Raw genomic sequence first — 144,179 nt, forward strand, 5'->3', positions numbered from 1 at the left:
GCATTTTTCACTTGGGTCGATTTATGGCCCTTATCACCGACCCCTTTTAGTTTCCCTGCTGTGACTCTTTTTCCAATTCTGGACAGTTTCGCTTGAAATGCCCACTTTTGTTGCACTTCCAGCACACAGTATCCTTTTTCCTAGTTTGTGATATTCTGCGGATTTCTTCTCTGAAAATGTCCTCAATAGATCGGTCTGTTTCTTGGACTTGTCTTACACGAAGGTGTCCTCTATGCGACGCTTGCTTCGCTGCCTCTATTTCCAAAGCCTGGGCTAAGGCATCATCTATGGTTCTAGGGCGTGCTAGTCTCAGGGCTTGTTGTATTTCACTATCCTTTATCCCATCTACGAATGTCTGGATTGATAGCTGTTCCAGGAAGGTATCTGGAGCAGACGGATAAGCCAGTCTGACTAATCTCGCCACATCAGCTTCAAACTCCTGGAGATTTTCCCCTGTTTTCTGCATTCGGTTCTTTATTTGTGCATGGTAAACTTGTTGTAGATGAGCATCACCATATCTCATCTGAAGTTTCGATGTAAGAACTTCGTAACAGGCTTGTTGGCTCTCTGGAATCGTTTGCAGAATGTTGAGTGCCTCTCCTCGTAGAGCTATAATTAATGCCGTGGCTTTTTCGTTATCGTTCCAATTGTTCGCCAGCGCAGCAGCTTCAAACTGTTTTTGGTATGTCGACCAGGGTATTTTTCCATCAAATGTTGGAGGCTTGATCTTCATTCTACTACCTTCGCCGTCATTTTCCGCTTTCGCTGTGCTGTAGAGTGTTGAAGCCAGAATATCTGTTCTGTTTGACATTCTTTTCAAGGAGTCTATCAATTTGGAATGATGTTCAATTATTCCTGCCATTTCTTCCAATTTTCCATTAACTTCGTCATAAACTTTGTCAAACCTTCGTCAACTCTTTCATGAACTTTGTCAAACTTTTCATCAACTCTTTCATAAACTTCGTCAAATTTTTCGTTCACTATATCAAACTTCTCGTCTACTTTTTCAAATTTTTCATTTATGGTTTCCAGTTTCTTATCCAATTTATCTGTAAGTTGACTCACCACATCATTACAATTTTCCTTAATCTGATCCATTTTCCCATTCATTTTACAAGAGTTCTCGTCCATTTTCTCATTCAATATACAAGAGTTCTCGTCCATTTTCTCATTCAATTTTCGAGAATTTTCTTCCATTTGGACCATTTGATCATTTAATTTTCGAGAATTTTCTTCCATTCTTTCGTTCATCTTACTCAAAAAGTCCATTACCGCTTGAGTCTCCATCGCGTTCTGTAATCTTGTGGTCACTGGCATGAACAAATAACCGAAAATATTTATTTAATTCGAGCGATGTTGAACCTCACACGTGACACCAATGTAACGTTTTCTTCGCTTGATTAAAACGTCCAACTTATTAAAATTATTTATTTACACTAAATACACATATAACTCACAAACTAACTATTACACTACTATTTATTTCCACTCTTGTTTATTTCCACTAGTCGCTTGCACTGTAACTGTACTTGTACTTGTACTTGTACTTGCCTACCTGCTCCTCCGCTGGGCTTATATAGGCGCCGGAAACATTCAGGTACCTTCGCGGTTATTCTGGAAGCTCTCGACCGCTCTGGTTCTCGAAAAGTCCGACCGCAAGGGACGGACTGGTTACAATATTGAACAGTAGAGGCGCTAATACGCAGCCTTGTTTTATTCCAGAGTTGGTTGAGAAATGGTCGGTTGTAGAACCATTATGCTGTATTCAAGCGGTGTTGTTGGTATGAAGGCTTTTACACACTGCTAAGAATTTTTCGGGTACTCCAAGACGTGCCATGATTTTCCAGAGCGCTCTTCGGTTCACCAAATCAAATGCCTTACTTAGATCGATGTAGACTGTATAGATCCTTGATTGTTGTTCACGGGCCTTCTCTTGCAGCTGTCGCAGTGTGAAAATTAGGTCCACCGTACCTCGATGTGGTCGAAAGCCGCACTGGGATTCAGGCAATAGTTTTTCTAAGAGTGGAACCAGACGATTAGCCATAATCTTCGAGAGAATTTTACCGGCCACACTAAGTAATGATATGCCCCTGTAGTTGTTGCAATTCGACGTATCGCCTTTGTTCTTATAGAGGTTGATAACTAAAGCGTCTCTGAAGTCTTGTGGCACATCTCCCTGTTCCCAGATCTTGCGGAATAGTGTTAGGAGACTATTGACAATGTCTTCATCTAAGGCTTTGACCAGGTGACTTATCATTTTTCATATTTCTAATCGCACTTATGATTTCCGACATTGAGATTTCGTCATCAAGCGATGTCATCGGACTATACGCGGGGAGCAGGTCTAAAATGGATAAATCCGAGTCGTTATTTTGATTTAAGACCTGTGAGTAATGCTCCTTCCATCTTTCTAGAATTTTTCTATCATCAGTTAGAATAGCTCCATTAGCATCTCTTATAGGAAAGTTAGCTTTTCTGCTTGGACCATAAACAGTTTTAATAGCTTCGAAAAAACGCCTGTAATCATGGTTATCGGCGTAAGCTTGTATTTCCCTAGCTTTTTCTATCCACCAGCTGTCCTTGATTTTTCTTATTTCTTGACGGACCTCGCGTTTTATGTTATTAAAACATTTTTGGGCTGCGAAATCGCCAGGCTTGTTAATTGCTGTTTTCATCGCTTCGTGTTTTGCCTCCAGAAGGGGTGCGATATGAGTTACTTTGTCGGCGAACCAGTCTGGGGATTTTCGAGAGCGTTCTGTGCCCAGTATTTCTTTCGCTGAATTTGTTAGAGATGATTTGAAGCGAAGCCAATGACTCTCAATGTCGTCGTCATAATTCAGTCGTGTTAGGCCGTCTTTGACGGCAGCTGTGAAGCTTTCCTTTGTAGAAGGGTTTTGTAGTTTGGAGATTTGAAGGCGCTCTCTTAGTAATTTTGGCCTGCGTTGGTATTTTGGGAGCATTGAGATCTTCATTCTCGAGATTACCAGCCTATGATCAGTCCAGCACTCCAGATCTGCTCTGGGTTTAGTGACCAACACCGCTTTGAGATCTTTTCTTCTCACGATCACATAGTCAAGAGTAGGTATGCCAATGCCCTGAGCGCGGGTGGCGCCAGGTCCCCTTTGATTTGGGTCTCGTAATAAAGAAGGTGTTCGTTATACAAAGATTGTGTTCTGCACAAAGAGCCAGCAGACGTTCTCCGTTCGAATTAATGCTATCTGTGCCGTGTTTCCCTATTATTCCCGGCCATAGTTCTGAGTCTTGACATCTGCCCACTCTGGCGTTGAAGTCTCCAAGGAGGATAATTCGTTCCCGTTTTGGGATTTTACTTAATGTAGCAACGAGTGTTTCGTAACAAGTGTCCTTTAGGTTGTCAGAGGAGTTCAAAGTGGGTGCGTATACTGCAATGATGTTCACAAACGTGTTGTTTGCTGCAGGAAAGCGTAGGGTCATTAAACGTTCTGAGATGCCAACAGGATTTTCGGTTAGTTTGGCGGCCAGGTCGTTTCTAATGGCAAAGCCTACACCATGTTGTCTGATTTGGCCTTCTGGCAAGCCCTTCCAGAAAAAAGTATAAGCATGTTCTACCAAGCTACCTTCGTCCGAGAAGCGTGTCTCGCTTAAGGCAACTATTGCAATGGATGTTCGTTGCAGTTCCTTATCGATTAGGGCAGTACGCCTCTCTGGTCGGTCGGCCTTGGGGTTGTCTAGCAAGGTTCTGATGTTCCATGCTGCAAAAGCTATGTGCTTGTCATAGGTTGTTGTACGATGATTCACTCGCTCAGGCACCCTCCCCCGGAGATCCGAATGGGAGGGTATTTTACCTCCGGATACAAATTTTGTCCTGTTCGACTGATCCATCTTTTTGTAGGAGCTGCGTTAGAAGGTGTTTTAAAGCTGCACTGGTAACGCTGTCAGTGCAACTTTGGTTTCGGTTGAGACTAGATTATCTTGTGGCACAGGTAACCTGAGACGACAAGGTCTGAGACGTAACTTAAGCATCGCAAAGAGCCATTTCCTGCTCAAGCCAATTTTTAGGCTAGGTGATTGTGGGAAACAGAGATATCTTGTGGCACAGGTAACCTGGGACGACAAGGTCTGAGACGTAACTTAAGCAACGCAAAGAGCCATTTCCTGCTCAAGCCAATTTTTAGGCTAGGTGATTGTGGGAAACAGAGATATACCGCTCATGTTCGGTCGCCAGAGCCTCGTTCGTAAGAAAAGGGTGCACCGCGAGTAGGTGAGGTTGGCATTTGAGAGGAGAGGCTATAAAACGCATCCTTCCCCCTTACACCCCAAATTATCACTGAACCAAAATGGCAAAATAATCACAGTCTAATTTGAATATATTCCCTTCTAAGTAGCCCTACCACTCTGTATTATCGAGTCGTTATATATCACTATATGAGGTGCTGGGTGTTTTCTCAGAAGTCACCGATAAACAGTTCTTTACAATTCTGCAGACTCAACAAATATTCCTTGCAGACGCTGTATGGTTGCTCCTGTTTCCATATCTACTTTTCACAAAAATAAAATCTTTCTTTGAGATTTTGCTGCTATTTTCATGGTTACAAAAACAGTGCTATGAAAACGCGTCTATATCAGTCAAACAACTGAATAATCAGAATATATTGAATGATCCTAGTAAATATCTGTTGTGATAAGTGCAGTATTATTCAGTTGTATTGTGATGATTTCTTTTGGGGGTGAAGGATCGATTGAAACAAGAACACTCGTCTCTTCTAAGCCGACGTTTCGCTTTTATTCAAAAGCGCTGAAGCCCTGAATATGCTTTTGAATATAAAGCAAAACGTCAGATTAGAAGCAAAGAGTGTTCGATCCTTAACACCCAAAGAAATCATCACAATACAACTGAATAATATTGCCCTTGATAATTGCACAAACATGTCAAAACTTGTCTAGTACCACTAAAATTGCCTATAAGTTCTGCGTAATTTAGTTATAGCACAATTCCCAGAACTCTGGAAACATCCCTCGTCGATAAACATTCAACAGTGCAAGTAGTGATGAAGATAAGGCCATTCTGGCCCTATCTTCATAATCAACGCATTGAGTAAGCATATTCAATTTCACACTTTTTTAGATTTTCAATGCAATGTTTTTATTATATTTTGTCTCTTGTTTTTCTGAACAATATCTACATAATAAGATTAATTTTTAATTGCTCATTTTTTACATGAAATTTTTGCTTGAAGACCTATATGTATCCGTTGTTTTTGCGAATAATTACACAAGACATTTCACATATTCATAGAATTGAAGACATCTGATCGTAGGATGCGACCGTATGCCGAAGATTTTTACATTGGTCCTCATAACTTGCAATAATGAATGATCTGGCAATCAAAATTTGTACATCAATTTTGATTGTGTAGATGAAGTTGATGGCGCTTTTTTATATTCATGTTAATTCTTATTTCAAGAGACAATATTCAATATTCAGGAAAAATCCCAATTGGTTATAATACGCGAGAAATTTTGCGAATCTAAGCGTACCTACTAACTAGCTCAGTAATACTTTCAGGCCGTCTTTCCTGAGAATGCGACCGTCTGCCAATGTTTTCTTTCTGAACTTCGATTAGTGATATATTAATTGAAAATTTGACACAAAAATGACAGTGGTAACTTATGAGAAAGTTGATGGCGTCTTTTTGCTATATTTGAAAGTGTCTGTGTTGTGTTTTATATTATATGGTTAGAAATACACTTTGAATATATATATATAGTTTATTTAAAGACTTACAGGATTTTGTCGTGTTATATATAGTAAAAATAAGAAAAACATATTCTGTGCTACTGTCGCGGAACACAGAATATGTTTTTCTTATTTTTACTATATATAACAATAGCGACATTAGCGACCACCCCTGATGACAGACGCTTATGATTTTAATTCAGTTAAGATCTTAGAGCATTTTGACACAACTTTAATCTTGGTAATAATTGGAGAGTTCTAATCGATTTTTTCTCATTTTTTCAATTTTTTTATTCAATAAGGCGACCACTTACGCACGGTAGACGGACGGTTTCAAGTTCACATTATAAAATTGAACCAAAGTGCCAAATCAAACATCTGGTAACTTATGAGGTATTTGTTTTTGCTGCCAGCTCTCGGACTACTATGGAAGTATCATAGACATAGAGACTGTCTCTATGTCTATGGGAAGTATATAGTCACTGTAGTCTGGGTATTTTGACATTTCAATTTTTTTTTTTTTGACGTTCAAATTGTTAAATTATTTCATGAAAATCAGCGTTCTGTGAAAAGTGTTTAAAGGAAAATTACGTGAATTTTATGGTTTACATCGAAGATTATAGAGTTAACTCTATAATCTTTGGTTCACTGGTTTACATAATCGTCCATCTGAAAGCACTGTTGGTTGAATTATTAAAAAATTTCAAGAGACTGGCTTGGTGGTAATCGAATTTTTGTGTCCTGAATTAATGTATATTTATATTGATCAAGAGGACATTTGGTTTCAACAGGATTGCGCTACACCTCACTTTGCAAATGACACAATTGATTTATTGAGACAATAATTTCCTGGACGAGTAATCTCGAGAAACGCTGATGTCAATTGGCCACCAAGATCACGTGCTTTGACACCGTTGGACTATTTTCTTTGGGAGTTATATGAAAAGCCAGTTCTATAAGAATAATAAGAATCCATTCCTGAACTAAAAGATGTCAAAGATTCGTGTCATTAGTGAGCATTGAACTCTATGGGAGTTCAATGTTAGTGAGATAGAGCCTTAATTATGTCAAAATTTTAACCTAAGACGGATATTGGACTTGTTGGCGGTTAGTTAGATCGTTTGTTGGCGTTTATTAACAGTTTACACTTTTCAAACTGATAACGTTGGCCATATTCTCGACTCTCGATCTCGGTTGATGGTTCTGTTACGTTAGCGGGCGGATGGAAGGCTGTTATTGGTACATTATGTTGTTCACATCGAAGTGATGAGATTGGATAAAATATCGGGAGGAGCACTCACCGCAGATATTAGCCGATATTAGCGTACTATTTTATTGTCTATATAGAATTAATAAATCGAACTTGGAATAGGACGAATGGATAATAAGAGTATCCAGATGAAAAAAACAAATGAAAAATGGTTATTTAAATATTGGGCAACACATTGAATACTCTAATATTTTTCATCAGTTGCGAAGTATTTCACTGGTTTAGAAAAAAGTAAACTTTTTTCACATTAATGTAACATTAAGTTGAATGAAAGAAGTAGTAAACATCCACAAAAATTATCATCAAAAATTTCTAACTCAGTCGTGACTCGTTTACACCCTAAATTTGTAGAGAAAACCCCTTAATCGACAAACCTTGAAGATGTTATCGGTTTTCAGAGCAAATAACGTATTAACCTGTTATCAACAACCGTTATTAAAAAAAACCATAACGGTTGATAACCGTTAGTGAGAAATAACGTTATTGCCCATCACTAGCTTCTGCACCATTAATAGCACGTGTACCTAACTTAGTTGCGCTTGCGTATTAGGCCGAACATAATATTAGTTGTCAGCAGGTTGCTTTATAGAAGTGGACTGGTCCCAAATCAACTTTGGCCAGCAGTTCTTACTTCAACACCCCCTCCCACACTGAGGACCTGACAACTAATCAACAGAAAACTGAAAGTTCCATTTAACTGACTTCGATAAACTAAGAAATATAGAATATATGTAAAGTGTACAATAGTAGATAGTATTTTATTAGAATTTACATAAATCAAGCCTTAAACCTACAACAGGATTGTCAGTGGAACCATACAGAGCTGTTGCTGTGAGGCAATGGAATAGGGTTCCTTATAGCGAACCAACTGTCCTTAATATTTGGTATGGTATCAATACATTGTGTCCAGGGACCGGAGACCCTTCCCACAAGTGATATTATACCATCATATCAACTGAAACTGATCAACAGATACATATGCCATAATGCATACATATCACATAGTAGATCAACATATAAATGACATGACTGATCACATACATAGTATGTTCCATCATATCGGACTAACATGATTAATTCATTACACACATGTGGTCAGAATTTTGGATTTCGCATCTATCATTTCCAGGGACCGGAGACCCTTCCTACATGTCTCAAATGAACACTTGAACATGTATATTCATCAAAGTATATCTCCAGGGACCGAAGACCCTTCCAATATAACTCAAACAAATATACAACAAATTTTGAGTATTATGAGATTATGTTTCCAGGAACGAAGAACCTTTCCATAATATACAGATAAAACACTCAACAGACATGTTACCAAAGTACCTAAGGGATCGAAGATCCTTTCAAGATACTAAGATAAACAACAGAATTCATTATGAGAGTATGTTTGAGATCGAAGATCATTTATAACACTACTCAGATAAGGTATACATAATGACTGAAAAGAAAAGAATTAATATTACTTATGAAATGTTTGATCAAACAGAGCATGTTTTGAGTTTGTCGTTGACTTTTCTCATTTTCTTCCTATAATATTGAATCATTATGACTTATTACTTGGTTTTCATCTTATGCTTGGATTGGATATTTTCATGCAAATCAAACCTCATAGAATACAAGGTGATCACGAAACTTAGTGAGCTTTGCTGCATTCAATGGTTTTGTTAGAATGTCAGCAATCTGATCATTGGTATTGATCTTCACAATATTAATTTTCTTATCTCTTACGTGTTGACGAATCAATAAATATTTACGTTCCACATACTTCAAGCGGCTTTTACTTGTACTAGCCAGACAGTTACGTCTTGCTGCTTCATTGTCTTCATATATATTAACTGGAAATGCTCTGAGACCCACAGTCTCTTCTAATAATTGTGCTAAAAATAGAATTTCATTAGTAGCATGAGTAAGTGCAATAAATTCCGCTTCTGCTGAACTTTGTGCTATTGTTGATTGAAGTTTTGAGCACCATACAACAGGATTACCAAATGCAAAAATCACAAAGCCTGTGGTCGACTTTTGACCACACTTATCACCTGAAAAATCTGCACCACAATAACATGACAAAATTGGAGATCCTACTGTGAATTTTAGACCTAACTGACTTGTACCTTTCAAATATCTGAAAACTCTTTTAACTAATGTCCAATGATACTGCTGTGGATTAGCTTGGAATCTAGCCAAATAACCTACGGCAAAGGATGTATCAGGTCTTGTGAACATACTTAAATACAGCAGGGAACCTATAGCTTTCTTATACGGAAAATCTGCTTCATTCGTTACTTCCGGAACTTTATGATTTCCTTGAGGAACTAAAGGAGTGTCAACTGAATTTGAGTTTTCCATTCGAAATTTCTTCAACATTTCATTAACAAACTGTGTTTGATGAAGAAATAACTGATTTTCTGATCTAGTGATTTCCAAACCAAGAAATTTTGTAGGAAAGCCAAATTGTTTTACCTTAAAACGTGACTTCAACATATTCACATTTTCCTGAATAAGGTTTCTACAACTACCTGTAATTAATAGATCATCAACATATACTAAAATCAAAATGATATTACTATCTTCCTTTTTCTCATATAAACATGGTTCTCGTAAATTTGATTCGAAACCAGAATCCTTCAGAAAATTATCAAGTGTCATAAACCAAAATTTCGATGCTATAGATAATCCATAAAGAGCTTTTCGTAACTTCAATATTACCTTTGATTTATCAAGATTGATTCCTTCAGGAACACTTACATATTTTGGTCGATCAATTTCACCATAAAGAAATGCTGTTTTGACATCCAACTGTTCAACATGCCAATTCCTAGAAACTGACAATGCAAATAATAATTTAACAACTGATAGAGCTGGTGTAGGAGAGTCAGTTTCCTCAGGAGTATACTTTTCAGTATCTTTGCATCCTACAACAACTAAACGAGCCTTACACACACCATTGTCCTTAACTGTAAATACCCATTTCAACGGAATACTTTTCATACCTTGTTTTCTTTCCACAATTTCCCAAACTTCATGTTGGTTTATAGCTTCAAGTTCGGACTGAATGGCAGTAATTCATTTACTACTTTCTGAACATGTCATTGCTTCCAGATATGTTTGAGGTGTTTTACTTGTCTGATAGGTTTTTGTATCATATACAAAACCAAATGGATTCAAAATTGTGGCATTAACTGAAATTTGCGGCATATCAAGTCCACTGGTTTCATTGCCATCAAAATCATCTAGCTGGGATATTTCTTCATATTCTATCTCATTAACTAGCTAACTGAAACATTTTCTAACATATTTGTAGCACTTGTTTTATCAACAGAATTGTTGGAGCTACTCTGTACTGCACTTGTAGTTCTTACAGAATCAGAGTTTTGTTCAACTGATTTCATTTCAACAGGATTGTTTGCAACTTATACAACAGAATTGCCAGTAGGTGGCACAACAGATATGTCCGTAATCTGAGAGCTAACTGAAACATTTTCTAACATATTTGTAGCACTTGTTTTATCAACAGAATTGTTGGAGCTACTCTGTACTGGACTTGTAGTTCTTACAGAATCAGAGTTTTGTTCAACTGATTTCATTTCAACAGGATTGTTTGCAACTTATACAACAGAATTGCGAGGGTTGCGTTCACAAACTTACTCAGAGCAAGCTCTGAGTAAGCTCTGATTACCCGAAGCGTTCACAAACGTACTTTTAGTTCCTCAGAGTATGCTCTCTGAGCATGACCATACTCATACTCTACTCTCGGAGTAAGTTTATGAACACACCCCAGTAGGTGGCACAACAGATATGTCCGTAATGGACGCAACAGAATTGCCTACAGAGGGCGTAACAGAAACGTTCTCACTGGACTCAAGAGATTCAGACGAAACTGTTAATTCATCACTTGGGACTGATAACTTTGATTCATATGACTTGTAGGTCAACTCTTCATTTATTAGAACATTATAAGATGTAATAGTCTTACAGGTTTTAGGATCATACAACAAATAGCCAGTATCGGTATATCCTATTAAATACATTGTGCTGGATCTTGCATTCAACTTTTTACCTTTTGGAACATTTTCATTTCTAACTTCTGTCTGTGAACCGAAAATTCTTATATTTTGCAGATCGGCTTGTTTTCCATAGAGTTTTTCATATGGAGTCAAAAAGTCTAATGATTAATGAGGCGTACGATTGTATAGATAGCAAGCAGTCGAAAATGCAAAACCCCAGAAAGTATTTGGAAAGCCTGATTCAAATAACAAGGCTCTAGCCCTTTCTTGGAGTGTTCTATTGAACCTTTCAGCAGTTCCATTATGCTCATGTTGATAAGGTTCTGCTAACTGAATTTGAATACCAAACTGATCGAGAACTTGTTGACAAGATTCGCTGATAAACTCTGTTCCATTATCACAACGTAATTTTCTGAATTGACCAGGACTAGGAAATAATGACTGAAGATAGTTCAAAGCAGACTTCAAAAACTTGAAAGTTTCAGACTTTTGTTTCATCAGGAAAATTTGTGCATATCTTGAATAATCATCTAGAACAATTAAAATATACTTTTTCTTAGTGTAATGTGTTGGCGGATTGACAGTTAATAGATCTGAATGAAGAATTTCACAAGCTCTAGTGGCTCGATCTCTTTCTTTTGCACATGTTTTTCTGGTCATTTTTGCTTTAGAACAAATTGTACAATTACCAGTACTGAGATTATACGTGAGTTCGCTTTAACTCCTTGAACAACATTAGGTAATTTTCCTAAGTAAGAAGATGATATATGACCCATTCTACGATGCCACATACTACCTTCCTGAGCCAACATTTTTAACTGATTACGAGTAAATCTTTTACGTAATTTTCGTGTTTCCCTTCTACTATTATTGACTTTCTTATTGGATTTGATAACTGAGAGTTTCATTTTAAAACTAGAATTATCTTTCGAACTTAACTGTTTATTTATACTTTCTACTTTATTTACATTAATTTTGTTGATACTACTTGTATCACCAGGATTGACTCTTGCTGAGATTCGATAAACGCCATCCGATACAAAGAGCAAGGAGATCTTTCTTCTTAATTTTCTAGATAAAATAAATCCATTATTAGCATTTAGCACGAGACTTGTCCCAAACTGAATATTAAATGCACGGACACTGAGAATATTATACCTTACTTCGGGGACATACTGAACATTAGCTAGATGTACAATGTGCGAACTTTTTCCAAACTGTACTAGTAATGGAAGTGTTCCCTGACCCATTGACATAGTGCTTTCAGTTTCCGATGCCAAAACAACAGATATCGGCTCTTTATAAGCCTGATAGTTCAACAAAATATTCTGTACATTCACTACATGGTGAAATGCAACAGAATCAACTAGAAATGTTGCAAACATAGGTACTGAAATTATTCAAATCGAACAATAACTTACTAGATTTTTGATCTTTCAGTTTCCTACAGTCCTTCTTTTCGTGTCCCTTCTTATGGCAGTAAAAGCAGAATCTCTCTGTGTTCACACATGTGTTTGACTTGTGGAACATCAAACCACATTTTCTGCAACTTGCATCACGCTTTTCAGCTGGTGTCATTTTCTTTATTTTCTCCAACTGATCCGTGTGTAAGGACTCTTTTCTGCCCTTTTCTCTTTAAAATAAGGAGACCTCTTTGCTGGATATTTCTCTTTCTTTGAACCATACCTGTTTGTTCGATCAGATCATCGTGGAATATTTTCTCAATAAAATCAAGGATGCTAATGGTTTCTTGGCGTTTTTCACCACAATGGCTACACTACCAGAGGAAACGAGGACCTATGAATTCGTAAAGAATGCCTTTCTGGAGGTGGCGAATAGCCAATATTTCAAGGAAGCAGAAAACAGTATGTATAAGAATGAATCAAATGATAGTTTGGATATTTGTTCCGAGTGTTTTGGTATTACGGGTGAGAATCTCAATACTGAGATCAATGAAGTGTATACTGTATGCTCTTTTTGTATTGATGATCCCATTGGAGAATGTACTTTTGCTAATCCTAATTCAGTTTTTTGTTTAGAGAATATTCTCTAAACAAAAATCACAACAATTATTATCATCTCTCTTACCACATTTGATGCAGAGCACTGAAACTGAATTAGGATTAGCAAAAGTACATTCTCCAATGGGATCATCAATACAAAAAGAGCATACAGTATACACAGTGGCGGCGCAAGACCTTAATTTGATGTGGGCAAGATACATTTTGCGAGGCCCTCTGGTGACGCCAGAGGACGTTTTCATGAGAAAGCGACTGATAATAAAAAATGAAATTTAAGAAATATAGAATTTTCTACTTTCAGCCTAACTCACTTAACTGAACTAATTAATTATCAAGTCATGGCCCACCTGAGATGCTAGATCATGCTTAGTTAAAAATTTCAAAATAACTACTGAGGACTAGTTCAAATGAACGCGCAACAACCTGTGATTGGATCCATACACAGTGCAAGATTGTGTTGAACTCGGTCAACCGTTTACATGGTCGCGCGTAATTAATTACGCGTAAACGGTTGCCGGAGTCGCGCGATTCTTTGAACTAGGCCTCAGTGTATTTAGTAGGCTTAGTTCAGATGATAGTGCGTAAACGCGCGATCCACAAACCGCGCGACTAAAGATATAGAGGAGTCATATACAAATGTTCATATGGTCGCGCGACATCGCGCGTAGACTCCACTGTATCTTAAGGCTTAGTTCAGATGATTCGAACCAGAAACCGGACTACTAAAGATACAGAGGAGTCTACGGGCATATGAACATTTATATTTGACTCCTCTGTATCTTTAGTCGCGCGGTTTGTGGATAGCGCGTTTACGCGCTATCATCTGAACTAAGCCTTTTATTCACTTATGTGCATTCAGTATAGGTCCTTTCGTTTGCATAAAAAGTATAGCACTTTTCTACACTCGATTTTAGTATTCGTTTGCTGATTGGATTTACACCTTTTGACTAGGTGTAGATAAAGTACAGCCCCTCTACACTGGTGTGAATCAACTCGAGTGTAGAAAACTGCTACACTTTTTATGCAAACGAAAGTACCTAATATCATAGTCGTATAGAATTATAAACTATATACGCCAATTTAGTGAGTCTCAATGACTTTTCTTTAACATCCCTATTTAAGCATGAAAAAATTTCATGGTTTCATGGATTCATTCTGAAAATTGAGTTAATGTCAAATTGTTGATAACCCAATTAAAGTCTTGTGAAACCCTCTGTTGGACGTCAAGCTCAAGCGGTGTAGTGGATCCTCAAGGTAAGCGTCCACAGTTAAGTCACTCGGGCGAAAATTATTCGCTTCGAGCGAAATTTCGCAGTACCTAAAACAAAGCGCAATTCATGCAGAGCGAAATTGTCGCGTGTAGAGACCTTTGATGCGCTGATAAAAACCAATAGACCACCGACTCGCAGTGAGGGCCCTAGCCCGGCAATTACTCGGTACCAAAACTTTATAATCTTTGCTCGGTACCTCTACACTAGGCGCTTTTTAAAAAGTCGGTCTATTTCATAGAGTTTCTTGATTGAATGTATATGTTAATCGCTGTTTTCATGACAGAACATTCTTTTCCTTTTGGCTACTCCTTCCTTTCTGAAGTAATTTTGAAGATCAAAACGGTTTTCCTTAATCAACTCTTCGACTCTAATCAATATTCTTTGATACTGTTTGAAAATGTACGCAAATGTTGTAAAGTGAAGGAACTTTTAAATTAACTTGTTTAGATTGCTACAGGAATATGTCTCATCCAAACATGTTGGTGGAACTTGAAAATGGCAGAACAATTATCTGGATATACCCAAAACCCTCAGATTTAGACACGTTCACTGTTTTTATTGCATAAACCTGATGCGAGGGGCTCTTCGGCCCGCGAGGCCCCTCAAGCCGCGAGGCCGTAGGCCGTCGCCCACGTCGCCTACGCCTTCCGCCGCCACTGAGTATACACTTCATTGATCTCAGTATTGAGATTCTCACCCGTAATACCAAAACACTCGGAACAAATATCCAAACTATCATTTGATTCATTCTTATACATACTGTTTTCTGCTTCCTTGAAATATTGGCTATTCGCCACCTCCAGAAAGGCATTCTTTACGAATTCATAGGTCCTCGTTTCATCTGGTAGTGTAGCCATTGTGGTGAAAAACGCCAAGAAACCATTAGCATCCTTGATTTTATGGAGAAAATATCCCACGATGATCTTCGGGTCCAACGGAAAGCCCAGTTCCTTGAATTCTTGAACTCCCTTTTCAAATTGTGAGACGAAGTTCACCGGGTTCATCTTCGGGTAAAATGTAATTTTTCCAAAATTGTCCAATACTTCCACCATTTTTGGAACGTCATTTTTGCCGAACATTTGAATCAGTTTTTTGAAGGCTTCAGCTGCCGATTATTCGTTTTCTATTACAGCTCTGGGAGCGTGCTGCAAAGATGCTTCCAAGTATTGTAGGACTTGAGCGTTGTACATGTTTTTCTCATCTACGCTCATGCTACACTCTGGTCCACCCATATTGTGTAGTAAAAATTGGGATCTTCCTAGGGCCCTAATGTCACGTTCGACTCTTTGTTTCCATGAACGGAAATTGGAATGACCCCTCAGCTTGTCGCTGTTCTCAAATTGAGGTATTATGAAGGTGGGTATATTGACCTTCTCCACAGATAATTCTGATATTGTGCTGCCTGTTGAAGTTGCCGGAGGATTCAAGTTATTTATTTGCTCTGCCAACATCTTCACGAAATTTGTGTTCGTGAGCATCGCAAAAATGTTTTCTGGTACTCCCATCGTTGACCTTTCGCTTGCATCGGATTGGTCCATCTCGACCATCTCTTCTTGATTAAACATGCTTTTTGTTTTGATGTTGAACACGTGGTCTTGTAGTCTTCTGTTTCTTTATTAATACGCACGCACAAACACACAAGCGCTGCTACCATGTGAGGGTGGATACTCTTACAACTGATGAAACGGTTTTAACAAAGTTTATTCAAAGATATATTTAACACACTGGTGAATTACACAAAATGGCCGATGGTCGCTTGAAACTATTAATAGTGAGAGTAGCCTTTATCTATTCGCATTCCCGACAGAACTGGCTTCTACACCATTAATAGGCCTGTTTTGGTTCGCTTTTAGGATGGTTCCAGAACGGTTCAAAACAGTCGCATATTTATTTATTCAGCGTAATCTCGCGCGTAGCATGCGTGTAGCTTCCCACACCTTTGCTGCTCCACTACTTTGAACCGATTCAGAACCGCCTCAAGTGCGAACCAAAACAAAGCTAATAGCACGTGTACCTAACTTAGGTGCGCTTGCGTATTAGGCCGAACATAATATTAGTTGTCAGCAGGTTGCTTTATAGAAGTGGACTGGTCCCAAATCAACTTTGGCCAGCAGTTCTTACTTCAACAAAATCTCAGGAAAGGTTTTTCGAAGAGTAAAAATATGAAATCTGTTTTTTATCGGCATGTAGAGTACTACTGAACTCGAAAGAGTACCTACCCTAACAGGACTCGAACCCACTAACCCTTATTGCCGGCCAGGCCGCTCTGCCAGTGAGCTACCAAAGGAGACGTGAGGATTCCATCTACAAAACCCCCTTCCAGAATTCAGATGTTGGTATCAGACAGTTCACCTAGAGACGTCGAAGCGAGTAGACGTGTTGAATGATATCAGTGCGATACGTCATTTTTCAAAGAGAAAGTGGAGGTGGAAGTGTACACTAGCGAAGCTACAGAATTTTTGATTCCGTCTGTGAAGTTTGTGTAGGTTGTATACGTGTATGTGTTATCGAAATTTTAATTCCTTAAAATTTTCAAAGTTGGTGTTCATCTGCCAGAGTCCAGGTCTTGATCGTTGGTTCTGCAGAAAACATCAGGTGAGCTTATTTTTCGAATCTTTTTTCTAAGTTTTCTCATAGCGTAGAAAACTTTTGGCTCCATACCATAGTTTTATTAGACTATTTCAGCGAAGATTCCTGAATATTTTATTATTTTCAAATCGTTTGATATTTTGAGATTAGAGGATAATGAGGGTTCCTACATGGAAGCGACCGATGCTGAAGAATTCAGCGAAGGCGAACACGAGGAGCTTGTAAAGCTCAGAGAAGAAAATGGGCAGTTGAAAGCTCAAATTGTCAAACTGACTGAAACTGTCACAGTTGGTCGGTGAGATGCGCCTCTTGAGAGAGCAAATGACCCGCAATAATATGCCGAAACCTCATACTTACGCCGCAATCACAAAACCGGTAGCGGGTTCCAAAAATAATTACTTTGAAGGAATTGTTTCACAACCCGAAACAAGGAAAAATGATTCAACGCAGGTTGCGAAGGTCCCAAACGCGCCCCCAACTAAACGCGCGCGAAAAGAAAGCTCCTCTTCTGATGAGGAGACTGTCAAGAAGACAACGGGAGTGCCTAAGAGGGATAAAATTCCACCCATCACGATGATGAGCACCTCAGATTGGGTAAAGATATCTAAAGCTCTCTACAGAAAAAAGATAAACTATAAACTACAACCGCGCAACTGTAGTTAAAGACGGTATAAAAATCATCGCGTCAACCGTAGATGATTTTAAACAAATCACAAAATTCTTCGAGCAGCATGGTAAAGAATTTTTTACCTACCAAATGGAGGAGAAGAAGATATATGCCGTAATCAGGCATTTACCAATCGACGCTGATCTTGCGTTGATTAAGGACGACCTGATATTCCAGGGAATATCAGACGCTGGGGTGTCCAGAATAACATCGAACAAGACGAAGAAGCCCATACCTCTCTACCTGGTTAAAACCCAGAAAAAGGAAATCTTCGAAGTGAAGCGACTCTACAACCTCTGTATTGCGGTTGAACATAAAAAGAGGCTTGAAAGTCCAAGCCAGTGCTTTAGGTGCCAAAGGTACGGACATTCACAAAACAAATGCTCCTTCCTGTGGAGATGCGTGAAGTGCTCAGGAAGCCATAGCAGCAATGACTGCACACTCACCAGGAAAGGTGAAGAGAGAAATGCCACATGCGTCTTATGTGGAGAGTAGCGGAGACCAAACCTACAGAACAGGAAATGAAGAGGGAGACAAAACCCGTTCAGAAAAAAAAAGAACAGAAGAAGCTTACAATGAAACAGGCTGTGAACAGTCAACAGGAGAAGGAAAAGATATCTGAATCAGCCGATGATTTAGATATCTTCACGGAAAAAATTTTCAACAAGATAATGTTGAAAATTGAGAGGGAAATGGAAAAAAAAAACTCCAAGCATTATTTAGTAAACTGAATTAACGGACCTTAGGATATTAGGAAGAAATCCCTCAAGATAATATCGAGAAACATAAACGGAATCAACACTCGGAAAGCCGAGATAGATGAAATATTATCAGAGAGACAACCTGATATTATAGTCCTACAGGAAACAAGAATAAACAGACGACTGAATTTCATGAATTATGAAACGTATAGATGTGACAGAATTACAAACACGGGAGGAGGAGGAGTAGCAATATTGGTGAAAACAGATCTGAAACACTACTTCAAAAGTATCCGACGAAACACAAGGAGAAACAGAAACAGTGACGATTGTTGCCGAATTAAATCGTCAAAGAGTCGAAATTACCTCGGCATATAAGCGACCACCAAACAATTTATTGGAAGAGGAGATAAACAACCCGAAAATCTGCATCGGAGATTTCAACTTTAAATCCCCATTATGGAACAGCAAAGCAGAGAATAGAAATGGCAAAAAACTCAAGGATTTCGCCGCAAAACAAAATGCCATAGTGATTGGACCAGAATTACCGACATATCTTGCTTTTGGTATAGGAATACCAGATGTAATAGATATCGCGATATTGAAAAAAATATAACTCAAGAATTGGAGAAGAACCAAGGGAAAAACCGATGGAAATAAGAGAATATACCAATTGAGTTAAATACAGCCATTTAATACAATCGGAATTAACAGAAATTCCAGGCTGAAGGACTTTGGTCGATGGCCTTTGACTGTGGTCATAAATTCCAACAATAAGCACTCCAGAGGATCTGGAATGTGCGGTTGATAAACTGGAAGAGATTATATTTGAAGCTTACGAAAAAAGCACGAGAAGAGTAAAGAGACCAGCACCAAGTCATCCGCATGGCGATACGCCTAAAGAAGTAAAAGATCTTATACGAGAAAATCGAAGACTCAGAAGAATATATCGGATGAATAAAAATGATCTGAATAGAAGGAACCTCAACCGCCATAGCCAAGTTCTGAAGAATGCCCTGATAGATCTAAGAACGAGCAGATGGAACAAAAGAGTTCAAGAACTGAACACTCTGCATGGAGAAGGCAAAAAAGGCTACGGGGAGAAAATAATAAATATCCACCGCTACACGGAGAAAAGGGGATGGCGTATACCAACACTGATAAGGCAGATGCATTGGCGGACTCGATCGAACGAGAATCTAGAATAACAAACTGGATGTTGACGGCGAAGAAATCGACTGGAAAAATGAAGCCAAATATTTAGGAATAACGCTTGATACAGGACTTACTTGGAAAAGTATCAAACAAGCAATCGATAAAACGAAAGCGGCGATGAATAGACTCTACCCTCTGATAGGAAGAAGCCACATGTCGAACGAGACAAAATTGAAGATAATCAAAGCCGTTGCCAGGTCTCAACTGATTTATAGCAAAGAGTATCAAGAGTTGATACTCTTTGCTTATAGATCAGTTGCCTGGGGTTTCGCGGCAAAGAGCCACATCAAAAGAAAACAAGCTGCTACGATGTGCAATAGATGCACCTTGGTTTGTCAGGAATAGACAAATTTATAGGGACCTAAAATGGGAAACCATAACGGAATTCATGAACAGAAAAGCAGAGAAATTATTCGAAACAGCGAAAAACCATCCGAATCAGGAACTCAGAAGACTAGTGGACTACGATCCAGAAGAAGACAAAAGGAGAATGCGAATTTACCGAAGGAGACCAAGAGATCAATTAAAAAGAAATGAAAATAACAACAGAAACTTATTGAAAAATTCAATAAAGTGTTAATCCAATAGAGGATAAACACATAAATCCCAGCACGATAGTGTGCGAGAAGAATACCGACTAAGAGATGAACGGTTTATAGGCAAATGCCCGGAACCAAAATTCAAGAAGCAGTTAAGGGTTTTTAGTGGGTCTCGAGCTCGGGAGAGTGAGGAACCCCACACTTGTTCCCCCTCAGGAGAGGCTGGTTCGTCTGACTTGGAGATTTTCCCCCTGCTACACCAAAAAAAAAAAGATGTTGGTATTATCACTTATCTAAAGAATATGGTGTTCGGAAGTAGAGGAACGTTTGAGGAGGTACTTTCTCCAGAATTCAAAATTTCTCTGCATGCCGATAAAAGAATTTTAGCTTCAATTCATTCTCAGACCCATGAACCATCTTCACTAATATTAAAGACCAATTTAATAATTCGATATTTAATAAAATATACAGTACAAACATCAGTGTTGAATCCAAATTTCAAAACAAAATGAGCAATAAGTTTCACTGAAATCACATTTTATGAGGAGTTTAAATGAAGTAACACTCTTTTTCAATAGAAGAGTTTCCCAGCTTTTTACAATTTGATAATATAGAGGGTTTTGTGCCTAAAGGGCGTATCCACAAAGTTACCGAGGTTATGGATAAGCCCTTCTGGCACGAAACCCTCGATATGAAAATTCAATGGTTCTCATAATTCTTCTTTTGGGACGGCACATTTCACATTTTTGAAAAGTTTCAGTTCTTGAGATCATGAGTACATAATAATCGAAAAATGTAAAATTCGCCTGACAAAATTTACACATGGTATAAACAGCAGCTATAATAAAAAACTGATTTTGTCTGTATCACACTGGAAAGATAACTATTTAATATCGGTATTGAATAAATAGAGAAAAAAAGATATACTGGTAAATAACATGCACAGCTTCAAAAGCTTATTATCTAATACTACATACACTCAAATTGGTTAGAATATTATGAACTACCTAGTTTTTGGCATTACATTCAACTCAAAAATCTTGTCAAAAATAAATATTTTGTATAAGAATAAAAAATCGAGATCATATATACCAGTCATGTTACGGAAATAATCTCACGAGATGCAGTCTTAACATTTTCAATCCTAAATAAATAAACATTTCAGATTAAAATTCAACCAGGGCAAATCACAAACTGATTTTTCAAAAGTAGGATTCACCATGAAAAGTTGGTCAGAAAGCAAACATACAAAATGATAGCCGTGGTAGACAGTTGAAACTTCACATTCACAAATTGAGAATGAGTAACAACTTCAACAGAATTTTTGGATATAATAATTGGACTTGAATACGCTATTTATCGTATAACTTATGGATTTCATTATTTAGTACACAGGATGTCCCACAAGGAGTGCCCATTCGAACTTTACGGAGAAATATTTATTGGATATGTTTGAAACTTTGAACAAAGACATTAGGTAGATGAACCTTACTTTTCAAAATATTTGCAATCGGTATACCGATATATTGCTTATCAACTCGCTTATTTCGAATGAAACACATCGTATGTTATTACATTTTCAAATGTATAATCACATTCTGCTTTCTTTTCATGAAACATTCTGTATAGCTATGTTGAGTAGTTTTCGACTTATGCAAAGTTTTTTGAAATAAACTGAAGATGAAGGCTTGAAAGAAACTGTTTATTACTAAGGTGCGCAACATGAATAACTTGGAATCTACTCAACTATAAGAATCGTTACATGAAATGAAGGTAGAATTAGAAAAACAATTAATATAATACGGGATGTTCCATTTGGAATATCTGTAAACTTATAATAGGCACTCTCTACGGGACATACTGTATAGTCAGGCCGATATACAAGAAATAGCGTTGGGAGTATATTTTAAATGCACAAACACTATACAAATATAAAAGATGTATAAATATAAAATGGTAGAAAATTCCTAATCTAGAGCTGCATAAGCGGGTACAAAATTCTTTGTCGTCCAAAAGTCACATTTTGAGTAAGAAGAATTTGGTAGAACATCTTGTCCAACAATGAGTACTTCATGTCCAATATTTTGCTGTTCAATTTTACCGTGCCAAACAAAATGATAGAACAAACCTTGCATCGCAGATACATATCTGCGTTGTTCAGGCGTTTTCGGCTCGTATCTTCCTAATATTGCATCAACATCTGATTCAATATCGGCAAGGTCTTGTTCACCACGTGTTTGTGTAACGACATAAAATGGAACTTTTCGCATAACACTCGATATCGATAGTAACGGACAAACAATGCGAATATCAGATATGATGGTAGTCAAACCTTTAAAATTCATTGGATACATACTAGTAACCTCATTTGTTAAGTTCTTAGTCGCCAAAAGGGACATATTTATATGTTCCTTGACGAGAAACTCTGTCCATTCCTTATTTCTAAAGAGCAATTTTTCAGAATAAGCTGCATGTGCTGTGGATCCAATAACGAGTTGTACTTTCAAGTCTTCATTTGCCAAAACAGTGGCTGGATGTTCTTGTAAAATATCCCCATCTAAAACCAGCCATTCATGAAGTTTGCTAGGATCTTCTTCAGGATGGGGTAAATCGGGCTGTGGTTTCCTCCAAGTGTCTTCAACTGCGTTGAGCAACTTCTCAGCATCCATTTTCCTCAAACACTCAACATTGTCACACTGGATTATTTCAAGGAATTTTCTGTTATTATTTTCAGCATCAGGTCTGGATTTTTTCGGATAAATTGAACTGCCAGAAGATGCCCAAGCCCGGGTAAAATATTCCTGGGGTTTTCTAATACTTGCTAAGGATGTAACCAATGTAGCCCCAGCTCTATACCCAAACAATGTGACTGAATTTGGATCACCTCCAAAATGTTCAATATTCAACTGTACCCATTTCAACGCCTCTAAAATATCTGACAACCCATAGTTTCCGGAACGATGAGGATACTCATCATTACTCAGAATATCTAGAGCCAAAAATCCCAAGACACCGAGTCTAAAGTTGGGACGGACAAATACCACATCTTTGGATCTGGCATATCTGGCTGAAGGCCTCATCTTTCCAGGAGAGTCTCCAATCAAACTTTCAGCCCCAATTAGAACGATTACTGGTAAAGGATTGTCATAGCGTACATATGGAGTTACAACATCGAGGGTCAGGCAATCCTCTGAGCCACTTATTGATCCATTGCTGTGAATCTGAAGACAGTTGTCAGTTGCATTATGAGCTATTAATGTTCCGTTCCAACAATGGTTTATATTATTCAGAGGTTGAGCATATTCGAATCTGAGATTGCCAACGGGAGGCCGAGCATATGGAATTCCTCTAAAAGTGACTGCACTATCCTCAATCAAACTGTAAAAAAAAATTCAGTTAAAATTTCAAAATAACTAGAATATCGATATTGGTTTCAATTTTCAAGAGCGAACTGTCGCTTCAATTGACATCACAATCGGCTGTCGAGAATAGAAAATACGTCCAGACAAAATATACATTCAAGTTTGCATTAATTTTCAACAAGCCTGATTTCGGTATAGGTCATTAATACATTACTAAAAATACGATGCCAAAATCCACCAACGATAACGCTTGTGCGTTGTTTTTTATCCAAGGTGGAACGTCACACATTATTCAAGTTGCGTTTACTACTCGGTTTACGACCTTGGTCGAATTATCAAAAAATATGGAATATGCATTTAAATTAAATTCACTCGAACTTTCGTCCCCTGAAATCTTATCATCCTGAAATAATATCCGAAACATAATTTCTTCAATTTGTTTTTAATTACTAAAAATTGAATTTAAAAATTCATCGAACGCATCACCATTAGTTGGAACGAATCGTGACGTCAGATACCACGATACATAGACATATTAAAAGAGACCGGTTTTTTGAGTTTTGAGTTGCGTATAAGTGATTTTTCTCAACAATATGGTTCGTTAGTGCGAAATATGTGTAAAGGATGGAAAATCTCATCCGGATTTATACCTCCATTGGTGAGTAATCAACCTGCAGTGTGATGTTGTTTAGTGGCGTCGCATGTGGCAGCAAACATGTATTATGTTAGTATCTTCTTCCAGCAATGACGGCTCGTCAGGGTATGCAGGGTCGGACGGGCCGACCCAAAAATAATCGAGGAATAGAAAATAATTATAATCATTTTATTCTTCAAAACTTATTCCTAATGATCAATTTCGATATTCAAATCTCGATTAATTTCCTAGTATAACGTACTACAACTTATTTCGATCAACATGACGCCCCAGTCGCCCTGAATTAGTTTATTTCGAAGTTCTCTTTCCTTACGCTAAACACGCTAGGACGGCCAGCCGCAGCACTAGTCTAGCGAAACGTTTCAAGTTATGGTACTATACGCACCTACGTCGCACGCAGTTATCACCAACCTGTACAATATATCGTATTACGTCACTGCTAGATACATACACGGTCGGCCAGCACGATTTGGACCTACCTTGCTATGGTTTGGGCGTTTAGTTTTCATTTTTCATATTTATAGATTTCCTCATTGTCTATTCCAAGATATTATATTATCAAATGAATAATTAATCATTAAATATTATGTCTATTTCAGAAAAGAGCGTATTCGTACCGTTTAAGAATATTTTAGTCAATGAAAATATAATATATCCCTAATTTTAGTCAGATTTTTTGATTAAAATAAATAGTTAATTTTTGAAAAAGGGTATTCGTACCTTATAAGAGTAGTTCAGTAATTTTTTGACCATAAAAATTCGTAATTCCTAGTGAATTTATAAGGGCACGGTGATTTCGAAGCTTCTTGAATACCCGTAAGATCGACCGGCCGATTCTCGGAGTGGGGATATAAGAATCGCATCCGCATCGCTGTTCCCATATTATGAATTGAATTAGGTTAGTGTCGTAGAATAAGAGAAAGGGGTGCACGTGTTTATTAGGTTTCTTCGTTTCATTTCGTAAATTTTGATAATCTGAGAGGATTCTAATTTTCTTGGATTGTTGAATAATTGGAGTAGTAGCAAATCTAAACAAACTTTGCATCCTGTCACAAGATCATGTGACAGTACAAGGAAGAATGGTGAAATAAAGAAAGGAAAAATTAGTACATTATCACTCAAAATCAAAATTGGAGATGTGTTAAAATTTTGATTCGTATTGACGTTGATGTTTTGTGTTGTAATAAATTTGTTATCGGTATTTACAGAAAGACCCCGAAGAATAAAGCTTCTTCAAAAGCTTGGCAAAGTAGTGTAGTACATTCTCTCTCCAAAAACAAGCCTATTTATCGCATTGAAAATGAAACTTTTATACACTGCGGTTGTAAAAAAAAACAGACTATATATACAGGGTGGGGCATAAGTATGGAATAAAATTAATGTTTCTTTAATATTAATCAACCACTCAAAATGAAGACGCTGAAACCCACCAATTGCTTTTCAATTACCTTTTTCTTCTATCAATTAAGAGTTTCTCAACCAATAACTTAACATCAATGATGCTGAAAAACAAGTCAATTGAGTTCTGATTGCACTTATTTTTGGGAAATGCAATTGAATATTTTTCTTCCACCAGTTAGCCGCAACCCCATCCAACTTATCTTTAGAAACTTAATTGACAAAAAATTTCCAGTTATTGGTTGAAAAAATAGATATTAATTTTATTCCAGGATATTCCCCTGTATATCTTGGGTCTAGCCGACCCACACCTTATGGGCACGAGCCGTCACTGTCTTCCGGGCTTCCATTTAATATGAAAAAAAGACAAATTTGGACTTCCCTTTCAGGATGGACAAGCATTTTTTGCTCAAAGATCATGTTGTATTCAGTGCTCGTCAAAATTATGGAACAAATGCATTTTCACAGAAGAAAAATATTTGGCAACAAAATCCTGAAACAGGTCAATTTTTGTTTAACTTTTACCAAATTTTTATGCATTTTTGAAGATTTTTTGTTGCACCCCCCATCAAGCCTCTAAATTTTTTGAATAGTTAGTCATGTGGGTCATGTGATACTTTTTTGGCAAGGTCCTTTTATCTTCCTTACAGGCGTGCAGAAATGTTCAAGAAAGAAACATTTTTTTTTGATAAATTAGTTCAAAGAGGTTTTCAGTATGTGCACTTTGTCATGGCTCATTTACTTTGAGACGATGCACACTTCTAATGAAAGTATGTGGAAGGAAATTAAATCATTGGGTATCGTAAATAAATCACATGTTGATATCGAACAGAAAATATGTGAACCCCAATGAAATAAATAATTACTTTCTGAGTTTTGGGAATGGTGGTAGTGACCCCTAAGTTAAAGATTTCTGATAGTATTCGAATTCCTCGGTACTTGATGATGGCTCGATATACACAACGAGTGTGACAAAGATAAAACATCGGACCTCCTTGTGGCCTTTCTATCGGCAACGCCGCAAAGAAAACTTACGTCAATCAAATCAGAATTATCATGGGCGTGCAGTATTTCATTTATACCTATTCAAAGCAGTAATGTTTCATGCAAGACTAGCTCAAACCAGCGGGTTAATGATTATAATCGATAAATATAATAATAATAATAACCGGGGTTCACCTCGGAGATTGAGGATTGATTCAGAAGAATCTGATCAAAGCGATTAATACCTACGCTAGCGGCTCAATTATTTGAGTCAATATGTCAGAATATCTATCTCCTAAGGGAGAACATTCTTTAAATAATGCAAACATGTGTAGTGTTCTATCTTACCAGTTAAAGTCCCATCATAAATGTGAACATCGAGAATTGCATTATTTTTGATGGCGCAAAAAACATTGAAACTCCAGGTCTCTTGAAAGTTCCATTGTCTGAAGTGGTGGTTGTTCTCTTCATCCCAATAATGACTGTTATGCCTATTGAAAGAACCATTCTTTGTGAATGTAGATTCACCTGTCCAAATTATACAGTCCAAAAAGTTTTCATTCTCTTGAAATCGAATCATCATAGCTTCGCAAAACTCTGTTCTCCTGACGAAATCAGTTTCCTTCAAATGCTGTACCCTATTGAATTTATATGGGTGCATTTTATGTTTTTTTAATATTCTCCAAACACTCGATTGAGATAATCCCAGATCAATCTCGGCATCTTTGAGAGAATTTTGAGGATTCACACGAAAATATGCAAGAACTGTAATTTCGTTGTTCTCATCTTCTACTACACTTTTTTCTCTGTGTATAGTTTTCTTAACGAAAGATCCGACATTTCTCTAGTTTGTCATGGTTCTGTTAATGGTATCTCTCGTTGGTCTGGGTCGGTCAGGAAACCTCTCAATGAACAGTCGAATCGTTCTATCTACAACTTTATTACATTCTCCATGAAGTAGAATGAGATTTAAATAATCTTCATTGGTAAAATTAGGCATAGTGATCGATTTTATAACTTAATACGAATTATCACCAAATTAATAGTAAACACAAAATGCTACTGAATAAAGAGGAATTTGGCAGATGTAATTAATGATATCTATCATTAAAAAAAAAGTAAAACATGGTAAGTTTTTGCATATGGTTCATAATGAATTATTTATTTATCACTGGAGAGAAAACCGATGGCCGATTAGTTGAAATAAAGAGGTTTCCGATACAAATTCGAATCAAAATTCGCCATCTATTTAGGAACAACCTGTTACTTTTTTCTCTTGCATATTATGGTAGTAAAATCTAAAACATGGTTTAAGTAAAAGTTCCTGAAAATGTCATCTTTTTGGCGTGAAGGGAAAAGAAATAGCTGAAAATTCAAGAGGAAAAACAGTTTTTTGTGAATAACTCAGAAAATATCCACTTTAGGGCAAGGGTGTGCTGCATACACTCACATTATTTTTTAACGTAGATTCAATATCTGCCATAAAAAAATGGGGTTCTAATTTGAAAAAATTGATTTTTCACGATTTTGTCATCCCTAACTTTGAAAGCGATTGTTTCACCCCCTGTATCATGAATCGCGATTTCGATTTTTAAAGTGGATACATCAATCTTACATCTTGAAAAATCCCAAAAATGAAAATTTTCCATCCAAAAACCTCGAAGTTATTCTTGTTTCAGCGGAGCTCTATTTTCGATTTTTTTTCTCGAATTTTCCCGCTCAGAGAGAATTTTCCAACCAAAACGGAAAAATGTTACATCAAAATAACTTGAAATTTTCTAAGGAATCTATTTCTGCACTAAAAAAATGGTGTTCTAATTTGAAAAACGGAAGTTGACGTCATTTCCGGAAAAACCGGAGGTGCTCATGCCTTGAAAATATTTTAGATTTCATCAGCATCGTGAAATACTTATAAGTGCTGAATTCCATGAAAATACGTTCAGTAGTTTCCCGTATAAATATGGGTGAGGTTTCTCGTGAAAGACCCTGTATAGGCGCCGAAAACATTCCCGTGCCTTCGCGATCGTTCCAGAACCTAGCGACCGCTCTGGTTCTCGAAAGGTCCGACCGCAAGGGCCGGACTGGTTACAATACCAACGCAGGCCAAAGTTACTAAGGGAGTGCCTTCAAATCTCCAAACTACAAAACCCTTCTACAACAGAAAGATTCACAGCTGCCGTCAAAGAGTGTCTAACACCACCGGATTATAACGACGACATTGAAAGTCATTGGCTCCGCTTCAAATAATCTCTTTCAAAAACAACCAAAGAAATACTGGGCACAGAACGCTCTCGAAAATCCCCAGACTGGTTCGCCGACAACGAAACTCATAGCGCACCCCCTTTGGAGGCAAAACACAAAGCAATGAAAACAGCAATTAACAAGCCTGGCGATGTCGCAGCCCAAAACAGTCTTATAAACATAAAACGCGAGGTCCGTCAAGAAATAAGGAAAATCAAGGATAGCTGGTGGAGAGAAAAAGCAAGGGAAATTCAAGCTTACGCCGAAAACGACTACAGGCGTTTTTTCGAAGCTATTGGAACTGTTTATGATCCAAGCAGAAAAGCTAACTTTCCTATAAGAGATGCTCATTGAGCTTTCCCAACTGATGATAGAAAAATTCTCGAAAGATGGAAGGAGCATTACTCCCAGGTCTTGAATCAAAATAACGACTCCGATTTATCCATTTTAGACTGGCTCCCCGCATAAAGTCCGATGACATCGCTTGAAGACGAAATCTCAATGTCGGAAATAATAAGTGCGATAAAAGATATGAAAAATAATAAGTCACCTGGTATAGACAGCCTTCCAGCGGAGATATTCAAGGCTCTGGATGAAGATATAGTCAATAGTCTCCTTACACTATTCCGCAAGATCTGGGAACAAGGGGAAGTGACACAAGACTTCAGAGACGCTTTAGTTATCAACCTCTCCGTCTGTTCCGATATTCTTGAACAGTACTGTCAGTATTTCAGAAACGATGCCTATTGGCCCAGTCGTTCGAGTTCTATTGTTATTCGATTGCGGGCCAGTAAAACCAGCAATATCGGAACAGGCCCTCTATAAGAACAAAGGCGATACGTCCAATTGCAACAATTACATTACGTTGCTTAGTGTGGCCAGGAGGCTAGTATAGGCGGTTTAAAGATATACTGCATCAATCCCTAAAATCAGTTGATCATAACTGGGAACAACTAGCGTTAGACAGGTCACAGTGGAGGTCTTTGGTACACAGTTATAATGGAGACTTGTAAAGAATACAGCGGCGGCCAGATCTGGTTGGTAACTATTCATGCCCGAAGTATGGAAGGCTCTGTAGATCGCGGCTGGGTCTCTTCAGTCACAGGAGGGTACCGATATTTTTTTTTCAATCTTTATGTCGGTTTATTCTCGGTAACGGGACACAGCAATGAATTAATGAAAAAAAAAATGGTAACACATGGAGAGTCGCTGCATTTGGTGCATTTAAAGAAATGCATATGCGTGAAAACGGTCAATGAATAAAATATGGACATACTTTGTCTGTACACTTCTTCAATGTGAAATTAGTTTTGCAAGTATTTATTGACAGCATTGTAGGACCCACAGTATGTTTGTCGTCTTATAAGGACACCTCAGTTTTCATATACGAATGTAGTTGATGTGAAAACACCCCTAAAAGGACAGAGACTGTGAAACCCCTTCAAAGAACCAGAACCATTTTTGACTTTCTGTACAATTTTCTGACATGCTTGAAAAAATCGAAACAAAGTGAAGGGCAGAAGTCAACAAAAGAAACGCATGATGCAATTTAGCACACAACAAATGTTTCAACTAAAATTTCTCCAGTGTTTAGATGTTGAAAATTTCAATTACTTACTGTTGGGAAAATTTCAACTACTCACTGTTGCTGTGCTACATTCACCTTTTCTTTCTGGGAAAAACCAATTGGGAAATTGAGGACCTCCCATCATCTGATTCCCATACCCGTTTGAGTAATCCATTTCCCACAACCAGGGAATCCCATTGTGCCCACATTGCCTTGAAGATAGGATCTCTATGTGAAATATTTCTCCAAGAGGGTCTATCAGATCCGTTCTCTTTCCAAAGTAGAAAGTCCCTTATGCTTTGGTCGGTTTCTTGCTCCTGTCTCATGTGTTCGGTAGTCCAGTTGTCCTCAGGTATCACTGTCGTTCGTCTTACATCGGCAACTCCCTCATGGCGTTCAATACGCTGGCAATGTTCACAGGATTCTGAACATGGTCTTGTCAAAATGGATTCTTCACCTCCAAATTTCATGGTTCTCTGTTCACCATTAAAAGAAAATCCATAATCATATATCAAATCCATCCCAAGAATGAATTCGTCTTCTATTTCAGCTAGAAAGACCGTCTTCATAATTCTTAGTCTTCCGAGTGTTAATGTGATATCGGCCTCACCTCGAATCAGTGCATTCTCTCCGGTGACTGTTCGTATAACGAAATTGGATGTGGGTGGTCTTACTGTGCTTGGTTCAAGGATACCGCTGCGGACCAGGTATACTGATGCACCAGTGTCTACAGTGCATATTACGTCTTTTTGGTTGACCTTTTCTCTGATGATCAGACTCTCGGTAGTTCTTCTAATCCTATCGACTTGGATGATCCTGGGGGCTTCGTTATCACTAGCCAGTATGCGCCCCGATATGCTGGCTAATTCAAGATTTCCTGGTACCTGTTGGAAGACTCTCTAGATATTCCTGTCCTCGCAGGTGAGTATGATCGTGAAGGTGTTCTGGTAGGTGATGACGAGCGAGGTGGTACCCTCACTCTGCAGTCCCTCTTGAAATGTCCGCTCCTCCCACATCTGAAGCAATTTCTTCTTGGTTGACTGGCGACACTACTATATCTGGATTCCATTTTTTCTAATATTTTGAGCACCTGTGATATACTCCCGCTCAGATTATCTTCCTGAGGCGGCTCTTCGATTGATACCGTTCTCATTTTGGGCCTTGCAGAGAAATTGAAGGCCGCTTCCACTTCCAATGAGCGAACTAGAGCTTCACTACATCTTTTAAAACTTGTCAATCTCAAAGTCCTCTGTATTTCGATGTCTTTCAAGCCATCAATGAATGTTTGCACCGCCAGTTGTTCTTTGAAACCCTCCGGGGCTTCTGGATAGACGAACTGGACGTCGGCTTCAAATTCCTGCAGGCTCTCATTAGATTTCTGTACTCGTGTTTTAAGCTGTGTCCTATAGAGTTGTTCCCGATGTTGATTACCATACCTCAACTCTAAAGCCGCGATGGGATCACCATACTTGCGATGTTGGTCATCTGAGATAGTCTGCAATGTTGCAAGTGCAGGTCCTCTCAAAGCCACTATGAGTGCAGTAGCCTTCTCCTGATCGCTCCATCCATTGGCTGCTGCCACCGCTTCGAACTGTTTATGGTACAGGGACCATGGTGATTGACCATCATAAATCGGTGGTTTGAGATAATTATTTGATGTGGCAACCCTGTTACACTGCTCTTGTATTTTCAGTGATGCGATTTTCTTCTCTAGTTCTTCTCGCACCGCACTAACTTCTTGTGTTATTTTTCCCTCCATTCCTTTCACCGTTTTCCAAACTATATCGATTTCTTCCTTCACATCTTCTAGTACCGCACTGATTTCTTCCTTTAGGCATACAATTATTCCTTCGGTTTTCTGAAAAATCTGTTCAAGAAATATTTTTTGTTGTTCTCGTTGTTCTTTCTCCTCTTGTTTTTCTAATTCACGTCGTTCCTCTTCTTTCTGCCGTCGTTCTTCATCTTTCTGTCGACGATCCTCTCCCTCTTGTTTTTCTTTCTGACGACGTTCCTCTTCCTCTTGCTTTTCTCTCAACATTCGACTTTCTGGCTCAGCAAACTGCTGTTTGATCATTTCCATTACGGCCTCCATGTGATCGTTGTTTGTACTCCGTGTATTTACCATCAATTATTCGAAATATCCCACTTCTGACACCAACTGTTACGAAACTGGGGTTCGTTTTCAGTTAAAAATGTTAATTAACAATTCCAAACGATCCTTTATTTATACAGAACACTACAATACCAATTCGTCTATTTTCCTTTGTCACACTTTTTTTTAGAACTGTCTCCTTGACTGTCATGGCAACTTATATTCAATTCTTAACAATATTAAACAAGTATTTGAAATGAAGAGCAAACTGCGAATACAAAATGTGATTCCACTGATTATAAAATTCAAGGCTTTTGGTAACACTTCAATTACTAAAGAAGAAATATCAGCGTTTACTTTGAAAAAATTTTTGTTAAAAAAAAGTATATCTAAATCGATTTAATCGATCAATATATTTCGACATTTCCACGTTGCGTAAGTAAGACTACCTATGCTTTTCATGGCCTTGTGTTGTAGTAAAGTAGTGACCGAGCACAAGACCAGCAAGCTTGGCGTTTCCGTTGATGTAGTGGCAGGATCGATCGAACTCTCGAGAATCTCTAGATTTTCTAGATTTCTAGTGTGGTTATGAGCATAGATTAACTTAAAAATTTGAATAAACCAAATTAGGTTTGTTCGTAGAGTGGTTTACAATGATTGTAAACTATACAGACCAAGCGCAATTCCATTTTAGCCTATCTAAAATCCATTTGCGCTTGCTCTGTATAGTTTACAACCGTTGTGAACCACTCTACGAACAAGCCTATTATTCTAAAATTGATGGTTAGGTGTTGCTGAAAGCAGATCATAACCACTCGTGAATGATCGCGATCTACTGAGTTCGGCACGAATAACGTCAGTTTTACCTAACTTTTCAGGCAACTTATTGGAGCGGACTTTAAATTTTGAGGAATCGCCTAATTCTAATTCTTTTGCACCAACCTCAATTCTGATTAACTTAGTTTCGAATATTGTCGGCAAAGCTGAGGAAAAAGTTCGAAAGATCACGTTCAAAGATTATAGAGTAGAAAGACAGGAAACGAAGCGACTAGAGTGATGCGAGTGCCATCTGTGTTTCAAATGTGTTTTTAAGGCCCTAAGACTGGTTAAAATTTTAATTCGAGGGACATATGAAATTTTGCGAGATGTCAGAGTCATATGGCCATTTTGATCAAACAGGTTTTGAATGTTTTGATTCTCGTATCCATAGACAACCTCGTATCGCCTTTTGTTTTTCAAGCCCGTTCTAGTTGCTGATTATTGAAATTTGTGTCTAATTTCTTGGCGAAAACCTCAAAATATCGTTCGAAATTTATTGTATAGTGAAGAACTGTGGATCAAATAAAACGAATTTTACTAAGGAAAATGGGAATGTAAGTATTAAAACTGGTAACATGTGACTCGGTCATTCATTGATTTTTATTTTCAGTGCTACGAAGTGGATAAAATTTTCAGGGCGTAGAGGCCTGCAAACACTACTGACTACACCATGTGCAATGAACATTTTACTGCAAGTCGATTGAGAACTGTTCATCCACGTAAATTGTTGTATGCAGGAAGCATCCCTCGCATGAAGGGCTCATTTAGGGGAAATTATGACTTTTATGAGTCCATTCAAAGATTCTCAATTGCCTTCAATATATTCAGAAATGCAAAAGTTTTATGGATTTCGATTTGGGAATCGGGTGATTGTCAAATTGTCGTTTGGAAAGTTAAAGTTTTATGAAACCTTCTGTGAGTGTTTTATTCATTCGTCAATCAATTTGTATATTGTGCCATAAAGAGACCATACCATGAAGAAATCATAAAAAAGCATGAAGAAATTATACTGACGGGCTTGAATACAGGTCTTGTATACCTCTGTAAGGTTTTTTCAATTGTGGTTCTGAAAATTTTGTAAATAATATGTAAGTAACGGAAATGTGTATCCTATGACGGTAAATTGAATATTCGTTCATATCAATTTCTAATATAAATTGTACAAATTCAATTTGTAAATTTTTTATAGATTGCAAATAAAAATTTATCACATCCAACAGAGTATTCAATTGATACCAATCGATTCCAAACAATGTTCAGATGAAAACTAACATCCTGGTTACAAAACAAAACCATCCTCTTGTTTTATCGCTCAGGATGTTTGTTTTCCGATCTCAACAAGGTCAATATTGAAATTCAATACAAGGAATAGAATTCGAATTTCGCGCCCCTCAATTATAAAACAGAAAAGTGTTATTTAACAGTTTTTCTGTATTGATAATATGTTTTCAGCGCCATCTCATTGTCAAATGTGTTTTCACTGGCCAAAATGTTGTCGGTTTTTAGTACTAGCGATATGAGGGCGTTTCCTATCTTTCTACTCTATAATCTTTGATCACGTTATGATGGAAACGTTTCCGTGGAAACATAATCTAACTTCAAACCAAAGATTATAGAGTAGAAAGATGGGAAACGAAGCGACTAAAGTGATGTGAGCGCCATCTGTGTGTCAAGCGTGTTTATTGCTGATTATTGAAGTTTTTTTCTCATTTCTTGTTGAAAACACTGAAAAATCGTTCGAAAATTATTGAATAGTGAAGAACTGCGCATCCAATTATAAAATGGATTTTCCGAAATTAAGTTTTTTACTCAACTAGCAAGATTCTTGCAACTCTTTGGGACCTCAAGAAAACAAAATCAGATTTCACCTAACATTGGATAAATCGATACATAGCCTCATTGTACATAAAAGCATAAGTTGCAAATAAATACTGGGTATGCCATTTTGAACAAGTATTAGGCTGTCTCCAATATAATCGGAAGTTACAGACATGAAAAGATTTTAGGGAGGAATTTCATTGTCTAAAACTCCAACATGCAAATTTTCAGCATGAAATTATAAGTTCTCCATAAACATAGGCCTGTGCTTATACCCAGTACTAATGTGAAGTCTGCAACTCAAAATCTTACTGAGTAGTCTATTAACAACATTGTTTTAGATTTTCCACAGCCTCCAAATACATCAATAATTCTTGCAGCAAGTATAGTAGAAGCAAACACTTTTCTCAACATTTAACAACATTTAGATGATTTCATCCAAACAAATGAAGGTTAAATATATAAATTAGGGAGGCCCTTTAACTCATCACAACAATGATTATGATTAACACATTGACTGCCAAGCTCTTTTTCATTAAAACCCTGGCTTGACGCCCCAGTGGCCAAATTGCATGCTTTTTATGTCCTCTGTGCGAATCATAGCCACTGTAATGTACTTTTTATGAAGCTCTTATACTTCATTCAATTTTATTTTAGCAGTCGGTTGGCCTTGGAAATTTGGCACATTTCACTCTGTATAGTACGAAAATGTGGGGTTATGAAGCTTGTCAAAACATTTTTGGGTTTTGAATCAACGCTATGTTGACGGTTCTACGTAAAAGTTTCTGTTATTACGTATTTTATCACTATGTCGAATCTTTTCGAAAATATGTGACGAACATAATTGAAGTTTATACAAACTGATTGAAGGCATACCAAATCCAGTTATTTGCATGGAAAATACAAGAGATCGGTATAATATCATAATATGCACTAGCTTGAGGAGAGTTTAATGCTCGTTATCATCTTTTGCTAAAGTTTGAATACGTTACATCAGTTGTAGATTTCAAAAATATTAACCCGAAGATGAAATGCATATGATGCAGTGTTTGGGAATGGGTATCTCTTGAAGGAATTAACAGATAATTACAAGAATGATAAATTCATTCATCTTAATACATTGATGTAATAATAATAATTAGGTATTTATTAGTACCTTAAGACATTTACATTGTATAGGACAAGTCAAATGAAAAATAGAAAAATCCATTTTAGGGAACTTATTCTCCGATTACATTTATCGAAAATCCTGTAGTAAACTTTTCGCATTAATTCACTCAAACATAAAATTCTCAAATGCCACCACTTTTTTGGGTCTCCCAATAGAAGGAAATTCTTTGTCATCCTCTTCATTCCTAATCTTTCTGATTGTGGAAATATCCAGCTGAAATATGAGTCGTTTAGACTCAGATGAAACATTATATAAATTCTCTTACAATGAATATGTTCGCTACCGTCTGATGTATTGTGGATTTTAGAATATCAAGGTATAACTATTCGAATGAGCGGACCTGAATTATAACTAGCTTTTCCTGAAATCCTGTCTCTTTTTTCAATCACTTTTGACGTTTTTGAATTTTCGTAATAAAATTGATATTAGTTGTGGCAACGGCGTTATGACATCAAGTACATTTCATGAGTGCCAACCTAACTTCGTTCTAGTTACAAAAACTTGAGAAAATTATTTCATGGCCAACCGACTGCTAAAATAAATTTGAATGAAGTATATGTATTTTAGTATACATAGTCTATTGCAGGTGTCCTGCTAAAAGGTTTTCCAATAACAAGGTAACTTGTGGTTGGTACCAGGATTGCAGTCAACACGTTAATAAAAACTAGACAAAAAAGAGAAATAGAGTAGATACTCATCAAAGAGATAAAACTCACCCTTCAACCCTCCCACAACTTGTCACCGTCATCACATATTTTCCATCCTTAACTGGGGCTTCACAAATAGTTTTGTCTTGGTAGGAGAATATTACAATCAAAATTATTATCAGAAATAACAAGAAAACTGAAACTCCACCTAGAAAGATCATAGTAAAACAATTCCATTTTTCTGATTGTATAAATTTTACTAACTTATAGCATATTTGTAAGTGATGAAAAACTGTCCAAAACTTGAACTATCAGAAGATGCCTGCTTTTCAACATCCTTTTCTTGAGCTTTTAACTTTTCCTCTGATTTTCCATCACCACTCTTCTCATCTAAAGTTTCTATTGATGCAAGTCCTGCTTGCCCCTGGTTATCTAGATTATTATCAGAATCTTTCTTTAAACCTGGTATCACAGTTCCTATAGAAAGCCTATTTAGGAGAGATTTATGCTTTGTTGATATAGTTTCTCCTAAAATGAAAATTTGAAAGATGAAAATTTTCATAGGCATTTTAGATAAAAGTACCATCATCATTCATCAACTTCGATTTCCTAAATGGGTTTGGTAATTTAACCATTCTTGGCACAGTTCTTTCTTTCAGATCTTCCTTGGTTTTATCCTTTTGATCCCTGAGATCAATTTCCTCCTGTTCATTTTGATCATCATCATCCTATAAGAATAAAAATACAATTTCAGAATACATATTATAACAGTCAATGTGAACTCAACAAATATCATTTGAATTAAGATGTTGTACAATAAATTCAGGTTGAAGTTGAGCATTACCTTACATTTCTCCTTTGATTTGCTCCTGGTAAAAAATCCAGGCATTTGAATACCTCCAATAGGTATTTTTTTTGGTTTCACTTCCATTCCCTCTTTGTTATCAGACTTTATTTTCTTTTCCTTATTTTCAACATTCATAATCTGTTCCATTTCTTCTGCTTCGATTTTCTTCTTGTCATCACTTTTATTATCGGTTTCTTTCAGACCTTCACTCATCACTAATTAAAGTAAAACGAAATATCCAACTTAGATACACAACACACCTGAACTATTACTGTGGATCAAAGATTATAGAGTTAATTAGCTCTAAATTCTTTGGTGTGGATTTTACTTCAGGAGAAAAATACAAAATCTTTAGTAACTCTTATTACAGTAAAATAAGATTTGTGGGCTCCTGTTTACTTTAGCGCCCACCATAGAATTTTGTCATCGATTTTTTCATCAATTTCAAAGAATGCGAATGTTAGCCTCAAGAGAACTCGATGAGTTAACGTTTTCAGTTAGTTTATTCTGAGAAATTTGGGGAATTTATCAATTTTGGATGAAAATATAAATGAATAGTTTTGAGGTTAGGTTAGGATAGTTTAGTTCGGGACATTGAAAAATCATATTTGTACATGAAAATACCATTTTAAAATATTAATGAAACGAACAAACGATTGGATTTAGTTATTAGTTAGCTGAACGGGGAAATTATGACAATTCGATGGATACATTTATATCAAATATTAGTAGTAAACTTTTATCGATTGATGATATATGAAGTTGAGTAAATCCTTCTTCATTATTAATGCAGGAATAAAAAAAATAAATCGATATAAAAAATCTGGTGTTCGCAATGGACGAAGTTAAAAAGGTGTAACGGCTTTTTCCAGAATGCTTAAAGTACTTACTATTGAATAAAAGCTTCAATCAGAAAATAATATTTGTTTCTCAAATATAAGTTAGTTCCCTCACATATAATCCTGGTCAACCAAATATAATCGATTATAGTTATAGATGCTATTCAAATTCAACTCCACTTGATCTTTCTCCAATAAAATATAAAATCATGATAATAATTGTTGACCACAGACAGGGACTCTCTGACCACAGATTACAGACATAGAGGAACCACTTTGCTACCAAAGCCATACATTGAACTCTATGGGGTTCCCATAGAGCAAAGATTATAGAGTTAGAGTAACCTAACTCTATAATCTTTGCCATAGAGTTCAATGAAGCCAGAGACAACTCTGTCTCTGAATGAAGCCATAAAGTAAGTCAATGGGTCTGTTCTGTGAATGAAGCCATATTATCGCGATCAAGGCTGTGGTCCGTAACGCATTGAACTAAAGAAAGAGTTCAATGCGTTCAATGAGTTCAATGTACCGACGTTGCCACGTCTACTTCTCATTCTGAAACTGTCAACTTCAGTACTGAAACTTCAACCAGCTGTCAGATAGACGTCAAAATAAAATTGTGGAGGTGTTGTAAAGGAAAAAATGATACATATTTTGGAATATTATTTTACTTTTAGTTAAAATACGTACATTAAAATGCATTATTTTTGTTTTTAATTTGATAGCGGTGTTAGTCCTAGTGATTCCTCAGCCAACAGTGTTAAATGTGCGTTATTAATGCCAGTAATGGTAATGAAAGTATTCAATGGGAAAGTCACACAGTATTTTAGCAGGAAGTGAATAATTATGCCATTTTCTTGTTGTGTTGTTGGATGTGGAGGCCGAGGAAACAGTGTTAAGATTTTTTCCTATTCCTGAAGAAATTTCTGTATTTTAGCATAAGAAGCTTCACATAAATTACTTGAAGAGGAGACAACAAAAATGCTATTATTAGGAGAGCTGACTTAAATTAGTTATATTTTTATTTATACTCATTATATTTATGCTGTTTTTTTTTACTAGTTCTATTTTGTATCGATTATATTTTTATACTGTTCCTGGTCAGGAAGACCTGAGTTGTTAGCCCTTGGAAACATTGTTTCAATAAAGTTTATTATTACTACTATAGTGTTCCTGTTTTATATATACCTATATTGAATACACCTTTTCAATGAAACAGTGCATCTTTTCAAGAATATTTAATACAACTAAATTACATAATATCATGTATTTACATTTTGAGAAAATATTCATTCCATCTCTTATTACCCATACAATCGCTGTACAAATAAAGGGCAGGAACAATGGTCTACCATATGCAATCCATATGGATCCAGAGTTTCACAATCCTCATAGCAGTATTTTATTACAGGTTGGTCATTATTCCCTTCCCTAAATATACATCAATTCATCTGTGCTAACCCTTTAGTGAAAGATTTTCCTCAAATATTTTGTTCCAAATATTTTATAGAGTAACCTAGGTAAAAGGCCAATTATATATTATTTGTAGGCTGCTAAGCTCTTGAATGCTTTTGTATATCTGGCTTTGTTTTCAAAATTTCAATAAATTATGTACTGTCTGTATTCACTGAAAGAAAATTTATAGTTATTCAGAAATCTTGATATATGATGATGATAGTTATCATATCAAAAGTTTAATATCAACTTACTTTTCATATATATATTACAGATTGCCAAATAAATATTCTTCAGAGTTCTAGATGAAGTTAAATACCACTCTTTTATACCATGGAACAACGAAAATATTCGTCAAGTGAGGAGTTTTACCTTTACTTGTAATGAAGCTTTTGCTTGCCTCCACAATTTTTGTGAGGCTAGAAGGTTGGAGTGGCCAATAATATTCCAAATCTTCGTTTTGACTGGGAGGGCCTTTTGACCAGGTTCAGTCTTCCAAGTAATGATTCTGTTCTGTTCTTCAATTGTTCGAGGAACGTTACAGGACCCTTATGTTGTTATATGTAGATATATCAGTTTAATTTAACGTTCCGCTCAAAACTTCTTGTTGTTAATGTTGTTAATCATGTTGCAAGTGATTGCAACCCGGTTATTTGTGTTGCATTGGTCATCTATTCAATACAGATTTTCTCATATAACTATTACCACAATTTCACAAAGAATATTAATGAAAAATGTAAATAATAAACGGTCTCTCATAACAAAATTAAAATAAATAAAACAAGTGAAATGAGTTGACAGGCTGTCAGAGATGGACAGTTGACAGTTTACAAATGTTCTGTGGCTTAAAAAGTAGAGGACAGACGTGGCAACGTCTGTCAGCCTAATACATTGAACTAAAGAAAGAAATGGAAGGGACTCTCGGGTCAGCAAAAGTGAGGCCGACTGAAATAGACAATTGGATGTAATCTTTCTCTCTCTGTACTTGCGCAAGGAGAGATAACCTATTAAAGTTTGAATTTAAATTTTTGACGTTTCGTTTTTCTGATTTGAATAGTATTTTTTATCATATCAGGACGTTTTCTGAGTTGATTATGCGATCATAGATAACTTATATGCGATGTGAATTATATTTTTCATAGTAGTGTAGAAGGAATTTAATAATTTTTTTGCCAAATACCTGCAACAATGAGATGGGGATATCTGAAATTTTGGACTCGTTTCTCGAACTGTGATGATTGGAATCATATTTTTCATCAATTCAAGACGTTTTCTGAGTTAACTTTGCGATGTTGATCATATTTATCAGAGCAGTGCAGACGGAATTCAATAAGTCTTTTTTTGTATGAAAAGAACAGAAATTTGTTCATTTTATCTAGATTAGTATATTGTGAAAGAATATAATCATGTGAAATTCATCAAGGTTCTAATCTACATGTTGAACATACGTATTTTCCTTCTACTATACTGAATTTTAAGTTAATTAAGGAGCGTTGTCAAAAAAAAAACAAGTGTCAATTCTTTCTATATTTTTATTATATACAATATATATAATAGTTTACATATATCTTCAGTAATAGTCTACAATGAAAAAGAAAATTATTGATTTCAAATAATTTAAATTCACTCGAAAACTTACATGCGCTCTGCTTCTCATCGGATTAGATTAGATTAGATGGATCTTCTTTTGCAATTAATATTACAAATGGTGTCGACAGTAATATACAAATATAAATTATCACAGTGGTAACAACATGCATACAAACACAATAAAAATAAAAAACAATCCTCATCCCATATTCTTTCTCCATAAGAACACTTCTATAGAATATATAGTTTCATTTAAAAGCAACCTTTTTACTTCTCTCTTAAAGTTCATCAAGGACTTGTCATGAAACTCAGAAGGAAGTTTATTATATAGTTTGGGGCCCCAGAAGTCCATGCCCTGATCTATGCGCTTCAGTTGGTGCACTGGAATCTGCAAGGAGTCTTTATTTCTTGTTTCATATGCATGATTTATAGAATTGGTCGGAAAGTTCTTCAACTTCTGATGCACATAACACAGTGAGTTGTATATGAAGAGTGGTGGAACTGTAAGTATTCCACGATATTTGAATGTCTTGGGATATTATTGAATACACTTGGTACAGCATCAAGTTTCAATATTTTTCTTGTATAACTTGGATTAGGAAGGTAATCTTCACATATTCTACTATACTTTGAGGAATACCAATTTTCCCTTCCTACAGCAGTAATCCAAAGTTCCAAAATATCTGGGCGTTTAAAAGGAAACCTAAAATAAAGTGATATATATTGCTTTTGAAGTCACAAAAAGGGATCTCATAATGAAAATATTTAAAATAGACCTACCTGTGGAAACTCTTTGTCTCATTTTTGTTCTGCTCATTGGGGCATCCTTTAGCAACTTGTTACAACCATCGTTGTAACAAGATTCTGAAATTTACCAATTTTGCGTAACTGTAAACAGTACTGATGTTGATGGGGACAACAATGATTTGAGAAACACAAAAACCTATAAAATACTTTCTCTAAAACTTTATACCACAAATTCATAAACAACTTCAATTCTGAAGATTACTTACTCAGAGGACAGTTAAAATCGAAAGAGGTCTTTTCAGACAGTTTCAACCCTTTTAATTTTTTCGGGTGGCCAAGTAAAGGTAATCTGTCCCTTCACTAGATCCATATTTTTCAGAAACCGAAAATCCAGATACTTAAAGGTTTTCGAGTGGGATTCCCCGATTTATTTGAGTTTTTTCAAGTTTCAAGCGAATATTAATCGTGAGTTTTAGAATTCGGTAAACTCGCTGTTTAGACAAGTGAGATTCGGTGGTCAAATTCCGCGTGCGGTAACAGCGTCATTCGTGCTTTTTGTTGCCAGATTGTGCAGGAACCTTATATTAGAATCAGATTTTGATGATTATTTTTTTTATAGATGAAATTTTTTCATGAGGAATCTAATCAATCTGCGGAAACTTTTAATTCAGTAGCTATAATTATTTGAAATGTTCGTTAAATTCACTCAATTATGACAGCTGAATGTTTGATCACTGTATTTCGTAATTAATTCGAATGTTTTTCTCAACAAATTGGGGTTTTGAGATAATTCATTGGGAAAACGTGCATAATTGATCAGTTTTGGCCAAAAATTTAATTGAATCATTTGGAGGTTAGGTTAGGTTGTTAGGTTGGGTTAGGACAGTGAAAAAACAATTTCATACATGAAAATATCATTTTTGTGGATTTGAATATAGGTTTAAAGGACCGAAAGGTGAAAATATCATATTTCATGATAATATAATGTTAATGCACGTATTCTGATGAAATTTTCGAAAAATCGTTCCTCTCAAATTGAAAGTTTGTTCCATATAAAGAATTCTATCTTTAAAAAATAATCATTAAAATCTGAGGTGTGGCATAAATCGAAGTTCTACTCTTCCTTCAATTATCTGAATAATCGTACGATCTGGCAACGTACCGGCGAGTTACGGACCACCCCGAAGCCCACTTGTTTAAACAGCGAGTTTACCTAGAATTCTGAACACTTTTAGATCTCGTTTCCAATTGAACACAACAGAAATCATCCCAAAAACTAATTTAAACTGAGTAATCAACAAAACCGTCAGCTGATTGATGTAAACAAAACATCTAAAAGAGAGAGAAGGGATACCCACCAATAGTCTTTCTCACTCCCACACTTTTGGACACACTTTCTGCCGATTTGCTGAACTGCGGGTCCCTTCCATTTCTTTCTTTAGTTCAATGGCCTAATAGAGAGTTGAAGTGTCTATTATTTGCATTGAACTCTATGGTTCCCATAGAGTTCAATGATTATTTGACGTTATTTGTCACCTTAACGCACAGAACACTGCGTGATTTGAATGTTATCAAAAGGATTAAGTTAAATTACTTTGTTATCAGATTATATTCAGTACATAAGGAAATGGCTGAATCTACACTGCAATTCTCATGTCTCTAACACTTGAATATTTCATTGATAATAAAATACTTCCAAGCTGAAAATTCTCTTTATTAGGTATATAAATCATTAGAACATCAATATTCCAAATGTTATTCCAGCTGTCGAAGCTCAATATTAGATAAAAGAGAGTTCACGCGAAACGAAAGCAAAATCAAATTGATTGGGAATTCAAAACAAGCGATACGCCCTCTGGTGGCTATTTTTGTAAATAAAAAGTTAAGGCACTTTTGTCATTTGTTTGTTTACATCATAGACCTAATAAAATAAAATGTATTATTAGGTCTATGGTTTACATCGAGGAACGTAGAACAATGACGTAAAGGCATTAACTTTTTACTTCGAACTGTCACCACTATGTCGCTGCAATCTACATTTGAATTCCCAATAGGTTATGTTTAACGTCTGACGTTTCATGATGGCAGCACTTCAACTCAAATTTCATTATAACACGTAAACGTTATATTTGACGTTATTTGTCATGTTAACGCATTGAACTCTATGGGAACTCTATGGGTTCCCATAGAGTTCAATGTGTTAACGTTTACGTTCAGGCTAACGTTCTGTGCGCACTTCAACTCAACTCAACTGTAGTGTTCTGTGAGTGGGTCTATGTTTGTTGTCTATGGTCTATGACTGTGTCTGTGATTTGACCTGTGAGCTTTTAGACAGGGGCTTGACACTTCCTTACCCCCACCCCAAATACGGTTTTTAGTTCTACAATCAATCGCTATGTGGCACTGCATACGAAAATATATATCATATTCTCCACAGATTACTGTATTCTGACATAAGTGACATATTGGATTTGTGAACGCCAACAGTGTCAATGTCAATGTCAATATGCTTTAATGCAAATTCTTGTTTACAAACGAGATCTTATACGAGAGTAAATTAAAAATACCCATTTATTGAACTCGACAGTTTTATCAGGAAATCAATTTTCTTGTAAGAAATATTTGATTCAAAGAACCACGTAATTATAACATCAATCGTTCATACTTAAACCAATCCAACCAAACCCTTTAAAAATTGTGTTAATGGAAATGAAAGTCAAACTGTGTAGTCAGTTATTAAGCCACTCCGTGGGGTCAATGATGAAGCTCATTTCTCAATGGGGTAAGTATTTTTTGAAACATAATAATACCAAAATTTACTATTTTCCTTTTTAGAAATCAAGCATCCGCTTCAGCTTCACAGAGAGGCTATCGACACTGCTGACGTTATAACTATTCTTGGATGAGTTATTTGATTCGTTGAATGTATCCAGAGCTTGGACATCCACTGCGAAACTCTTAATTAAAGAAGACGGTTAGTATTCAAACAGAACACAATGTTGTTTGGGAGCAGGCGATACAAATTTTCAACGGTATTTCATTTTATTGCCCTCGAAAGAAAAGATCCATTGTGGTGCCCACTTTGAAGAATATAGTGACAACATTGAACTCATTCCTTTACCTTACTCAAAAACTGTTCAATGATTATCACTTTAAATATATTCTCACTGGGGCTTTCAATCAAGATTGTTTAGTAAACTTTTTTTCGTACATTAGAGCACATGGAGTAAGGAATACTAACCCAAATGTTGAACACTTTATTTCATCATTCAAAACTTTAGTTATTAATAATTTCATGTCGGTGCATTCTTGGTGATCTAACTGTGAGGAAGATAAAACAGGGAGTCGTTGTTTAGAGACTTTGAAATCTTTCCTGCAGGAAAATATAAAATCCACATAGGTCTTTGGGCAACTAATTTTTTCTTTTCCGAATTATTCATGCATTCTAAGCTTTGGCATGCTGTTTTTGATTTCTATTGCCGACTCCCAACAAACATTGTGTCCTTTTTGGATAATGTTGAAGATTTCTGAACATATAATAATTTCAACCTCATTTCCTATGAACAATATTATTACTGATGAGGATAAATTCAGATGCATACCACCCGACGATATGAATATCGACAAGTGTTACGATCTGAATTGAGCTAGCCAGCTTGTCGATATTCATATCGTCGGGTGGTATGCATCTGAATTTATCCTTATTATTTTATTCATTGCCTCCCTGTTTAGGCGTGATCATTCTTTATTAATATTATTACTGTTTATTATAATTATTGTCTTACGAAGATATGTGACCCTATTGACATTTTACCTCTGCTCATATATTCATTGCCATAATTATAGCTTATGTATTTCCATATTTTTTTTTCCTGTGCTGGGTATATCAATATATGTATATTTTTCATGACAAGTTTTATTTCTCCTTAAAATTCGCCCGTAATAATCCATATTATACTATCGACGTCTAAAATACCAGTGAATGGGCTAATTTAAATTTCGCGCCATGCGATTGCAGTTTCCAGTTATACCGACATTTCTCCCGGTTAGTTGGGTGGCAGCCGCATGGGGGCGCTGAGGGCGGGATAAACTGTATTTTGCATCGTAGAACGTGAGTGTCAGATCTATTCTACTCTGTAATCTGTGGCTTTTAGACAAATTCAAGCAGAGATGGCCACTACGAAAAATTTCATCGGTATTTTGAAAAAAACAAATCTAAGCTATACAGTGGTACATCAGTTTAAGAAAGAAAGTGTTCAATCACTCCATATCTGCAGAACATGTAGTAAATCAACCCTTGTCAGCCCATATTTGACAAGTTTTAGAAATAGTGTTCTTCCTCGTAAGTACTACTTAGGTTTTCTAACCTATAAAGGATATGTTATTAGATTTTTTAATGTGGAAGGACAAGAGATTTTGTTATCATTTCTTCTGAGAAATTCCAGAATTTGAGAAATGTTTTATTCTTATACAATGTTTTTCTGACAGAATTCGAAGTTTCAAAGTATAGAAGTTTCCACACATCGTTTTCGCTAAACGCTAAAGATTACTATAAAATCTTGGGGGTCAGCCAAAATGCAAACAATGCCGAAATAAAGAAAGCATATTACAAATTAGCGAAAAAGTACCATCCTGACGTGAATAAAGATGATCCGTCAGCAGCTTCTAAGTTCCAGGAAGTTTCGGAAGCTTATGAAGTGAGGTGTTTCACCATGTATCTTCTGAATTTTTAACGATTATATTTTTAGATATTAGGTGATGAAACTAAACGTAAGCAATTTGATCAATGGGGAGCAACAGCCGAACAAATGGGGGGAATGGGTGGGCCATCAGCTTCTGGGAGAGCTTATGGTCCTGACAGTTTTAGTCAAAGTTGGTCCTACCAATCTTCAATAGATCCTGAGGAACTTTTCAGAAAAATCTTCGGCCAAGCTGGATTTGGTAAAGACAGTAAAAATTTTGATGATTTTGCTGATTCAACTTATGGATTTGGAGAAGCACAAGAGGTGAGATTCATTCCCTCACACTTGAGTTGATGTTGAAAACCTTGCTTCTAGGTTATAGTTAAACTTTCATTTTCACAAGCGGCACGTGGCATAAACAAAGAGATCCTAGTCAATGTTGTAGATACTTGTCCTAAATGTCAAGGTTCTAGAGCTGAATTAGGAACAAAAGCTACACGCTGCAGTTATTGTGACGGTACAGGCATGGAAAGTGTTACTAGAGGACCTTTCATCATGAGGTCAACTTGTCGTTATTGTCAAGGAACAAGAATGTTCATTAAACACAAATGTATAGAATGTGAAGGAAAAGGATCTACAGTTCAACGGAAGAAGGTTGTTGTACCTGTACCAGCAGGTTGGTCAAACTTTTATTTCGTTTCAAATGTTTGAAATTCAGTGAAAGAGTGAAACCTCAACTAATGGACACTCATTTTGATTAAGGGGTTCAGAAGCCAAGGGGTCTAAGTACAAAAAAAAGTATTGAGTTATTTCAATTTGTAATATTCTTTAATTTTTACCTAAGAAAGTAAGTAAAATTTATTTTTGATGAATGACAAACAGTAAGACTTGTTTTGTGCTTGAACCTCTTTGCCACCAATTAAATGTATATATTAAGTTTTATTTATGCACTCAACTTGATTTCGGAAAAATATCGACTTGGACCCGTTGGCTTCTGACTCCCTAAATTGAGCAGACACCTCTTTTGAATGGACACATTTTCTGAGTTAGGTTAATGAAAATCCTTCAGATTCTGAAGGCGACGGAGCACAAAAAAATTTTGAACGATGGTTCTGTAGGACCAAAGGAACATTCTATAAAAGAATTACGGACTTCGGATGGGACGGCGGGGTTAAAACTCCAACCCTTAAAATTCATAATTAAAAAAAACGGCGACGGAGCACAAACAGATTTTGTACGATGATTCAATAAGGTGAAAGGAACATTCTGTGAAAAAATTGCGGACTTCGGATGGGACGGCGGAGTTGAAAGTTCAACCCTCAACATTCATAATTTTTTTTCACAAGGAAAACGGCGACGGAGCACAAACAATTTTTTTACGATGATTGAAGGAGGTGAAAGGAATGTTTTGCCAACAAAATTGCGGACTTCGGATAGGACGGCGGGGTTGAAACTTCAACCCTTAACATTCATAATTTTTTTTCACAAGGAAAACGGTGACGGAGCACAAACAAATTTTCTACGTTGATTAAGTAGTGCGAAAGAAGATTCTATAAAAGAATTACGGACTCGGGATGGGACGGCGAGGTTGAAACTTCAACCCTTAACGTTCATAATTTTTTTTTCAAAAAAAAAAAAAAATGGCGACGAGCGCAAACTGATTTTGTACGATGATTCAGTAGGTCGAAACGAACATTCTGTGAAAAAATTGCAGACTTCAAATGGGACGGCAGGGCTGAAAGTTCAATCTTTAATATTCATAATTTTTTTCACAAGGAAAACGGCGACGGAGCACGAACAGATTTTGTACGATGATTCAATAGGGTGGAAGGATTATTAACCTCAACAAGTATGACAAGTCACGCGTTGAACAGCTGTCAGTGCGTGAAGTCTCAAAAATTCGGATGGTTCATCAGGGGAGAGGAGAAGGAAACTTAGGGCTTGACGCTCCGCGTACTGGAACGGTCTAAATTAGGAGTACGCCACCCGGTGCTAATGACTGAAAAGGCCCTAATATAATGTTGCAATCCCAGGTATGCTGGCCATCTACTAATACAAATGACATTGATCGGTAATTCTATAGACCATATTAGTGAGGTTAGAATCACTCAATTGGCGGGAGATCCATATTCAAATTGTTTCACATAGGAATCAACTATAAGATGGAATATCGCTAGCTAGAAGTAAATGTTAGTATAAAGACAGGCAAAATTGGGTGCCTTTATTATTAGTGCTTTTTTCCAAGTACATTTTACATCACAATTTACTTTTATATGTCCTAAAATCAAAATTTTTCATTTTTTTTTATTGTATCCACAATTTTTTAATTGTGGAGATATAATAAAATTAAGTTAATACGTTGACATTATAATGAAATGGCTTGAAGTGCGGGGAAAGATTCTCTCCAGTGAGAGAAACTCATTATTCCATTAAATCAGCTGGCCGATGTCTCTGTAGTCTTCATGGTAAGGAGTTTGTCAGTAGTGGTTGTAGTAAGATATTTGGGTGGTTTTCCATTCTTGCGTGGTGATTTAGGCTCTTACACTTGATGACTTCTTCAACATATGGGATGTTTAGGTCTTTATGTAATGTCTGGTTGGTCACATACCATGGGGCGTAGGCCATCATTCGCAGAATTTTTGATTGAGTTCTTTGGAGCTATGCTGGATTTGCTTGCACATCCCCAGATTTCTATCCCGTATGTCCATATTGGGGTAATGATAGTTTTATACAGCAATATTTTGTTCTCAAGAGGTAGCTTGGATTTTCTTCCAATTAGCCATTTAATTTCTTTTACTTTTAGATCTATTTGTTTACGTTTTTTGATAATATGGTCCCTCCAGGTTAGCCTAGTGTCTAGATGGAAGCCTAGGTATTTTGCTGTTGTAGCTTGTGGAATTATGTTGTTCAGTTTGATTGGAGGACAATGTTGCTTTCTCAGTGTAAAGTCTACTTGTTTTCATTTGGTTTCATTTATTTTTATTTTCCACTTTTTCATCCAGATTTGCAGCTCGTCTAGGTGTTCTTGGACTAGTTTTGTTGCTGTTGCTGGGTCTTCATATGCTGCCATTATTGTTGTGTCATCAGCAAATGTTCCTGTTGTAGTGTGAGCACTTGTTGGTAGATCCGAGGTATCAAAATTAAACACATTATACGGAATATATCCGTATGTCGTAGATCATTTCTGCTATAAGTCGATCGTGAACCGTAACAAGGAAAATGACATGCTACGCTTGCGCGTTAGAATGGTGTCAGCTTCTGAGGTTAGAAACGAAATGAAGCTACGACAAACTTCCATGGAATTTGGAGACTAATTTTATATTGATCCATTATTAAAAAAAAAATAGACCATTTTATTTCGAAATTTTGTTTTCAGCTTGTTAAGAAAGGTTCATAGAACACATTCCAACAGAAATAAATCTTAAGAAATTCGCTAAAATATCCAGAAACGGGCGAAAAGTACGCGGGATTTTTAGTCCCATAAGAAATGCATTGGGAATTCAGCCAGATCCATGGATGGATCGCGATTCAAAATTCCCGCCTAACCTTACTAATATGGTCTATTAGAAGGAAGGTTTTCAATCTGTCTGCGGATGTATAGATGGGATACTGATACCACTCTACGCTCCCACATTGAAGGAAATTATGTTGACTGTCATGGAAATCATTCTCTAAATACCATGATGGTTTCTTTTCATTCCGTGAACGCTAGTTGGCCAGGAAGTGTGCATCATTCTTGAGTTCTCAGAAATACATCATTGTACAGGAAATTTGAAGAAGGTTGTCGCCCGTTTCCTGGTGCTGTTATTATGGATGATGGTGCTTATCCAACTAAAAATTGGCTCATCCCATCTAGACGTAGAGATCCTGATGATATGGTTGAAATGAGATTGAACAACCATCAAAAGCGAACTCGACGACTGATATAGAACACCTACGGAGTTCAGCCTGAAAAAGCAGCTAAAATCGTTTCATTTTGCTTCATTTTACATAATGTGGCAAGGGTCATCGATAAGGAAGATGTGAATTTTGTTCCTGATGAAGAAACCGATTATGATGAAGATTTCAGTAAAAACAATGAACACTCCATGAATTATTTTGAGTCTTTAACACAAGGACGTCTCAATGAAATTTTAAAGTTTTTTCGGTGTAGATTGAAAGTCGAAAATTACAATTCTCCCTTTGTTTCAATACTATTAGTTATGAATTTGTCTTGCGTATAGTAACTTGCATTTTCTGAAATACTAAAAATAAATCATTCTGATTCTTTATCACTATTTTCTAATAATTTTGTTACCGCTACGCCCCAAGAACTTTTCGTAAAAAAAATTTCTGTGAGTTCAGATAGTAATAATCCTAATTCTTTTTCAAGTTTAGCTGCTTTCAAATAGATCATTTCCATGGTTACTGTCACAACTATGAAAATTATGAACGCAAAGTGCTAAGTGAAAAATAAAAAAAGCAAAGTGTTAGGAGAAACGCTGTGCGACAGAAATAATTTTCACTTTGCAATTTTGACAAAGTGCAAAGTGAAAAGTTGCAAAGTATTTTGTTGCAATAGGTCCCGATCATCAAATTTAGGAATGTCTTTGCATAAGCGATTTTCGTATTCAAATAGTTAAGATGTACAGGGATCTAATTTTTTAATCCCCAAATGAAGGAACAAAATATCTGCAAGATCTTAGAAATTTATTTGTTTCAATGCATTCAAAGGTTCCACAAAATATAACCGAAAACCATCTGAACTTTGATCTGACTACAGAAAGGGGTTTAAAGTTTAATATTTTATCAAGATAGTACGAGACAATTGCGTGTTCATGTTTGCCCACTACCTCTAGTGTACTAGCACAGCCCTCTAAACACATAGCCGTGATGAGGGGAAGTTTGGCAACACAGGGAAAGGCCTAGAATTTCTAGTTCTCGTATCGTGCTTGCCGGCGTCGTGTTGTTTGTAGGTTATGTGTAGTTTTTGGTTTTTTGTTTTTAGTGCTTGAAAGTGCTGTGAATTGTGTGCTGAAGGAGAAAAAAAGTCTATGAGTGAAGTGAATTGTATGCTGAGGAAAAAATTCTATGAGTGAAGTGAATTGTTTGATAAAAAGATTGAAAAGAAATGAAGTGTACTGTCGTTTGGTAAAGTACCTAACGTTTTTGAACTCGATTTTGCTTGTAGGATCGATTTCGTATCATACCTAATAAATGTTGTAAATCTAGCAGCAAGGCAATAATAAATCTTCAGAAAATGATTATGTTAGTATATTTTCCTTCTCCAAAAATTCCAAAATAAATAAATACATACATACAGTGCATTTTGCGAAATTCATTTTGATACTAACGTACTAACGATATTGTGAATTGTGAAATTTTATCAAATTTAATATTATAAGCTGATAGCATTTTGAGACAGTCACCACTGAAACATTTATCTATGCCAAAGAAATGAACGAATGTGGAGTTTTTGAAAAAGTCATCAAATGTATCCAAATTTTTCTTGCTACATATCAAAAACAGACTTGGTAGAATTAAAAGTCGTAGTATTGAATTAGAATTTAATGTTGGTGATTCTTCACGGACTTGCAGTTGTGAAAGTGATTTGAAAAAGTGTTTTGTATCCACTTCGCTCAACTTTTGTTTACATATTCAATTGAATAATCATGTGAAAAATATAAACTATCAAACCCTTTCCAACTCTCTAGAAAAAAGAAAGCAACAGTTCTCGATCGTGATAATTTATTGACATTACCTAAAAAATAGAGAATTGGATAAAATGGGAATACGATAGTTCTTCAAGATTCACCTCTGTCGATTGTAATTATTTATGTAGGAATTTGAATTTCATATTTATATTTTGAGTTAAATATTGGTATGGGCAATTCTATTTCAGTTTTGTTTTTTTTGTGAGAAAATTTATTCAACGTACAGTTCTTCTCAGTATTTGCTCAAACCTCCTTAACTGTTAACTCATTTATAATATTTGGACTCATGAGTTCATTTACACAATTTTGTGGGAAGAGATGACACCACACCTTTTTGTTGGTTCTTGATGAACGATAAATAGGGTTTAAAATATGCAATATTGCCACAATAATTGTATTTATCATTCATTCTTGGTGCTATTATAAAGATCAAATTATTTTCATTAACTGGTTCTCGAATCATAATATGATCAGTCAATCCAATTCTTTGACCAAGTATGGCTTAGGATAGTGTCTTATTGATATTTTATTAAATTTGAGACATCCCATGTCGATTTTTAGAGTACTAATTGAAATGTATTCGAAAATCGCGCTCCTATAGCGAACTGCGGCCTAAAGTCGGCCTTCCGCACCAAGCTATTTGCGGTGTTGCGACATAGTGTTCATGGCTCTGTGTTTAAGAGGGCTGTGGTACTAGTCGCCATGGCTGACGACTAGACCACCGAGGCAGTCCGTCTCAAATTTGTTTTACAATAACAACGTTGAAGTATTTTGTCTCGGAAGGTATCGATAAATATGATGCGTTGGCGGTCACCGATTGCATCTAATCACAAAGTAAAATGCTTTTGCATCTCATATTTTTGATCAAGAGTACTCTATGTATTGGGAGTTTTATAATTACGAATTTAGACCTTCACGTTCGAGTTAGGCGTCATCCATCTAATCCAATCTAATTGGTCCTTACATCATTCAGATGGCAGACTAATAAAGAGATATTTCTGAAGGAGATTGTCAGTTTATACATATACTACTGCTGAAGCACGTTGTGCAAAGCGGGCGGGTACAGCTAGTAGAATTATATTTTGGTGATGTTTCAGTGTTAACAAGTTTGTTGGAATTGTCCCTTATTTCCAGGTATCCAAGACGGCCAAACTGTAAGAATGTCAGTTGGCCAAAAAGAATTATTCATAACATTTAGAGTGGAAAAATCTAATTATTTCAAAAGGGATGGAGCTGATGTTTACACTGAAGCGGAAATATCTGTGGCACAAGCAGTTCTTGGTGGTACAATAAGGATATCAGGAGTCTATGAAGATCATACAATACAGGTAGGAGATTTTAAAATTCCCGTTTACTCAAATACTTGATGTGACTCGCTTTCAGGTTATGCCAGGCACATCTTCTCACACGAAAATTAGATTGAGTGGTAAAGGTTTGAAAAAAGTGAATGGATACGGCACCGGTGATCATTATGTCACTTTTAAGATAAATGTACCGAAGACTTTGAATGAAAAGCAGAGAGCTTTGATGCAGGCTTACGCTGAGCTGGAAAGTAACACTCCTGGACAAATATTCGGTATGACATCTAAAAAAGACGGTAGGTGCACATATTCCAATGGTTCAATTTTACTACCAAATTTTTTTTTCAATATTCTTAGTAGCTCGGTTTGAGGTGGTGTGGTATACAAAAATTTCTTCAAGTCGCAGATCATAACTGCTTCCAGTAACTTCTGAAAAGATTATACAGAATGTGCCAACGGAGTGCCCAATAGCAGTTTAAAGAGAAATGTATATTGGATCTGTTTGAACTTTTTATAAAGACATTAGGTAGATGAATATTTTTGAAATAATTGCAAGGATTTTTGATATTTGGTTGAATCATAAATGGATATCAACTTGCTTATTTCAAATAGAACTGTACATGGTGGGCAAAATTCGTTGTCTACCGAGGGGATCTCGGGCAGCAGCTAGGAGAAAATGGATGGCACATTTCCCTGACTAATACAAATCTGAAAACTATCATTTCCAGATTTTGAGTTCTCCTATAAATTAAAGAACCTTTTAATGTTGTTATTGCTCCAGTTCTCAGTCGTTTCCGCTCAAAAAACAAGAAGTGACAACAAGAAACACTGTTAAATCCACTTACCATGCACAACGACACGACGTACTTCACAAAACACCAAAAATTACGAACTTCCTTAATGAGGGATACCTACAATGTGTTGCAGTAAGTCAGAATACGTCTAGTCACATTCAGAGAGAAACTCCTTGAACTGTCGGTGCTGAAGAGCAGAACGAGAACAACGCATAAAACTAATCAATTTTATCTGTAAGCTGTAGCACAAAGTTTTCCACGAAGGGCTGTTTGCTGATAAGATATAAGACCTTCAAAGTACTTTTGATATCAGTAGCTAAAATTCCAGTTCTTCTTGTATTACTTCTGGTCGACAGTAGAATATTTTGAATTGCAGCGACAACATCTTTTTTCTCTTCAAATAAGGCCTGGACCGCTTCCAACATGCATTCTTTCACTATTTCAGAATCTGAAAATGGTTTCTGGTGCTTTTTAAATCTCCAGCAAACACGTAACGCTGCTTCTGTGGCCTTTTCTTACTCGATCATGCAACGATCTAGTATGCTCGTGCTCGTGTTTCGTGAGAACAGAATACATTCAGCTATCACCGTACATGATGATATTATGCACACTTGAATTAACAAACTGAATAAACCCCATAATGTTGACAGAAAAGAGCTATTGATCAAACTGAAGAAACTATTCATTATCCAATACAACGTAGATATTACCGTCGTATTCTCCGGTAACAGGGTCTACATTTTTATGTTTGATCTTGAATGCCCTGAGGAGCCATCCCCTACAGAACCAACAAGTAACAATAATAATAGACAAGTTCAGTTCATGTATTAACATCTTATACAACAACATAAACAGTTACATGGGAAGAAGGCATATAATATATAATTTCATAGAAACGAATAATAGCCACTGTGCTATGTTTGTTATCTGGGTTACAACGTTATTGGGAATGTGGGTTACACTGTTATGAATGGCAGTATCGCAATGTGTCATCCAAGACTTGAATGGGGAATTCCAGTCCACCATCTGTAAATGACAGGTTTAGTGAAGCGCTTCATTTTACAATGGGGAATGCTCACTAATTTTGATCTTTAGATATTCCTATTCTCTATAAAAAATTAAAATATTGTGTGGAAAAATTATTTCGATACGTCAATTAATACCCGAGATATTGAATTGTAAACATGAATGCACGGCTCCAGTTTACCACTCCCGCGATCGCTTTGTGTACGTCATATTGCCACACTAGTGCAGTACGTAGCGACACTTTACGACACGAACCTCCGCAGTCGTAGAAATCGCTGTAAACTCAACCCTAAAAAAACGACAACTTTACCCAATCATGATAAAATAATTGGTTTTTTGCTCTTACATATCATGGGTAACCTAAACTAGCCTTTTTTTTTTTTCTTTTTGTGCCCTAGAGGTAGGCTTCTCCACAGCGGGCGGTTCAATGCTGCGGATTGGAGTGGAGCTCTCACCCACCAAAACCCCCTCCTCTACACTAGTGTCGGAATCCCAAGGACGCCGATTCCAACTAAAGTGCGTGGTCGATTTGGGCACGAACCGGTTCACCAAGGCGATTGGTATTTCACGGTATAGTGCCATTGAAGCCGCTCACTCCTTACCTACTTGGATGTTGCGGATGTAGGGGGTCTCGCACCTCAATTATCGGTCTCACAGTCGGTCTGCCCGGCATGTGACTGGCTCGACCTCCGTTCCGCGTTTCCCCCTGGCCTTGATTACGGAACACCAGCATGTAGGGGTAGATCCTCGGAAGGTCTTGGCTAGGTTCACTTTCGGTGGTCAGCAGAACTCATCCTAGGTGAGCCGTTATAGCCCTGGTCCCTCGGGAGATTACACAGTGAGGTTGCGGTGTCTGCCAGACATTAACGTTACTCCTTGGGTCTCCTCTGAATCCGGGATTCTTGAGGGCCAAGTAAGTCATACCCCCGGTTTCATAAAGCTCGATCGGGGAATCAACGCTTGATTGACAGATAAACGTCAATTTGTTTTCAATCAATAATTCAGTCATAAGAATTCGGAATTCAATTCTCGAATCAAATTATGATCTATATACATCTATTCAATGATTCTAAATTGCTTCTTGTTCAATATATGTAGGAATGAAAAAGTTTTAGTCATTTCGTTTTTGAAATCCAGTGACTGTCAAATCGTTGATCGGGCAGTAAGAGTTTTATGAAACCCGCTGTTAGTCTCTCTGACGTAACTACAATCTGTGCCCCTTGGATCTGTGCCAAGCCCATGGTTCCGAGGGGGGAAAGTGAGGCGTACACCTTGCGTCCGCGCTCGGATTCCCGGTGGGGGGTAGGCAACTCGTAGTTACTCGTGGTCGAAGCCCCAACGTTACTCCCTGGGTCAGCACCGGGTCTTTGGACTCGAGGGGCCAGTTAAGTCATGGTTGCTTCTTGCAGGTGGTACTAACATTACTCCTTGGGTCTACCCCTTGTCCGCAGACTGGGGGGGCCAAGATAACCATAGTTTACCACGCCACTTGCTCCTGCTAATCTCCCGAAGCCTTAGCTTGCTAGCTCTGTCTCCGGCGGATTCAACGCCTAGACTTTAGCCCTTGGATTGGAAGGAATGTGGGTTCGGGATATTGTGGTGTGAAGTACTAACGTTACTCCTCGGGTCTGCCCAGAGTCTGCGGGCAACTCTGGGGGCCAAGTGAGTCATAGTTACTGCTCACCCGACTCGGTCCGAAGTACTAACGTTGCTCTTTGGGTCTACCCCGAGTCCGTGGATTCGGGGGGCCAATAGAGTCATAGTTACTTCTGTCATGTGGTACTAACGTTACTACTTGGGTCTACCCCTTATCTGTAGATTAGGGGGGCCAAGGCAGCCATAGTTGACCACGCCGCTTCCTTATGCGAACCGTCCGAAGCCGGAAGGAATTCAGGTTCGGGGTTTGTGGTGTGGAGCACTAACATTGCTCTTCGGGTCTACCCGGAGTCCGCAGACTTCAGGGGCCAAGTAAACCATAGTTACTCCTCACCCAATTTCGACTTGGTGGGAAGCCCTAACATTACACTTTGGGTCTACCCCGAATCCATAGATTCGAGGGGCCAGCAGAGTCATAGTTGCTTCCCGTTGGTCATTCCTGTTCTTCTCTCTGGCCTTAGGTCCTCTACTAAGTTTCCCCTCTGTCGTTTTCGTTGTTTCCTGTAACGTATAAACTTTTATAGTGGGGAACGCATAAGGAAATACAACGGTGAAGTACTAACATTACTCTTTGGGTCTGCCCCGAGTCCATGAATTCATGAGCTCTGGGAGCCAAAAAGTCATAGTTACTTCCTGTTGTTGTTGGTCATTCTTGGTTTTTATTGCTCCCCTCAAAACGAGTCTTGAGATTCCTCGCAACTACTTAAGCCCGTGCACCACGACAAGGTGATGACCATCGCACGGGAACCTAAGCTAGCCTACCTAACCTAAACTAACCTAAAATCATTGAACTCTAAAAGAACTGGAAGGGCCTCTTTGATACCGAAATACGACGAAAAGTGTGTCCAACTGAAACGGAAGATGTAGAGCAACCCATCTCTTTCTAATGGTTCGGCAACCAATCGAATAACCGCATCAGACGTCAGACGCAGCAGTCGCCTCACTTCAACGCCCCCGGTTGTTTTTGTTTACATCGTTATAAACCAATTGACAGAGCGCAGAGAGAGATAGATTGCTCTACATATTCCCTTTCAGTATTCCTCAGTTTTCCTGCATCGAGATGCCATTCCAGTTCTTTTAGAGTTCAATGCCTAAAATAAACAAACAATTATGAGAATGAAGAATTGAATTAAAATGAATAAAAGTATCTCATTTAATTTCATTTAAATCTTCCGTCGTGTAAATATGACGGTGCCAAAGGAATCTGACGTTAATTTCCCTTTTTTTTTTAATGTTTATTGCACAATATGCAACCTACTCTTATAGGTATTAAGTAATTGTGATAAAAGAGACTACATGAGAGTGAAATGTCCAGTGACATTTCTACTCGTTTTGCACTATTTTTGCGTTGTGGAAGATCTTCGGGCCATGTCTTCTTCAATCTTCTGATGTGGGGTCCTTCCATGTAGAGGTTTCGTGTCAGGCCATTGGAGTGACCTTGTAGTCGATCTCGATATCTGGCTGATGCAGACTCTATAACGTCGTTGATGTAAGGGATCTGTAAGTCTTCATGCAGTCGTTGGTTAGTGACGTACCATGGTGCATCCGCTATTAAGCGGACAGTTTTGGACTGGAACCTTTGGATGATTTTTCTTCTAGATGGCTTCGCGCATCCCCACAGTTGTATGCCGTAGAACCAGATTGGTTTGAGAGTCGCCTTGTACACTGTTAGTTTGTTCTGCATGGTAATCTTCGACTTTCTTTGCAAGAGCCAATACATCTGTCGGAGCTTCATGTCCAGTTGTTTCCTCTTTGCTTGCACATGTTTCTCCCATATGAGCCGTTGACATGGGCGCCCGCAGAAATTTTCCACAGGGGGTGCAAAATATGATCTACGGCAGTTTTATTGAAAAAAAAATTTCTCTAACAGTGATTATCGAAAAATTTCCAAAAAGATGGAACAGCTGCATCGAGCTCCATAAAATCTTCAGGTTTTTAACATGAGGAGTTGCTCTTTCAGAATATGTATCACATTTCCATCTACGGTTAGTTTTATTGAAAGAAAAATTACTCTAACGGTGATTATCGAAAAATTTCCAAGAAGATGGAATACATTAAATGATCGTCAAGACTGAACGGATGCATCGAGCTTCATAAAATCTTCAGATTTTTAACTAGAGGATATGCTCTTTCAGAATATGTAACACAGTTTCATCATCTACGGTCAGTTTTATTGAGAGAAACATTACTCTAACGGTGACTATCGAAAAATTTCCAGAAAGATGGAATCAATGAAATGATCGTCAAGACCGAACGGCTGCATCGAGCTCCATAAAATCTTCAGATTTTCAACTAGAGGAGTTGCTCTTTCAGGATATGTATCACATTTCCATTTACGGTTAGTTTTATTGAAAGAAAAATTACTCTAACGGTGACTATCGAAAAATTTCCAAAGAGATAGAATCAATTAAATGATCGTCAAGACCGAACGGATGCCTCGAGCTCCATAAAATTTTCAGATTTTTAACTAGAGGAAATGCTCTTTCAGAATATGTATCACATTTTCATCATCTACGGTTAGTTTTATTGAGAGAAAAATTACTCTAACGGTGACTATCGAAAAATTTCCAAAAAGATGGAATCAATTAAATGATCGTCAAGATCGACCGGCTGCATCGAGCTCCATAAAATCTTCAATGTTATACATATGGCCGACCTTAGATGCAAAAGATTCAATATCTAGTAATTTTGAATTCTTGGGCAAAATATTGAACAAAGAAAAAAGCATTTCATGTTTTTTTGAGAATCTCGTTTCAAGGGCTGGAATCAGATGATATAAATATTGGATGAATATAGATTTTTTTGAAGTAATCTTCAGCTGAAGATGCTTCATAATTAGATCTCTACATTTGTCTACCGCAAATTCGTGGTTTCCAATCTCTATATTGAAACTCTGAGCAATAGATGATGCTTTGGAAAAAATTTCTGTGAAGCATGCATCATCGGAACGATGTTTTCCACATATATCTATAATTAAATTTATGTGACGTTGAACATCTACAAAATTGATAAAAACACCTTGTAGTGTATTTGCTATTGGTTCCAATATATTTGAATATTTACTTGCTATCGTTAAATAAACCACAAAAGTGGAAGAGTTTATTGCAGCCCATAACTGAGCAGCTCTTTTTGTTGAAGAATTCATTTCTTTTTGAATATAGTTTCAGTTTTCAGCGAAAACTCGCAAAGATTTATATCTAGCTGACCAATGAGTTTCACAAAACAAAGGATAATATTGAAGGTGTTGTGCTGAAGAACAATAAGGCGATCAGAATCTCAGGGGTGGCCTTGCCCACCCCTAGAATTGATCGAAAACAACTGATTTCAAAATGGAGCCAATACTTTCAAAATCTGATAATATCATTTTTTTTTTATTCCTGCTGGGAAAAAACATCTGTATTGAAGATTTTTTTTCCCCAGTTCACGCGCTCGACTGACGTATTTTCCACCCTCCGCCTATCGGCTGACTTCACTATTTTGTTTCTAATTAACATTAATATTACATATGGTTTTTTTTTTTGGTGTAGCAGGGGGAAACTCTGCAAAACAGACGAACACACCCTCTGCTGAGGGGGAACAGTGTGGGGATTCTCACTCTCTGAGCTCGAGACCCACTAAAAACCCTTTACTGCTTCTTCATAGGTTCCGGGCATTTTGCCTATTAACCAGTTGACTCTTATGGTTTCTGGACTCTCACACGATCATAGTCGTGTTGATAGTTGTATGCTGCCTATAGCTTTTATAGGTTAAGCTCTTCTTTGGTTACATTTAAATCCTTAACTGATCTCTCGGTCTTCGGTGGTAGGTTCTTGACCTTCTAGCTTCTTCCGTTGGATCGTAGTCGACTAATCTTCGTAGTTCCTCTTTTGGATGTTGTTTGGCTTCGTCGAATATCCTTTCCGCCTTTCTCTTCATAAATTCTGTAACTGGTTCCCATTCCAAGTCCTTGTAGATTTGTTTGTTCCTAACAAACCAGGGTACGTCCATCGCCATTCTAAGGAGTTTATTCTCAGTGGCCTGTATTCTCTTGATGTGGGTCTTGGCTGCGAAGCCCCATGCCGCCGATCCATATGTGAGTTGTGGTCGCGCAATAGTTTTAATCATCGTCAACTTGATGTTCTTATTCATATGACTTCTTCTGCCTATGAGTGGATAAAGTTTACTCATTGCGGCTTTTGTTTTATCAACAGCACATTTGATGTGGTTTTTCCATGTAAGTCCTCTGTCAAGTGTCACTCCTAGGTATGTTGCTTCATTTTTCCATTCAACCTCTTCTCCATCAACTTCAAGGTTTTCTTCCATCCTCAATCTTCTCTTTTGCAGTAATATTGCTTGAGTCTTTCTTCCATTGATTTGGATTTTCCATTTGATGCACCATTTGAGTAATTCATCTATGGCTTCCTGCAGTCTCCAGTGTATGATCTCTGGGCGTCGATGTCTGAACGCTATTCCTATGTCATCTGCGTACAAGGTGAGCATATTTCTAGCATTCTTCGGGATATCATAAACGTATATTACGTAAAGCAGAGGTCCAAGTACCGATCCTTGAGGCACTCCCGCTTCCAATTGTCTGGTTTGAGAGGTTGCTCCATCTATCTTCACATAAAAGTTTCTATTCCTCAGATAGTTCCTTATAATCTTGCATAGCTTGGTCGAATATCCTGCTTTTTTCATCTTGTAGATTAGGCCTTCGTGCCATACTCTATCAAAAGCTCTCTCGATATCCATCAGAACTAATCCTGTGGCCTGTTTGGTCTGCATTCCTTCGGTGACGTATTCTATGAGCCGTATTAATTGGAGTTCAGTCGAATGTTCTCGTCGAAATCCAAATTGTTCGGGTGGAATTATCTTCAACATTTCTGTTTCCTCATTCAGCCTTTTGGCGATAACCCTCTCGACGACTTTTCCTAGTGCTGATAGTAGGCTGATTGGTCTATAATTTTGAGGAAATTTCCGTTCCTTTCCAGGCTTGTTGAAAACTATCATTTCTGCAGTTTTCCATCTCTTTGGGTAATATTCGGTCCTCATCACTCCGTTTGTTATATTCGTCAAGACTGCTATTCCTTTTCTAGGCAATTTCTTCAACATATAATTCGTTATCCTATCTTCTCCCGGTGCTTTCCGGTTTTTCAGTTTCATTATGATCTCTTTGATTTCTGTTGGTGAAGTCGGTTTTGGAATGATTTCGGTTTCCGGTGGTTCCATCATCAGTTCTTCGTTTGCTTCCACTTCTTCTTCTAGATCTTCATTGTCATCATCATTTCTGTAATTTATTCTGGCTTCTCTCTCAATTGAGTCGGCAAGTGCTTCGGCTTTTTCAAGTCTCGTATATACCATTCCGTTTGCTCCATGCAGTGGAGGTATAACTGTCTGTTCTCGTCGTAAGCGTTTTTGCATTTTCCAAGCCGAGTGATCTACTGTATTCAGTTCCCTTTATCTCTGGTGCCATCTGTTATTACGCAGTTCTGTTAAAGCATTTTTCAATATCTGACTATGCTTATTCAGTTTTTTCTTGTCTTCTTCTCTTTTTGTTGTTCTGTAGATTTTCCTGAGTCTTCTGTTCTTTTTTATAAGTTCCTTTATATCCCTTGGCGTATCTCCATGTGAATGTTTTGGAATTGGTTTCCTTATTCTCTTGGTGCTTTCTTCATAGGCTTCTTTTATTTGACTTTCCAATTTTTCAACTGCTTCATCTAATTCATCCCGGGTGTTTATTTGGGGAATTTCCGTGATTTTCTCCTGAAGTAAATTCTTATATTTCTCCCAGTCTGTGCGATCCTTGGTTTGTGTCTCTTCTTCGTTTCTTTGGCCATGTCCCACTATGAATTCTATGGGATTGTGGTCTGAAGTTCCGTCTTCTATTGTATCAATGCTGATTTCTTCAGTGATGTCTTTCATTACGACAATGTCCAGTACATCAGGTAGTCCATTTACTCTTGGTATGTAGGTCGGACACGAACAGTTGCGGCTGGAGCCGAATGACTGTCCGAATGCAAGAATTCGGGGCTATACGATTCATCGCCCATAAAGGGACAAACTGCTAGATTATGATTGAAATAAACAAAACTGCAGGAGTTGCATGAAAGTTTTACATTAATAAATTATATAAATAACCGTGGAATGTAATATTTTCATTAAAAATCGCATGGGAAGGTTAATAGCATAAAAGGATTGATTTCTCGTGATTATATTATAGGATGGAGAATTTATGCAACTTACAACTAGACGAATACTCAAACCCGGCTTATGTGTTTTTCTGAGGCCGTACAATCTCGGAGTTACAGAATTGTACCTTCCTCATTCTCGACGACTCAACCCTATCAATTCCTCCATCATCTCGTTCACAAGTTGATAAGCCATTCTTTTAAATTTTTCAGTATTGTTTTTATTGGTTTTTCTATAAGTATTAGAATCAGACAACATTTCAATCATGCATTCATCATAATCCTTTCTCAACATGATCACAGTGGAGTTCCCTTTATCCGCTCTCATAACTATGATTTCTGGGTGATTTTTAATAAATGATTTCGTACTTTGACGAAGTTTCAATCTATTTTGCGTATGAGCATTCTCCATTCCCTTCAAGAACAACAGGCTTCGTACTTCGTACAGCAAAAAGTCAAGAGACCCGAATTTGCTTTGGAGCAAATTCGGGTATTAACACGTTGACTCTCACCGTTTTTCACGTTTTTCTCACCCCCCACGTCCAACACATTTATCCCAAGATAAGGGTTGCTTTTGAGTGATAAAATATATATTCTATGAAAAAATTAATTCTGCAGCCATTTAAGGAACTGTTCATGTTCAAAATTTTCAAGTCCAATGGAAGGCTTGATGCTGATGTTTCTTGAATCATGTATGATTAATTATGATTGAGGTTATCAATACCTATTTCTACAAGACGTTCAGCCCATATGAACCGACCACACTGCAGCGTTCATGAAAAGTAACCATATTTATCTTGAACGTCAAATGAATCAATGAATCACATACAACTCATGGACTCCTGGCGAAAATCTTTATGAATCATATGTGATGCATGGGACAGTAAACGTGTTAAATAAGGATTTAAATAGTAATTTTTATTGTCAGAAAAACCAGTGGCATATAATTTTTTTATCTGAAAATATTCAGACTAGCTGCAGTACGGACGCCACTGGTAGAATAGAAAAGAAATGATATTATGCAAAAAGTGCTCCTTGACGCTCAAAACCTATGTCTCAAATTTCATAAAAATATTTCAAGCAGTGTGAAAGTTATTAATAAAAAACAATTTTTTTTTTATAATTTTAACACCCCGTATCTCGGAGAGTAAACATTTCTCGACAAATGTTTTATGACAAACTAGGGCTTATTTTTGATATAGAATACGTGGTTAAAATTTCTTGGTTACGATCTAGACCACCCTGTATATATTTGTCGTACTCTTCTTTATTTTCTTTCACCAAGACAAGTAGTTCAGCTTTTAGAAGATTATGGTCTAAAGAAATATTTCTGCTGTCTAACCAGTTTTTTATATCTTCTTTTCGGGTTGAAGAAGAGGGTATGGAATCAATTTTTCTTGAGTGATAGCTGTTGTTATCCATTAGGCGAACACCCGCTGCCCGCGACCGACGACGTACGCGGACCCGCCGCCGTCAACGTGTGAATGCTATATTCGGAAAACTACGGGCACGGTCTCCCTGAAACGTCGCGTGCGACGTTCAGCAGCGGCTGGCGAAGGTCACACGTCGCACGCAACGGTTGGATTGATTCAATAGCATAGTGACGGGTGGACGTCAGAGGGAAAAATGAGTTCTTTTAATAAGAAAAAGTACGAAATGCTGATTCAGTTAATACAATGTTATCTTGCACGTTACGATGTCTCACATAGTGACTATAAAAGTAATGTACTCAAGCATAATGTTTTTTAGAGGGTGAAATAGGCCGTGGGCATCTAATGGTTGGAGGTTTTGTGATTTCATGTTCAATTAAACTTAATATTCTTGCGAATTGTTCTTGGGAAAGTCGAGAAAATTCATTAAATTTTGTATCATTGCACTTAATACAGTTATCCAAACCGTAAAAAGTGCCTTCCTTTTTCCTGTTCTGGAACATTGTATCCGTTTTTTGCCTTTTTGTTGACAAAGCCAATAGTTCATCGTCTTCTTCCCCAAAAATCAAACGATTAAGTAATTCTACTCGAATTCTACATTAATCTTGAAACACACTCTTATACATAGTAGCCTAGTATTGCAGCGCGCATGTAGAATGCGAAAGGTATTTCAGAGAGACCATGCGCCGGTTGTCAGCGACCGCCAGCGTTCCCGTATGACGTCAGCCGCACGTCGTCGGTAGCGGGCAGCGGGTGAGGGAGACCAGTGCCTTACGATAACTGCGTTATCCTCAAGGGTAGGCAAAATTGTAGAGAACCACCTTTCGAACGATTCCCCATTCATTTCTCCATGATAATCTCCAGATTTATTGGATTCGAAGAACCACAAGCCGTTCTCTACAAAACCATTCTGCCCTCCTATATGACGAATAAGTCTTCTTCCCTTTCCACTTGGATTTTTGAGTCCAATTGACAGACCTTCCCGACGAGCTTGTCTACAGGACTTAATGGACTTATCAACCCATATGGTATTTTTTGTATGTCCTGCATTTATCAAAGTCTCGTCGAGATAATAAATTGTTCAACCCTGCTCCCTTAATGTTCGAATTTTTCTGAGATAATCTCTCCTCCAGACAATTATTTCCTCCCTATCTATCAGTAGACTATCACGACCACGTTTTTTGAATGTAAATTGCATTTTCTTCAATAATTTATAGAAGGTTGTTCTCTTGAAATTAGGTAAACTGTTGTCATTGTTGACAATTTCTCACACTTACGAAATTGTGGGAATTTCATTACGAAAAAAAAAAAACGTGAACTATTCTCCTTATAAGGTTCATGTCGAAATCGTCAACCGTATCAATTATTTTTAAAGAATTGGATCTTTTCTTAGGTGGAGTCAATATCTGGTTCTGTTTATATTCCCGAAGAATTTTGAATATGGAGGAATAACTTACACCTGATGATCTTGAAACAATGCTCACCAAGTCCCTTTTTGACATATTAGGATGATCCTCAATTTCTTTTCAATAAATATTCAGAATCATCTCTTTTTCCGGAAGAGAAAAATGTGATTATTTTGTTCTTTTCTGTGGCGGCCCCCATGCATCACTTTCAGATGCAGTATCTGTTTCTGACATTTTCACCGCGAGTTCCTACAAAACAAAAATGCGAAATACTATTCGTTTACGCTGGCACAGTTGGATTCGAATGATATCTGTCTGCAATCTGCATTCCGTTGCGATTTCAATCCTGGTAGTCTGATTTTTTTTTTTTTTGGTGTGGCAGGGGGAAAATCTGCAAGTCAGACGAACCACACTCTCCTAAGGTGGAACAAGTGTGGGGTTTCTCACTCTATTGAGCTCGAGACCCACTAAAACCCTGAACTGCTTCTTGAATTTTGGTTCCGGGCATTTGCCCATAAACCGTTCATCTCTTAGTCGGTTTTCTTCTCGCACACTATCGTGCTGGGATTTATGTGTTTATCCTCTATTGGATTAACACTTTATTGAATTTTTCAATAAGTTTCTGTTGTTATTTTAATCTCTTTTTAATTGATCTCTTGGTCTCCTTCCGTAAATTCGCTTTCTCCTTTTGTCTTCCTCTGGGTCGTAGTCCACTAGTCTCCTGAGTTCTTGATTCTCCTGAGTTCTTGATTCTCCTGAGTTCTTGCCGCGAAACCTCAGGCAACTGATCCATAAGTCAGTAGCAACGGCTTTGATTATCTTAAATTTTGTTGCGTTAGACTTCTTCTTCCTATCAGAGGGTAGAGTCTATTCATCGCTGCTTTCGTTTTGTCGATTGCTTGTTTGATATGGCTTTCCCAAGTAAGACCTTTGTCAAGCGTTATTCCTAAGTATTTGGCTTCATTTTTCCAGTCGATTTCTCCGCCGTCAACTTCCAGTTTCGTTGTGGGTCGCAGTCTTCTCTTCTGTAGTAATATTGCTTGGCTCTTTTGTCCATTGATCTTGATTTTCCACTTTATGCACCAGTCATTTGTTTCGTCAATCGTTTCTTGTAGAACTCGTTCTATTACTTCTGGGTTGCGGTGTCGAGTTGCTATGCCTGTGTCGTCAGCATATAACGTTAGCATAGTTCTTGGATTCTTCGGAATATCGTGAATGTATATGTTGTACAGAAGTGGCCCAAGCACTGACCCTTGGGGTACTCCAGCCTCTATATCTCTTGTTGAGGAGCATTCTCCTCCCACTTTCACGTAATATCTTCTATTTTTGAGTTAATTCCTGATCAACTTGCATATTTTGATCGAATATCCAGCACATCTCATCTTATATATTAATCCTTCATGCCATACTCTGTCGAATGCTCTGGCGACGTCTAGTAAAACAAGACCTGTAGCTTGTTTATTTTGGAATTCCTCTGTAATGTATTCTGTGAGCCTTAATAATTGTTGCTCTGTTGAATGCTCTCTTCTGAATCCGGACTGTTCTGGTGGAATTAGTTTCAGATTTCCTCATTTAGCCTCGTGGCGATAATTCTTTCTACTAATTTTCCTAACGCCGACAGTACACTTATCGGTCTGTAGTTTTGTGGGAACTTCTTCTCTTTTAATGGTTTATTGAATACTATGACTCCTGCTGTTTTCCATTTTTCTGGGTAGTGTTCTGTCCCCATAATTCCATTCGCGATATTTGTTATGGCGGCTATATCTTTTCTAGGTAATTTCTTTAACATAACATTCGTTATTTTATCGCTTCCGGGAGCTTTCCTCTTCTTCAAACTTCTTACTATTTCCCTGATTTCATTTGGCGATGTTGGCTTGTCTATTTCAGCAGTTGCTGGTAATTCATCCATTTCTTCATCATTTTCTTCAACCAGTTCTTCCAAATCTCCATTATCGTCGTCTATCCTGTAATTTATTCTCGATTCTCGTTCGATCGAGTCCGCCAATGCATCTGCCTTATCAGTATTGGTATACGCCAGTCCCTGTGTAGGGGTGGAATTTTAGTCTTTTCTCCTCGTAGGCTTTTTTGCATTCTCCATGCGGAATGATCGATTGTATTCAGTTCTTGAACCCTTTTGTTTCATCTGCTTGTTCTTAGATCTTTCAGGGCATTTTTCAGAACTTGGCTATGTCGGTTGAGCCATGCGGATGACTTGGTGCTGGTCTCTTCACTCTTCTCGTGCTTTTTTCGTAAGCTTTGAATATAATCTCTTCCAGTTTATCAACCGCACATTCCAGATCGTCTGGAGTGCTTATTGTTGGAATTTCTGCTATTTCCGATTGTAATAAATGGCTGTATTTATCCCAATTGGTATATTCTCTTATTTCCAGCAGTTTTTCTCTTGGTTCTTCTCCAATTGTTAATTCCACGGGATTGTGGTTTGAGGTTCCATCTTTCAAAGTTTCAATCTAGAATTCTTGAGTTATATTTTTCAGTATCGCGATATCTATTACATCTGGTATTCCTCTACATAAGGCAGGATATGTCGGTAGCTCTAGTCCAATCACTATGGCATTATGTTTTTCGGCGAAATCCTTGAGTTTTTTGCCATTTCTATTCTCTGTTATGCTGTTCCATAATGGGGATTTACAGTTGAAATCTCCGATGCAGATTTTCGGGGTCGTTCCTTCCAACATGTTGTTTATCTCTTCTTCCAATAAATTGTTTTGTGGTGGCTTATATGCCGAGGTAATTTCGACTCTTTGACGATTTAATTCGGCAACAATTGTCACTTTTTCTGTTTTTCCTTGTGTTTCGTCACTACTTCAAATAAAGATACATTTGAAGAAGTGTTTCAGATCTGTTCTCACCAATATTGCTACTCCTCCTCCGGTGTTTGTAATTCTGTCACATCTATATGTTTCATAATTGATGAAATTCAGTCGTCTGTTCCGATTTATTCTTGTTTCCTGTAGGGCTATAATATCAGGTTGTCTCTCTGATATTATTTCTTCTATCTCGGCTTTCCGAGTGTTGATCCCGTTTATGTTCCACGAGATTATCTTGAGGGATTTCTTCCTAATATCCGTAATGTCCATTAATTCAGTTTACTGAATAATGCTTGGAGTTTTTTCTCCATTTCTCTCTCAATTTTCAACATTATCTTGTTGAAAATTTTTTCCGTGAAGATATCTAAATCATCGGCTGATTCAGATATCTTTTTCTTCTCCTGTTGACTGTTCACAGCCTGTTTTATTGGAGGCTTCTTCTGTTCTTCTTTTTTCTGAACCGGTTCTGAAGTCTCCCCCTTCTTTTCCTGTTCTGTAGGTTTGACCTTCGCTACTTCCTGAATATTTCGAACAGTAGTTTCAGTTACCGGCTTTTTCTGTTCAGCTGGTTTTCGGGAATACTTCTTTCTGGTCACCAGCTTGAACTCGCTACATCATATTCCGAGTCATTCGCTTGACAGGAGAAGACGTGCTACAGTGCTCCTAGTGCTATAAAAGAGAAAGCGGACGAGAAAGTCGAAGTGTCACAGTGCCGTAAAAGAGAAAGCGGAGGTGAAAGTGCCCACTAACCAAGCTACGGAATATTTGATTCCGTCTGTGAAGTTGTGTAGGTTCTATATTTGTTATCGGAATTTTAATTCGTTAAAATTTTCAAAGTTGGTGTTCATCCTAAGTGTCCAGAGAATTTTTTTTATTTTCTCGTTGGTACTGCAGAAAACATCAGGTGAGCTTATTTTTCGTATCTCTTTTCTGATTTTTATCATAGCGTATAAAACATTCGGCTTTATACCATAGTTTTATATTAGACTATTTTAGTGAAGATTTCTGAATATTTTATTATTTTCAAATTATTTGATATTTTGAGATTTTTGATTATAAAACCATGTCGGAAACCTCAGATAATGAGGGCTCCTACATGGAAGCGACCGATGCTGAAGAGTTCAGCGAAGGCGAACACGAGGAGCTTGTAAAGTTCAGAGAAGAAAATGGGCAGTTGAAAGCTCAAATAGTCAAACTGACTGAAACTGTGTCACAGTTGGTCGGTGAGATGCGCCTCTTGAGGGAGGAAATGACCCGCAATAATATGACGAAATCTCCCACTTACGCCGCAATCACAAAGCCGGTAGCGGGTTCCAAAAATAATTCCCTTAATGGAATTGTTTCACAACCCGAAACAAGGAAAAATGATTCAACGCAGGTCGCGAAGGCCCCAAACGCGCCCCCAACTAAACGCGCGCGAAAAGAAAGCTCCTCTTCTGATGAGGAGACTGTCAAGAAGGCAACGGAAGTGCCTAAAAGAGATAAAATTCCACCCATCACGATGATGGGCACCTCAGATTAGGTAGAGATATCTCTACACAAAAAGGATAAATTACAACCGTGCAACTACAGTTAAAGACGGTATAAAAATCATCGCGTCAACCGTAGATGATTTTAGAAAAATCACTACATTCTTCGAGCAGCATGGTAAAGAATTTTTTACCTACCAAATGGAGGAGGAGAAGAAGATATATGCCGTTATTAGGCATTTACCAATCGACGCTGATCTTGCGTTGATTAAGGACGACCTGATATTCCAGGGAATAACAGACGCTGAGGTGTCCAGAATGACATCGAACAAGACAAAGAAACAAATACCTCTCTACCTGGTTAAAACCCAGAAAAAGGAAATATTCGAAGTGAAGCGACTCTACAACCTCTGTATTGTGGTTGAGCATAAAAAGAGGCCCGAAAGTCCAAGCCAGTGCTTTAGGTGCCAAAGGTACGGGCATGCACAAAACAAATGCTCCTTCCCGTGGAGATGCGTGAAGTGCTCAGGAAGCCACAGCAGCAATGACTGCACACTCACCAGAAAAGGTGAAGAGAGAAATGCCACATGCGTCTTATGTGGAGAAGAGGGCCATCCAGCTAGCTACAAAGGATGTAGCGAGTTCAAGTTGGTGACCAGAAAGAAAAATTCCCGAAAATCAGTTGAACAGAAAAAGAAGGTAACAAAAACAACAACTTCTGAACAAAAAATTCAGGAAGTAGCGAAGATCCAACCTACAGAGCAGGAAAAGAAGAGGGAGACTCCAAAACCCGTCCAGAAAAAAGAAGGACAGAAAAAGCTTACAATGAAACAAGCTGTGAACAGTCAACAGGAGAAGAAAAAGATATCTGAATCAGCCGATGATTTAGATATCTTCACGGAAAAAATTTTCAACAAGATAATGTTGAAAATTGAGAGGGAAATGGAGAAAAAACTCCAAGCATTATTCAGTAAACTGAATTAATGGACCTTACGGATATTAGGAAGAAATCCCTCAAGATAATCTCGTGGAACATAAACGGGATCAACACTCGGAAAGCCGAGATAGAACAAATAATATCAGAAAGACAACCTGATATTATAGCCCTACAGGAAACAAGAATAAACCGGAACAGAAGACTGAATTTCATGAATTATGAAACATATAGATGTGACAGAATTACAAACACCGGAGGAGGAGTAGCAATATTGGTGAGAACAGATCTGAAACACTACTTTAAAAGTAGATCCGACGAAACACAAGGAAAAACAGAAAAAGTGACGATTGTTGCCGAATTAAATCGGCAAAGAGTCGAAATAACCTCGGCGTATAAGCCACCACAAAACAATCTATTGGAAGAAGAGATAAACAACATGTTGGAAGGATCAAACCCGAAAATCTCCATCGGAGATTTCAACTGTAAATCCCCATTATGGAATAGCATAACAGAGAATAGAAATGGCCAAAAACTCAAGGATTTCGCCGAAAAACAAAATGCCATAGTTATTGGACCAGAGCTACCGACATATCTTGCTTTTGGAAGAGGAATACCAGATGTAATAGATATCGCGATATTGAAAAATATAACTCAAGAATTCTCGATTGAAACTTTGGAAGATGGAACCTCAAACCACAATCCCGTGGAATTGACAATTGGAGAAGAACCAAGAGAAAAACTGCTGGAAATGAGAGAATATACCAATTGGACTAAATACAGCCATTTAATACAATCGGAAATAACAGAAATTCCAACAATAAACACTCCAGACGATCTGGAATGTGCGGTTGATAAACTGGAAGAGATTATATTGAAAGCTTACGAAAAAAGCACGAGAAGAGTGAAGAGACCAGCTCCAAGTCAGAATTATCGCCATGAGGCTAAATGAGGAAACCGAAAATCTGAAACTAATTCCACCAGAACAGTTCGGATTCAGAAGAGAGCATTCAACAGAACAACAATTATTAAGGCTCACAGAGTACATAACAGAGGGATTCCAAAATAAACAAGCTACAGGTCTTGTTTTACTAGACGTCGCCAGAGCATTCGACAGAGTATGGCATGAAGGATTAATATATAAGATGAGATGTGCTGGATATTCGATCAAAATATGCAAGCTGATACGGAATTATCTCAAAAATAGAAGATTTTACGTGAAAGTGGGAGGAGAATGCTCCTCAACAAGAGATATAGAGGCTGGAGTACCCCAAGGATCAGTACTTGGGCCACTTCTGTACAACAAATACATCCACGATATTCCGAAAAATCCAAGAACCATACTAACGTTATATGCTGACGACACAGGCATAGCAACTCGACACCGAAATCCTGAAATAATAGAACGAGTTCTACAAGAGTCGATTGACGAAACAAATGACTGGTGCATAAAGTGGAAAATCAAGCTCAATGGACAAAAGAGCCAAGCAATATTACTACAGAAGAGAAGACTGCGACCCACAACGAAACTGGATGTTGACGGCGAAGAAATCGACTGGAAAAATGAAGCCAAATATTTAGGAATAACACTTGACAAAGGACTTACTTGGAGAAGTCATATCAAACAAGCAATCGACAAAACGAAAGCAGCGATGAATAGACTCTATCCTCTGATAGGAAGAAGAAGCCACATGTCGAAAGAGACAAAATTGAAGATAATCAAAGCCGTTGCTAGGCCTCAACTGACTTATGGATCAGTTGCCTGGGGTTTCGCGACAAAGAGCCATATCAAAAGAATTCAGGCCACTGAAAACAAGCTGCTACGATGTGCAATAGATGCACCTTGGTTTGTCAGGAATAGACAGATTTATAAGGACCTGAAATGGGAAACCATAACGGAATTCATGAACAGAAAAGCAGAGAAATTATTCGAAACAGCGAAAAACCATCCGAATCAAGAACTCAGGAGACTAGTGGACTACGACCCAGAGGAAGACAAAAGGAGAATGCGAATTTACCGAAGGAGACCAAGAGATCAATTAAAAAGAGATTAAAATAACAACAGAAACTTATTGAAAAATTCAATAAAGTGTTAATCCAATAGAGGATAAACACATAAATCCCAGCACGATAGTGTGCGAGAAGAAAACCGACCAAGAGATGAACGGTTTATAGGCAAATGCCCGGAACCAAAATTCAAGAAGCAGTAGGGTTTTTAGTGGGTCTCGAGCTCAGGAGAGTGAGAAACCCCACACTGTTCCCCCTCAGGAGATGAGGGTGGTTCGTCTGTCTTGCAGATTTTCCCCCTGCTACACCAAAAAAAAAAAAAAAAAACTCGCTACATCCTTTGTAGCTACCTGGATGGCCCTCTTCTCCCACATAAGACGCATGTGGCATTTCTCTCTTCACCTTTTCTGGTGAGTGTGCAGTCATTGCTGCTATGGCTTCCTGAGCACTTCACGCATCTCCACGGGAAGGAGCATTTGTTCTGTGCATGTCCGTACCTTTGGCACCAAAGCACTGACTTGGACTTTCAGGCCTCTTTTTTTGTTCAACCACAATACAGAGATTGTAGAGTCGCTTCACTTCGAAGATTTCCTTTTTCTGGGTTTTAACCAGGTAGAGAGGTATGGGCTTCTTCGTCTTGTACGATGTCATTCTGGACACCTCAGCGTCTGATATTCCCTGGAATATCAGGTCGTCCTTAATCAACGCAAGATCAGCGTCGATTGGTAAATGCCTGATGACGGCATATATCTTCTTCTCTTCCTCCATTTGATAGGTGTTCGAAAAATTTGGTAATTTTTCTATAATCATCTACGGTTGACGCGATGATTCTAATACCGTCTTTAACTACGGTTGCGCGGCTATATTCGAATTTCTTGGAGTAGAGTGCTTCAGAAATCTCTACCGAATCTGAGGTGCCCATCATCGCGATGGGTGGGATTTTGTCTTTTCTAGGCACTTCGGGTGCTTTTTTGGTATTTTCCTCGTCTGACGAGGAGCTGTCTTTACGCGCGCGTTTATTTGGGGGCGCGTTTGGGGCCTTCGGTATAAAGCCAAAAGTTTTCTACGCTATGAGAAAAATAAGGGAAAAGATACGAAAAATAAGCTCACCTGATGCTTTCTGCAGAACCAACGATCTGGACTCTGAAGATGAACACCAGCTTCGAAAATTTTAACGAATTAAAATTTTGATAACACACACTTATACAACCTACACAAACTTCACAGACGGAATCAAAAATTCCTAGCTTCGCTAGTGTAAACTTTCACTTCGACTTTCTCTTCCACTTTCTCTTTGGAAAATGACGTATCGCACTGGTATCATTCAACACGTCTACTCGCTTCGACGTCTCGAGGTGAACTGTGGTAGTCTGAAAGGGACGAAGAATGACTAAGTGTTATGACCGTTTGACCAATGAGAGATGCCCTATGCGCAAACCATGCTTTACGCGTTGTTTATATTGCTCCGTCTCATATTTGAATAGACTTTAGTGTCACACAACAAATCACTAGCAGAGTGTTTGAACCAATTGCCTATTAAATAACATTAAGGCCCGTACTTTCACGTGCGAATAACTAAATTTATTCGATAGATAAGTCTTATTCTTGGGATAAGTAAAAACGCAGTCTTTTCAGTTTCAGATAGTCTTATTCATCGAATAAATCTGTCATTGAAACTTAATTAAAAGAGTTTATTGGTCATTGATCGAATGTCGGTACGTCATTATTGGTTGAATTTTTTAGATTCTTGATATATAGTTATTCTTAGTGTGATTTTCACGTAATATTTGCTATCTAGTTGGAATTATGACAATTTCTACAATGCGGTGTCTTATTTTACCTTAATCAGTGAAAATTACTATACCGTGTTTTCATAGAATTGCTATTCGTCAAATAATTTCATCTGAAAGCACCGAAATAAGGCATCCTTCAGATAGGAAATTATCTGACAGATCGAATAAAATTTATTCGAAGGTGAGAGTACCGGGCCTAAATATATTTTCTCTGTAGAAAATTTCAAACAGATCCAATATACCTACGTAAATGAATAGTTGTCAAAAATTAGTGGGGGTCTTTCATATAAAATTTCGTTTTGATTCTCTCTGCTTAGATTCAGCCACCAAATAATGGCACCTGAAAAGCAATTTATTTTCTTTGAAATCAGAAAACTGACAGAAATCGAGCAGACATTTTCTGGGAGCGAGGTTAAAAAAAATCGTGCTGTTCCCCTATAATGTCAGCATGATATTCGCCTGCTAGGTAAATATAAGTTTTTATTATTATTAATTTTTTGATCAGAGTTTAGGCATTGCCTATAAACCCACAGAAAAAAAAAGCAAAAAAAAAACAAGCTCCAGAAAAAAGGAAAAACCAAAAAAGGCCTGCGGTACACCACTCATAACAGCTCTGGGTGAAGAGACAGATTCGCCAACACGAACTTGAAAGGTGCGATCCGATACAAAAACATCGATCCAAGAGAGGAGGCGGCCACGAATTCCGATATGGCTGAGCTTGCTCAGGAAACGTCTATGAGGCACTCGGTCGAAGGCTCGAGCAAAATCAAGTAAATGACATCAACCGGGTCACCGACGATGTCAAGGGACATCGACCGGGAGTTGACGCATTCAAGGAGGTTAGTTATGACCGAGTGTCCCGGGAGGAAGTCATGTTGACAATTGGGGTATTATGCCGTGTTCGAGTGAAAATTGAAGAACTTCATCCTATATAACTCTCACAAATTTTTGCTATGACTGGGACCAGGCTGATGGGACAGTAGTTGTCAGCACAATGCTTATCCCTTTTTTTGAAAATTGGTGTTAAACGTGCACTTGGCCAAGATGAAGGGAGGGAGAAAGTCTGGAATGATGGGGTGAATATCAGGGAAAAAGGGGGCGATAGAGAATTGGCACATTCCTTGAGTAACTTTGCAGAGAATCCGTCAGCTCCAGGTGTAGACTGGACATCTAGGGAAGAAAGTTTGGCCCTCACGATGGAAGGAGAAAAAGTTATGTCCTTGAGCTCAGCAGACATGCGAGGGATGATTGACGCGGGAGGTGGACCAGTTACCTGAGCGAACGACGAAGAGAAAGAATCGGCCAAAACGTTTGCAGACTCTTCTAGGCTTGAGCTCGGCTTGCTGCTTCGATCATATACCAATGGAACTTCAACTTTGGTGTTCAATGCAGACCTGACGTATTTGGAAGAACTCTTACGATCAATAGATCTTGTTAGCTTCAGTTCATAGTATATTTTGGCTTTAGCGATTGTAGATGATACCGTATTTGAAAAGCTCCTATGTGCATCGTAGTCTCTCTGTTCTTTACGTCGTGTATAGCGCTGCCACAATGATTTTTTGTGACGAATAAGCTTGAGGATATTTGCGTCGATCCATTGATTTTTCTAGTTGATGTGCACTTGTCAACCATCCCTTGCAGAGTTTCAGTGAAAATGTTCCACATGAGTTCCACATCAGCAGCCGGCTGTAGCAGAGACACCCAGTCGATTGACTCTGCCAAATTATCAAGCTGACGGTAGTTTGTGATTTTTAGGGTTTGGTTCTTCGAGTCCGGATATTTATATTTTTTCATAACAATTTTCACCCTTATCATTCTGGCTGATTTTCACTGTTGCAAATACACGCAAATTCGCCTTTATTCAGGTCCGCATATGCTTTGTTGCCTCCGCTGTACTTTTTTGTTATTTTTCCGCTTATTCTCGCAAAATTTTAAAAGCCATTGCCCTGGAAAAATTTTGGATTTCGTGCTCTCCTTACGTCAGGAATTCCACAATTTTCAGTTACCGCCATCTTACGCTTATTTGTACAGGTGGGAGAAATCATACATTCCCCCTTTAATTTTCTTCTGCGCACAGAACGCAAGTTCATTCATCATCATTCTGCTCTGTGATCTGTGTTCATCATTCTTCTGAGACAGAGAGTACCTTCGCATATTGCTGCACATACCTAAACAATTGTCATTCATATCCGTATTGTCAGTTGTCATTCGCTAGAGTTTTGTTACACCGTAACACCACAATGAATGATATACATGCTTTATATGATTTATCACAAAGAGCTAAAGCGGATGAACCGGTTTGTACTTTATTTAAGTGAAGCAGATTGAAGCCATAAGGCGATGTAAGATAACTACATAATTCGGACTGGCAGAAATCTACACCTTTAGTATACCTCGGAGAACGTGCCGACATCGCTAGCCGAGGCTTTTGACAAACTCTTACTTTTGGGACGAGTCCTGCACCCTTTTTAGCACTACGGGTTTTATTGAAGCTTGCTGAAGATGAGGGCAAGCGTTTTTCGCTGGCTTCGGAAGCTATTCGTGAGTGTTCGTATGTCGATGATTTCGTGATCAGTTGTCGATCATTGACTGAAACTATCAAGCTACGAGATGAATTGATTTCATTGTTGAAACTTGGCGGATTTGAATTGCGGAAGTTTGCAAGTCATGAACCAGCAATATTATCTGATCTACCTGAGTCTCATTTGTCGCGGAGTCCAATTTCATTTTCTAATATGAGTGAGGTGAAGGTGTTAGGTTTACGATGGAATTCAGAACATGAATATTTTTCATTCGAAGTCAAATCTATGGAAAATTCAGGTTGTAGTAAACGTGTCATGTTATCAGAATTGGCTCGGGTCTACGATCCATTAGGTTTCTTATCGCCTATGACCTTCCTTAACAAATACTTAATTCAACGCTTATGAATTTCTGGAGAAGGTTGGGATGAAACCCCAAACGATGAGATTGTTAGAATTTGGAGGCAATACCGGGACGAATGTGTGCATTTAACAGAATTAAGAATATCTAGACTAGTCATTCCATTCGATTATGATACCATCGAATTCCATGGTTTCTGTGACGTTAGAGAGAAAGGTTTGGCCAGTATGATTTATTTTCGTGCCTTACATACTGCTGAGGATATTTCCACTCATTTTTTATGTGCTAAATATAAAGTTGCAAGTGGCTCAAACAAGTTACAATTCCTCGTTTGGAATTATGCGTCGCTGTGCTGCTCACAAAATTTGTGAGTCTGTTTTAACAAGCATCGGAAATCAGATTAAAAGAGATAAAATTTGTTTATGGCCTGACTCTCAAAAAGTCTTAAATTGGATAAGAGCATCTCCCCATAGATGGAAACTTTCGTCACGAACAGAGTTTCGTTCATTCAAGAAAATTTTCTGATAGATAATTGGTTTCATGTAGATAGTTCGAACAATCCCGCTGACATAGCTTCAAGAGGTTCGTTGCCATCTAGTATCATTCATAATAACTTGTGGTGGCAGGGTCCATCATTTCTTCTCAGTTCTCCATTAACCGTAAAACATTTTTCAGCAGATGTCACTTACCCAATAGAGGAAGAGAGAAAATTAGTTCACTTCACAAGGGTTCCATCACACAACATTTTAAACAATTTGCTAAGAAAGGTCAACTTTTATTTCAACTCAACGCGCTACTGGAATTGCATGAGAGCTTGAAAGTGTTGGTAAAATATACATAGCAGGTTCATTTCTCGAAGGAATTTGAAAATTCTACCTTTTCGAGACCGTTCAGAAGGCTTGGTGCATTTCTCGATGAGGATGGAATCCTTCGAGTTGGAAATTCACCTCAATAATTCCAACTTGTGCCCCCCAATCCAAATGTGCCATGATTTTGCCTCCTCACGTCTGACTCAGTTGATTGTTAAGAAGTATCACACTAAATATTTTCACGCAGGATTCAAAACTATCCAATATCTATTGCTACAAACATTTTGGATATTGTCGCCTAGGCGGGCTATTAAGTCTATTTTTTTTTTTTTTGTGTAGCAGGGGGAAAATCTGCAAACAGACGAACACACCCTCTGCTGAGGGGGAACAGTGTGGGATTCTCACTCTCTGAGCTCGAGACCCACTAAAAACCCTTAACTGCTTCTTCATAGGTTCCGGGCATTTTGCCTATTAACCAGTTGACTCTTATGGTTTCTGGACTCTCACACGATCATAGTCGTGTTGATAGTTGTATGCTGCCTATAGCTTTTATAGGTTAAGCTCTTCTTTGGTTACATTTATATCCTTAACTGATCTCTCGGTCTTCGGTGGTAGGTTCTTGACCTTCTAGCTTCTTCCGTTGGATCGTAGTCGACTAATCTTCGTAGTTCCTCATTTGGATGTTGTTTGGCTTTGTCGAATATCCTTTCCGCCTTTCTCTTCATAAATTCTGTAACTGGTTCCCATTCCAAGTCCTTGTAGATTTGTTTGTTCCTAACAAACCAGGGTACGTCCATCGCCATTCTAAGGAGTTTATTCTCAGTGGCCTGTATTCTCTTGATGTGGGTCTTGGCTGCGAAGCCCCATGCCGCCGATCCATATGTGAGTTGTGGTCGCGCAATAGTTTTAATCATCGTCAACTTGATGTTCTTATTCATATGACTTCTTCTGCCTATGAGTGGATAAAGTTTACTCATTGCGGCTTTTGTTTTATCAACAGCACATTTGATGTGGTTTTTCCATGTAAGTCCTCTGTCAAGCGTCACTCCTAGGTATGTTGCTTCATTTTTCCATTCAACCTCTTCTCCATCAACTTCAAGGTTTTCTTCCATCCTCAATCTTCTCTTTTGCAGTAATATTGCTTGAGTCTTTCTTCCATTGATTTGGATTTTCCATTTGATGCACCATTTGAGTAATTCATCTATGGCTTCCTGCAGTCTCCGGTGTATGATCTCTGGGCGTCTATGTCTGAACGCTATTCCTGTGTCATCTGCGTACAAGGTGAGCATATTTCTAGCATTCTTCGGGATATCATAAACGTATATAACGTAAAGCAGAGGTCCAAGTACCGATCCTTGAGGCACTCCCGCTTCCAATTGTCTGGTTTGAGAGGTTGCTCCATCTATCTTCACATGAAAGTTTCTATTCCTCAGATAGTTCCTTATAATCTTGCATAGCTTGGTCGAATATCCAGCTTTTTTCATCTTGTAGATTAGGCCTTCGTGCCATACTCTATCAAAAGCTCTCTCGATATCCATCAGAACTAATCCTGTGGCCTGTTTGGTCTGCATTCCTTCGGTGACGTATTCTATGAGCCTTAGTAATTGGAGTTCAGTCGAGTGTTCTCGTCGAAATCCAAATTGTTCGGGTGGAATTATCTTCAACATTTCTGTTTCCTCATTCAGCCTTTTGGCGATAACCCTCTCGACGACTTTTCCTAGTGCTGATAGTAGGCTGATTGGTCTATAATTTTGAGGAAATTTCCGTTCCTTTCCAGGCTTGTTGAAAACTATCATTTCTGCAGTTTTCCATCTCTTTGGGTAGTATTCGGTCCTCATCACTCCGTTTGTTATATTCGTCAAGGCTGCTATTCCTTTTCTAGGCAATTTCTTCAACATATAATTCGTTATCCTATCTTCTCCCGGTGCTTTCCGGTTTTTCAGTTTCATTATGATCTCTTTGATTTCTGTTGGTGAAGCCGGTTTTGGAATGATTTCGGTTTCCGGTGGTTCAATCATCAGTTCTTCGTTTGCTTCCACTTCTTCTTCTAGATCTTCATTGTCATCATCATTTCTGTAATTTATTCTGGCTTCTCTCTCAATTGAGTCGGCAAGTGCTTCGGCTTTTTCAAGTCTCGTATATACCATTCCGTTTGCTCCATGCAGTGGAGGTATAACTGTCCGTTCTCGTCGTAAGCGTTTTTGCATTTTCCAAGCCGAGTGCTCTATTGTATTCAGTTCCCTTAATCTCTGGTGCCATCTGTTATTACGCAGTTCTGTTAAAGCATTTTTCAATATCTGACTATGCTTATTCAGTTTCTTCTTGTCTTCTTCTCTTTTTGTTGTTCTGTAGATTTTCCTGAGTCTTCTGTTCTTTTTTATAAGTTCCTTTATATCCCTTGGCGTATCTCCATGTGAATGTTTCGGAATTGGTTTCCTTATTCTCTTGGTGCTTTCTTCATAGGCTTCTTTTATTTGATTTTCCAATTTTTCAACTGCTTCATCTAATTCATCCCGGGTGTTTATTTGGGGAATTTCCGTGATTTTCTCCTGAAGTAAATTCTTATAATATATTTCTCCTTGGTTTGTGTCTCTTCTTCGTTTCTTGGGCCATGTCCCACTATGAATTCTATGGGATTGTGGTCTGAAGTTCCGTCTTCTATTGTATCAATGCTGATTTCTTCAGTGATGTCTTTCATTACGACAATGTCCAGTACATCGGGTAGTCCATTTACTCTTGGTATGTAGGTCGGAATATCAGGTCCTATCACAACTGCATTAAGTTTTTCAGCATAAATCTTCAGTCTTCTCCCGTTGGTATTTTCCACCCTACTGTTCCATTTCTGCGATTTGCAGTTAAGATCACCAATTATGATTTTCGGGTGTCTTCCTTCTAGTAGCATTTTCAGATCCTCTTCCAGCATGTCCTTATCCGGTGATTTATAAGTCGAAATAATCTTCACTTGTCCTCGATTGGTATTCACAATAATCGATATTGCTTCTACTTCTTGACCATTGAATATTTGGTCGAAATGGTGATCCATATTCCTTCTAGCCAGTATAGCAACGCCACCTGTGCTGTTAGGTCTATCATTTCTGTAGATATCGTAATTGGGAAATGCTTTCCGAACGTTGGGGTTAAGTCTTGTTTCTTGGAGAGCTATGACATCCGGTCTCTTCTCTTCAATCAGTTCTTCGAATTCTGGTCTGCGGGCTCTCAATCCTTCGACGTTCCAAGAGACGATTATGAGATTGTTCTTTATCGTCGTATCAGCCATTAAATATTCTTAATAATTTGCTGCATCTTCTTCTCAATCTCTTTCTCCAGATTCTGCATCATCGTGCTGAGGAGGTTTTTCGTGAACTTATCCAGTTCCTCAGTGATTCCAGAAATTCCGTTTCTGGTTTCGGCTTTTTTGACGGTTTTTGCCTTTTCCGTCTTTTTCTCTGGTTTCTTCGTCTCTTTGACTGCTTTGGTTGCAGTTTCCTAGGGTTTCTTCACTTCCGAAGAGTTTTGGGCTGGCTTCGGAGTATTTTGTGTTGGCCTCGAGCTGGTTTGGTTTAATCTTGGCGATCTCTTGGCCTTTTTTGTGACCAATTTCCATGTCCTTGCTCTCCACAGAGAACACAAGAAGCATTTCGCTCCTCGTTCTCCCTGGTAAGCGTACACTCCTTGGAGCTGTGATTACCGGAGCATTTCACGCACCTCCATGGAAAAGTGCACTTACTTTGGGCATGTCCATATCGCTGACAGCGATAACATTGTCCAGGCCCGGTCGTCCTTCTCTTAGGTTCAACAACACAGTTCATGTTTTAGAGCCTTCTCACCTCGAAGATACCCTTATTCTGGGTTTTAACCAGCAATAAGGGCATCGGCTTTTTTGTTATATTTGAAGTCATCCTTATGACCTCAGCATCGACGATCCCTTGATCCTTGAGGTCGTCAAGGATCGTCGGGATATCTGCATCCAGCGGTAGGTATCTCACTACCGCGTATATTTTCTTTTCCTCCTCTCTTTGGAGAGTGTAAAATTCTCTGTTGATTTTGTGGAGGAATTCAGTCATCCTTCGATGATCATCGGCGGTTTGTGGGACGATTCTTATACCGTCCTTTACTGTCGTCGCTCTTTGGTATTTAATACCGTTCCGCATCAAGGCGTTTGAAATTGACGTCCATTCGGACGTACCTCTCAGGGTAACTGGGGGGATTTTTTCTTTTCTCTCCACTGGAGTGGTTTTCTCTTGGGCTGGGGTTTCCAAGACTCTTTTTTTGTTTGAGTCTTCATTGGACGAGGAGCTATCCTTTCTCACTTTTTTGGCGGGTGGGGAAATTTTGTTTTGAGGGGTTTTGACCACCTCCATCTTTTGTTTTTGAACCGGTAAGTTCACTTCTTGGACATTTTTCAAAATAATGTTCTTTTTGAGTGCCTTGGAGTAAGGACTTTCCTTATTTCCCTCCTGCAACTCGAGCCTCTCCCTGAGATTTTTAATCTCAGCAACTAAGCTAGATACGCATCTATCTAGCCCATTCACCCTCGCTTTCAAACTTGCGTTCTCCTCTCTCAAAATATCGTGTTCGGACACGACATTAGCGATTTCTGGCGCGTCTTCTTCCATTACGGAATCGCAGTCCGAATGGTCAGACATTTTAAAATCTGATTAATAATTACTTTGCTACTCAAAGAAATTGGAAATAAAATTTTTCAAGACAAAAAAGAAAAATGTATCTCATGCGTAAAAACAAAACGACTCATCAAAAATTCTCTACGCTATGAGAAAAATCGGAAAGAAAGATACGAAAAATAAGCTCACCTGATGTTTTCTGCAGTACCAACGAGAAAAAAAAATCCTCTGGACACTTAGGATGAACACCAACTTTGAAAATTTTAACGAATTAAAATTCCGATAGCAAATATAGAACCTACACAAACTTCACAGACGGAATCAAATATTCCGTAGCTTTGTTAGTGGGCACTTTCACCTCCGCTTTCACTTTTACGGCACTGTGACACTTCGACTTTCTCGTCCGCTTTCTCTTTTATAGCACTAGGAGCACTGTAGCACGTCTTCTCCTGTCAAGCGAATGACTCGGAATAGTCTATTTTATCGAAATGCGTTCGGTGTTAAGACGAATCCAAGATCGTTTCAACCTCCAATGGCATCGTTACCTAGGCCTCGGGTGAATCAGGTGAAACCTTTTTTACATTCTGCGGTAGACTTTGGAGGTCCATATTTTATTACTATGAGTAGATATCGCGGAGATAAAACGTCAAAGGCTTATTTGTGCCTTTTGTATGTTTGGCCACAAAAGCGGTTCATTTAGAACTGGCCTCTGATTTGTCCACCGAGATTTTTCCTGTCCGCTCTTCAAAGATTCATGGCTCGGCGTGGTCGAATCGCGAGTTTGCATTGCGACAACGCCACTAACTTTGTAGGAGCTAATCGGGAGCTGAACTTAATGAAGGACGCTGCGCAAAAGGAAACAATTTAATTTCATTTTTCACTCCCTTCGGGTCCACATTTCAATGGCTTAGCGGAGGCCGGTATTAAAGCAGTGAAGAATCATCTATCTTAAGTTATTGGGGACCAGATATTAACTTATGAAGAGCTTCATACCACCCTGACCTTAATCGAATCAGTCTTGAATTCACGTCCTCTAACGCCCATTACGTCAGATATTGAAGATATCAATGCCCTCACGTCAAGGCATTTTCTTACTACAGAACCGCAAACTGCATTGCCAGTACCGGAATTATCTCAGGTATCTATAAACCGACTTTCCAGATGGCAATTGATTCAAAGAATACATCAGGATTTTTGGCGCCGCTTTCGCTTAGAATAAAGTTGGCCCCCCTTCCTATTGTATACATTTCTTCTTTTTTGTTTTTCTCTTTCTCTTATACTTATGTTGCTCTCTAGGTTCGGTACCGTATCCACTACGGACAGGGTGAATATATGTGCACTATTATTCATATGCAAAATTATCAATCGAAAAATCGATTGTCCAGAGCTTTTGTCTTGTCTTCCGTTTCTGGTTCCCCGTTTGGGTTCTAGGAGTGACATGGTCTTTTACTGTGGGACGGTGAGAACAAACGCCAGTTCTCGATCTCCTATAAATTAATAATAATAATAATAATAATAATAAACAATAATGAACAAACCAGGAGACAGTGGAAGCTGAAAGATATCAAGACCATCCCTATTGTCATATCATCTACAGGCCTGATACCGAAGAAACTGCTAGAGAACTTGAGGAAGCTTCAGTTGGACGAAAATATCTATAAAGTCATGCAGAAGGCGGTACTGCTGGGAACGGCGAGAACTGTACGCAAGTACATGGGAAATTCAGAGGAACACCGTCTGCTCCGACAGGTAGTGCGGGTGGAGCAGGAATCCAACCTAGAGCAGGGAGGCGAGGAGCGACCCGGACCCGACCACCACCACGAGCCCGAAAACCTGGAAAGGGCTCCAACAGAGCTTAATCCTTTTGATATCTGAGATATCTGGGATAAGTGAATTTTCCTCTGGAGAGGAGTGTGAAAGCCGCAAGGCTAAAGTCATAATACTGGTTGACTTCCGGAAGGTTGTTTCCTGAGACAGAGGGCTTCATGCTCGCCATCCAGGATCAGGTGATTCCAACAAGAAATTACATGAAGTACATCGCCAAGGATGCCTCAGTGGCGGACGATAACTGTCGTTATGGCTGTGCGACACATGAAACTATCCAGCACATCACCGGGGGATGTCAGAAGTTCGCGGGCACGGAGTACAAAAATAGACATGATGCTGTTGCCAAGATTCTTCACCAAGAATTGGCACTAAAACACCAACTTCTAACTTTGAAAAAGGTTCCTTATTACAATTACCATCCGGATGCTGTGCTGGAAAACGAACATCACAAGCTCTACTGGGATCGCACGGTTCTCACAGACCGAAAAATAACCCACAATAGACCAGACCTCATATTGCTCAATAAGGATGAGGACAGAGCACTATTCATCGACGTGGCAATTCCAAATAATAACAATCTTCTAGATAGACACACTGAAAAAATTTCAAAATACAGAGATCTCGAGGAACAGACCAGAAGACAGTGGAAGCTGAAAGATATCGAGACCATCCCTATTGTCATTTCATCTACAGGCCTGATACCGAAGAAACTACTAGAGAACTTGAGGAAACTTCAGTTGGACGAAAATATCTATAGAGTCATGCAGAAGGCGGTACTGCTCGGAACGGCGAGGACTGTACGCAAGTACATGGGGAATGCAGAGGAACACCGTCTGCTCCGACAGGAGGTGCGGGTGGAGCGGGAATCCAACCTACAGCAGGGAGGCGAGGAGCGACCCGGACCTGACCACCACCACGAGCCCGTAAACCTGGAAAGGGCTCCAACAGAGCTTAATCCTTTTGATATCTGGGATAAGTGAATTTTCCTCTGGAGAGGAGTGTGAAAGCCGCAAGGCTAAAGTCATAATCTTTAATTCCTTATCATCTTCACAAATACGGAAATGAAAAGAATAGTGTCAAAACAACAATAAAAAAAGTGAATTATTGGTTCATAAATTAGAATTTAATTCTCTCAAAGAATATGGTTCCAAGTAGAGGAGATATTTGAATAAACTTTTTTTGAAACATGAAATATTTGAAATTGATTTTATATTTCCTGGAAGAGAATTATACAACTTCAAACATCTATATTCTGCCTGCTTCTGAGATGTTGTCAGGCGATGCTTGGGATAGATGAAGTCACCATTTCTTGTATCGTAGAAAGTTCTTCTCTTTTCATGCTTCTCAAATAGAGCTTGGTTGTTCAAGATGAAAAGGACACATTCTTGAATGTAGAGTGCATATATAGTCAATATTCCAGATCACCTGAAAACACCTCTGCAAGATTCATCATATTTGATATTATTTAAAATTCTTATCACTTTCTTCTGCAGAATAAATAGTTGTTCTATATTGCCTGACCATAAAATATGATACCGAAAGTTTGGCTTCTACCATCGCATGATAAACTGTCTTCATGTAATTATTTCCAAGATACCTGGCCATAACTCTGAAACCATAGACAGCTGTTGTTGTTTTTTCATACAAATAATTTATATGCTCCTTCCAGTTAAGGTTTTTATCTATGTATATGCCCAAAAATTTGGTGGATTCTAGGATGTTATATTTTACTTGGCTGAGTGCTATTGAGCTATCTTCTTCAATTCCTGAATTGGTTGGTGAAAAAAGAATAAACTTTGTTTTTTCTTCATTCAGGAGAAGATTGTTGTTCTTGAACCATTCATTTGTCTTACATAATGTACGTTCACATAACATCTTCAGCAGTGTGTACAGTTTTTCTATCAGAAGCAAATTTGTATCGTCTGCGTAATTAACTATGGTCACTGTCACTGTTCTTCCATCTCTGCATCTAGTTTGAAGTCTTTAAATATATGTATTATAAATAATAATGGTCCCGCCATACGTCCTTGTGGGATTCCTAGGACTAGTTCTTCTAGATTCGATCTGATAATCTCTCCATGCATTTCCAATTCAACCCTCTGTTGTCTGTGTGCTAAATATGACTTGACCCATTCTAGAGCTGGTCCTCGGATCCCATAATTCTCTAGTTTTCTAAAGAGTTTTCTGCTGTCCAAACAGTTATACGCCTTTGTTAGGTCGAGAAAAATTCCCATTGCCAATTCTTTATTTTCGAAAGCTTCCACTACTTTGTTTATAAATCGAAAGATTGCTGTTTTTATGGATTTTCCTTTTAAGTAACCATGCTGACTTTCTCTAAATATTTTATTCTCTATTAGATATCTCATTATTTGTTGGCAGTACACCATTTCCATGATCTTGGAGAAACTGGGTAAAATGCTTATAGGTCTGTAGTTGTTAAAGTCGTCTTTATCACCTTTTTTATGAATTGGCTTCACAATTGCTATTTTCAGTTTATCAGGAAAAATACCATGTCTCAATGAGTTGTTAATAAGGTGAGTTATATGCTGAATTATTTCTTCGGATGTTTGTTTTATAATGTGGTTGGAGATTTCATCATATCCACTTGAGTGTTTATTCTTCAATGACTTTATAATTTTTTTTGTTTCTTCTTCTGTAATTTTTTGCAAATGAATAGATTTGTTCATTTCTTGGATATTATCGAATGTTTCATCGTCCTGGATGTTCTTCGTGAGTGTGATTGCTGCATTTATGAAAAAATTGTTCATCTTATTTGCGGTCTGAATGGAATCTCCCACTAATTCAGTACTCTTTTTAGTTGTGTTCTTTAATGAATTTATTACTGTCCAAACTGTTTTACCCTTGTTATCTGAATTTTCAATCAAAGTCCCATATTTTTTCTTTTTATGTTTCATTAATAATCGGTCATATTCAATTTTTGTTTCTCGATATTCATTCTTGAATTTCCCATCATAAGTACTCAGCACGAGCAATATATCTAGTCTGTTCTTTATTTCTTTGATTGTGGGATCATCAACGACTACTTTTGGTTTATTCTTTCTTGAAACTTTTTTTAATGGAAATGCTGTGTTGAAAAGCTGTAAATATATATCATGAAATGTATTGAATTGACCATTTACATCCTTATCAGGTATTTCATAAATAGCTGTCCAATTTTGGTCTTTTAATAATTCTTTGAAAATCCGAATATTTTCTGGTGAGAATAATCTCTTATATGACTTCTTTGTTTGTTCATTTCCTATTTTGAAGCCAATTTTCTGGGCTGTGTGATCTGAAATGTGTGTTTGTATAACCTTTGCTTCATAGGGTTCCCCAATGTTTGTAAAAATGTTGTCAATACAAGTGGCTGTTGTGGCTGTTATTCTTGTGGGTTCGTAAATTGTTTGCTGTATGTTATATGTTCTCAACATGCCCAATATTTCCCATGTTTCTATGTTGCCATTATTATAAATTGCAACACAAACATGTTTGCTACTGTTCAAGTTGTACTCTATCCCTACACATTCAAATGTACCTTTCTTTGATATATTCTTTATTTCCTTTCTCTCCTTGACTTCTATTTCATCTTTAGAATATATGGCAACTCCCCCATGCTCTTTCTCATTTCTACAGAAAAAAGTTATTAGTGAGAAATCTCTAATCGTATAGAATTTCAACTGATTTTCTGTCTTCCAATGTTCTGTTATGCAAAGAATTTTAACATCATAATTTTCCCTTAGTGTTTCTTCTAGGCGATCCTTGGCATTTCCCACAGAGCGAACATTCTGATGTAGTATGCTAAATTGTTTACTGTTTTTGCTTTTTTTTTTCTTTGTTCGTGCAACAATCTTCAAAAGATTGCGGATTTAACCTTTGTTCTTTTCTAAAAAATGTTGCCCCCTGCGGAAATCGAACCTTGCAATCTTGATTCCACTAGGCCAAAAATCGTTTTTGTATATTTCCTCTTTTATTTTGAGAGGAACTCCAACTAAAAGACATTTATATTATAGTTTTAATATTCCTGGTTCTTAGTGTTTATTATTGTGACTGATACTTCATTCTCTTGTATTTTCGCTTTATTCATAACATATTCTTTCACCACTTTATCCTCCACATTTTCTTTGACTTGGGAGATGAACAGCCATAATTTTTTATCCTGTTTGTCCAATTTTACTGATTTGAATGTTGTTTCCTCTGAAAGTCCAGTTCCTATATTTGGTTTTGGTTTATTTTGTCTTCTTGTTTTGACTTTGATAAATTCATCCGATGGAGAATTGGAAGTAGGTCTTATTTGTTTGTCTACGGGTCCCATTTCGTATGTTTCTGTAACTATTTTAGGAATCACAATATCTGGATTATTTATGTTTTTATTTTGTATTTCTGGGTTAACACGCCTGTCATCCGTGTTCACAGACAATGAATTTTTATTAACATTAACACTGGTTCCAGTTTTCAGTATCGGACTTTTAACTTGTGCTGCCCTCTGTTGTCTGGTAACTGATCTTGTAATTTTACTGCTCTCATAAGGATCTACATTCCGGTTACAGGTGTTTGTATTTTCAACTACGTCAACCGAATGATTTGTTATTGTTTGCAAGTCATAATTTTTTTCCATTTTTTGTATTTTCTCCAATAAGAGGTTATTATTTAATTTTAGTATATCATTTTTGTCTCTGGTTTCTGCTAGAAGTTCTTGTAGATATCGAATTTCCATCCTCAAGCTATTTGTTTCTAATTCGTCGGTTTGTTTCCATCCTTTTTGTTCGATCGTTTGAGTGCAACAAACAACCTTATTTCCATCCAGAAATTTTAAGTGGGTATCTTTTTAGCACAGGCTTGATGGATAACTGAAAAGCACTGTACACAAACTTTTATTCTGCTTATTTTCGAAGCACAACACTTAAAATAACTGTAACCTCGATCATTTTTGTCGGATACATCTGACACCGCATCTTCATCGTCGGCCATCTTCAATAACAAATGGAATTGAAATGGAATTATGCTTGTGGAATAATCAATTCGCTCGCCCAATGTATGTGACAATATTTTTCGACTCTCCTCGGGCCATAGTGCAGACCCATTTGTCGCGCCACACCTGAATTTTGTGAGGATTGTTTATTTGTTTTGTATTATATTACTTTGTGCACCATTTCAATATGTAACTGTATTCTCAATTTTTTTTCTTTTGTGTTTTCCTGTAATTGGGAGTGTATCCTGTAGGAAATAAACTACTTATTATTATTATTATCAATTCATTAAGTAATTCAGCTAACACAGCTTTAATTGCATAATACTCGGGAAGGGAAGCATTACGTATCACATTTTCCTTCTCGACATCTGCCTTTTCATCTGAAAGCAACAGCGAAATAATCGCATTGTGTTGTTTATGAAAATCATCGAAATCTGCTGGATATCCTCACTTCTAACTTTAAATGAAGTACAAACCGATTCATCCGCTCAAGCTCTTTGTGATAAATCATATAAAGTATGTATTATATATCATTCATTGCAGTGTTACGATAGGCTTTATATCTCTTCAGTTTGTCCATTTCGAAAATACATATACACAAAACTCTAGCGAATGACTACAGACAATACGGATTATTATTAAGGTATCTGCAGCGATATGCGAAGGTGCTCTGTGTCTCAGAAGAATGATGAACACAGATCACAGGGAAGAATGATGAATGAACTTGCGTAAGATGGAAACTGAATATTGTGAAATTCCTGACGTTAGGAGAGTACGAAATTCAAAATTTCAATGGCGTTTATAATTTTGCGAGAATAAGCGGAAAAATAACAAAAAGTACAGCGGAGTCAACAAAGCATATGCGGACTTGAATAATGGCGAATTTGCGTGTATTTGCAATATAAGTGAAATCAACCAGAGTGATAAGGGTGAAAATTGTTATGAAAAAATATAAATATATGGGCTCGAAGGTCTAACGCTGCGGTAAAAATAGCTCAGACTGTTGGTCAAGCTTGAGCACTTTATTTTTGAGTTATCTAAGCCGACACTAGTAAGGGAGATCGGCCACCGAATGCGAAGTTGAGCGAAGCTGTGCTTTTTCAATGCTAAATCACGAGCTGCGTCACTCGATTCGTAGCTTGTCGATTATATTAGTACTGAAAATGCTCCGCTTCGCGCAACTTCGCATTCGGTGGCCGATCTCCCTTAGACGTAAAAACCAAATGAATATTGTGATATTCATCACTTATAGGGTCGTTCTAAAAGCTGTCCCTGTAGACTGCCTTCTGTCTTCAAGAATAGGCCTATTCGGTGTTCCTCTTCTCTCAAATTCACTCTGGGAGAACTTCACCCTATCGCATATTCACACAGCGTCCAAACTTTGTGTTTAGACTAAAACTATTTAACGTCATTAGTGGGTGAGAATATGAGCTGCAACTTAGAATTAAGGATAATATGGTCTGATTTACCTAGAGGTGGATGCTGCCCAATGCTTGAAACAGTGTCAGGATCATTGACCAGCACTAAGTCAAGGAGGGACGGAGTTTGCAGATTGCGAAAGCGAGTCGGAAAATCAACCAGTTGTGTGAGGGTGCTATCGCGGATGGCGTCTATAAAAGCAGCGGAGACAGTGTAGTAGATTTTTGAGGATAAAGGCCAAACGACATCAGGCATGTTGAAATCACCTGCTATGTATAGATTTCGTTTGTTCATGGACAGGCTGCCAAGTAGATCAGCAAATTGACCGTCGAAGAGGCAAGGGCGGGGTCGGTAGACGCAACCGATGGTGGAACAGCAGGACTTTTACTTGTAGAGATCAATAAACAAACAATCTATCCCTGGCAAATCAGGTGTTGAAGGCTGGAGCGAGAACGAATTAAAGATAGTATTAGACACATAAATACATACAGCACCATAATCCATCGTAGTTGTGCTGTCGTATGTATAGATGGAGTAGCGTGGCAATGCTACCAAGCTGTCTGGAATTCCAGGATAAAGCCAGGATTCAGCCACAAGAATGAAAGTTGGACGATAAGTTCCAACATAGGCTATTAGTTCAAGGTATTTGGACTGCAAAAAGTGTGCGTTCGTATAGACTAAGCATGGACAAACTACGGCCCGCGGGCCAGGTCCGGCCCACGTGAAAGTCTAATCCGGCCCGAGTCAAGATTTTGAAACAATCACCAGTATTTTTGTTTTCTAAGTTCGACCGCCTGATAAGGAAAAGCAATGTCACCTAATACCGAGTTGTCTCAAAGCGTAAGTTGCGTACTGTTTATTATCATCTTAAAATATTGAAGATTATACATCGAAGACGACAAATTAGCTGGAAACGTATTAGGTGGAAGAAGGACTGATCAATGGGGGCTTCATAGCTGCTGAAGTGAACCAAGTCCATGCAGCCTAGTTTTGGGATACATGACTTATGTTGGAATATAAGCATATGCTTACATTCACTTTACACAAATCTAAAGAAGTCACTTTTGAATTAATTGGTGATAAACAACTTCTATGTCATGTATCTCAAAACTAGGCTGCATGGACTTGGTTCACTTCAGCCGTGAATCCCTGAAATAAAAGTCCACCAATTTGTTATTCAAATTGCATAGAGTTGTGCTCGAGGCTCAGCCTTAGTACTGCGTGTGCATCTGGCAGCGGCTGGCATTATTTCTTGTAATCCCCAGAAAAAGCAAAAGTCGCCAAATCTCCTTCGATGTTCCAACGACTGCATCACAGAACACAAATAGTGATGCATGGAATCCAAAACTTGCAACGAACGGTTTGTTGCTGAGCTCCAAACATGAAGGCAGTAGTCAAGTGTGATTAATACATGAAAATTTATTCAATTATTTGATTCTGCGTAGTTTGAATCGATTAAGTAACGGTTTCCTTCTAAATGAAAATTTGAGCTTTAAGAACGGTATTAATTGTTGGATCTAACATTAATTTTAGTTCAGCAAAGTTTGCGCGCAACTTAGCATAGGTGTAGTGTTCTAGTTCTCTCAATTCTAAACTAAATTATTTTGGATTTGCTTGGGACCTCGAGTTATAGCAGTCAACAGCACGGTTACTGAGATGATGATATTATGCTCGTGGTGGTTAGTAACGAATCAAGCATTAAAATTTTCGTTTGGTTCGTTGTCAACGTCTGTGTAATTCGAAGTATTTTTGACCTTTTGATTTTCATTGATGAGAGCAACAAAAATATCACATATTTTTAAAAAATTTCAAGAAACAAACAATCACGTCCTTCAAAGTACCTTTGACTAATATTTACAACATTACTACTGGAGGGAGGAGCACCAAATATGACGGGCGGAATCTGGTATTGTGGGCATATTTAATGAATAATCATAATATCTCGGGAACAACTGCATATTGTTATGTGAACAGGTGTTTTCCACTCTGAAACAATGAATAGCAGCGTAAGCAACCGACTATAAATGTGGGTACAGATCTGACGTGACGTGGGCCCATGTCATAATGCGCATGATTCAAAAATCTAACATCGGATTTTGCGCGGAAGCGTTCAATGTGGGAACGTGGGAATACACGTGTCAACGTCACGTCTGACTAATTTAACGCTTCCGCAAAAAATGCTATATTAGATTTTCGAATAATGCGCATTATGACTTGGGCCCACGTCACGTCAGAGTAATCTGTTGGCACCTTTAGTGACAAGCTTTTAGCATCATCACGACCAATTTCTACCAGAGTATGGACAATTCTTAGAAGTTCAAGCACAGTTTCATTTTTCACATACTCTTTCGTATCCTACCGAACAATAATTAATTTTTGTCATTTTTTTTACTTTTCTAGGATGTTAGTCATGTTTGATGTAAAAATCGAAAAAAAGTTAATCACTTGTAAAAATGTGTATTTTTTTTTGGCCCGCCTAGGTAATTTTTCATTTTATCTGGCCCTCCCTTCAAAAAGTTTGCCCATGCCTGGTATAGACGATGGACCTCTCCCAAGGCTCATTTAATTTTTGGCTGTTTATTTTCTGTCCTTTTAGCGATAATAGGAGCACCAGATAGATATTTTATGTCGATTTCAGATTCTCCTGCATTTATCCTGCGCTTGAGCTCTTCACGTAACTTGCTCAGTTCCTTGATTGGCATGGGTGTCTTATCGTCCGAGATGCGGAAATTCTTCCAGTCAGGTTTATTCCTGATCATTGTTCTATTCCTCAGAATTCTGGAAACAATCATTGGGTTAGTGAATGAAACCTTTAAATTTTATGACGATCGGTAGAAGGGGCGCCAATTCTTGAAACTGAAATTCTTTACGAGTTCGCATCAGGAGCGACATAATCAAGAATCCCAGTAACTACAGACGAATCTTCATTAGAATTCGTCTCGGGTACACCACGAATTAAAACATTGTGGGATCTCCGAAGAGAATCAAGTAGTTCGGAAGGTTGCAGGCTTGGATTAGAAGAGGCACCAGTGGTGAGCTCAGACTTTTCAAATTTTGACAACCTCTGATTAGTAGCATCTACTACGTCCTTAAGGGACCTGTGACCCTCAGCCAGGAGATCAAACCTGGAGGAACAGCAGGCAATATCCAAATCATATCGATCAATAGTTTGAGAATGGGTGGCCAAAGTATCGCTGTGGCGAAGTATCTCAGACGAGTGCTTCTCTAATTTAGATTTACACTCAGAAAGATCAATCTGAAGCACTTGTTGATTAGTCTTAATGATGGAAATATCATCATATATCTCATTCAGCTTCCCCATAAGCAAAGCAAATTGATCAGAGCTCAAAGAAGCCGACGCAAACTGTTGAGAATCGATCTGCGTCGTCGAGGAGGATGGTTTACTACGAAGAGATCGTCCCTCCTTTTTACAGTAACTGCACACCCAACCCGCGCCAACCAAGGTCAATTCTTCAGGCGATAAGTTGAGACAATCCAGGTGGAAGGAGTTTTTACACCTAGAGCATCCCAAATCGCGAGTAGAGGAAGTCTGTTTCGAACATATATGACACCTGGCCATTCCAAGTGTCTAAAGGATAAAGTTAAAAAAAGCAGATGTTTTCTCTTTTCTTTTGCAGGAAGGGAATAGGATATCACAAAACTTCGGGTCCGTGAAGTTAGCGGAAAGTTGAAAGCACTAATTCTGAAACTATGTCAAATATTTAGTGCCTAATTAGTGCCTATTAGTGCCGTATAAATCTTTGACAGCACCATTGTAGTTTTTGAGAAATTGATAATTCAAGTTCTTAGTGCTGACTTCACGATCAGCACCAACATTTTCAAATTATCATGAAATTAGTATACGAATATTTACTGCTTAATTAGTGCCTATTAGTGCTTTTGGAACCAATGGAAAAAATTGAACGGTTTTCATAATATCACAGATTATTTCCTTTGGTGCTGACTTCACGCTCAGCACCAACATATTGGAATGTCGTGAAAATAGATGTTGCAATAATTAGTGCCTTATTAGTGCATATTAGTGCCGTTAAAACAGCTGCGATATCATTTTTAGTTTCACAGTAATTGCCTGATGCTTTTTGAGCAAGTGTGAAGTTAGCGAAAAGTTGGAAGCACTCATTCTGAATCTATGTCAAATATTTAGTGCCTTATTAGTGCCAATTAGTGCCGTATAAATCTTTGACAGCACCATTGTAGTTTTTCAGTTACACGAAATTATCTGTTTTGATACCGTGTAGCCATCTATGGAGAGGTATGCGAGTAATTCCCTGCAATAGATTCGTCGTCATTGCGTCATTTTATTATCACCTAAAGCGGCTCACACATATACGTCTTAGGTGGCCAATCTTGATATCGAAGAATAATAGTACTATTGACATGAATATAGACATATAATGGGGATAATAGTAACATTTATTTTCATGTATATCTAACCAGATATATAAAAATAAAAATGTCTTAATACGTAGGTACATAACGAAATATAATAGCAATATATAGGTAAGGATAATTTGCGTGATCTTTAACTTTCAATATTAAAGGACACTTGATCATATTAAGCAAACGAGAAAATAAAGAGAAACACAGTTCACCATTATCACATTAATCGAAACTCCAAAAATATACTCTTTATTTATCGACTCTGATATAAAGATAGCTATTTATCTTTATGAAATCATAATTATTTCAATCATTCATTATGAATCTTTTACGAGACAGCTGATCTCAAAGCTACCTGTGTAGCTACAGGAATCGGTCACTGTCAATTTAATTCCAATTAGAGAAAATATTATTGTCAATGGTGAGAATATATATATGTATAGGTATACCTATTGAATGATTGAAATGTAGCAAGAAATTACACACATTCATCATTTGGATGAAGCTGAATTTTTTGTGAACTACTTTTCAATATGATTCTGCCTTCTCGTCATCAAATTTTTGTTGTATTACGTATTGAAAATTTTGGTTTTTTCGAGTTTGTTGTTGCATCGGTTATGTTTGAAAATTCTTTTTGTCAAAATATTGCTATTATATTTCGTTATGTACCTACGTATTAAGACATTTTTATTTCATATATCTGGTTAGATATACATGAAAATAAATTTTACTATCATCCCCATTATATGTCTATTTTCATAGCACCATACATTTTTCTGTTAGAATTTTCGTACTTCCATATTGAAAAAGTAATAACGGTTCTTCTGAGACGTTTTTCAAGCATATAATACACTCTTTATAATTTTTTCATCTCGATGACCCAAAAAGTATTATTATTATTATTATTATTACAGAAGGAAAAAGAGTTGAGGCAGTATTCGAGAAAAAGAACCTCACTTTATATGAACATTATCTAAATAATTCAGAAAATAGTTCTGTGCCCACTTAAATCAATAGTACTATTATTCTTCGATATCAAGATTGGCCACCTAAGTCGTATATGTGTGACCCGCTTTAGGTGATAATAAAATGACGCAATGACGACGAATCTTTTTCAGGGAATGACTCGCATACCTCTCCATAGATGGCTACACGGTATCAAAACAGATAATTTCGTGTAACTCAAAAACTACAATGATGCTGTCAAAGATTTAAACGGTACTAATTAGCACTAATGAGGCACTAAATATTTGACATAGTTTCAGAATTAGTGCTTCCAATTTTTCGCTAACTTCACACTTGCTCAAAAAGCATCAGGCAATTACTATAAAACTAAAAATGATATCGCACCCGTTTTAACGGCACTTATATGCACTAATAAGGCACTAATTATTGCAACAAAAATTTTCACGAAATTCCAATATGTTGGTGCTGAGCGTGAAGTCAGCACCAAAGGAAATAATCTGTGATATTATGAAAACCATTAAATTTTTTCCATTGGTTCCAAAAGCAATAATAGGCACTAATTAAGCACTAAATATTCATATAATAATTTCACGGTAATTTGAAAATGTTGGTGCTGAGCGTGAAGTCAGCACCAAGAACTTGAATTATCAATTTCTCGAAAACTACAATGGTGCTGTCAAAGATTTATACGGCACTAATAGGCACTAAATATTTGACATAGTTTCAGAATTAGTGCTTTCAACTTTTCGCTAACTTCACGGACCCTAAAACTTCACTCTCTCGGGCCGATAAGAGAGACAGGGTGGGCTACGGAAGAGACAAGGTAAGCCACAAAGGAAAGGAACAAGAAATGACGAAAGGAGGCAACCTGCGGTACAGTGATTGGAAACGCAAAGGAACCTGACATTAATCGTCACACGTCCAACTCAATGTCATATGAAGTACTGAGATAAGTGAGAAGTGAAAGAACAGCAATCGGCAATCAATGTTCAATGTGTGCAGGTGATCGACGCGACCGACGTGCGTACTAATGGAAACAAAGATGAAATTCCAAAGCAGAAAAGAAATTTAAAAAAAACTGAACTTGAATGCACAGTATTAGCACAAAAGCAAACTGTTGCTTTGTTGCAAACAAATGTTGGAAACAATGCTGTCGGTTCGGTGTTGACAAACTAAGTTCGAAGATAATTCCATCTACGTTGATAATTTTTTTCTCAAAAACCTCCACTACAGGCCTTATTGACTCAAAATGAATCAATATATCAAAAATTTATTTTTCAAGGGCATAATAAGAATAAGGAAAAAAGTTTCTTGCAAGACAAGTTTTAGTGATGATTAGTTTTTTATATCCTCGCTTTCATAGAATATCTGCTTGATATCATATCAGTCAGTTTTCCGATTTGAAAAAAAAATTGCTTTCCAGGTGCCATCTTTGGGAGATCTATGAGTAGGGGTGCTTACAAAAAAATTTGCATGAAAGAACCACACTATTTTTTGACAAGTTTTTTCGCAAATATTCATTTCAACCTTGTATATTGGTCTGTAAACTTTTAGTGAAAAGCAGAGTGCTCTGATGTGGTTATGGGGCACCCTGCATAACATGAGTCAGAACATTTCAAAGAAATTTGGAGTTTGTAGCAACTTTTTTCAACTCATTTCACTTGAAGCTATGAATGAAATGAAAAAAAATTCTTATAGTTGTATGACATGAGTACGAAGACGTTCTCCTACTTTTGTTCTGCTGAAACGCTTGTCCTAATTTCCATCGTGTTATTTGACAGGAGACAAAGCAAAAGACATGCCTTACTCAGGATCAGAAGAAAACGTCGAAGCAAAACAAAAGGAGGGGACTGGCCTTCTCAATCGAATTAAAACAGCAATCTTCGGATGATATCGTAAAGTCATAACAGTGTAGGAATATTGGGTAACTATCAGTCTATAGTCAGTTTTTGTTAGCAATAATTGTTTTTTTTTTAAGGAAAGAAAATACATTCGACTGAATCCTCTCAAATTCTGAACGCTATAAGACAAATTCTCGAAGGTAAGGATGAGAACACCCCAAAAAACAACATTAATCATCATGAGAATAGTAGGCCGATAGAACAGACAGAAAAAGTATCCAGTGGTACAGACAGGAAACGAAATGCTTCTAAATCTAAAAGTGTAAAAGAAAACGAAGATAACAGCGATTTGGAGGAGGCTAAACAGAAAGTAGCTTAAAATAGCAGATGAATATTGGATCTTAATTTTCAGTCGAATAAATTTTCTCAAGTTAAGTGCTTATGTGAGACTGTAGATTTTACTTTGTATATTGGATTAAATACGTTGATGGATTAAATCTTGTTACTTCCATTTTGGTGTATTATTTGTAATAGTTTTAAATAATAAATCATTCAATGAGGATATTATGATTTACTACACTCGCCTTCGCTATCATCGTGGATAATACCCAGTATACGCTAGTGGATTACAATACTATACCGATGCTCAATGATAGTGAGTCTGTTACCTTGAATTATGGGGAGTAGAGAGGAGAACGATCGCTGCTTTGAGACCATAGATTTTTTGTCCCCTAAAATATGTATCAATAGGGTTCATGCTTTTGCCAACAGGCGCGCTGGCCATCACGGGAAATTTTGATTTTACTAATTGTAGTTGGCTGAGTGAATTGTCTTCCTGGTGACAGATGATTAGAATATTATTGTTTTCAATTTTAGATAAAAACAACCATGGTGAAATGTTGAAGAGTGCGCTAGTGTAAGAGTGTTTTCGGAAAGAAAAGGAGAATAAAATTTCCGAGTGCATTTTTGAGAGAAAATTGGAAGGAAACCTTACCTCGAGAATCGACTCGGAATCAATTTGTGTGTCAAGAGCACTTTTCGATGCAGATATCAAAAAGATATGATGGATTCATTATAAACGAAATCGAAATTGTCATCCCTCGTGAGAAGTGGACTTGTATTTTATTGCATATAATTCAGAGAACTCATATTTAATATAGATTTGAAGAAAGGTATTTGAAAAATCATCAGAAAAACCACAATGACACATAACCTAAAATAAAATGAAGGCTGTTCATTTAAAATTGACGCTGAAATCCCCACCCCTTATCGATAAAAGTAGCGATCGCAGCGACTCCTAGCCAACGTTCCCCGTTTTCGGGGACACATTTTTAGTACGGCCATCGTTCTCCTTCTCTCTACTCTCCATACCTTGAATTGACCAATCGGAACGCACAACGTTGATTGCGCGTAATCTCGATCTCTATGTCCTCAGTTTCCTGCGTAATCTCGTTCGTTAGGGGTTGTGGTGATAAAATTTGTTGCTCTGAGTTTGGAATCTGCAAACTCTACAAGTAAAGGAACGAAGAATATTGCTTCAACCTCTTTTGCATGACTACATACCACGGGCCTGTTCCGATATTGCTGTTAGTACTGGCCCGCAATCGAATAACAATAGAACTCGAACGACAGGGCCAATAGGCATCGTTTCTGAAATACTGACAGTACTATTCAGGAATATCGGAACAGACGGCACATCTGTTAGAGCACCCTTAGATGAACACTCCGTGAATGCTTTCTATGTAAAGCATTCCATATCAGGGAACACTATTTCCATGCACTTGTAATTTACACCTATAACTTGCACCTTTCATATCCACCTCGGTGGAGGGAATACGTTGAGAAACCGTAGAAAAACTATTCTACGGCTGTTGAACTAGCCTTTTCATTTCATCTCATCATCACACCTGCCTCACTAACCGGTGCAGAGCCCTCCGATTCATTGTTTGTTGAAGATTCCGACCTGAAAAGACCCAGAAATTGACCGAACCAACAACGAGAAGCACAACCTTGAAAGGACCGAAGAGACCGAACCATCATTAAGATAAGTTTTTGTATGATTTTGAGATACCATTTCTTGTCAGTCATCTCTTGATCGAAGTAGTTAAGACTAATTGCGTGAATTGTTAACTTTCAGTAAACTTTATTTGAACTTGGCCAAGTATACATGAATGTGAATTGTGAATAAACAAATGTGAGGAAATGTTGTTTCACTAGTGTCTAAGGTGTCATGGCGCCCTCTTCTATCTTATATATTATTCAGTCACGAGCTAGTCAGGGACCATATTGTGAACTCTGTTTCTACCCGATTCTGAATCTGGGATAGGGAACGGTAGAATCAAAGATTATAGAGAAGCAAGATGGGAAACGAAGCGACTACACTTGCGTGAGCGCCGCCTGGTGGTTCAGTTGTGTATTAAAATACTAAAACTGGATAAAATATTTATTCAAGGGCCATTTGGCATTTCATGGAGATCAACATGGCCGTTTTGTTTACGTTTTGATTTTCGTAACGCTCGTTCAAATCGCTCGTTCTAGTCACCTTATTTCAATGTTATTTGTGTATATAGTGAAAACTTCAAAATCAAAGATTTTGCTCAAAATGTCGTATGGAAAATATTGTATGGTGAAGAACTGTTGAAACTGCTGTTTGGGATTCTCCGAATATAAGTTTTTTGAATTCACCAAAGAAAATGGAAACGTAAGTATTGAAACTCGTACCATGTGACTCGGATGTTAATTGATTTTTATTTTCAGTGTTCTGAAATGGATAGAATTTTCCGGGCGTCAAGACATTGACTTGAGTAAAAGCTACACCATGTGCAGTGAACATTCTACCAAAGATTATAGAGTTAGGGTAATCATGACTTTTCGTCATGTGGATGTGGGCGGATCTTCGACATCACAATTGCGCACGCGCGAACAGTATCATCGGGGCATTTTGTTGCCAGATTGTGCAAAAGCTGTATCTTCGGAATCGGATTTCGATTTATAGAAACTGATAATTTTATTGCCAATTGGGGAAATTAATCACATATCACATTATACTCGTATGTAGGCTTCTCCGCATTAATTTTCTTACGAAATCCTTTTGAAAATAAATAAAATAGTGTTAAGAAATGACAGCTCTATTCAGATGGGAGGAAGTAAGAAAATGGATACCTCTATTAACACATAAACAATTGCATAAATTAATCTATGTATTTGAGTCTGAATTTAGCAAAATTCTGAGATAGGATTTTTTCCACTTTTTACAGTAAACATCTGACCTGATTTGTTACATTTGCTTCATTCAAAAATTCACTTTCAAATAATTTAATTTTTAAATAGTATTCCAAATAAATGTATAGTTGAATTATAATATTGTTTATATAGAAAGTCATGTGATAAAGAGAATAATAACTTTTGATCTTATTGGTTATTATCTTTATATGGAAAGGAATTTAGTACTTTCCAAACAATTTATTTTGATTTTAGAGCTGATATCCATCAGTATCATTCCGTGATACCGAATAAAAATCATTGGAATATTAGATTACGAGGAATCTAAATTGTTTCTCAGTAGGATGCAGGAAGCATCCCATGCATGAAAGGGCCATCAAAGGAACCACATGCGATGGAGGGCGAGCAATTTGAAACTGATACATCGAATACTGATGGTAAGTCTTCCTAGATATCTGCAATGCATAACTGAATGCATTACTCATTTATCAAATATTGAATGCATATCTTTTTTATATGCAGGAAGCATTCCGTTCATGGAGGGGTCACATGAAATGGAAAGCAAGCAGATTGAAAGTGTTACGACAAATACTGATGGTAAGTCATTCTAGACATCTGTGACAAAAATAATTGAATAAATTACTCATTCATCTTTTATATGAGATAATTTATTCAATATATTGAATTAATTGTTTCATTATGAAAGTAGATTACAAGTACTTCCCCTTTTTCAGATATTCTTTCGAGTGTACCTGAAAGAAGTTCTCACACTCTGTAGAGTACTTCCAAGTCTTTCCCCAGAATTGATAGAAAGATCCGAAAACTGAAATCAACAATCAACTCCTTGGAATGCAAAATATATGGTACCTATATCGAATATAAAAATTGTACAAATTCAACAAATTCTATTGCTTCAAAAAAATTTATTACATGGAAATAACAACTTTGATATATGAGGACCCTGGTATCAAAGTCGGCAATCTCCACTTTTGGTCGAAATTGAGTTAAATACATTTTATTTCTTAATTTTGCGCACCACATCTGAACATATAGTTCACGTTTGTCAAGAAAGGCTATATCCCATTAAAAAACCACTTTGAAACTTCGTCTGAGAATCAAACCCGGCAATCTCCAAGACCCGCTTAGGATCAAAGCCGGCAATGTCCGTTCTGGCCAATCAGCACATGTGTGTCGTGACGTTCGTAATTCATCTGAATTCCGATCGTCAATTCAGTTCGTTTTTGCAAACCTTCAAAAGTGTACTAAGAAAAGGAAAAACCCTTCACATGATCGAACCGGTCATCATAAAAAGTGGTCTGAAACAAGTCGATATGTTGAAGCTTAAAGATGTTACAAACTTTTGCAAAACACTTTGGGGCTATCTGGAGATCAATTGAAGAACTAGATTTTTATGCAAAAATCTAATGGAACTCTCGAGTCAGGGCAAGCAGGCCAGAAAGAAGAAAACGCATGGCAATGCGTTTTCATGGAAGAATCAGTAGCAGAAGGAGAAACCTGGGAATTTATCGAAGAAATACCCTTTTTATATGTTTAATAAATATGTTATGTTAATAAAAATATTTTTGATTACATGTTATCTTGGAATTATTTCAATATTGTTATTATTCTATTCGTGAATCTTTTTCAAATCACTTGATATTCAGATACCAACTCATTTCAGTAGAAACTTTGGTATCAAATCCGGCCCCATTCATCAGAATGGAAAATGCCCTACGCACGCAGTTAAATATAAAACAATATGGACGTAGCCGTTTTTTACGCTTTACTCAAATAGGAACACGGTGGAGATTGCCGCCTTTGATATTAGGGTCCTCATATAATAGTTCAATATGTACTTTTGTATCCTTTATTCAAAGCTGTATTATTTGTATACAGGTGTTTTCAAAGGTGAGAATTTCGACAAAATTATTCTCACCAGTTGTACCTGTCAAAAAAAACCTCACCTTTATATATACCCTGTAAAATCTTCAATTCTGTCATATTTTTTTATAAATTTCAAATAAAAATATAGCAAATCCAACAGAGTATTTATTAAATTATAATATTAATTGATTCAAAACAATGTTTACATGAAAAAAACATCCTGATCACGAAACAAAGCCCTGGTTTTGTTTTGTCGCTCAGATTGTTTTTTTCTGGTCTCCACTAAGTCGATATTCGAATCCAATACAAGGAATAAAATTCGAATTTCGCGCCCTTCAATTATAAAGCAGACAACTGTAATTTTACTGTTTGACATTACGATTTCAGCGCCATCTAATTTCTCAGTATGTGAAACACAGGCCCAAAGTGTAGTCGGTTTCTAGTACTAGCGATATAGGGTCGTTTCCCATCTTCCTACTCTATATAATCTTTGGGTACAATGTAACACCCTGTATTTGACCTCAAAAAATTAAATTATGATGCGTTTCTTCAGATCGCTTTATACCTATAGAAGCCTCTTTAATAGATAATGGCGAAAAATTGAAAATATGTAGTTTTTTTCAGATACCGTAAAAACAGATGGCGCTAAAGCTTGTTGCTCGTGTAGTTAATCTTCGAATGCTCAATTAACTCGGAGAAAAGAACCAGGTCAATCTTATTTGGGTGCCTTGTCACTCCGGGATACACGGCAATGAAGCAGCAGAACAACTGGCCAGGGAACTAGTACAAACCTTCAGCACTGATGAAATAGATTGAAATAAGCAATTGCCGTTCTAAACTGAGGTATAAACCACGTTCTGGCCAAATGTGACGTTAATACTTCTTTTGCCGATAATGATACATAGATTTTTATAAAAAATGGTTCTTTTGTAGGGTCAATTCGGACATCTACAAAATGGTCAGAACCTACAAAAAAGTATTGGGGGAAGGGGGCCATATAAGTATTATAATGCCGAAAATGTTGATTTAGCGGTTAGACATTAAAAGACGCAAGTTAAGTATACGGAAAGCGGTCGAAAAATATACAGTCCCTGGCCAAATTATTATTAGACGCATTGATTCGATGCAAAATCTCAATTAAACACGCTTTGAAATTGGTTTTTAGGTTATTGGTTCTTGAATATTGAATTATTAAATTGAATGTATATGTTATATATACTTCATCTGTATATGGTTTTTTTACTGATGTTTTTCCCTAAGCTCTTGTATCATACTCCAAATTGTATGGTACCGCGTTACACTAACCTTTGCTGAAACTCATACATATGCTATATTGTTTGATAACTAAAAATGTATTGCTGACATATAATATATCATATTCAATAAAAAATATTGATTTATTGATGTTTCATAGTTGGAAATTAAATTCTTATATTTTGCTGAGCCACCTTGTGTAGCTATGAGAGCTTCATACTATCGATGCAGAATTGTTCGGTTTGCTGCATTCGTGGATGATGATTTCATATGTGGATTATCGAAATAACGTCCGAACCTGCAGCACGCAAGACGTCCTCTGGAAGACATAAGAACTGATTCATACTTCAGTACTAATATGACAATATCAAAAATAAATGCCAAATAGAACAGTTTATTGAAAGTTCTAGATAAAATTGACATTCTGTGGAACTGAAATTCAAATATTTCGCTTTTTCCTCGGGCAATACCAGTAAATGTAAAAAAAATCCTCAGTGCGTCTAATAAACTGGCCAAGGACTGTAGTGTGCCAAAATCTACGATTTCTTACAAAATTAAAGATATTCTTGACTAAGTTCTGCACCTTTGTTTGAATAATATATATTTGGTTATTGGGTATAGGTAACGTGACCATTTATTTTCTGACTCAAAACGGGACACACTGGTTTATTTCGGTCAATATATATGTATATATAACGGGTATTCAATGAAAAAAAAATTAATTCATTTATTCACAGAAAATAAACTATTAGGTTTTACAAATAAAAACATCTCCCAAATGTTTAGTTGTATTTATATTTATCAAGGGAACAAATTTCTTTCAATACATACAGCTTGTGATGATTTTGTAAGAGTGGAACTCTTGGCACGTTTTTTCTATATTCACCTTAGTTATCAACATCGTCTTTAGAACTGGAGTTTGCTTAAAGACAAGACTCCCTTTCCTAATCTAAGGGAATTTGTAACTGGGTATTTTCAGATGTCCACAATTTTTTCATCATAGAAAGTTCAATTCAATTAATATACTCAAGTTTTCATGCCGAAGATTGTTGGTGTGAAAATGTTTGGATACTTCCACCCAACGAGTTTCCGTGGAAAGATTTAAACTCGGATTTAAATTATTCCATTCCATTATTTTTTGCTCTGTGATGTAAATAGTTTGAAATCAATGAAAATCCGTCAAAAACTTCTGAATCTTTATTAGAGTCAATATATTCCTTCTCAATTAATATATCCACAGATTTTTGAACATCTTCCAGGAAGGTAATTTTTTTAAATCTACCCAATAAAATATCTCCATTTCTTTGGTAAGGAAACAAGTCCACTGCTCCAGATATTTACCGGCCAGCTTTTTAATCTTAGGGCGGTTTTCGAAAACGGGACAATTTTGCGTCCCGGAGTTCAGTTCGGGGACACCGGGACGAGCAATCAAAAAAAGGGACAGTCCCGTTCAAAACGGGACGTCTGGTCACGTTAGTTATAGGTGACCTAATTTATTCCAGTGAAATACTCTTTATTTTTATTCAACAAGGACGACGTTTCGGCTATTGGTTGTAGCCATTCTCAAGTCTAAAAAGAAATTACTCTACTTCAGATCTTACAATAATAATTACAATAATACTATACAGTTTTATATACTCTTAAGGAACACAAAAAAAGGACTTTGGAACAATATCACAAATAACAGAACACAAGACAGGAATCTAGAGAATCCGCTCACCACCACAGAACACAAATAATGCAATAATACAAATAATGAAATAATGCTCACCACCAGGGGGGTGAAACTCCCTCTTCTATGATCCAATCTACAACCTACAACCAAATATGGCCGACATGAATTTCCGGTTGAAGTGACAGTAAAACCCATTGAACTAAAGTTCTTTAGTTCTATGGCATTGAACTCTATGGGAACTGGAATGGCTTCGTAGGTAGCAAAATTCGTCGAAAATTGTGACCGAGAGAGAGGGAAGATGTAGAGCAACCTTTCTCTCTCTAGCGTGTTTTTGTTTACACCACAGATTACAGAGTAATCTCTGTAATCTGTGGTTTACACTATTATAACCTAAATTTAAATGTCATTTTCGTAGATAAATTTTAAATTACATTGTTTAATGTCTTTTTGTCAGTATTTTAGTAAAAATCATGGTGAAAAATTGTTTAGAAGCCATATACTTCCGATTTACATTCCTAAGAAACTCGAAAAATGTCTATATATCAAGTCAAGTTAGCTATTGAACAGAATTTCTTGTGCTTTTTCAAAGCTTAAATATAGTTTTTTGGTGAGTGTTTTTTAAGTCTATGTGTTTCCCAGAGTGACAAAAGTGGTTTTTGCAGTAACAAAAAACATTTTGAATAAGAAGAATTTCATAACAACAATGGTCCAGTATTGTGTTGGAAACGGATGCCATAATGCAGGGGACATAAATATAATATAATATTTTTTCTGTGAAGTGTTGGTATCACATAAACCAATCCATCCTGAACAGTTTTACAGAAGTGAGAATCCACAAAAGGAGAGAAGCAGTAAATAATTAGGAATTATGCCTTATGTTTTTCATTTTTTTAGGTTCCCTCTCCGAAAACCTTTTGCTTTACAACTTTGGACCAAAGCTACAGGAAGGAAAAATTGGTATCCGTAGAAATACATTTGCAAAAAAAAATTTGCAGTCCCCCACAGGAAACATTTCTTGGCAGTTTGTCAAGGAATTAGAAAAAGTTCAAATGAAGGAAGGTCTAAGGTTGGCTAATTCCCTCTCATCTCAGCATATCGATTATAAAAATAGAATTATGAATGTCAGATTAGCTACTCAAACAATGAGTAATGGGGTAGCAGATGCTATGGAATTTCTTGATAACAAATGTAAGAACTTACAATTCGAAGATAGTGCTGCTACCGTTGAATTCATTAGAAAAATTGATAGAGTGTTTGACATTCTTAATTCTAGAAATCTGTTCCGGAGAGGGTTTAAAGCTCCAAAATTAGATCTTTTTCCCTGAGGTATGTTGAGGAAATTTTCAGTGAAACTATAGAATATTTAGAATCATTGGAAATTGATGATACCAACATTCTTTTTCACTATCGAAAGACATTCACTTTAGGATTTATTTCGACCATGAAGAGTGCACTAGGGCTAGTGTAGAATGTTCCATCAATCAAAATTAATGAATGATGAACTTCATGGGGATCCTCTACTATTCGTCAGAAAATGACTAAATTAATTTTATTTAATAATTGTTAAACAAATGTAACATTTTTGTCTCAATTATGTTAAATAAAAATATTTCAGCAATTTTGTTCTTTACTTTTTGATATGATTCCTTTTATATATTGAATTATTTGGAATATTTAAAATCTCTCGCACTGACACCAGAGACGACTGTCTCTGCTCCAGAGACAACTCTGTCTTTGCTGACACTGCTTTTCATATGATTCCAAAGCTTTATCCGAGGCTTTTCAGAAGATCATTTCCTATATTCTTGCCTCAAGATTATAATTAATATTTATATTCAAATTACTCTAAAGCTTCTATTTTATTAATTCATCAAGGCTGCAAGGGTGATTATTAAAAATTTCGTTCCCGAAATTCAGGAAATTATGATTAACATCATAAATCACTAAAAAAAGTGCAAAATTTTTAGAAATTTCGATTAGAATGACAAACTAATGATTAATTATTTTTAGTACGAACCGACTCGTTGAAAGATTTGAACAATTTGGGAAATAGAGAAAGAAGTGAATTTTTCCAATCAGTATCAAACCTTCAAATATTTTCAGTTCGAATAGTTCATTCTTTCATTCCCGCACATTGAAATGTTTACGTTGCTAATAGCAACGGCGTGCGAGAGAGAAAGGTTGCTCTACATCTTCCCTTTCACTCTTCCTCATTTTGCCTGTATCGCGATGCCATTCCAGTTCCCATAGAGTTCAATCAAAGAGGAACAAGAGATTTCACTCCTCGAATTTAGTTCCCGAGTCTATGTCAATGGTGGGGCGACCTTGCAATTCTTTGCCCCGGACCAATTTCCCACTTGCCTTTTAGTAACGAGGGAGCCAATCAGATCGCAGGAATTTTGAATGGCCAATCAGATTGAAGATTCCGTCGAACAGAATCAGCTGGTCTCGTGTTTTGATTGTCAAATTGAAAGCAAATAATCCTTGGCTAAAAGTGTTTTCGTAATCCAATTTTTTCATAAGAATGAAGAATAATTTATGAATTTATGAATAATATCGATAAATAGGCCACTCCAACCCGCTGTCAGATAGATATCAAAATAGAATTGTGGAGGATTAACAGGTGTTGTGTACGTAAATAAAACATATAAATCATATAATTAGGAATATTATTGTAATTTCAGTTAATATACGTACATTGAATTAGCATTAAATTCTTCGAGTGAGGAATTTCACTTGTAATGACGCTTTTTTTGTCGTCCACAATTTTTGTGAGGTTAGAACGTTGGAATGGCTTCGATTCGTAAGAGTTTCAATCATTTTCTTCATAATTCAACAGACAATCATATTTACAATATCAATGTTTCTAGAGGATAGTTCGTGATAATTTAAAATTCAGAAAATAATAATGTTCTGTCTGCTAGGTTATGTTTGAAAATTTCGAATTTGACATAAGGGACTCCGCCCATTTCTGCTCAAGGTCAAAGTAACACGCAGCGTCATAATAGTAGAGTGAAATCTCTTGTTCCTCTTTGGTTCAATGTTCAATGGTAAAACCAAATTAACCTAATTCTTTTGGTTGACAACCTGTTGACGTTTCAAAAATCATGTTTTTAATACATGGACTCTGTAATCTGTGCATAGACCTAATAATACATGTACAGGCCTTCACGTGGTTTTCCCGTTCACCGCATCGAGGAATACCCACGAGAGAGAGGGGGGTGGTAGAAAAGAGAGATAACAGCAGTCCCTGGTAGTAAACGTCAAGCTGGTAGCTGGTAGAGAATAATTCAACGTTGCCGCTTCAAACAAGTTATCGAGTAAACTCGGGAATTCTACCAGTCCGCTGATCCTCCATGTTGCATTTTTGGGTGGTTGTCGGTAGATTTATAGACTTTCTATTAATTTGAAGCAATTTTTGTACTGAAATCAAAGACAACAACAGAGGTTGTCTCTGACTGAAATCAACTTCGAAAATGTTATCAAATCAACTATATTTTTCACGTACTTGAAACTTTCAAGTGCTGATAAAATAATAGATTCCGTATAAAAAATTCTACCTGAAAATTTTTTTTTCTGATTTTTATTAATGTAAAAAACTTGAGAGTTGTGTAAAACAACATCATTATCTCATTCGCCGGGGTCTGATTTTATATACTCTGAAATTACTCGTCATTTGGAAAGATAAAAGGACCCCTGCTTTGCGTTCTGGCTGCACAGAGAAAAATTAATCGTTAAAGTGAATTTTTTTAAACATTTCACCTTCCTTGAGCAAAAACATGTGTGGTATAGAAAAAAGGGCCAATAATTTTAAGTATGTTTATTGATACTTTCACAAATAATATGAAATTTCCAGCTGGGGAAATATTTATATGATGATTAATCATTCACAACTATTTTGATAGGTTCTCCATCAGGTGGTTTAGTTGCTCTTCTCTGGCACTCCTGGCAGTAATATTTTACTGCTCCTGTTTCTTTATTGTGTGGCTTTCCAGTGTTAGATTTCTGTGACACTGATCAACAGAAAATATCGAGTTTTGAGTTTGCCGATGTCACAGGGCTTACTGAATATCAACATGATTTACATCTCTTCTCTTCCTAATATTGAATCCAGATTGGAGTTAAGTATTTTCTTCGGACATGCCTTGAAATAGAATGTGATGGTACATATGTAACTACTTCGTTTAGAACAATATTCTTTATAATATTCAAAAATATATATACTATCTCTAAATTCAAGTCACCTCTACAAATTCTTGCTGTGGCCTTGTGAAATATAGAAAACAGACAAGGTATATTCCTTGTAAATCTTTGTAAATCATGTCCTATATGTACATACATGAAATAACAATTTGCGCATTTGACATGTGTATAAAAAAGGGCCGTGCCGGGTATAAATTCGAGCGATTTCGTAAATTCAGTCAATGAAGCCAGAGTGTTCCATCAACCGTCCGAGAAGTATACCAGATAGTAAGTACATTCAAGGGTTACACATGGGCAAGGTCTCAGGTATGATTATTTTAATTACTCTTTTGGTTAATTTGCCGGTTTATTTCCCTAATAGCACACAACGTCCATGGGACGTACAATTCATGTCCATTTAACGTCGGAACGTCCATGGACTTGATTTGTATGTCCTTTGGACGTTCGTTTCCGGACAGTTTTAGGACGTCCAAGATGGATATCCATTGTTAGTCCAATTTATGTACAATGTCCGTATCGGATATCCATTGAATGACCGTGATGGACATAATATTACGGACTATATGACATATGTCCGTATCATTCCAAAATAGTCCCTGACCGACTTAATACAGGCAATGTCAAAAATATGTCCTTACTGGATATCCATTAGGTGTCCGTGATGAACATAGTACGGACCGTATAACTTATACATATATATTACATGGTCCGTATAACGTCCATCACGTACACCTAGTGGATATCCGGTAGGGACATCTTTTGAATGTCCTCACCGGATATTCACTAGGAGTCCGTAATGGACGTGATATGGACCAAATAACATGTATATATTACATCGTCCGTATAACGTCCATGACGGACACCTATTGGATATCCGGTAGGGACATCTTTTGAATGTCCTCACCGGATATAGGAGTCCGTAATGGACGTAATATGGACCAAATAACATGTATATATTACATGGTCCGTATAACGTCCATGACGGACACCTATTGGATATCCGGTAGGGACATCTTTTGAATGTCCATACTGGATATTCACTAGGAGTCCGTAAGGGACGTAATATGGATCAAATTACATATACACATTACATGGTCCGTATAACGTCCATCACGGATACCTAATGGATATCCGGTAGGGACATCTTTTGAATGTCCATACCGGATATTCACTATAGGAGTCCGTAATATGGACCAAATAATACATACATGTATATCATTGAACACCAAAATTTAATATTATTTTTCACTAAACTCCATTTTTCCGCTTTGTAGTATATGAATATTATATTATGTATAACGTTATGATGAACGAAGACTAAATAATTGAGTAATTACTATTATAAAGTAATCTATGTTTGAGTTTTAAGACTTTAGTTTTTATTATATGGTATTTCTGTATTAATCGACTACTATTCCATAAATCAGTTAACAATATAATGAATATGTTCCTACAAGTAGGTATATCGGATAGTCTCGGTAGCTAGGACGGTTGCAGCGAAGGCTCAGTAATGCGATGTCCCCACGTACTCGCGAGTTCGAATCCGGGCCAAGTGTAAAAACTTTCTAGTGAGTATGAATGGAAATGAGAACAACACAGAAAATACCATCTGCGTATGAGTGTAAGACATTGGGTTTTAGGACATTAAAATTCTAATAGATAGGATACCTAGCCAACGTCGTGGTAAATTTTTGTACCGTTGAGATAGCTAATGATGGTCCCAACGGGATATCCATTGGACGTCCGCGATGGACGTCCGAATTCGGTTCAAAGTTGTGACATTTGTACGTCCCTCGGATGTCCATAGAACGTCCATTGTACCAGAAATGGACGTCCCATGGATGTCCGTAATGTCCGAAGAGGACGTCCTATGGATGTCCATAGGACTACTTTGTGCTATTAGGGTTATTTTCCCACATACCCTTCTTTCCGTCGTGGAGTTGCGTAGTAGCTTCAAATGGCCTACACTACCCCATGGACTTTCCCCAGTATGCGTAGGTGTGTACGCTAGCTTCAAATGGCGCGTACATGCTTCCGTGTCATCCTTCCACCGTACCGCCCGGGTCCTGGAGGCCATGCATTAGCTTGAAACGGCCTGCATGTCTCCTGGTATCCTAAAAGTACAGGGGTGTACGATGTTAGCTTCAAACGGCCCATCCTACACTCTTGTCAGGTACGTTCCGCCGTCTCTAGCTCAGCCCACCCTTACCGTACCGCCTGAGTTCCTAGAGGTGATGCATTAGCTTCAAACGGCCTGCATCTCTCTTGGGATTCCGAGTGTGCGGGAGTGTACGATGTTAGCTTCAAACGGCCCATCCTACACACCTGCCAGGTATGTTCCTTTGTTAACCTTTATTACCCCGCCCTTCCCTAACCGTACCGCCCGAGTTCTTGGAGATTATGCATTAGCTTCAAACGGCCTGCATCGCTCCTGGAATTCCGAGTGTACAGAGGTGTACGATGTTAGCTTCAAACGGCCCATCCTACACAACTGTCCGGTATGATCCCCTTCGAACTAGGCCACCCACCGGGGTTATGGGGGTGGGTACCGCCCCCGTGATTTCGGAACACCTTGGATTCCGAGGACACCCTTGCGGGTGTGTTCGTCGTCCTTGTTCCGTGGTTTAGTTTTTCCCTCGGTTCACCAAAGTATACCGGCAAACCGCCGTCCGTCTTAACACCAGTCTGCTTATAATAACCGACTTTGCCCATGTTACTACCCGCCGCTTGTACGCAACGTAGAGTTAACTTGCACTGTTTTCACTTACGCTCTTGCTTCATTCTAACTCCGACCGCTTCATCCCGCATTTTTACTTTGCTCACTCATCACGCTTCGACATTAAAAGCACGTTACATCCCGCTTCTGCTTCTGCACCGCTTATTCACCCTATACCCTGTACGACATCATTATGTATATAGAAGATATTGAATAGAAGTTTCATGGTTATTTTTCTCCCGAATAGAGTTTCTAAGATATTTCAGAGATAGGGGACTGTCCGAACTTCATGAACATCTGACCCCTGGACATAACTTTCTCTGACTGTAGCTCCTGGTCACCTGTGGGATACCGCCTACAGGTTCCGAGTGTCCTCAACACTTTAAACTAGAGGTGGCGCCCGAGGTTTCTATCTTCGGAGAAGAAGACGGCAACAGATGGAGACAGGAGGTCGTCACAAAATGGCGCCCGAGCAGGGACCGTTGTTTGTGAAGAGCTGCCAAAGCGTCCCAACAACTGGACGGGAGAAGAGAGGTATCGAAGACTTGACCTGGAGATGAGTGAGCGCCGACCAAGAAGCGACCGTTTTCCGTCCGAATGACCGTATTCCGCCCGAATAACCGTATTCCGACCGACCATAGCCGTAGCGACAAAGGGTGGAGGCGCCTGGGAAGCACTCTGAGGATCTGCGCACGGAAGTTTCCCCTACTACCTCCTAGGTGGGGGAAAAGGTATAAATGGAGCGGTGTAGGTGGCTAGGAAGAGAGTTGAAGACCACCAAGTGGAAAGCAGACAACTAGGAATCCAGTTAGCCTAGGAAGAGAACTTTTGACCAGACCGAAGACCGGACATGACCAGTAACGCCGAGGAAACCCAGCCGATCACTGCCCCTATGGACCAGAGTACCAGCTGGATTTACAAGTTGAGGAAGGAAGAACTTGAGGTGGAATTGGATAAATTCCATCTTCGCAGGGATGGGACGGTAGACGAGATGAGGAAAAGGTTGGCCAAGTTCATCAAGAATGGCCAAGCGACCCCAAACCCAACTATCCATTTGGCACCGCCTGTTTTCCCGACACCACCGCCGCAGAATACATCCAGCCACGCCGACCCCGTGGACTTACATAAGTATGGAGTGAGCTTCGATGGACTACAAGATCCGGCTGCATTCTTAGAAAGGATAGAAGAAGTCCGTCACCAACTTAACCTAGATCCAGAAAGGATATTGGCAGGTCTACCGCAGATCTTGACCGGAGATGCTTCCCTATGGTTCCGGAACAATAAACGCAGTCTCACTACTTGGTCCGCTTTCACCGAAGCTTTCAGGACTTTCTATTTTCCGACCGACTATTACATCACCCTGGAGGAGGACATCCGCCGACGCCAGCAACAACCCAACGAGGCCGTTACAAAATATATAACCGACCTCCAGACTATGATGAGGAGACACGGAGGGTATAGTGAAATTCAAGAATTGTCCTTACTTCAGAGAAACCTGCTACCTGACTACCGCCAAATGCTCTGGGGCCAAGACGTCCAAGATATACCCACGTTCCTGAGAAAAGTACGGGAAATAGAGACTCTCAAGATGGAAATCCGCCGCCAGAGTGACCCGCCGACAACCGGAGAGTCCGTGAGAAGATCACCGGCAACAACAGGAGCACGAGCGACATATCCTGCAAAACAAGAACATCCGGCTAGATCTCCGACTTGTTGGAAATGCGGACAAACCGGCCACTTAAGAGGAGACTGTAGGAACCGAGCAGTGTTGTTTTGTTCAAGATGCGGACGAAAGGGAATTATGAGTCGCGATTGCGACTGTCCCAGGTCGGGAAACTAAGTGGGGAAAGGTTTGCTACGAAGCCATGCCCGACCCCTGTTCCCTCCGCCTCGTGTGCCGTCACCGAACACCAGGGAGACCGCCGTCCTCACATTAAGGTCGGGATATTTGGGAAGGTGTTCCGAGCTCTTTTGGACACTGGGGCCTCCAGATCGTACTTCGGGGAGACCGTTATGGAACTGTGCAAGGCCAAAAGACTGCCTACAACCCAGGAACGGATACCGAACGCCCTACTAGCTGACGGAAGTATAGCAAAAATACCGTTGTCCGTCAAGCTTCCGCTCAGCATTCAAGGAGAATCGTACGTGATGCCCCTGATGTACTTGCCGGGGCTGAGTCATGATGTCCTGCTGGGGATGGATTTCCTTATTCCGAACAAGGTACAAATATTTCCGGCCGCCGATGAAATTATGATCAACGGAAAACCGCTACCGACCCAGTCTCTTAACACTATTGCTGAGAGGCCGACGGGATCCCACTTAGAGCTGACACCGAGGGAGCAGCAACAACTGCAAGAATTCTTAACGACGGAATTAGCCAAGTTCAAGGACATCAAAGGAACAACACCGCTAGTGGAACACAAAATACATCTCCTAAAGAAGGAACCGATAAAACAGCGTTACCGGCCCCAAAATCCCAAAATGCAGCAGCTCATCAACCAGGAGGTAGACCGAATGCTGCCTGAAGGAATCATCGAGCCATCAAACAGCCCTTGGAGCAGCCCGGTCGTTATTGTGAAGAAGAAGGATGGAAACCCCCGATTTTGCATCGACTTTCGTCAAGTAAACGAGGTCAGCCGTAAAGATGCGTACCCCCTACCATATATCTCAGCCATACTCGACCGACTACGAGCCGCAAAATATATTTCGAGCATCGATCTAAAGCAGGGATATTGGCAGATTTCGTTAGCAGAAGAATGTCGACCAATTACCGCTTTCACTGTACCATCAAGGGGTTTGTTCCAGTTCAAAGTTATGCCCTTCGGATTACACTCACCGGCCGCAACGTTCCAACGACTATTGGATACCATCATCGGACCGGATATGGAACCCCGATCATTTGCATACCTGGATGATATCATCGTCTTGGGTAAAACATTCGAGGAGCATTTAGAAAACCTACGAGAAGTATTTCGCCGACTTCGAGAGGCCAACCTGCAGCTTAACCCAGAGAAGTGCGCATTTGGAAAACGCGCCCTCAAATACTTAGGCCATGAGGTCACGGCCGAAGGAATCCGTACCGATCCGGACAAGGTTAGGGCCATCTTGGAAATGAAAGCACCTACTACCGTTCGTGCATTGCGACGATTTTTAGGCGTTTGTTCCTGGTACCGAAGGTTCATAGCTGATTTTTCAAAAGTAGCAACTCCGTTAACGAGCTTGTTGAAGAAAGGAAGGAGATGGTCCTGGGGTGAAGCTCAACAAAAATCCTTCGAGGATCTAAAGAAATGTCTCACGGAATCCCCAGTACTAGCATGTCCCGATTTCGATCGACCCTTCCAATTGCAAACAGATGCTTCAGAAGACGGACTTGGAGCGGCTCTATTACAGAACCAAGAGGGACACGACCGTATAATCGCCTACGCCAGTCGCACGTTACAACCTGCTGAACGTAACTACTCTACTAACTATAGTATGGGGAATCGAGAAAATGAGGCCTTACTTGGAAGGCTATCATTTTACCGTCATTACCGATCACCAGAGTCTGAAATGGCTTCATTCCATCAAGAGCCCAACAGGACGTATAGCCCGGTGGAGTGTTTTTCTGCAGCAGTACAATTTTGACATCAAGTACCGAAAGGGAGTCCTGAATAAAGTGGCCGACGCCCTATCCCGAGAACCTTTGCCGGAGCCGACCAACACAATACACACCGCCAAAACCGGAAAGGGAGAGAAGGGTACACAGAACTGTTCTTGGTATGACCGGAAAATAGAGGAAGTCCAACAGCAACCCGAAAATTATCCAGACTATGCGGTCCGAGAAGGAAGACTTTTTCGCCATTTCTGGGATTTTAGCGACTTGAAGGAGGAGGAAGATACAGAACCCTGGAAATTGTGTGTACCGACCTATCAACGGGAAGCTGTCTTGAACGAAAACCATGATCAACCAACGGCAGGACACCTAGGGATCGCTAAGACCGCCGCTCGCATATCCCGCCACTACTACTGGCCCAATATGTATCGAGAAATCAGCAAGTACGTCCGGAACTGCCCCACCTGTCAGGCGTATAAACCACTGCAACAACAACCACCAGGAAAAATGCAGCCGAGCCCGGTCTCCCAACCATGGGAAACTGTGAGCACAGATCTGATAGGACCGCTACCCCGATCATCTAAAGGGAATGTTTACCTGGTTATGTTCCACGACCGTTTTACTGAATGGACTGCCTGCCGACCTATTCGCCGGGCCACCGCAGCGGCCGTAACCAAAGCACTTTATGAAGAGATCATCACTCGCTACGGGTGCCCCAAAACAGTCATCTCCGATAATGGGTCACAATACACTGGCAAGCTTTTTCGTGGAATGATGGAGGAAATGGGTATTCAACATCGAGTCACACCAGTTTATACACCCCAGTGTAACCCCGTAGAGAGGACAAACCGAACCTTGAAGACCATGATAGCACAGTTTTGCGAGAACAATCATAAGCATTGGGACAGCCATCTGCATGAACTCACTTTCGCCCTCAATAGCTCCCGCCAGGAATCCACAGGCTTTACTCCCGCCTTCTTGAACTTCGGCCGAGAATTGGAAGCTCCAAAGACGATCTATCGCGAGGCCACGAAGGACTACAGAGAAACCGATGACACCGACCCTAGTCCGACCACCATACAAGAACGCGCCAACCGCTTGGTTGGCGCGGTTGACTGCAAGAAATCTTCACTCTAGTACGTCGACACTTGGCCCAGGCTTTCGACAAACAGAAAAAGCACTACGACCTACGACACCGCGCTTGGAGATGCCATATCGGTGATAGGGTGATGAAGCGGGAGCATCCTCTTTCGCGCTCCGTTAGCGATTTTACCGCAAAATTAGCCCCTAAATTCACCGGACCGTTTACTGTTTGCCGGGTGCTGTCACCCGTGGTTTATGATTAGCGGGATGAGCGCGGAAAGTTAGTCAGGCAGATCCACGTCAAGGATCTCAAACCCTACAATGAACCCCTCAACTATTTTCCAGAGAGAATGTCCAAGTCGACCAAACCCTTGAAGATGAGACCACCACAGAGGAAAAGGGAATGGAAACCGCTGTTCCCCGACCTTGTGGTGGTCAGGCCGATAAGCCCGTTACCCCCAACTCCTCCGCCGCCTCCGCCTACCAGGGAGGAATTAATGGCTGAGTTCGGCCATCTACTTTCTCAGACACCCCCGGGAGAGGCGAACTGGACGCCGTATATGCGCGACCTGGCCAGCAACCTGCGTCCGGTAAATTGGCCGGCAGACCGATACTTCCGTTTGAAGCTGCTGGTGGGAGGACGACAGAGATGGATCAAAATCCCGGCCAATATTTAACGCCTACTTTAGTTTTTTTTATTTTTATTTTGTTTTGTTGGTGCCGAATTAAAGTTAATTTGAAGACTGCCTGTACTTGTTTTTGTAGACCTTTGACCCGTGTGCTTCCAGATATTCAATATGGGAGATGTCAACATTTTGGTGCTGCAGGAGGAGGTGGAATTGGAGGGAGACGTTGTACCGCCGGTTCCGGACCCCCAAGGGAAGGCCCCGGTTTACCTACCGGTAGCGAAGTACCCGTTGTGCTGGCGCTGCGGATACCCGGACCACGACCGGCGAACCTGCAGAAGAACCTCATTAATATTCTGCTCCAGGTGCGGACTGGTGGGAACCAGGTCCAGGGATTGTGGATGCCCGAAGGGAGCCACCGAAAGGCCCAGGAAAAAGGACATGGGAGTGCAGTGCGAATTAATCCGGGTGACCGCATCCGGGGCTCCAGCCTGGTCACCCGGAAAGTGACCGTTCTTTTGTTTTCTTTTTTTCTTATTGTGATTTTAGAATAAATTTTATTTTGTAGTAGAGATTATAAAAAAGTTTCTTTTTTTTAGCCGAAGAAGGAGGAGGATGTAACAAAGCAAATTTTCAATTAGTTTTGTTTCCGAATAATTCATTTTCATATTTCCGTAACGTGAATTGATTAAGTCGACCGGTTTCAGGCCGCGCGGACCCATGTGTTCCCGGATCGCGATGTCTTCAACGTGAGGTCAAGGGGGGATATCGTAGGCCGAATTTGTTTAATTGCGCATTTGACAATTGTATAAAAAAGGGCCGTGCCGGGTATAAATTCGAGCGATTTCGTAAATTCAGTCAATGAAGCCAGAGTGTTCCATCAACCGTCCGAGAAGTATACCAGATAGTAAGTACATTCAAGGGTTACACATGGGCAAGGTCTCAGGTATGATTATTTTAATTACTCTTTTGGTTAATTTGCCGGTTTATTTATTTTCCCACATACCCTTCTTTCCGCCGTGGAGTTGCGTAGTAGCTTCAAATGGCCTACACTACCCCATGGACTTTCCCCAGTATGCGTAGGTGTGTACGCTAGCTTCAAATGGCGCGTACATGCTTCCGTGTCATCCTTCCACCGTACCGCCCGGGTCCTGGAGGCCATGCATTAGCTTGAAACGGCCTGCATGTCTCCTGGTATCCTAAAAGTACAGGGGTGTACGATGTTAGCTTCAAACGGCCCATCCTACACTCTTGTCAGGTACGTTCCGCCGTCTCTAGCTCAGCCCACCCTTACCGTACCGCCTGAGTTCCTAGAGGTGATGCATTAGCTTCAAACGGCCTGCATCTCTCTTGGGATTCCGAGTGTGCGGGAGTGTACGATGTTAGCTTCAAACGGCCCATCCTACACACCTGCCAGGTATGTTCCTTTGTTAACCTTTATTACCCCGCCCTTCCCTAACCGTACCGCCCGAGTTCTTGGAGATTATGCATTAGCTTCAAACGGCCTGCATCGCTCCTGGAATTCCGAGTGTACAGAGGTGTACGATGTTAGCTTCAAACGGCCCATCCTACACAACTGTCCGGTATGATCCCCTTCGAACTAGGCCACCCACCGGGGTTATGGGGGTGGGTACAGCCCCCGTGATTTCGGAACACCTTGGATTCCGAGGACACCCTTGCGGGTGTGTTCGTCGTCCTTGTTCCGTGGTTTAGTTTTTCCCTCGGTTCACCAAAGTATACCGGCAAACCGCCGTCCGTCTTAACACCAGTCTCGCTTATAATAACCGACTTTGCCCATGTTACTACCCGCCGCTTGTACGCAACGTAGAGTTAACTTGCACTGTTTTCACTTACGCTCTTGCTTCATTCTAACTCCGACCGCTTCATCCCGCATTTTTACTTTGCTCACTCATCACGCTTCGACATTAAAAGCACGTTACATCCCGCTTCTGCTTCTGCACCGCTTATTCACCCTATACCCTGTACGACATCATTATGTATATAGAAGATATTGAATAGAAGTTTCATGGTTATTGTGTGTTTTATTTTTCTCCCGAATAGAGTTTCTAAGATATTTCAGAGATAGGGGACTGTCCGAACTTCATGAACATCTGACCCCTGGACATAACTTTCTCTGACTGTAGCTCCTGGTCACCTGTGGGATACCGCCTACAGGTTCCGAGTGTCCTCAACACTTTAAACTAGAGGTGGCGCCCGAGGTTTCTATCTTCGGAGAAGAAGACGGCAACAGATGGAGACAGGAGGTCGTCACAAGAGTAAGCTCTCTGAGCATGACCATACTCATACTCTACTCTCGGAGTAAGTTTATGAACACACCCCTATAAATTCAAAATTCCCGCCAATCAATATCTACTTCCACAACCAAATATGGCGGCATATAAATGACATTTGGTGTTGCCACAGATTACTTAGGACTTTTCACTTCTTGTATATTAGTGTTCTGTGCTCACCACTATGAAATAAGTATCTCCACAACAGAGCAAGCGCCATCGTTATTGTTATCTGTATTCATGATCTCTGAAATGCGAAAACATTATATGTAATTATATTCTTGGGAAATCTCCAAGCCAAACAAATTTCTCACAAAATTTTCGGTAATATATCCGATGAAAAAACGTGTGTTCTCGACGCAAAACGTCAGATCAACAACAATCCATCCTCCTTCAGTTTTTAATCAACAATCATAACTCGTTCTTGTATGTTAGGTTGTCGAATTCGTCTGTTTTCATCCTCGATCAAATTGGAATAAATTTAACTGAAATTCGCACAGTCTGTTATTCTATTCATTGAGTCTATTCCTCATTTTATAAAAAGTTTTCTGCTATCTCTCTTTTGTTCTTTATTTTTTCTGAATGCTAGTTTCCTCAAAATCCATATCGTGACCTAGTTTTAAAACCTGTTCGGTTCAAGCCGTACTTTCTTCCTTATTCGTCCTAATCGTACTTTTATGTGCGGAGATTCTGTTTTTCATCTTTTGTTTTGTCGTTCCAATGTATTTAAGATTACAGGTTTCACAGGGAATTGAATAAACTAAATTTGACTGATCCCATTTTTCCGTTTTATCTTTAATTTTTGTGTAAAAAGTATTAAGCTTGTTTTCATTTTTAAAAACTACTGTATAGCCATATTTTTTCATGATGTTCTTAATTTTTTCTCCAGCACCCTTCATGTATGGTAGTACTAACATTTTTGTCAAATCTATTTCTTTTTTTGTATTCTGTTCGGTGTTGTAATGAAGGAAAATGCGATTCTTCACTATTTTTTCTATTAGTTTCTGAGGGAAGCCATTTTCAAGTAGTACTCGCTTTACCAAGGCCAATTTTTCCTTTCTATGTATAGGTGGAGTAACTTTTATTGCTCTATCACTGAGTCCTATAGCCACTATAATAATAATTGTTACGGACGGCGAGTGAAAAAGAAGAACCAACTTACCTACCGAGATGGACGGCGAAAGAAAGTTTTAAAATTGTAAATATTGTGTAAATATACCCATGTAATAGTAGAACTGTCAACCTATAGGTCAGCCGCCCCCACCAATACGGTGCATCTGAGACCCTAAGAAGGGGCGCATATTGTATAAAGGGCGAGGGTTTGAGACAGTCTGCACAGTCAAATATGTGAGATTTTCCTATCTCATACTTTGTGTCGGTAAGAGGACCATATACATTTTTGATTCCGTCTGTGAAGTTGTGTAGGTTCTATATTCGTTATCGGAATTTTAATTCGTTAAAATTTTCAAAGTTGGTGTTCATCCTAAGTGTCCAGAGAATTTTTTTTATTTTCTCGTTGGTACTGCAGAAAACATCAGGTGAGCTTATTTTTCGTATCTTTCTTTCTGATTTTTCTCATAGCGTAGAGAATTTTTGATGAGCCGTTTTGTTTTTATGCATGAGATACATTTTTCTTTTGTCTTGAAAAATTTTATTTCCAATTTCTTTGAGTAGCGAAGTAATTATTAATTAGATTCTAAAATGTCTGACCATTCGGACTGCGATTCCGTAATGGAAGAAGACGCGCCAGAAATCGCTAATGTCGTGTCCGAACACGATATTTTGAGAGAGGAGAACGCAAGTTTGAAAGCGAGGGTGAATGAGTTAGATAGATGCGTATCTAGCTTAGTTGCTGAGATTAAAAATCTCAGGGAGAGGCTCGAGTTGCAGGAGGGAAATAAGGAAAGTTACTCCAAAGCACTCAAGAAGAACATTATTTTGAAAAATGTCCAAGAAGTGAACTTACCGGTTCAAAAACAGAAGATGGAGGTGGTCAAAACCCCTCAAACCAAAATTTCCCCACCCGCCAAAAGAGTGAGAAAGGATAGCTCCTCGTCAAATGAAGATACAAACAAGAAAAGAGTCTTGGAAACCCCAGACCAAGAGAAAACCACTCCAGTGGAGAGAAAAGAAAAAATCCCCCCTGTCACCCTGAGAGGAACGTCCGAATGGACTTCCATTTTCTAACGCGTTAATGCGAAACGGTATTAAATACCAAAGAGCGACGACAGTAAAGGACGGTATAAGAATCGTCCCACAAAGCGCCGATGATCATAGAAGGATGACGGACTTCCTTCATAAAATAAATAGGGAATTTTACACTCTTCAACGGGAGGAAGAAAAGAAAATATACGCGGTAGTGAGATACCTACCGCTGGATGCAGATATCCCGACGATCCTTGACGACCTCAAGGATCAAGGGATCGTCGATGCTGAGGTCATAAGGATGACCTCAAATAAAACAAAACAGCCGATGCCCTTATTGCTGGTTAAAACCCAGAATAAGGGTATCTTCGAGGTGAAAAGGCTCTACAACATGAACTGTGTTGTTGAACCCAAGAGAAGGACGATTGGGCCTGGACAATGTTACCGCTGTCAGCGATATGGACATGCCCAAAGTAAGTAAACTTTTCCATGGAGGTGCGTGAAATGCTCCGGTAATCACAGCTCCAAGGAGTGTACGCTTACCAGGGAGAACGAGGAGCGAAATGCCTCTTGTGTTCTCTGCGGAGAGCAAGGACATCCAGCCAGCTACAAGGGATGTAGCGAATGGAAATTGGTCACTAAAAAGACCAAGAGATCGCCAAGATCGAACCAGACCAGCTCGAGGCCAACACAAAATACACCGAGGCCATCCCAAAACTCTTCGGAAGTGAAGAAACCCCAGGAAACTGCAACCAAAGTGGTCAAAGACACGGAGAATCCAGAGAAAAAGAAGGAAAAGTCAAAAACCGTCAAAAAAGCCGAAACCAGGAAAGGAATTTCTGGAATCACTGAGGAACTAGATAAGTTCACTAAAAACCTCCTCAGCACGATGATGCACAATCTCGAGAAAGAGATTGAGAAGAAGATGCAGCGAATTATTAAGAATATTTAATGGCTGATACGACGATAAAGAACAATCTCATAATTGTCTCTTGGAACGTCGAAGGATTGAGAGCCCGCAGATCAGAATTCGAAGAACTGATTGAAGAGAAGAGACCGGATGTCATAGCTCTCCAAGAAACAAGACTTAACCCCAACGTTCGGATAGCATTTCCCAATTACGATATCTACAGAAATGATAGACCTAACAGCACAGGTGGCGTTGCTATACTGGCTAGAAAGAATATGGATCACCATTTCGACCAAATATTCAATGGTCAAGAAGTAGAAGCAATATCGATTATTGTGAATACCAATCGAGGACAAGTGAAGATTATTTCGACTTATAAATCACCGGATAAGGACATGCTGGAAGAGGATCTGAAAATGCTACTAGAAGGAAGACACCCGAAAATCATAATTGGTGATCTTAACTGCAAATCGCAGAAATGGAACAGTAGGGTGGAAAATACCAACGGGAGAAGACTGAAGATTTATGCTGAAAAACTTAATGCAGTTGTGATAGGACCTGATATTCCGACCTACATACCAAGAGTAAATGGACTACCCGATGTACTGGACATTGTCGTAATGAAAGACATCACTGAAGAAATCAGCATTGATACAATAGAAGACGGAACTTCAGACCACAATCCCATAGAATTCATAGTGGGACATGGCCCAAGAAACGAAGAAGAGACACAAACCAAGGATCGCACAGACTGGGAGAAATATAAGAATTTACTTCAGGAGAAAATCACGGAAATTCCCCAAATAAACACCCGGGATGAATTAGATGAAGCAGTTGAAAAATTGGAAAATCAAATAAAAGAAGCCTATGAAGAAAGCACCAAGAGAATAAGGAAACCAATTCCGAAACATTCACACGGAGATACGCCAAGGGATATAAAGGAACTTATAAAAAAGAACAGAAGACTCAGAAAAATCTACAGAACAACAAAAAGAGAAGAAGACAAGAAGAAACTGAATAAGCATAGCCAGATATTGAAAAATGCTTTAACAGAACTGCGTAATAGCAGATGGCACCAGAGATTAAGGGAACTGAATACAATAGATCACTCGGCTTGGAAAATGCAAAAACGCTTACGACGAGAACGGACAGTTATACCTCCACTGCATGGAGCAAACGGAATGGTATATACGAGACTTGAGAAAGCCGAAGCACTGGCCGACTCAATTGAGAGAGAAGCCAGAATAAATTACAGAAATGATGATGACAATGAAGATCTAGAAGAAGAAGTGGAAGCAAACGAAGAACTGATGATGGAACCACCGGAAACCGAAACCATTCCAAAACCGGCTTCACCAACAGAAATCAAAGAGATCATAATGAAATTGAAAAACAGGAAAGCGCCGGGAGAAGATAAGATAACGAATTATATGTTGAAGAAATTGCCTAGAAAAGGAATAGCAGCCTTGACGAATATAACAAACGGAGTGATGAGGACCGAATACTACCCAAAGAGATGGAAAACTGCAGAAATGATAGTTTTCAACAAGCCTGGAAAGGAACGGAAATTTCCTCAAAATTATAGACCAATCAGCCTACTATCAGCACTAGGAAAAATCGTCGAGAGGGTTATCGCTAAAAGGCTGAATGAGGAAACAGAAATGTTGAAGATAATTCCACCCGAACAATTTGGATTTCGACGAGAACATTCGACTGAACTCCAATTACTACGGCTCATAGAATACGTCACCGAAGGAATGCAGACCAAACAGGCCACAGGATTAGTTCTGATGGATATCGAGAGAGCTTTTGATAGAGTATGGCACGAAGGCCTAATCTACAAGATGAAAAAAGCAGGATATTCGACCAAGCTATGCAAGATTATAAGGAACTATCTGAGGAATAGAAACTTTTATGTGAAAATAGATGGAGCAACCTCTCAAACCAGACAATTGGAAGCGGGAGTGCCTCAAGGATCGGTACTTGGACCTCTGCTTTACGTAATATACGTCTATGATATCCCGAAGAATGCTAGAAATATGCTCACCTTGTACGCAGATGACACAGGAATAGCGTTCAGACATCGACGCCCAGAGATCATACACCGGAGACTGCAGGAAGCCCTAGATGAAATACTCAAATGGTGCATCAAATGGAAAATACAAATCAATGGAAGAAAGACTCAAGCAATATTACTGCAAAAGAGAAGATTGAGGATGGAAGAAAACCTTGAAGTTGATGGAGAAGAGGTTGAATGGAAAAATGAAGCAACATACCTAGGAGTGACGCTTGACAGAGGACTTACATGGAAAAATCACATCAAATGTGCAGTTGATAAAACAAAAGCCGCAATGAGTAAACTCTACCCACTCATAGGCAGAAGAAGTCATATGAATAAGAACATCAAGTTGACGATGATTAAAACAATTGCGCGACCACAACTCACATATGGATCGGCGGCATGGGGCTTCGCAGCCAAGACCCACATCAAGAAAATACAGGCCACTGAGAATAAACTCCTTAGAATGGCGATGGACGTACCCTGGTTTGTTAGGAACAAACAAATCTACAAGGACTTGGAATGGGAACCAGTTACAGAATTTATGAAGAGAAAGGCGGAAAGGATATTCGACAAAGCCAAACAACATCCAAATGAGGAACTACGAAAATTGGTCGACTACGATCCAACGGAAGAAGTCAAGAACCTACCACCGAAGACCCAGAGATCAGTTAAGTATTTAAATGTAACCAAAGAAGAGCTTAACCTATAAAAGCTATAGGCAGCATACAAATATCAACACGACTATAATCGTGTGAGAGTCCAGAAACCATAAGAGTCAACTGGTTAATAGGCAAAATGCCCGGAACCTATGAAGAAGCAGTTAAGGGTTTTTAGTGGGTCTCGAGCTCAGAGAGTGAGAATCCCCACACTGTTCCCCCTCAGGAGATGAGGGTGTGTTCGTCTGTTTGCAGATTTTCCCCCTGCTACACCAAAAAAAAAAAAAAAAAGTCTGCAGTCTCCAGTCATCGTTTGCCCAAGTGTGTTGTAAATATATTGTAAATAAGAAACCGTTCTTTGATTCCACGACCCGATAAACAAATACAGTCCACTACAGTCTGGTCCTTCAGCCGAATCAAGAAAACCATCGAAGATTTGAAGAACGAAAAGATCGAAGATTTGAAGAACGAAAAGATCGAAGATTTGAAGAACGAAAAGATCTTTCAGAGCTGAGCGCGAGCGGATCAATTCACTCTGAAGTAACGAAAAAGATCTTTTCAGATCTAAAGGAACGAATAAGATCTTTTCAGATCTAAAGGAACGAATAAGATCTTTTCAGATCTAAAGGAACGAGAAAGATCTTTTCAGATCTGAAGTAACGAAAAGATCTTTTCAGATCTGAAATAACGAAAAGATCTTCTCAGATCTGAAGAAGCGAACAGATCTTTTCAGATCTACGCAACACGAAGAGGCGTCGGTCATTGACTGGAACTCGTATACACGCTGCGAAATGGTAATTACAAGAAGTCAGGTGGACGCAGCAGAGATGGAAGAAAAACGTCGTCTCCAAGCAATCGAGAGGGAACAATTGAGGAACGACTCCCTGGATCGGTTGAGGAACATTCCCCTAGATCAGCCGGCGTCACCATTGTCTGGGTTGGTAGAACCTAATATGGCTAGTGACAAAAGACGCGAGAGGTCGCCGACAAAATCAAATAGGTCACATCGATCGAATGTCAGTGTGACTACAAGAAGGCGGCTCGCAGAATTAGAGGCAGCGGAGAAACTGGCCGAAATTAAGAGACTCGAGCTTAAGATGGAAGCCGATCTCGTGAAGATGCGGTTGGCCGCACAAGTAGCGGCAATCCAAGACGAAAGTCAACGAGTGGCTGATACTGAAAGTGTCGAAGAAGAGCAGCAGGCGGAGCCCCTTCTCAAAGAAGAACCACATCAGAGAGATAACGAGTGGCTGATAGAAAACCCAGTCAGCCAACGGGGGGAGGGGCTACAACGAGAGGAACCAGGGCAGACGCGTCTCGAAACAGTACGAGCAAGGTCACCAACTCCAACAAGAACGAGAAGTAGCATCGAACATCTGGCAGCTACATTGGAGAAGATGGCACGACCAAGGACTGCGCCTCGCCGCGCTATCTACGAAGGAGAGGACGTACTGCACATTTACGAACGGGCCAATAGTGTTAACCCAGGCGAGAAGGAACTGCACGATCTCGTAGAAGCACCCTCCAAGATCGAAGCACTGGGCGTACAAGGGAAGCCTAGAATGAGCGAGGCACACCAGCGAGCCGTCACTATAGTCGAACGAACCATCAAGAAGACTGACGTCGGCTACGAGGTGGGGCTACCATGGCGTAGGGACAAGATGACAATGCCGGCAAGTTACAATCAGGCCTTGCGTCGTCTCAAAAGGAAGGAAATACAGATGGACGCGGACCCGGTTTTCAAGATGGAATACACTCAGCAGATTGAAAATCTGTTGAAAAAGGGTTACGCGACGCCATGTGACGGTTCGGAAAACGATAGCCCAGTGAAGTGGTTTCTGCCTCACTTTGCCGTGACGAATCCAAACAAACCGGGTTATCGATTGGTGTTCGACGCAGCGGCGAGAAACAATGGGGTGAGCCTAAACGACGAGTTACTGGAAGGACCTGATATGCTGTTGTCGTTGCCGGGCATATTATTCAGATTTCGAGAAGGGGCCGTCGCTATCACGGCGGATATCCAAGAGATGTTCCTGCGAATCAAGGTACGACCCGAGGACCAACCAGCTCAACAGTTCCTGTGGAGAGGAGAAGACCGAGAAAAGCCTCCGAAGAAGTACAAGATGACCAGTGTTTTCTTCGGCGCAACTAGCTCTCCGTACATAGCTCACCATGTCCGCAATCACAATGCAGACATACACGGAAAGGAGTTTCCGCGTGCACTGGAAGCCATAAAGAACGCTCACTACATGGATGACTGGGTTGCGAGTTTCAAAGATGCGGAGGAAGCACGAAAGGCTGTCGAAGAAACGAGAGAAGTGCATGCTCGTGCTGGCTTCAACTTGAAGGGATGGAACTCTAGTGACCCAAACATTTTGGAAGGAATGCCCTCAGAGCTGCACGCAACGGCCCCTACGCAACTGGGGGGAGAACAGCCCGGAAGCAAGATACTTGGGTTGTATTGGAATGCTCAACGAGACGAGTTGGGATTCAACACCTGCATGAGCCGAGTTCCTGAAGATGTCAAAGCGGGGAAGCGAGCACCGACCAAGAGAGAAGCACTCAGCGCTGTCATGTCTGTGTACGACCCGCTGGGGCTATTGAGCCATTACACCATCCGCTCTAAGATCATCCTACAGAGCTTATGGCGACTTCAGATGACATGGGACGAACCGATCCCGGCAGAAGAAAACGAGCTCTTTACATCCTGGCTGGCGCAACTTCTCGAGATCGCGATGCTACGACTGCCACGCTGCTACACGTTGAACGGGTATGAACGGATCGATCTTCATATACTGTGTGACGCAAGTGAGCAGGCATTTGCGACAACGGCATACTGGCGCATCACGAGAAACGACGGGACCATCGAAGTCGTCTTAATAGCGGCAAAGGCGAAGGTAGCGCCAAAGAAAGCGCTGACGATTCCCCGGTTGGAGCTCCAGGCAGCGGTGATAGGTGCTCGTCTCGCCGAAACCATCAAGAGGGAGCATCGCATTGAAGTAGACCAGACGACGTACTGGACGGACTCGTCGACGGTGGTCCATTGGGTCAGGAACGACATGCGACGGTATACACCTTTCGTCGCACATAGACTCGGTGAGATTGCTGAGCTCACCCAAAAGGAAGAATGACGAAAAATCTATTTTCGAAAATCTTCTGAATTGTGGCTTTTGTTTGATATTAATTGTCAATACATAGAAACAGAGACTACAAAGAATATTATACGGGAAGGAAAACGCCTGCAAACCGCGCCGGACATCCAATGACAACGCGCCAAATCTCCGCAACAGTTCACCATGGTCGGATTCTCTAGGAGGGTGAGTGCCATCCTCTCTATAAGCAATGAACTTATAGAATCTTCGCTGAACAGATTCCAAGCGCTGCCCGTGGCATGAGTAAATAGGCTGCCAGATGAAAGAGGCATATTCAAGTTTATATTCTACTCTGTAATCTGTGAGTTTAGTTCTCACTAAGGCGTTGAACAGGAGAATCAGCGTTCTCGAATTTGAAGTGTCTTCCATTACGGTGTATGAAGCCATACAACATCCATGTTGTACCACTTCCAAGTGGTACTCAACAAGCTGTTGACATGTGGGACAAATGTCAGCTCACTGTCAAAGAGCACTCCTAAATCATTAATCACTTTGGATCTGTTCAAGCTGATCCCACAAACGGAGTAGTCAAACATGAATGGACTCCGCTTTCTTGTAAAAGAGACGACAGTACATTCAGAAACATTCACTGACAAACCGTTCGTCACACACCAATCCAATAAAGCATCCAAGGCACCTAACCATGTTGTTCTTTTTTTTTTTTTTCCCTTCACCATCTCTATGGGTTTTATAACTTTGATCGGACAAAAAAATTGTCAAAATCAAAATAGTGTTCAGAATCCTTGTAGGAATTTTCTAACGATTCGGGTGGTATACAGGATGACTTGCTTTTGGGAAGCAGAAATGACATCAGGTTCCAGGCGTAATCTCTTAGTGTTCTCCAGTAGATGTGTCTCCACCAAGCCATTCACCGATATGATCATCGGGAGAATGCTGATCGTCCTCAAATTGTAGAGTTCACGCAGCTGAAATGCCAAGTCGCCGTATTTGGTAATCTTCTCCGTGTAAGCTTTCGCAATGTTATCGTCCGCCGGGAACGTGAACTCTATGAGTATACATGTTTTTTGTTCGGTGTCGATATATATATATATATATATATATATTGAATATAAGGTAAGGGTTATTGACTCAATTAAGGAGAATATTGGTGTTTTTTCTCTTTATTCTTCGCCGAGCTTTCGCATTTGTTTAATGCTTCTTCGGGGCTTCGAATGTGAGGTTTATTTGTAAACTCTCATCAAAGCTTCAACATTCGTCATTTCGATTTTAAAAAACATAAACATAAATCTAGTCACAAGGAATAAAATAATTTAAAGTACAATAAAAACACACAAAAGAGTTTGTTTTGATTCATTTCAGTTTTTGTTAATAAGGTTATGTTACTTTTTGTTGTTTTGTGGTCCGTTGTTCACCACTGAATATTGTTTCCATTGCAGTCTCCTGTTTTCTGGTTCCTTATTCATCTAGAGGGCCATCATAAAATTTTTTTTTCATGCATAGACATTTTCAATAAATAACTGTATATATAAATAACTGTATATATATATATATATATATATATATATATATTTTATATATATATATATATATATATATATAGAATCAAGGTGAGATACTAGTCGTCAGGAGATATCGAAAGAGGTTAAGGGTGTTTCGATATATATATATATATATATATATATATATATTTTCCCTTGCTTAATTATCGTAAAATACGATATCTGCAATATGGGAATAAAGCATATGGATGCATACTGCTATCTTCGCTCTGAGAGTTAGGAAATTGAATTGGGTTGGTTCCCGTTTCTCTGTCAGATGTCGGTACGATGTATTTATACACCATACCCGCTACTGATATGGAATAAAAGGAGCCGGCTGAATGAATCAACAAAGATATACGTTTTATTTTCACCTTCTATACTTCATTCAGTTTTATTTTAGCACTGGATTGGCCATGGAAATTGGATACTCTGTATGGTACGAAAATGTTGGGTTAAGACGCTTGTCAAAACATTTTTGAGTTTTAAATCAGTGCTACGTAGTCCGTTCTACGTGAGACTCTCAGTAATTACGTATTTCATCACAATGTCAAATAACTTCGGAAAATATTAAGTCGAAAATATGTAACGAACAAAATTGACGTTGATACAAACTGATTGAAGACATACCAAATCTATTTATTTACATGGAAAATACTAGTGATCAGTAGCTTGAAGAGAGTTACTGTTGTTTATCTTCTTTTGCTGAAGATTGAAGACGTTACATCAGTTGTAGAATTCAAAAAAATCAACCCGAAGATGAAATGCATTTGATGCAGTGTTTAGTGTTAGCATTGAGTTGAATACTCAAAGGTGGTGGGGAAGGGGTATCTCTTGAAGAAATGAACGGATAATTACAAGAATGTTGAATTCTTCAACGAAAATCATCTTGCGTGAATGGTAGTCAAAATAATTAAAAGAAGTTTGAGGCAAGAGGAGCTTCACCTTCAAACAAAACAACTGGATTGTATTCATGTCTGTTTATTTTCAATACATTGATATAATAATAATAATTATTCAGGGTGTGGGGTAATGAATGGATAATATGGAGCCTTCGGTTAGAGGACTCTATGACGGTTCAGATAAATATATTTCACGTTTGGTAAAAGTGCCTTGATTTTCGAGATATTGGGGATTTTCGATTAATTAATAAAAACTGGATATTGACATTTTTCATCATAGAGGATCAAAAGAAACCTGATTTAATGGCCTTTCTTAATTGCTCCATCGAGCAATTAAGACTCATCAGTATTTTGCGATTTTTCAATACACAGGGTGTTTCACAAGTAAACGGACAAACGAAAACCGTGAATAGAGGGCATTGAGCTGAGTTCAAAAACACCTCATAAGTGTGTCTTAGGCATTCCGTTTCCGATATACAGAGGAGTTTATTCAAATTTCCCGAATTTTCGTTCGGCTATAACTCCAAATATTTTAGTTGGATTCGGCTAAAAATTCATTATCCGCTTAAACTTGCAAGTTTCAATAAAACAGAACATTTAAAGTTGACGAACACAGGACCGGACTCATTGAGGCTATATTCAAATTTAAATTCATGCAAAACACTTTGTTTGTTTTTTTTTTCGTCATAATTTTGAATTTTTAAGGTATCTGCATTGATTTTCTCAAAATCAATGAAACTTTGGTATGCCTTTCCAGTGGATTATTTTTAATGAATAATTGTTTGGTGGTGAAATGCCTCTGGAAAAAACAGCGCTGCATATTGACTCTTACTTCACATTAATTAATGGGATGAACAATGAATATGATCGCCAATCAAATGAGGAAAACTAAAAATGGAATTGGAAATGTTCAACTGAATTTTTTCGTTCTCAATATATGCCTTGCATTTGTTTTTGATATTTATAGCATATCTGGTTATTCAGATAAGTCATTTACAGTGATAATAAGCTTTATTATTGATGATGAACAAAAATAGAAATAAAAAACTACGCTATCATGAAAATAATAATTATAACTTGATATCTTCCGAACTAATTTTCACCTCATTTGGTCTTTTAGTGAAGGTAATGATTGGCACTTCGAATAAGTATGATAAATGCACTTTCGAATTCTTCACTGATTCCGTTATAGTCATTATTGGATCTATGGAAATCTATGAATTGGTCTGGTCTTATCACAATTTGTTATTGAAACATTGATGATATTCATGCACCAGCGAAAGTATTTATCAGTATTTCAGTTCATTTCATTAGAAGGATAGGACCCCGACATTGGACTGCTAGATCTCCAGATCTGACACCCCGCGATTTCTTTCTTTGTTTTTATTCACACAACTAGTTGTCCATAGAAAAATAGATTAATTCTGAAGATCAAGTTTTAATTTTTAGTTCCAAGATAGCGTAGTTTTTCCATCCATATTTGGGTATTATCAATTTTGAAACATTTTATCATTGTGAATGACTATTTTGAAGACCGAATATGGTATAATTGTTGAACACATTCAACAGAGTATTCTTTGAAAAAAAATCAATTAAGAATTTCTAAATACATTTTCATAAAGTGCTCTATTCCTTAGAGGCATCTGACCAAAACAATTATTTCTAGAACATGATCAACAGGTGGGGCAAATCAAAAATCAATTCATTTTGAGACAATAATAATGCAGATAACAAAAAAGTTAAAATTATGATTAAAAAACTACATACACGGTGTTTTTATGAGTTTGAAGTTAAGTAAAGCCTCACTGAGCCCGGTCCTGATTTTTTTCGAATTTTAGTGCTCTGTTTCAATGAAGTTAACAACTCAAGGCTAAATATAAATTTTCAGTCGACTTGATCGAGAACTTCAGGAGTTATAGCGAAACGGAAATTCGTGAAATTTCAAAAAACCCCGAAGAAACCTATATATAGGGTGCCCCAAAACTATTGAATCAAACGTCACACCACGATAGTGTAGATCAAATATTATCGAATGACACCAACATTAGTTCAGCGAAAATGTACCGTTTCTGAGAAAACCTAACCTAAAGTTGCCGATTTTCGAACTATTTTTTCAATCACATGGCCAATTTGTGATTAAGGATAGCGTTTTTCTCCCATATTATCACCCCTGTTTATTCTGAGTATTAAGAATCATGTAGAAAAACAATTGTTTTAATTTACATTTACTTAGGTTATGGTTATCGATTAACTACTTAAAATAATTTCAATTAGGGGAAATTAAACAATAATATTAGTTCAATATAATTTGAAATCGATATCCTTTTTCACAAACTGGCCCTGTTATCAAGAAAAATAGTTCGAAAATCGGCAACTTTAGGTATTTTAATAAAATTCTGATTATTTTGGAAACGGTACATTTCCTTCCAACTAATGTTGGTGTCATTCGATAATATTTGGTTTACTCTATCGTGGTGTGACGTTTGATTCACTTGTTTTGGAACACCCTGTATATGGGGTGATTTTGAACTCAGCGCAATGCCCTCTATTCAGGGTTTTCATTTGTCTGTTTACTCGTGAAACACCCTGTATACTCCTTGTACTCTGAAAATTTTGAAACAAATGCCCTCACCGTTATATGAAAATTCAAATTCTTTTTGTTGTGAGAAACGTTCATCCAGATACTCTGGTTCATCCGTTTACCCAACGCCGACGCTGGTTACATTGCCCGAAATGAAATCGGCATCTGTTTACTGCAAAACACGTGTTAATTCTGATATGAAGGGTTCAAACTTTTCTACCTGATTCGGGCTTTTTAGGAACGAATTGCTCAAGATGCCGAATTCGAGTAACATTTCGTTTTGCGTGTTATATTGGATAAAATTGAATTTATTCCATGAATGATTCGAGAATTATTGATCCAGAATGCTCCAGAATGATGAAAATTTTCAGATTTCATTGAAACTCTTGGGAAAATAATCTCGTATATTGTCAAGTTTAGATTTTAATTCATTCAGAACTTTGGAGTTCGGCAAATAATGATGTGAATAATTCAATATTCTATTTGCCTCAAGACTCAAAACTTTTCGAGAAACGATTTATTTAATGATTTGATGACGAATAAATCAAAAACTTATGTGTGTTGATATTATATTTTCATTCATTGAAGAATATTTAGAATAATAAAGTTCAACAAATGATACAAACAAGATACTTATTCAATTAGCCTCATGATCCGAAACATTTCAGAATTTATTTCGTGTTTAGGTAATCCGCTGCATATCGTTGTTCACAATACGACTGATCACATATCCTTCTGCGCCGTTGTTGTTTTGAAGAAAAAGTAGTAGATTCTCGCAAAATTCGAAACTCTACATGAATAGGCCCAGTTGTTCAGTTCGGGATTATAGTTTATCCTAGATTGATTTTGACATTTCAGTTCATTTCTGTCAGGTTAATCTAGGATCATCTTAAATCTTGGCCTAATCCTAAACACAACCGAGCCTTATAGTAATAGCAACGTAGCATTAATTAAGTCGGTATATTATTGGAATAATACTAATTTTTTATAGCGGAGAAGAGTGGTTTTTAGCCTCGGTATTCACGAAATTCATTTTATTATGTTTTTTTAAGGTGAATCGGCTCGAAATTTCGGATCCCCCGACCTGCTAGTTTCGTAAACTTCTATGACAATAGCATAATAACTCAAATTTCAATATTTTAACACAACGTTTTGAATTTAAGGGAGAGACACATTATAAAAATCGATAGCAAGTTACAGCCTAAACTACGAGCTTGCCGAAGTTGAAACTGGTACCAATCTACTCAGTGCTTCATTATATGTATAGTTTTATGACTCAGTGTTTTTTTTAGAACCTGTAACAAAAAATTAAAAACTGTAAACTCGTCATCGCTTTCCAAAAGCTGTACCTTGGAAGGGCTGTCGATTTGGAAAAAAATTTAAAGGAACTACCCCCGCTTATTTTCATTGAGGAAGCATCTCCCTTAGTCCTTCGCATTTGTTCACAGATATCCTGTATATAGATTTATTTTATCTATGTACCTATTTATTTTGGATAGTGGAAGTTTAATCGATATGTGTTATTTCCGAAGACCAAAACAAAAATTTCAATTGCACCTGATTTGTTAATTATTAGAATCATCATTTATTTTGAATAATAAAACTTCATGCGAAAATACTTAAATTAACTTTTGTCTTTCTCCTTTCATCATGCTTCCATCATAGTGTCCGCTGTTCATCATAGCTTTTGGGAATTTACCAATCAATCATATGTATCCGAGTATGTATCTATATTAATGACTTCATTTTGTAGATTCATCATGTCTTGACAAAAATATGGTTGCAATTTCAAAATATTTTGACTCGAGCCCTTCAAAAGACTTCAATTTTGTTCATTTTTTCCCTTACATCGTGTATGATCTATCGAAAAATGCAAATCTGTTTTGGATAATTCTTCACAAAATCTTACTTGTTTCGTTATAATTGGTAATTTTCTTTATGACACATCACTAAAAAATTTAAACCAGAGACATGGTACAAGCTATTCAAATTTTCGGGAAAATCCAATAAAAACCTAATCGATAATAAAACAGATGTTTCTGAGCAAAGGATTCCTCAAAATCATTGAGCCATCCGATTTAAGAAAAATATATAGAGCGTTCCATCTGAAATAACACAACAATGTCCAACATTCGGTTTAGCCGACGTTGTTCTTTTCTGTGATATTGTAAAATTTGTTGCATTTTTTCTCTTGATTCTTAAATGAAAATTTTCGGAATGGCTCATTGTCCTTGAATATTCAACACCATTTACATCTGAATATTTAGCTCGATATGAAAGGAGTTCAACGGATGCATAGATACACACGATGAAATATAAACAGTCATAATCCCATTCGAGAGAGCCAAGATTGGTTTTCTTTCACGTGATTCTTTCCCCTACAGAAGAATGCGATACAAAATCGTTGAGATATGCCGTCTGTATTGCAATTCTGGAGGAGATAGCGCGCTGTGCCTCTCTGCAGTTAATTCCTCCGTATACTTATATTCCGCCTGTCTACATCTGCTTTGAAAATACAACGTTGCCATTTTCGGAGGTGCTAACGAGCAAAGAGTCGCCCACAGCAATTCTTCGATATACAGCTCAGCACACTAGCGCCAGTGATATACACTCGAACTAAAAGATTGTTCAGTACATAAACGGGGTGCGTTGTGACCTCAAAACGATTTTTTGATATGTTGGTCCCTGAAGCCTCCTGAATCTAACAAGCTAAAAAACAAGGCAAAACGTTGTCACCTCCGATTTCGGAGGTGACAGCGATATATATGAGGTGAGAGCGTTAAACGAGTTACTATTTTGGAGGTGGTATTAACACTTTATAACTATATATATATATATATATATATATATATATATATATATATATATATATATATATATATATATATATATATATATATATTATACTATTTACGCAGGGGGGCGTAAGCCTTCGGGGAGTGACGTCCCCGCGTACCCGAGTTAGCCAGTGAAGAGGGTTAGCAGCCCCTTCACTGTGAATTCCACATTGCTTTCGACACAAGACAGAGAGCCTCGGATACCGCCCCCGGTGTTGGGATTGCGCCTGGGGGAAGACCGAACCAGTCCCTAGTAGAGGAGGGTGAAGCAAGTGGCACCTCTCTACGAAACGATACCACAAGGCCTCGCAGATCGAATAGGATACGACAGGGAAATAGCTTGGACATGTCAAGTCGTGACCCGCTCACACAAGACAATCCCGCTTCAACCCGAAGACAGAGAAGGCAGCACTGGACTAGGGACATGAATGTTAGTCTACTCAGTGCATATTTTCAAGCTACGGAGGGAGAAATGAACACCAAGAAATATGCTACAAGGCTGGCAGAACTTTGGGCGGAATTATATCCTGATAAACCATTCACGGGAAAACACCTAATAGCCCAAATAAAGAATATAAAAACCCGAAAACTGCTTTCACCTGATGAAATCGAAACAATGAAGGTCAACGCTTTGAGATCCTCGACATCAAGAACATTACATAACATAAGGCTGAGTATCAACAGAATGAGCCTGGGGAAAGCCCTACCAGAGTCCGAAGAGGGACGAGAAGTTGAAGAACCGCACACGATAGAACAGGACGAACATACGGCTGGAATAAGAACTATCTACCAACAAATCGATATGGAATGGAGGGGAGTTAACATGGATGCAAGACCGAAAATCGCTAAAATAGAACAGAACAAAAACACGAAAGAGATAATCCAAGCCATAAACACCGCACTTCAACCAGAATTCAGTAACTCCAAAAACTTCGAAGAACTTTGTCACACAATCTACTGTGCAGCGACTGTCTCAAATATAATCCTTGAGACAAAAAACAAAAATGAAATACATGTAGAACAAGCCCAAATTAGGCCACCATGGGAGGAGAGAATAGAGAGAAAAATAACAAAGATGAGGAAAGAAATTGGTATTCTACATACATACATCAACAGCACAAACCCAACCAAAAGGGTAGAAACGAAGGTCGAAAAATACATTCATAAGTTGAAAATTAGAACTAAGCAAAAGGCAGAACAAAAAGAACAACTGAAGATATACACAGAAAACCTGAAACAGAAGATTGCGGCCTTGGGCAACAGACTGAGAAGATACCATAAAAGAACAAAAAGATACAAAGACAACAACCTATTCTCCTGCAACCAAAGACAGTTCTTCAGAAGATTAGAGGAAGAAAAAAAAGAAACCGCGGCTGATCCTCCGCCTCTGATGGCCATGCAGGAATACTGGTCAGACGTATGGAAAGAGAGAGGCGAACACAGGAAAACGGCAACATGGATACAGCAAGAGAAGAGAGAGCATGCCAACTTACGGGAGATGCCCAATTTAACGATAACCGATGAAGATGTGAGAGAGACGATCAGAAGGCTAAAGAACTGGACGGCACCAGGTGTGGACAATATACAAAATTACTGGTGGAAGTCATTCACAAGTGCACATCAAACACTTGCACGAATAATAGAAGAAGCCATAGAGGACCCCCGCACAATACCAAGCTACTTCACTCTAGGATCCACAACCATGATCCCGAAGAAAGGCGACCTATCTCAGGCCCAGAATTACAGACCTATCACTTGTCTTCCGTCTGCATATAAAATCCTCACATCAACTATAGGTCATAAAATCCGCAAACACCTGAAACAAAATAACATTTTAGCATGGGAGCAGAATGGCTGTAAGGAGAGTGGACGGGGAAGTAAAGAACTTCTAGCAATAGATAAAATGCTCACAAAACAGGCCAAAAGAAAGCTGAAGAATATAACGATGGCCTGGATCGATTACCGAAAAGCTTACGATTCGGTACCACACACCTGGTTGCTGGAAATCCTGAAAGTGTACAAGGTGAATGAGAAACTCATAAAACTAATCGAAAGCCTAATGTCAATGTGGCGAACAACATTATCAGTAACAACACCAAAAACCAAGTACACGACAGGAGAAATAAAGATCAAAAATGGAATATTTCAGGGTGATGGATTGAGTCCTCTATTATTCTGTCTGGCCCTGAACCCCCTCAGTAACATGCTCAACAGGTCTGCCTATGGCTATTCAATCGACAACCGCACTAAAATAACTCATCTGTTCTACATGGATGATCTCAAGCTGTTTGCTAGGGGGAAGCAGCAACTAGAGGGGGAACTTGAGCTCGTGAGAGGATTCAGCAGTGACATAGGAATGACACTTGGCCTGGAAAAGTGTGCCACGGTGGAGGTTAGGAGGGGAAAGTTGGTGGAAACTGAAGACATTAAATTGGCGGATGGAAGAGAGATAGCAGGACTGAGGAGAGAAGAAGAGTATAAATATTTGGGGATACAACAAACATACGAGATAAAGCAGAAAGAAAACAAAAATAATGCTGAACAGGAACTCATCAGGAGAGTCAAGAAAATAATCAATTCGCAACTGTCAGCGAAAAATAAAATCACAGCTATAAACATCTGGGCGATCCCCACGTTCGCTTACACTGCTGGAATTCTCAATTGGTCCAAAACAGATTTAGAAAAACTCGATAGAAGAATACGAACATCATTTACTCAACGCGGTATGCTGCACCCGAAATCGGCAATAGAAAGGCTATACTTACCACGTAAAGATGGCGGACGTGGACTCGGTAACCTGGAACAGATCTGCCAAAGAGAAGAAAGAAAAATGAAAGAATACTTCAGGAAAAACAACTTACCTGTACACCAATGGATTTCTGCCCAGTACAACGAAATAATCGATGAGAACGACACAGGAGAATATCTACCTGAAAAATTAAAACAAAGATGGAGATCCAAACCCTTACATGGCAGGTTTTTCACCAGCTTAAATCAGCCAGAGGTAGATCACCAGAGCTCTCATGCTTACCTGATACAAGGCTATCTCTTCCCCGAAACCGAAGGAACAGTCCTGGCAATCCAGGACCAAGTTATTCCAACCAGAACATATGTGAAATACATAATGCAACAACAAGTTGATACTACCGAATGTAGGATGTGCCATGCCGCCGAGGAAACAATCCAGCACCTTTCCTCAGGATGTTCGGCAATAGCGGGAACCAGATATCTCGCCAGGCATAACAATATGGGTAAGGTCGTCCATCAACTGCTGTGCCTTCAAAAACAACTTGCTCAACATTTCGTGCCTCACCACATTTACTCACCCCAGACAATAGTGGAGAACGAACATTATAAAATATACTGGGACCTCACAATTGTGACCGATCGAGGTGTGGAACACAATAGACCGGACATGGTAGTGTGGGACAAGCAGCGAAAGACTGCCTTGATTGTTGACTTCGCTGTGCCGCAAGATAACAACCTAGCCAAAAGCTATGCCGAGAAAATAACAAAGTACGAGGCGCTGGCACAGCAAATGAAAGACATGTGGAGACTAAAAACTGTCAGCATAATGCCCTTGATAATAAGCGTTAATGGTCTCGTTCATAAAAAGACCACCCTACACCTACAAGAACTAGACCTACCAAGGAATACTATCATGTGGATGCAGAAAGCTGTTATTTTGGGAACCGTCAACATCATACGGAAAATAATTTATCCCTACTAGCACACGGAATTGCTCTTGGCGTTCGCGCCCGGGTAACACGGAAACCACGATTCAGTGTGAAATAAAAAAAAAAAAAAAATTAAAAAAAAAAAATATATATATATATATATATATATATATATAATTTTTTTTTTTTTATATATATATATATATATATATATATATATATATATATATATATATTCCTTCCTTTTCCTTTTAATTCACACTTATGTGGTTATGGTTATGCTCGGCTCGGGTGTTTCCACCAAGAGCAGAACAATATCTTAGTGCGGAAAGATAACTTGTCGAACGATGCTCACTGTGCCCAGTATAACTGCCTTTTGCATCCAGGTGATCGTGTTGGGGGGTAATTGTAGTTCCTGTAGATGTTGAGATGTTTTTTTAGGGACCAACCCATTAACACTTACAATGAGAGGAATTATTTCGACCCTCTTCAGCTGCCACATATCTCGCATCTGCCTTGCTAGTGCTTCATACTTACTGATTTTGTCAGCATAGGTTTTCAGTATATTATAATCTTGAGGCACAGCAAAATCAATTATTGTGGCAGTTTTGTCTTTCTTGTCTCACACCACCATATCAGGTCTATTATGTTCCACACCTCTGTCCGTAGTGATGGCAAAGTCCCAATAGATTTTGAAGGTTTCGTTTTCCTCAATAGGCGACGGAACATACAGATGATGCGGTGTGAAATGTTGGAGAAGTTTTTTGTTTATACAAAGCAGTTGGTGTACGACCTTCCCCATGCCGTCATGTCGCGATAGATATCGTGTTCCAGCTATTGTGGGGCAGCCTGCTGACAGGTGCTGCACTGTCTCTTCAGCACTGTTACACAGTCGGCATCTTGTGTTATCTATTGACTTTTTCATAATGTGCTTGACATAATTTCGAGTTGGCACAACCTGATCTTGGATCGCAAATAAGGTGCCTTCTGTTTGAGGAAATAGGTAACCCTGAGTTAGGTAAGTATTAGACGCTGTTAAATCCACCTTATCTTGATGTAAACTTGCGTAGAACCTGCCGTGAAGTTGTTTCGTTTGCCAGCCCTGTCTGAGGTTTTCTAATGTATTTTCTGTTGCAGGTATGTCCTCACTGAAAGTTTCCGCAATGGCTGGGAGGTCTCCTTGGGTAGCGATCCATTGATGAAGAGGTAAGTGTTTGCTGGCGAAGTACTTTTTTAAATCGAGTTTGTTTTTCCAACAGGCATCCTCAATGGAGGTCAGGCCACGACCACCCTCCTTCCTTGGTAAGTATAGCCTTTCCACGGCCGAGTTGGGGTGGAGTAAGCCAGATGCTGTCATTTCTGTCCGGATCTTTCTGTCTATCAGTTGGAGGTCCGTCTTCGACCAGGAGAGAACAGCCGACGTATAAGTGAAGGACGGTATGGCCCAGATGTTGATCGCTAATATTTTGTTCTTGGCTGAGAGTTGTGATTTGAATATCAACTTTGTTCTCCTGAGCAACTCTGTTTTAGCTTGTTGTTTGTTCTCTTCTGTTCTTATGTCAAATGTCTGCTGTATCCCTAAGTATTTATAAGTTTCTTCATTACTCAAGCTTTTTATTTCTGTTCCGTCCCTCATTCTCAGATCACCCTCGTCGACGATTTTTCCCCTTCTTACGGTGACCGTTGCACACTTCTCCACCCCCAGTGTCATTCCTATGTCAGCACTGAACTTCCTGACCAGTTCCAATTCGCCCTCGAGTTGAGCCCGTCCCCTTGCAAACAGTTTCAAATCATCCATATAAAAAAGATGTGTGATCTGCGTAGTATCATTGATGGAGTACCCGTATGCTGATCGGTTGAGCATACTGCTCAATATATTGAGAGCCAGGCAGAACCAAGGGGGCTCAAACTATCACCCTGAAAGATACCTCGTCTTATGTTAATCTCGGATGTTTCGTAATGAGTTGTTCCTTCGTTCAGTATTAATGTTGTTCGCCACGTGTTCATCACGAACTTGAGCATTTCTATCACTCGCCTCTCTACCCCATAGATCTTCAG

The 144,179-nt window shown here is 38.5% G+C and overlaps 4 protein-coding genes and 1 long non-coding RNA gene across 7 annotated transcripts; 1 reads left to right on the top strand and 4 right to left on the bottom strand.

Annotated features, from left to right (window-relative positions):
• Window positions 1-20,444: 20,444 nt before the first annotated feature.
• On the bottom strand, window positions 20,445-38,690 carry LOC123309378 (neurotactin). Of its 2 annotated transcripts, none has more exons than XM_044892467.1 (6): window positions 38,497-38,690; window positions 37,604-37,877; window positions 37,343-37,487; window positions 37,024-37,287; window positions 36,829-36,967; window positions 20,445-23,383 (listed from the first exon to the last, which is right to left on the bottom strand). In XM_044892467.1, exons 2-6 carry the CDS (start codon window positions 37,817-37,819, stop codon window positions 21,973-21,975), a joined length of 2,175 nt encoding a protein of 724 aa, XP_044748402.1. In that variant the 5' UTR covers window positions 37,820-37,877; window positions 38,497-38,690; the 3' UTR covers window positions 20,445-21,972. The 2 variants fall into 2 exon arrangements, with proteins under 2 accessions (XP_044748402.1, XP_044748401.1); XM_044892466.1 differs by having other exon boundaries at window positions 37,604-37,821; window positions 38,497-38,689.
• Window positions 38,691-42,021: 3,331 nt separating this feature from the next.
• LOC123310030 lies at window positions 42,022-42,714 on the bottom strand. The gene is made up of 3 exons (XR_006537317.1): window positions 42,504-42,714; window positions 42,271-42,433; window positions 42,022-42,193 (listed from the first exon to the last, which is right to left on the bottom strand). It is a non-coding gene; the product is annotated as an uncharacterized LOC123310030 (long non-coding RNA).
• Window positions 42,715-44,509: 1,795 nt separating this feature from the next.
• Window positions 44,510-99,665, top strand: LOC123309528 (protein tumorous imaginal discs, mitochondrial). Of its 2 annotated transcripts, XM_044892689.1 has the most exons (9): window positions 44,510-44,560; window positions 46,384-46,579; window positions 46,726-46,934; window positions 46,986-47,243; window positions 47,295-47,595; window positions 53,747-53,940; window positions 53,996-54,209; window positions 99,095-99,237; window positions 99,292-99,416. In XM_044892689.1, exons 2-8 carry the CDS (start codon window positions 46,408-46,410, stop codon window positions 99,202-99,204), a joined length of 1,458 nt encoding a protein of 485 aa, XP_044748624.1. In that variant the 5' UTR covers window positions 44,510-44,560; window positions 46,384-46,407; the 3' UTR covers window positions 99,205-99,237; window positions 99,292-99,416. The 2 variants fall into 2 exon arrangements, with proteins under 2 accessions (XP_044748624.1, XP_044748623.1); XM_044892688.1 differs by lacking the exon at window positions 99,095-99,237 and having other exon boundaries at window positions 99,292-99,665.
• Window positions 94,484-95,681, bottom strand: LOC123309529 (origin of replication complex subunit 1A-like). The gene is made up of 2 exons (XM_044892690.1): window positions 95,045-95,681; window positions 94,484-94,868 (listed from the first exon to the last, which is right to left on the bottom strand). The coding sequence occupies exons 1-2, from the start codon at window positions 95,524-95,526 to the stop codon at window positions 94,841-94,843; spliced, it is 510 nt and encodes a 169-aa protein (XP_044748625.1). The 5' UTR covers window positions 95,527-95,681; the 3' UTR covers window positions 94,484-94,840.
• Window positions 99,666-142,743: 43,078 nt separating the features above from the next.
• Window positions 142,744-143,985, bottom strand: LOC123310256. Its single transcript, XM_044893725.1, has one exon. It carries the CDS (start codon window positions 143,983-143,985, stop codon window positions 142,744-142,746), a length of 1,242 nt encoding a protein of 413 aa, XP_044749660.1.
• Window positions 143,986-144,179: the final 194 nt, after the last annotated feature.

Source organism: Coccinella septempunctata, chromosome 3 (assembly GCF_907165205.1).
Source record: "Coccinella septempunctata chromosome 3, icCocSept1.1, whole genome shotgun sequence".
Lineage (NCBI taxonomy): Eukaryota > Metazoa > Arthropoda > Insecta > Coleoptera > Coccinellidae > Coccinella > Coccinella septempunctata.

Bases quoted from the DNA above. Each gene is read 5' to 3' on its own strand.
- LOC123309378 (XM_044892466.1), bottom strand. The intron at 36,968-37,023 runs GTTAGTAAAATT...TGATCTTTCTAG, and splicing joins CACTTACAAATATGCTATAA to GTGGAGTTTCAGTTTTCTTG. The intron at 23,384-36,828 runs GTGAGTTTTATC...TTTTTTTTACAG, and splicing joins AGTTGTGGGAGGGTTGAAGG to TTTGATTGAGGATAGTGCAG.
- LOC123309528 (XM_044892688.1), top strand. From the start codon at position 46,408: ATGGCCACTACGAAAAATTTCATCGGTATTTTGAAAAAAACAAATCTA. The intron at 47,244-47,294 runs GTGAGATTCATT...CCTTGCTTCTAG, and splicing joins GATTTGGAGAAGCACAAGAG to GTTATAGTTAAACTTTCATT. The intron at 47,596-53,746 runs GTTGGTCAAACT...CCTTATTTCCAG, and splicing joins TGTTGTACCTGTACCAGCAG to GTATCCAAGACGGCCAAACT.
- LOC123309529 (XM_044892690.1), bottom strand. From the start codon at position 95,526: ATGGCCAGGTGTCATATATGTTCGAAACAGACTTCCTCTACTCGCGAT. The intron at 94,869-95,044 runs GTCCCTTAAGGA...ATTCTAATGAAG, and splicing joins CTCCTGGCTGAGGGTCACAG to ATTCGTCTGTAGTTACTGGG.
- LOC123310256 (XM_044893725.1), bottom strand. From the start codon at position 143,985: ATGCTCAACCGATCAGCATACGGGTACTCCATCAATGATACTACGCAG.